Source organism: Lithobates pipiens, unplaced genomic scaffold (genome assembly GCF_037356315.1).
Source record: "Lithobates pipiens isolate NorthernLeopardFrog02 unplaced genomic scaffold, aLitPip1_a1.2 Scaffold_1, whole genome shotgun sequence".
Classification (NCBI taxonomy): domain Eukaryota; kingdom Metazoa; phylum Chordata; class Amphibia; order Anura; family Ranidae; genus Lithobates; species Lithobates pipiens.
Window position 1 is genome coordinate 169,304,566 of NW_027507685.1, and position 144,179 is coordinate 169,448,744.

The window sequence follows — 144,179 nt, forward strand, 5'->3', positions numbered from 1 at the left end:
GCTCAGGGAGTTTTTCAGCCAGGCTTCGAGAGTGATAAAGATGGTCTACACCTATAGCAAAGTCATTATTTACATGCACCCCTTACCTGCATAGGCAATTTCTTGGTAAAGATGTGTGGGGAGGCGCAGTGTGGCACGGCGGCAGCAAACACCCACTTTCCAGTTGTGGTAACAGAACTGTACTGAAGTTCAAAAAAGCACAACTACCTGGCAGGGAGGCAACCCCACTGGGTGCACTCACAAAATGATGCAATGAAGAGTTTAGCAGTAGATCTCCAACTAGGTGCCCAACAGTAGGTGCACTAACAGCATCTGTCTCGAAGGGTGAAATGCGACCTGGCTGCTCAGTACCCACACAGGGAGGCTTCCAGGAAAGATGGCGTGTCGCTGATCTTTCCCTACTTGTCTGAAACCTCTCCCTGCTAATTACTGCCCCTGACAGAAGGGTGACCTGTCCCTAAACTATCCACACAAGAAATGGATGCCAAGCTTGGGAGTCGGGGTTTTAAATAGACTCTGCCTGACCCAAGATGGCTGCCAGAGTCACATAGGGCATCAGCATCCAATCAGATAGCTCCTCCAGTGACCCAGGAAACCATAGAGCAGGCATGTCCAAAGTCTGGCTCGTGGGCCAATCGCGACCCGCGTTCCAGTTTCAGACGGGCCGTCTGGTAATGTTCACATATATATCTTTTGTGGCCCCCAACGAATCCTTGATCGCTGGAGGCCACAAAAGATAGACATGCTGGCTGCCATGGAGGGGGCGGGACGAGTGCCGTGGATACAGGACGGAGTATTTCCTGTTTACACAGCGTCCTGTGTAAAAGGAAGTCCCGTCCTGCGCTGCCATTGGACAACTGTTTTGTCCATCACAGGAGGCGGGACTTTCAATTAAAGAGGCCGTCGATAGAAACAGGAGTTTCTCCTGTATGTCTGTCGGCGCTCATCCCGCCCCCCTTACTGTCTCCTCCAAGGCTGCAGAGGACATGAATCAGGCTGCACTGATGGCAATGGTGAGTCTGCATTCATGGCATGTGTGGGCTGCATTCATGGCAATGTGGGGGCTGCATTCATGGCAATGTGTGGGCTGCATTCATGGCAATGTGGGGGCTGCATTCATGGCAATATGGGGGCTGCATTCATGGCAATGTGTTGTGGGCTGCATTCATGGCAATGTGTGGGCTGAATTTATGGCAATGTGGGGGCTGCATTCATGGCAATGTGGGGGCTGCATTCAGGGCAATATGGGGGCTGCATTCATGGCAATGTGTTGTGGGCTGCATTCATGGCAATGTGTGGGCTGAATTCATGGCAATGTGTTGTAGGCTGCATTCATGGCAATGTGTTGTGGGCTGCATTCATGGCAATGTGTGGGCTGAATTCATGGCAATGTGTTGTAGGCTGCATTCATGGCAATGTGTTGTGGGCTGCATTCATGGCAATGTGTTGTGGGCTGCATTCATGACAATACGGTGGAGGCTGCAGATGGGCACTGACCCTTATTTTGCTTCACGTGTCTTTATTTAAAATGTAAGATTTTTTTTTTTTCCCTGAGACTTCCTTTTTAAAGTTAAGGTTTGTGGTATAAGCTGATTAAATACGGTATATCCAAATAACGCACCCGAGCTCTATTCACCACACACAGCACAAAGGCAGGAGAATTCTTGTTGGGCCGTGTATTAGCGCTCGGATGAACACACTTAGACCGAATTTTAATGGTTTAAAGAATGTCAGACAAAATGGTCGGCCCTCAAGCATGTTCACTTAATCAAATCTGGCCCTCTTTGAAAAAAGTTTGGACACCCCTGCAATAGAGGAACCGTGTTCTCCTTGACTTCCTCTCCTTTTGCAATGTGGCTGTGTTTGAGCACCACGTGTGGTGGAGAAAGTAGACTGCACCTGCCTACAGGTGAACTAACCCTTTAGCAATTCCCTGCTCTATTCAAAACTAGAAAAACGTTTTGGCTTTACATGTACTGTATTACAACATTTTATCTAATACATTCTCCTCGGTGGGGTTACAGCTTTTCAGGTAAATCTCCTGTGTCTGGTCTAACATGTTGGTTCCCAATCTAGACACGGCTCAGGAGAGCTGCCTCAAGTACCTCCAACAGGTCATGTTTTCAGAACTTGCTTCACCTTACACAGATGCTTTAAATCAATGTTTATGGCTTGGTATTTATGGCAGCTATTTCATCTAAGGGCAATACCCATAACATGGCCCATTGAGGGTACTTAAAGGAACAAGGTTGGGCAGAAGGGCACTGATGGTTTACACTTTGTTGACAGATCGTATAAGTCAAAACGAAGGACACAAAATGTTATTTATTAGGCGAGGGTTACCTAAATAAATACATAGGAAGGGCCTTTTAAATCTTTAACATTGTTTACTTGGGGCTTACAGAATCTTTAAGTTGTCTTAAGTAATTGGAGCAGATGTCCAGGTGGGGATATAGGCGTCCATAAATCTTTGTGACTTATAAGCTTGACTGGTAAACTTGCAATGTGTTATATTTCGATAAACTTCCAAAACTCTGTCTACACTGCAACTCCACACAGGAAATAGCAGAAAAGGCTTGCTGTGTATTAGCCCAAGCCTAATTCCTCGTTCTCCCCCTTCTTCGGCGTGTTGCTTATGAGCAAACAGAGGCCCTATTCATGGAGACTAGGCCGCAAACCTTAGCTGAGAGATGCTGCTGTGAAACCTTATATCCAAAGCACTGACTGCCTCTGCTGTTATTCCAATCTCTCATAAACCTCGGCTTGATCAAAAAAAAAAAAAAAAAAGTGCTTGCTCAACCAATACTTGTAAGGTGTAGAAAAAAATACCAGGCTTTCTTCTAACCCAACGTTGAAGGGGAATGGCAACCGATGAAAGTGTTTGTTTGGACAGAAAATACATTCGTTGAACGGGAACGGAGCTGAACTCTCTTGGGAGGTTTCATCTTGGAAAAGTTTGGGTTGAGCTTTGAGAAGTTTGCACAGTTGCTTTGCAGGTCAGAGAAGCAACACAACAAGAGCCGAGCCTGGAATCGGGACAATTTCCTCAAAATGAAGCTGCTCTTCCTTGTGTTTATGGTGACACTTTTGGGGTACAATGGACAGGCCCAAAAGCCTCAAGGGAATCTTGGTAATGGAGGGCCGCAGCAAACTGGCCAAAAGGCAAGCAGTTCCAAACATGTGGAGGCCAGACGTTCTCCTCCAGCTCAGAAGGTCCTGAAGGAAACGTCTAACAGACATAGGAAAGCTATTGTACCGGGAAATGGGAGTCCTTTGGTTCCAGGTAAGGTGTTTTTTTTAATATATATATATGCAATTATAATAAACTGAAAATATGTGTTATAGGGATTTTAAAGTAAATCACTGGTTTGTTTGAGGGTAATAATACAGGGGTTCCTACTTTTATGGTTCATTGGGTTTTTCCGAAACTGGGAGCAGCAATTGAAACGTTCCCTACAGCATCACCTGCTGGTAGTTTGTTATTATGCCATGATTAAAGCTGAACTCCAGAAAAATAATTTCCCCCATATCAAGGGTTAAACCATGGTTGATCAAACTTTGGCCCTCAAGGTATTGCGGAACTACAAGTCTCATCATGCCTCTGGGAGTTGTGTTTATAGCTGTCAGTCTTGCAAGGCCTCCTGACACTTGTAGTTCCACAACAGCTGGAGGGCCAATGTTTGCCCACCCCTGAGTTAGATGCTTGTCTAGGTCCTGGGGGTGCGAAGAGCCATTTTACTTACCCAAACCTCTCCTGCAGGCGCCTCCAAACTGTTAGATTCGTCTTAGAAACGGAGCCTCATCTTCTCTGCCCTTGTCAGTTGGATGCCTTTGATGTCATTAAGACCGATGCATGTTCCATTGATGGAGCATAAGGCAGCGGCACCTGCTGGGGGGAGCATGTAACCCTTACAGCGCATGCACTACCTTACTGCAGGGCAGGGTTTTTACCTTTACTTGAGTTGGGCTAAAGCTGAACTCTAGGCAGACATAATAGATACATATTAATGCTGTAGTCATTGATACACATCATTTTTTTTTTTTATGTAAGCCGTGCAAATACCAGAATTTGACCCGGTATCAGCATTTTGCAGTCAAACAGCAGATCTTGGAGAGGGGAGGGTAAAGATGCCAATGAACTAATTGCATTTGCTGCAGTGCATGGAGCAGGCTGACAGGAGGACAGAGCAGAGTGAGAGAAATTATCTTGTCAGTCTGCTGATTCTTCTTTCACTCTCCACTTACAGGTTAAGGGGGGTTTAAGGAGACCTGTAAGTGAAGGTGAAACTGCAACAGAGAAAGATGAGGTATCCTTCCCTGCCAGACAGGACTGTGCTCTATGACAGTGCTGAATCTGACCTGCTATCAGCCTCTTGCAGTCCCTGTACAGCAGTGCTGGAGTGTAAAGGGAAAAAGCAGAATAAGGAGGCAATCCGTTCATTCGCTGAAAAGAAGCAAGCTGATAGGAGGAGAGAGTGGAATGACAGAGAAATTAGCTCATTAATGTGTTTTTTCTTTTTTTTACTGTCCAGTAAAAAACCTGGGCTCAGAGTAAGTGGGTTTATTGATGCTGGTTATTAGCCTGAGGACATCTAGTGACAGAAAAAAGTACAGCGGGGTAAATCACTGGTTTTTGGTCCTGACATTTTTTGTTTTGTTTTTGTTCTGCTGTAAATTTGTTTTATTGTATGCAGTGTGCCCCTATATATTATTGGATCCTGTGCATCAGGGCTCAAATAGGGGGGGGGGGGGGTAGCACAAGGGGAGGGAGCAGAATAGGGAATGTCCTGGCGGAAGCTGATTGGCTTAGGATTGGCAGCTGACTTCGGCCACACTGAAACCAGCCTCATATCTGGTTACCAGTTCCTTTAGTAGACTACAGAACCAGCTCCTTGGTGCACTACAGCAGTGGTTCTCCTCAAGTACCCCCAACAAGCCATGTTTGCAGGTTTTCCTTTATCTTGCACAGGTGCTTTAAATCAGAATCAATGGCTTGGTATTAGAGAAATTTCCAAAACATGGCCTGTTGGGGGTACTTGAGGACAGGGTTGAGAACCACTGTACTACAGAACCAGTTCCTCGGTGGACTACAAAAGACTGTTCATTGTGTATGGACATTCCCCAAAGGAGAATGCCTAGTTATGCTTGGTTCCTATATGTGCAGCGCGTTTGCGCACACATGTCACGTTTAGCCCACCTAAACTCATGGACCTGCGGCACCACACGATTTGGCTACCATGGAATACCGATGTGTGGAGATGCAATTCATTAAATAATGTTAACCCTACTCATCTGCTATAGTTCAGCACATGTGATTATACACAGGTTCCTGACCCGCACTAATGTGAACCCAGGCTCAATGTTCTGGAACAAGGGTATTTATCCTAATCGATTTGCCCACGGTAGATTTACCCCATTGGATTTATCCCACGGAAGATTTACCCCCATTCCTGACCAGGTAATTTTTTTGCTTTTTGGCACTGCGTTACTTTAACTGACAATTGCGCGGTCACACAATGCTGTACCCAAATAAAATTGATATTTTTTTTTTGTCCAGAAATAGAGCTTTCTTTTGGTGGTATTTGATCACCACTCGGTTTTTTTCATTTTTTTGTGCTATAAATAAAAAAAAGCTGACAGTTTTGAAAAACAAACACTATTTTTCACTTTCTGCTATAAAACATATCCAATAAAAAAATGTAAAAAACAAAACAAAAAAAAACGTCTTAATAAATTTAGGGCATCGACCAGATCAAGCTAACACTGAAAACATACTCCTTTTACTTCATGATAGAATGGTATACTGTAATACCATACAGTATAGAGTACATGACAACCGTTGACACTAACACAGTGATCAGTGCTAAAAAATATGCACTGTCACTGTACTAATGACACTGGCTGGGAAGGGGTTAAACATCTAGGGCGATCAAAGGGTTAAATATGTGCCTAGCCTGTGTTTTTGTTTGTACTATGTACTGCTTTTAATAAGGGATGTGCTTTGCAGGGAAACACAATCCAGAACATTCCTGCTGACAGGACCAGAGCTCTACATTGTTTACAGAGCTCTGTCCTGTGTCTCTTCTCTGTGATCAGTAGGTGCCAGTGGACATCCATTGGTTGGCACCCACCGATTGGCTTAGACTTTTATTGTGTCCAATCACAGCACAAGCCCCCTACCACAACGTGCCGGATCACGTACTAGGTATGCGGTCTACAGGAGAGGAGAGCCAGACAAGTTGCTCATAAATCGGTCACAGTAGTTAACTTTGACAGCATAACCAATCTGAAAGGATTGTCAAATTTGGAATGGCACATTATAGACAAACAACAAACGAGGTAAAGGATAACCTTTGACATGTTACCAGATGGTCAGGTCATAAAAAAGTCACGCATTCCAGTTGTGCTGACCGCAAGAGGTCTTGGAGAGGTCATGACAGGAGTGAATGCCTTTAGCTTCAGGTCAAGATTTCTTTATGTAATATGAAGTTCAATTCTGGACTGCATGCTGATCTATCCTTTAAGCCCCACGTCCAATCACTGTCCAAGTCTTAACGCCTTAACCTCTGCAACATTTTCAAACTACTCCCCTTTCTAACCAATGACACCACAAAGCTCTTACTGTGCCTTGAAAAAGTATTGATACCCCTTGGGATTTTATGTAATAGACCAACCCCAAAGTGGTACACAATTGTGAAGTGGAAGGAAAGTGATAAATGGTTTTCAACATTTTTTACAAATAAATATCTGAAAAGTGTGGCGTACATTTGTATTCAACCCCCTTTACTCTGATACCCCTAACTAAAATCTAGTGGAACCAATTGCCTTCAGAAGTCACCTAATTAGTAAATAGGATCCGCCTGTGTGTCCATGGTAACTCTGGAGGAGCTGCAGAGATCTACAGCTCTGATAAGAGAATCTGTCCACGGGACAACTATTAGTTGTGCGCTCCACAAATCTGGCCTTTATGGAAGAGTGGCGAGAAGAAAGCCATTGTTGAAAGAAAGCCATAAAAAGTACAGTTTTCAGTTTGCGAGAAGCCATGTGGGGGACACAGCAAACATGTGGAAGAAGGTGCTCTGTTCAGATGAGACAATAATTGAACTTTTTGGCCTAAAAGCAAAGCGCTATGTGTGGTGGAAAACAAACATTTCCCATCACCCTGAACACATCATCCCCACCATGAAACATTGTGGTGGCAGCATCATGTTGTGAGGATGCTTTTCAATTATGGTCTCATCTCACCAGAGCACCTTCTTCCACATTTGCTGTGTCCCCCAAACTTAAAACGGGACTTTTTATGACTTTCTTTCAACAATGGCTTTCTTCTTTCCACTCTTCCATAAAGGCCAAATTTGTGGAGTGCAGGACTAATAGTTGACGTTGTCCTGTGGGACAACCTGAGCTGTGGATCTCAGCAGATCGTTTAAAGTTACCATGGACCTTTTGGCTGCTTCTCTGATTAATGCTCTCCTTGCCCAGCCTGTCAGTTTAGGTGGTTAGAGTTTGTATTGTACATTGTTTATTGCTAACTTTCTAACTGATACCTTGATTCTGGCAAATGATATAGAACCATATGTCTTTCACTACTTGGGTATAGTTCTTTTACCCTGTTTAGCAGCCTGTTTTCTAACTTGTCTCCTGTGTGTAAAATTCTGTTTAAATAGTTACTTATGCTAATCCGAGTGTATTACCCCTAAACGGGTGTGTTTTTATTATTGGCAATACCCCACAACCAAGCAAAAGGTATTTTACACTTGTTGTTATTTGAGCTTGTAGCGATTTTATTCAACCAGGTGTTCCAGAGGGGCTGACGTTGTTCTTGGAGTTCAGGCACAGAACGGAGAACACAAAATTACCAAGCGGCTCCTTTGGGTGGTGGTGCTACACTACCAGCATGTCTTTGGAGTGTTGGAATAGACTGGAGTGCTCAGAGGAAACGCATGCAAGCCCCATGCAGATAGTGCCCTGGCTAGGATTCAACCCAAGGACCCCAGTGGTGCACGGAAGGCGTTTTAACCACTAGGCCACTGTGCTACACAAAGCTTGTGGACACCTGAATATCCCATTACAAAATCAAATTATTGAGTTGGGGGGTTCCCAGTGAAGGGTAATGTTAAGACTACAGTATACATGTTGGACAATTGTGTTCTTCCAGCCTTTTATGTTCCAGCATGACTGTGGCCCTGTGTACAAAGCAAGGTCTCCTTAAAGACATGGTTTGACTAGTTTGGTGTGAAAGAACTCAAGTGGCCTCGACCCTACTGAGCATCTTTGGGACAACTTGGAATGCCAAAGACCAAACAAATTGGTACAAATTGCCAAAGACACACTCCAAAACTTTGTGAAAAGACTTCATATGAGGGTGGAGGAAGTTAAGATCACAAAGTGGGCTCAACCCTAAAATAATACTCATGCATTTGAATTGGATATCTAGCTAGCTAAAGCCCCATATACCCTATCAGATTTTCTGCTGATTTTTGTCTTCAGATTTACCAAAAACATTTAGTGCAAGGGCCGGCCTGATTGCATACAAATTGAAATTCCTAAGGTTTGACCTCATATTATATGGTTTTGGTAAATCGGAAGGAAAAGCCTCTGTGCTGCGGAAAGTTTGTGGACACTTGAATATTCCATTCCAAAGCCACATTTTTGAATTCAGGTGTTCCCAGTTCCAAATGTTAAGACTGCAGTATACAAATACATTTTTGACAACTGTGCTCTTCCAACCCTGTATTTCCAGTTTGGGTAAGGTCCTTTTCATTTCCAACATGCACCCCTGTGCATAAAGCCAGCTCCATAAAGAGGAGGAACTTAAATGGCCTCAATCCAACTGAGCATCTGAATGAACTGCTGTGAGCTAATATCAGTACCTGAACACACAAAATTGTTCAAATTCCACAGACACATTCCAAAACCTTGTGAAAAGACTTCATAGGGTTTAGGCAGTTATAGTCACAAAGTGGGCTCAACGCTACATTGATATCCATGGTTTTTGAATGGGATGTCCAACTAATTCATATAAGTGCGATGATCAGGTTTTCCCCAAACGTATTACCAGGGCAAATATCAGACCTATTTGACCTGGAAACATTTAATATGAGGAAATAAAGGCTTCACCAATTTTTCAAATTGCAAAAAGCAACACAGTAAAGCCCCGTACACACGAGCGGACTTTTCGACATCCAAACTCCGACGGACTGAGTCCGGCGGACTATCCGCTCGTGTGTGGGCTGCAACGGACTTTAGCGAAGCTAAAGTCTGACGGACTTTAGAAATGAAGCATGCTTTAAATTTTCCCGACGGAACTCCGCCGGACCCGGTCCCCTTCGAAAAATCCGCTCGTGTGTGTGCTACTCCGACGGACTAAAACCGACGCTAGGGCAGCTATTGGCTACTGTCTAGGAACTTCCTACGTCGAATCCAGTCGTACGTCATCACGTTCGACTCCGTCGGAGTTTGGTGTGATGGTGTGTGGTCAAGTCCGTTCGGTCGAAAAGTCCGCCAGAACTCCGTCGGAACTCCGGCGGAACTCCTTTGGAGGTCTGTCAGACTTAATCCCTCTCGTGTGTACGGGGCATAAGGCTCGGTTCACACAGGGGCGACTCTGATCCGACTTCAGGTCGGACAACATTTAAAAATCAATGTAAGTGAATGAGAGCCGTCTTAATGCACGCTACTGACAGTCGCTCCGACTTCAAAAGAAGTTCCTGTACTACTTGAATCCGACTTGTAGGCAACTTGTACCCATTGATTTCAATGGAGGTCGCCTCCAAGTCGGATCTCTGTCTATACGGAGGCGACATTAACAGAATTATTAGCTCTGAAGGGGGAACTCCACGCCAAATTTTTTTCAGAAATTTGGCGTGGGTTCCCCCTCCGAGAGCATACCAGGCCCTTAGGTCTGGTATGGATTCCAAGGCTGAAAAAAACGGCATGGGGTCCCCCCAGATCCACACCAGACCCTTATCTGAGCACGCTACCCGGCCGGCCAGGAAAGGGGGTGGGGACGAGCGGGCGGCCCCCCCTCTCCTGAGCCGTACCAGGCCGCGTGCCCTCAACATGGCGGGATGCCTTGGGGGAGGGGAGGCGTGCGGCCCCCCCACCCCAAAGCACCTTGTCCCCATGTTGATGAGGACAAGGGCCTCTTCCCGACAACCCTGGCCGTTGGTTGTCGGTGTCTGCGGGCGGGGGGCTTATCGGAATCCGGGAGCCCCCTTTAATAAGGGGGCCCCCGGATACCGGCCCCCCACCCTATGTGAATGAGTATGGGGTACAATGTACCCCTACCCATTCACCTGTAAAATAAAGTACAAAAAAAAACACAACACACAAGATAAAATAGTTTATTGCACAGCTCCGGGGGTCTTCCGTCTTCGGGGGTCTTCTCGCCGGACTCCTCCGCTATCTTCTTGTAGCTCTTTTACTAGCGGAGGAGCCCGGCTTTCTTCCTCGCCGCCGCCCTCTTCTTCCGACTTCGGGGGTCCTGTCCCCCTCCCCCAAGGCACCCCACCATGTTGAGGGCACGCGGCCTGGTACAGCTCAGGAGAGGGGGAACGCCCGCTCGTCCCCACCCCCTTTCCTGGCCGGCCGGGTAGCGTGCTCGGATAAGGGTCTGGTGTGGATCTGGGGGGACCCCATGCCGTTTTTTTCAGCGTAGGGGGTTCCCCTTGGAATCCATACCAGGCCCTTCTGGTATGCTCTCGGAGGGGGAACCCACGCCAAATTTTTTTCAGAAATTTGGCGTGGAGTTCCCCCTTCAGAGCTCATTGGCCACAGCAAAAGTCGCCTGGCCTGGGGCGACTTGTAAGTCGCCCAGGTCGTGTCTAAAAGTTGTGTTCAAGTCGTCTCCAAGTTGCCTCACAAAGTCGTCCTGAAGTCGTGTCGCCCCTGTGTGAACCGAGCCTTATGGTCAGTCCACCCACAACCAATCTTTAGGTTTTTGGAAGATGCTAGAGCAGAGGTGTCCAACCATTTGACCTTCTTGGTCCACATTGGAAGAGGAGGACTTGTCATCTGCCTGACTTTTTCTGCTCATCAGCTATTCTTATTGTTAGTATATTTTATGTTAGTATAGTATTAGTATATTAGTTAGTATATTTTATTTTATATATTTTTAACGGTCACTGATGTAGATGATGCATCTGAGTAATAAAACTTAATTTTTTTTTGAAATATGTTTTATTATAAAAATAAAAGAGGCAACCATTGTTTTTGGTAAGCAAACACATCAATATCTGGTTGTAAGGATGTAGTAGCAATTCTCAATAAATTCTTAAGGTGCTCATCAGATATTTTGGTTAAAATGTTGCCCTTTGTGTGCTTCATCTTTAAAAATAGTCGCTCACAAATATAGGTGCTGCTGAAAACTGATGACACAAGTAAGGTGATTGTGAAGAGTAGGATATTTATTTTTTGAGAAGACAAAACTTATTAAAGTCCAATAAAGAGACACTGTTTTTACTTTGGCCGTCATGTGTTCTTTAAGTGTAAATGCATTTTTACAAAAAAAAGTTTATAATTTTGTGTTGCGTAGCATTCATAGCCATCTTGTGGGCCTCCAGTTGTTCACCCCTATGCTAAAGTTTAAAACCAACCATAAGAGCCCCTTTTGGTGGGATATTTGCTCTTGAGGTCTCAGTTCTAGGCATTTGCTGTGCCCATTATAAGCAGTTCCCCTGTTGTATTATCCATAACAAACTAAATTAAATATCCAACAGGAGGTGCTTGAATACACAAGGGTTTGGCTGAATTTGGGCTTTCAACTGAGATTTTCTAGTAAGTAAAATCTTTGACGTAGTCAGTAGTTTCTTCAGCACACATAATGTATAAGAGGACGGTGGTAAAAACCAGGCCCTGTCAAACAGCAAGTCCTTGCAAATCAGAAGCTAGTGATAATTGCCTAGTTCCTCTTTTCCTCATATTATTACTTTCAGATGTTATTGGAGTTGCATCAATTTTCTTTAACTGTTTCATTCAAAAGTGAAGCTGGAGATGTTGGTGCTGTATGATCCAGATTACCCCCATAAGCTGAACTCTAGGAAGCCTAAAAATAAATTCTCTCCTGTAGTGGGGCTATGCCGGCACTGCAAGGGTTAACTGCTCATTTGATCTAGGGCAGCCAATTTCAACAAGGGCTCCAAGGAACCCAAGGGTTCCTTCAGAGGTTACCATGGCTCCCTTGGATTGAGGCTGATTGACCTCCCATTTGATGCTGCCTGCAAAGTTCCAGGGCCAGTGTCATTTGGCAAAGCCAGCAGTATGACAATAATGATCTCTTTTGGCTGTTTGTAAGGATGGCATTATGACCATTACTGTAACAGTTGCAGTCTTCCTACTGACATCCAATGTAAAGAAATTTTTTCCCATTGGAATGTAATTAATTGTTTTTAGCAGGGGTTCCCACAGACCTCAAAATTTTTTTAGGGGTTCCACTGGGGTAAAAAGGTTGCGCAAGGCTAGTTTAGGGCATATAAAAGGCTTTTTTACTTACCCGATCCTTCGCTCCCCTGACAGATGGCACTTCCCCATGCTCCAGCAGTGGACTCTCTCTTGGCATTCTCATGTCCAAGGCAGAGCTATGGACCCTGCGTGGATCTTGATGACAATAGGAGAAGATGCTATAGGGAACAGTATAGCATGCAGAAGCATCGGATTGGGTAAGTAAATCTACTTTTCTATGTCCCCTAGTCCTACAAGTGCAGTTAAAGTAAAAGTATAGCCAAAGCTCATTTGGCTTTACTTCTCCTTTGGATCACAGACGTTCAGATTGATCTATACTCCTGTGACCCATTCTCAGCAGATAGCGGGCCGACAGCGCTCACAGAGCTGGTCCAGGCTCGGGAAAGATCACCACCATATGGTCAGGATCCACCCACACGCCTGGACCGCCACCCGGCTCAGCTTCTCAGCAAGCCGCTGAGAGCCTGAGCTGACTGCTCCCACCCCTTCCACAGCCCAGTGCTCCAATGAGTGCTGGAGGGGCAGAGCAGAGAGCAGTGATTGACAGTTCCCAGCACTCTGCTCAGGAAGCTCTGAGAACCTGAGCAATCAGCGGTGTTTGACAGCTCGGTTCTCAATCTTAGAGTCAGCAGGGGACAGATCCAGCATCAGAGCAATGCTGCATCCAGCTAGGTAAGTATGACTCTAAAAAAAAAAAAAAAAAAATTCCCATATTTCTCCTTTAACCCTTGCAGTGCAGGGGTAGCCCTACTGCAAAAGAAAATTTTCAAAGTTTCCTGCAGTTTAGCTTTAAGATGAATGTAAACTCAAAATCAATTTTTCATTACCATGGATGCCATCCCTCACGGTATACACTTTTCAAATTGGTCACAGGAAGTGACAAGGTCACTTGCAAGATGAACGGGTATTTTCAGTAATTGCTAAAATTGTGCTTAGCCTGAAAAACAAAAAACAATGCAGCCAGCACATCTACAACTGGTAAGCCAAAATATATAACATTTTTGGGTTATGGTTTAGATACACTTTAAGCCCCCCAAATCTCAGCTGATATGTTTTAATCTTCAGATCATGCAACATTTTTGTGATCTCTTGACTATCCATAATTCCCTTGCTACAATGTAAATGAAACTTTTAATAATCTTTAATGGAAACCCTTTATAATTGTTGTAAAATGTTGTTTATAAAATATAATTCTCTTCCAGGAAGAGGACAGTGCCTGGTGAATGGGATGATCATGTATGATGGTGCGGCTTGGACTCCTCGCCAATGTACCATATGCATTTGTTCACAAGGGAAGAAGGTGTGTGAACCACTTGACTGCGAGGATGTAACCTGCCCCTCTGGAAAGTTGCAGATACCCCCAGGGGGCTGCTGCCCTGTCTGCATTAAGCCAGGTATAGAATCTTTTTTATATTTTATACATACTAAAAAACAAGCAAGCCTATACAGTCTGTTTTTTTAAAATTTTTTAACAGAGATGTTTTATTGAAAAACAGAATAGTGTTAACGTTACATTTACATAGAAAAGCACTGGTATTCAGGTACATACGGTATGCATATAAGGATTGGTTACAATCTAGGACAATCGTACAGGGTCACAAGATCATACATCGAGATGCCCAGTTCTACCCCAACTTCAGCAAGGATAATATACCGCAGTATTATCAACCCATTCTTGGGCCTGAATTCTGGACAGAACGACTAGATAGTGGTCCAAGATGGGCCAGGGGAGGGGGGGGGGGGGCAGTTAGGGTAGAGTGATAAGAAGAAAGGGAGTAGGAGGTCACATGAGTATTAGTAGGTCTCAGTTAGCTCTCACAAGAAGTTCATCCATTCGCATCTATCCACCCCGACCAGACTTCGTCGAATTTTGCTGGGCATTGTCTGCTTTCATAAGTGAGTCTATAAAAAGGGGCAGGACTGCATTAATGGAGCAACACCAGGACTCTCGGGTCGGAGGATCGGTTGCCTTCCATTTGAGGAGAATTTCTCTTCTGGCATAGAAGAGGGAGAATGTCAGAAATAGCTTGGTGTATCTATCCCCTCGGATCTCCTCCAAATTGCTCAGGAGGAGAGTCAAGGGGTCTAGTGGGACTTGGGTGCCCGATATCTCCGTCAAGTCATCAGCTATCTGGTTCCAGTAAGGAATACGTTTGGGCCGCGACCAGACCATGTACAAAAAGGAACCCATTTCATGTCTGCATCTGGGGCACAGCAGGTCTCTCAGGGGGAATATCTTGGCTAATCTTTGCAGGGGGAAGCAGGCCCTGTGTAAAAATTTGAGTTGTATAATGCTATCATTGAGTTGCGATGCTATCATTGATGAAATGTATGTGGCAACGCATTCCTCCCACAGCTCATCATCCAGGGTGGGTATGTCAGATTTCCATTTGTCAAAAGATTTGGTCAGTTTAGCATCATGTGCTACAGTTAGATAAAGGTAAAGGGAGGATAAAGTACGACCCATGGTGCTGGAGGTTAGGAGCCCTTCAATTGAGTCCGATTCCATAGTTATTTTCTGTGGGAATTGGGTTCTAAAGGCATGCCTTAGCTGGCAGTAACGGAATGTCCAAGTCGCTGGTAGTGAGTACAGAGACATCATACCCTGAAGGGAGATTATTGTGCCTTCTTTGACTATGTGCTTTAAGGTTAGTATTCCCCTCCCGGCCCACTCTGAGGGGTTCGGTAGGGAGTGGAAATGAGGAAGAAGAGGGTTACCCCACAAAGGCGTATGTGGGGACACATGGAAGGGTCTTGCATCCTGCCATGCCTGTATGGTCATCTTCATGGGGGTGGTAACTGCAGGGGCGGCCTGTTTGTCTCTAAATGCCAGGTTGCTAAGGGCTGCGTATGATCCCAGAATGGCTGCCTCTAGTCTGATGGCCGGATTCCGTCTGGGCTGGGACAACCACCACCTGACCGTGACCAGGACGGTGGCCCAGTAATAGATTTGGAAGTTAGGGAGAGCCAATCCACCTCCAGAAAGGGGGAGATGAAGTAGCTGTTTGGCCACCCTAGGAGGTCTCCCAGCCCAGACAAAATTCCCCAACTGACTCTCCAGTTTCTTGAAGAAGTTCCTTGGGATGTGGATTGGGGTGTTTCTAAAAAAGTAGAGAAATTTAGGGAGGAGCACCATTTTCAGCAGATTGACCCTACCCACAGGAGTCAGAGGGAGCGAGCGCCATGCCGCGCACTTGGTAGTGGTCTGTTGTAGTAGAGGTTGGAGGTTGCGGGCCGTGTACTGCCCCAGGTCCACTGTCACCTTTATCCCCAAGTATTTAATCTTGTGCACCCATTTAAGTTGAGTCAGGGGGTCCGGTACAGTTGTCAGGGGGCACAGGGAGAATAGCTCGGACTTATCCCAATTGATCGTTATACCCAAAAAGTCACTAAAGTGGTTAAACTGGGTCAATATTTTCCTAAGGGAAGTGGAGGAGTCAGCCAGGAACAGTAGGGCGTCGCCCGCATAGAGAGAAATGTTTTCGTGTATGTCCCCTACCCTTATACCCTTCACCTCATCATCCGCTCTAATCAAGGCGGCCAGAGGTTCCATAGCCAGAGCAAACAGGCTGGGAGACAGTGGGCAGCCCTGTCTCATACCCCGGCCCAGCGGGAATGACTCCGAAAGGCAGGCGTTGGTGAAGACCCTTGCCTGGGGAGCTGTGTATAGCAGCTTCACCCACGAAATGAATCTCGAGGCTTCCTTAGGTGTGTTGAAAAACCTGGAGGTCTCACCGTCTTGGACGTGGAGGTGTGCATGGAACAGTACACTGTACTTGATGTTGCGGGCCCTGAGCGCCCCCTTGACCTGATCAAAGGAGTTTGTAGCTGCTGGGTCTCAACGGAGTAATCCAGGAAGATCATAAGTTTTGCGTTCTGAAACCGGAGTTCACTTTGTATTCTGGAGGCCCTTACGACCTCGTCTCTGTCACGGAAGTTGAGCTAGAATGAAGGTCCTCGGAGGGGCCCCCGGGGGGGGGGACGGCTTTGGTGAAACCCGGTGCGCTCTCTCTGCAGTGTAGTGGGGAGAGAAGCTCGCATTTGAGAGAAGAGATCGCAGCATGGACTCGACAAAGGCCGTTGGGTGACCCCCCTCCACACCCTCAGGCAAGCCAATGATCCAGAGGTTGTTCCTCCTGTTCCTATTCTTGGCATCTTCTGCCCTGAATTCCAGGGCTTTCACCTTAGTATGGAGGGTGCGGAGGGATGCTGCTTGCTCCATGGACTCGTCCTCCACTAGGCCTATTCATTGCTCCGCGTCCAGAGTTTGTCAATATCTTGCCGGATGAGGCTTACATCCAGCTGTACTTCCTCAATCTTAGCTGTGAGTGTCGATTGACACTTTGCGATCGCCGCCATCACTTTCACCGACAAAGCGGTCTGGAACCCGAAGGATCCGTGGGGAAAGTTTGGGATGCCATGCGCCAGCAGCGCCTGGCGCGTGTCTCCACATGAGGGACCAGGCCTGGCGGAGTATCCTCTGATATCGGGGGAAATTTCAACTGCTTCCCCTTACCAGACTGAGCCTGTGGGGTGTGCCGCCTCATCCAGCTGTCTCTCGGCAGATTTAGGGGGGATAGAAGCCCAAGGAAGCGGGTAAATTGAGCAGAGTCGGCGGAGCTCGTGGGGAATGCGACCGCTCACGTCGCCATCCTGGACACGCCCTCCTATACAGTCTGTTTAGTTTACACGTTCGATTCCTTTAAAAGCCCTTCATTTTAAAATTATTGTGATATAATAACCTGAAAGCTTTCTTTATATTATTAAAATGGAAAAGCTCCCCAAGGGGTTTTATAGCAGCAAAATAACCATGAAATGTTAACCACTTCAATACCGGGCCTATTCTGGCACTCCTCTCCTACACGTAAAAATCATCATTGCTAGAAAATTACACAGAACCCGCAAACATTATATATATTTTTTTTAGCAGACACCCTAGGGAATAAAATGGCGGTCATTGCAACTATTTATTTTGCACAGTATTTGCGCAACAATTTTTCAAACGCATTTAAAAAAAAAAAAAAAGTTTCAGGATTTAAAAAATAACAAAACAGCAAAGTTAGCCCAATTTTTTTGTATAATGTGAAAGATGATGTTACGCTGAGTAAATATATACCTGTCACGCTTTAAAATTGCGCACACTCGTGGAATGACACCAAACTTTTACAGTAGTTAAAAATCTCCATAGACGATGCGTACATTTTTTTTACAGGTTACATATTGAAAGTTACAGAGGAGGTCTAGAGCTAGAATTGTTGCTTGTGCTCTAACACACATGGCGATACCTCACATGTGTAGTTTGAATGGCGTTTACATATGTGGGACTAATGTGTGCGTTCGCTTCTGAGCACGAGCTACTGGGGACAGAGACGTTTTAAAAAACTAATTATTATTTTATTTTTTTATTTAACTTTTACTTTATTTTTACAACTTTTTTTTAATCACTTTTATTCCTATTACAAGGAATGTAAACATCCCTTGTAACGGGAAACATTCATGACAGGTCCTCTTTATGGAGAGATGTGGGGTCAATAAGACCCCACATCTCTCCTCCAGGCTGGAAAGCATGAGATCGTGAAAAAAAATTCACTGATCCCATGCTGACAGCAGCGATCACGGCTTTGTTTCCTTCCGGGAACCCGGGCGTGACGTCATAACGCCCGGGCCTCCAACGGTCATAGAGATGACTGGTGACCATTTGGTCACCGGAAATCTCTATCGTCATTATCCGGCGCCGGACGATTCTCGATGGCACGGGAGAGCCCGGAGAAGCACCAGATGGCGGCGGGGGGGATGTCCCCTCCCGTCACCTGTAAGACCTATCAAGCGGCGGAACTGCAGCTATGATCATTCTTATGATGCACAGAATCGCCGGCTGAAAACAAGGATATCTGAATGATGCCTGTGGCTGCTAGCATCATTCAGATATTCCCACTGAAAGTCCAGGACGTCATATGACGGCCGTGGGCGGGAAGTGGTTAAGTATTTTCAATGTTTTATTATCACAAAGTGCAAAATGCAAGTTTTTACAAGGATTTTAAAATACGAGATCTGGTTGGAATATAGAACGAGAACAGCCATCAATAATAGAAAAAATGCACATTGAAAAAATTGTTGTTACATTACATGTGTACATTACATAGGAGCACCCCAATGCATTTCAACCCCTACATTCATGGTCTTCATCAGGGGGTTTTTGTTGCTCTAAGAAACATGTAAAGAAGGAAAGTGTTTTACTTATTATTATTATACACGATTTATATAGCACCAACAGTTTACGCAGCACTTTACTATGTATGGGGGGGGGGGGGCGGACAACACAATTACAGTACAGTTGAATACAGCAACTACAGGAGGGCCCCACTCATAGAGCTTACATTCTAAAGGGAGGGGGTGGTGGTACAAAAGGTAATAGCTGCAGAGAATGATTTGATGGGGGTGGCTCAGGGGCAGTAGTTGTTAAGTGGGTGTGGGATAGGCTTCCCTGAATAAATGCATTTTCAGGGATCTCCTAAAGGTGATCAGGGTAGGGGCTGATCGGACAGACTGGGGCAGGGAGTTCCAGAGGATGGGAGAGGCTCTGAAGAAGTCCTGAAGGCGAGCATGGGAGGAAGTAAGAAGGGAGCTAGAGAGCAGGAGTTCCTGGGAGGAACGGAGGAGACGATTTGGGAGATATCTGCAGATGAGGTTGGTGATGTAGATGGGGGCGATGTTGTGGATGGCTTTGTATATTATGGTTAGTATTTAGAATTTTACACGTGGGGGTAGGGGAAGCCAGTAAAGGGATTGTCAGAGAAGGGCGGCAGTCACGGTTCGATTAGTGAGGTATATAATAGACTGAAGGGGGGATAGCCTGCTTAAGGGTAGGCCATTAAGGAGAGAGTTGCAGTAGTCAAGGCGGGAAATAATCAAGGAGTGAATGAGGTGTCATTAGTCAGGAAGGGTCGAATTCTGGAGATATTGCGGAGGTGAAGGCAGCAGGATTTAGCCAGAGATTGGATATGGGGGCTGAAGGAGAGGTCAGAGTCAAGGATGACACCCAGGACCCTGGCATGTGTGGAGGGACCAATGGTTGTGTTGTTGATATTAATAGTGAAGTCATGGGGGGGGGGGGGGGTCGTGAAGGAGGAAATATAACAAGCTCAGATTTAGAAAGATTGAGTTTGAGGAAGTGGTGTGACATCCATACTGATATGTCATTCAACAAGTTTGAGATGTGTGAGGAGATCGAGGGGGTGAGTTGAGGAGTTGTTGACCTATGTGGATATTTCCAATAATATATATATATATATATATATATAAACATTTAACTTTAAACAAAAAATTTCTTCATTAACATTGCAAGTATATTTACCATTCGATTGATGGAGATAAAAGTGTGCGACAGCAGCGACACCCAACCAGAATTTAAAAACAAATGGATTCAGTGATCCAAAGGACTCCGGGTGGTCCCTCAACACCCCTCAGGCAAGCTTCCAGTCCATGGGGCTTACAAGGAGTCACGTTCGAACCCCAAGGAGAGGGGGGAGAAAGGAGGCCCAGCACCTGCAATATGTAATTGAGTAAATAAATAGGAGCTGAGGAGTTTTTGTACCACCTATTTGAACCAGTTGAACCCGAGTAGTTAGTTTATTACTATCAAATTGACATTAATTTTAATATAGGTATATGCTTAATCTATTTAGATTTGGGACTATTTAAATAAAGATAAAAAAGTAATTCATTTTTTAGTTTTTTATATATATATATTTTTGGCACAGCGTTTTTTTCAATTTTTCACATTAAGTTGGCTTGTTATTTCTCACTGTTGTCGGTAGATAGCACTGGTCATAGTATGAGATTTCCCAAACAAAACTATGCTATGAATATTTATCTTTCCTTCAGCCAATCCAGTATGTGGTTTATACCACTGGTGCATGCTGGGGGAGGATTTAAATATTTGGGGCAGGCTATGTGCTCTCTCTTCCCCTGGGCTGATGCCTAGAGAAGTGCTGTTGGATAGAGCTCCGCTGTTGTCCTCAATAGTCTGTTTTGGGACCTAATGCGTGCTGATGTGGTCCTGAAGCTGTCCTGCCTGGTCTGGAGGAAGCTGTGCCAAGGAGGAGTCTCAGGGGAGGCCACTACCTGGAATGAGCCAGGAAAAAGGCTGGTCTCTCAAAAGGGAACTTGGAAGACACATTGAAATTTGGGAACATGCTTACAGTGTTGCCGGGTCGGCTTAAGGGTTCTTTGTGAAACTGGACATTGATCTAGATCTGGAGAATCTGTAAGTGATCTGCATTGCTTTCTGGGAGCCCTAACCCTCACCTCCTTAACCATTAACTATTCTGCAATAAAACTTTTAAAAAAGAGAAAAAAGTGACTGACACCTAATTATTTTAGCCACGTTGTCAGCCCTGAAGTGAAATGCTACCCCTATCATGCTTTTGGGGTGTCAGACCCGCTACAGGTTAGCCAAAAGTTTCATTCAAACTTGGAGCGGAAATTCCTATTTTGTATGTTGATGGATGTTCAAGGGTGGTATTGGAGGTGGGGGCTTTCAAGTGGAAAAAGCTGATGGTGGGCATCACCAGTATGCTCCTTAATAGGCTAATAAGGAGGAAAGGGACGGGGTAGTGGCACAGTTTGTAGAACGGTCTGCATGAGAAGTGTGATTGTGCAGAGTCTAAGCCCTTACCTGCTTCTTCACCAAAGCCCCCGATGGTGGGGATGGATTTGCAACAAGCTGCAACCAGGTTGTGGCCCCCAGCTACACCCAACTGATGATGTGGAGACCACTCGTGTGTGCAGCGTACAAGCAGCAGGTGAAAGAAAATCCAGAAGACAAGTCATGGCCAAGGCGGGGAGCCAACAAGCACAGTGGGTCACTTCGCTCCTGCTGTCCAGAGTGCTCCAGTACAACCCATCTCTCCAGCTGTGTCGGCTATGTGTGGCCTATGCAATTAGGTCCCACCACCCTTTATTTCTGAACTTTTTGACACACTACAAGATGCTCAAATCTTCTCTAAGTTAGACCTCCATGGAGCATACAATCTGATTACGATTCGAGAGGGAGATGAATGGAAAATCGCTTTTAACAGCAGAGAAGAGCACTATGAATATCTTGTAATGCCCTTTGGATTGTCTAAGGCCCCAGCTGTCTTCCAGAACCTTGTTAATTACATTTTTCTGATCTCCTATAAGTTTGTGCCATTGTGTATCTGGATGACATACTCATCTTTTCTCCAGATTTGAATATTCATCGACAACATGTTTGTACGGTTCTTCTATGTCTTTGGGACCACCACCTGTACGTAAAGTTGGAGAAGTGCCTATTCAAGCAAACACAGGTTCCTTTCCTAAGCTACATAGTCATGGAAAAATGGTCGCTTATGGATCCTGCCAAACTTCAGGCCATCTCCAACTGGCCTCAGCCTCCTAGTTTAAAAGCTATGCAGCGGTTCTTTCTGTTCACCAATTTCTATCACCGGTTCATTCCTGTGTCTGACTACCCATGTATCGACCCTGGCTTCGTTTACCATCTGTGCTTGTTTGCTGCCAGCCCCTTGACCTTGGCTTGCCTTCTGGATTTTCTTTCATCTGCTGAATGTACGCTGCATACGCAAGTGGTCTCTGCATCATCAGCAGGGTGTATCTGGAGGCAGTGACCTGGTTCCAGCTTGCTGCAAGTCCATCCCCACCATCAGGAGCTCTGGTGAAGAAGCAGGCTGGGGCTTAGACGCCACGCTCTGGGGAACTCTGAGTTGGCAATCTACAAGAGCTCACTACCACAGACTCCTGACAGGTACCTTATGATGTCTACTGTCCAGCATTTTGCTTAAGTTCACATTTTTTACCCCAGTGCAGACATACTTTAAAACCACAGCAAGAGAATAACCATAGTCTTTACTAATAACTTGACTATATATCCTGATGTAATTTGTGTACGTATATAGTACTTATACAGTATATTCAAATGTGGACCAGAGCATGCATACAATGTATCCCACCCATGAGCTTTTTAGGTTTCCTTGAGACCCTGGCAGCAAGATCTCTATATGAGTTCCCAGCTTTGCTCATTTGCCATGTTTATTACAAGAGGGCCTCCTGCTCGCCGATTTTGGTAATTTTTGAACCATTTTGGGCTTAAAGGGTGCGAGTTTGGTCATTTTGAACCCATTTCGGGCTAAAAGGGCCGGCAGTGCGATTTTGGTCATTTTTGACCCATTTGGGGTTAAAAGGGCTGGGGGTTCGATTTTTTTCTACTCTATTTCAGTGGGAGAACCTTGTGGCTGATTTAGTTCATTTACTCATTATGATTTTCAATAAGCCTATTTGTGTGCGCTTACACAATTTCTGTAAATCTAAGGCCGTAAAACATATGGCTTTGACCTCCTGTAGAATGTCTAGGCATCCCCAAAGCCCCAAAGTTTCACTAATATGTAATTACCACCCAGCTTTCACAGCTGCTGGCTCTGGTCTTCTTTTGCCCCTTCCACCTTCGTATTGGCTAGTGAGGCTACATTTCATAGCGATGTATGTTGAAATAGAAGGGAGTTGGCCAGAACCAACCGCCGTAGAAACGGGTCACTTGTTGAACCACCGAGTGATTTTAGCTTTGGGTAGAACATTCTTTTTGCATAACTGGGCACTGTTCATGGGAGCAAAACTTTTTTTGGTAAGTGGCAGGTTACATTTTAAGGAAGATGGGGACATAGGTTGCCTTTAAAGTCCAATAAAAATAGATATTCCGTCAGGTAGACATTGTACTAACAACCTCAATTTTTTTTTGTCTTACCTCCCCTTACCAGTTTCCTGTTAGCACAGTAGCGCAGAATACTTGTGCTTAGGGGTGTGGCTGTTAGTCAGCTATGGCAGCACAGAGCACTGGAGTATGAGAGCAGAAAGCAGCATTTCACAGATATAAAAAAACAATTTAAAAGCAGAACTTCACACCTGCTTTATTACACTCCCCCCTGTTTAAAAATCCAGCTCATGCACAGATCTTTGGTGGGTATGTGTGACCTGGCAGAGGCCAGCGGCATGTCTGTGCAAGTGTTGGGAATTCTCATGCATGCACACAAATGTTGCTAGTTTCTAGCATCTGGGAAGTGGCAGAGACCTGTGGCATTTGTATGCATATGAATGAATGCCACTGGTCTCTACAAGGTCCCAAATACCTGGCAGAGTGGAGTGTGTGATGTGGCAATCCCAGGAGGCACACAGGATGTGCACATAGTTCACATCTATTCGAGAGGGCAGAAAGTGTTGCCTTGCATCCCCAATAATAATAAATAATATTCTAGTTATGTAATAGGGAGGTGGGGGGAATCAAAAGAGAACAGGTTCACTTAATGGGGGGCTGGGAGTTTTAGGGCATTACCAAGCAAAAATCATATTAAAACAGCATGGGGAGGCAGGACTTCAGTTAGGCTTCCAAGTATAAAATATTAAGAATGTATATTAATATTGTATAACCTTTCCAGGAAATTGGAGACCATTGTTATCTATTTAAATATATGCTTTTCAGAAACCACGCAGGGGCCACGTGTGTTTACCCCGAAGGCTATCCCAGAAAAAACAACAGAACAAACAAAGAATACCAAGCCTGCAAAGGCCAAAGATACAGTCACAAAAGCTGGCAGACCAGTTGTAGGACCTGATACAACAAGACACAACAGATCTACCACTGTAAAGCTACAACAATCCAAGAAAACAGCTGTACCAAAGGATTTAGAAGAAGTCACTCAGTCCAAACCTGTCACAAAGAAGAAGGAACTGAATAATGAGAAACAAGAGACCAGCCTCCAAAAGACAGGGGAGACCATACCAAAACCAAAGAAAAAGCCTAATGGAGAGAAAGGGTTAGATACTGAGTTATTGAAGAACACAGAACAACCACCAAAAGAAGGTATGGCCAATATGGGGTAGTAAAAGGCAACCTTGCAATGGTGGTCCAAACAATTGCAATAGCTGTTTCTTAATGTACTATGATGTTACTGTCAAATGTATATATAGCCAAAACTTTTTTAGTTATGAATATAGTAGGGCTAGATCCCTTGTCAAGTAAATGTTACTGTTGTGCTCCTTCTACGTAAATTCGCCACTTCTATTTGTCCTGGTGACAACTGTCACTGATAGAAAATGATGGGATTTTAGAGTTCTCACCAGGGATGAGGGTAAATATTCCAGTAGGAACACATGTTTTGGTGATGTCTTTTAAAGAATGTAGAAATTTCCTCACTCTGGGATATGATGTAAAAGGATATGATGTAAAAGGAAATCTCCCTAATGGGACACAAACAGCATATATATTGAACTGCCATAAACTTTAAACCCTCACTGCTCTATCCAAAACAAAAAAGAAATAATAATCTAGTAGTCTAAGCCCCATCCTGCTTCTTCACCATAATTTGCCTTTTCTTTAACAAGTCTAATGTAAATCAATTTCAAGAAACAAAGAGAACCTCTATGAATAATTAATCAAGATGAAACCCATCAAAGGGCAAGGACTGTATTGGAAGCCGACTACATTTATTAAACTTTATGATGTGACATTTTTTGCTTTCTTAAAATTACAAGATGCAATTCAGCATACAAATCCTGACATATTCAATATACTGAGATTTTTTAGTATTGAATTTGAAATTTGTTCCTATGTAGTGATGAAATTGGTATGTCTTTATACATTTCTGCACTGGTGTTCTCATGGCCATTTTATGGGTCTCCTAACTTGCATTCCGCTGACAGTTACCTTGAATTTGTATGAAAATTCTCATATGCATGAAGCAGTTGGAAGGTAACGCAATAAAGTATTGGTTAATAGTTGAATTTATATGTGATTGTTATCCACTGGTGATCCCAGCTACACCAGGAAGTGAGAGAGGTGATTAGTCTTTTACATACACCGTGGACTGGACTTGACATGTAGCTTTTAGTGCTTGCAAGTTGCACAAGCCTGTCATGGTCAAAAATATGGTAGCACCATTTTACACACAATATGATTTAAGCTCAGAATTTTTTTTAACGGAAGCAAGAATTAAAACGGGATAATGTCGCTAACTAAAAACTAGGTCCACTAATATTTTAGTTAGTAGTTAAGGATAATGGGATAATTCACCCACTGACCACCTGAAGGGGTGCAGACAGGGAGATCTTCCTCACCACAATGGTAAAAATACAGGTTCTGGCACTGAAACACCATCCCCTTCCACCACCAAACAATATCCCCATACTCCTTCTAGGTAAACATAAATAATAATAAAAAAAAAAAAATAGGCTAAGTTCCCCAAACATGATGTTTTGAAACTCAAGTCTTCTTGCTTCTTTACTGTAGAGTGGGAGTGTCCCTTTTCAAGTGTCCATATCCTTGCTTGGTGACATGGACAACAGTGAGTCCATGGGTGGGATTCAGATAGTGTCCTAAAGTGTGCAGCAGGGTGGTAATGTCAGAAGAAGAAGGGTTGACGAAGCTTGCAGCAGTGAAAAAAAACAGTCTTCAATCCCAGAAGTGGCATTGTGGAGGGTCACAGAAGAGTGTAACGAGGTAAGTTAAAAGGAACTTAGTAAAGGTTTTTGTTAAATGTAAATAGGTAGGAGGAGGAGGAGAGGATTTCTATGTTTCCCAGGGATGGCACAGCTCTCTTGTAGCCAGAAATCCAGGTAAAAAAAGGTAATGGGTGACTAAACCAACTTACGTCTCACTTACCGTATATACTCGAGTATAGGCCGACCCGAATATAAGCCGAGGCCCCCAATTTACCCCCAAAAAAACTGGCAAACTTATTGACTCGTGTATAAGCCGAGGGTGAGACATGCCTGTCCATCCCTGTGTGTGTGTCCGTCCATCCCTGTGTGTCCGTCCATCCCTGTGTGTCCGTCCATCCCTGTGTGTCCGTCCATCCCTGTGTGTCCGTCCATCCATCCCTGTGTGTGTGTGTGTCCATCCATCCATCCATCCCTGTGTGTGTGTGTCTCCATCCATCCATCCATCCATCCCTGTGTGTGTGTGTGTCTCCATCCATCCATCCATCCATCCCTGTGTGTGTGTGTGTCTCCATCCATCCATCCATCCCTGTGTGTGTCTCCATCCGTGTGTGTGTGTGTGTGTGTGTGTGTGTGTGTGTGTGTGTGTGTGTGTGTGTCCAGCCTACCTTTGTCCCGAGCCTCCGTCCCGTGCCTTGCCTCCTTGCCTCCGTCCCGTGCCGTGACTTGCCTCCTTGCATCCGTCCCGTGTCGTGCCTTGCCTTGCCTTGCCGCCGCCGTCCCGTCCCGTCCCGTGCCGTGCCTTCCCTTGCCTCCGTCCCGTGCCCTCTTCGTCGGCGGCCATTGTAAAGTTCAAAAGCTGCGCCGCCGCCTTCGCCTGTGATAGGCGGAACACTGAATTTCCCAGCAGCCTGTGTTCCGCCTATCACAGACGTCGTATCATCCTCGTCCGTAGTACGAGGATGATACGATGTCCGTGATAGGCGGAACACAGGCTGCTGGGAAATTCAGTGTTCCGCCTATCACAGGCGAAGGCGGAGCCGGAGGCGCGGCTTTTGAATAGAATGGCCGCTGTCTGTCTGCTCGACACGCTGATCGAGCGGGCAGACAGCGATGACTCGAGTATAAGCCGAGGGGGGCACTTTCAGCCTCAAAAAAGAGGCTGAAAATCTCGGCTTATACTCGAGTATATACGGTAAGTCATGCATGAAGAAACTATAATGGCGTGTACACACGGTCGGAGAATCCGTCGGAATGCGTCTTATCGGACGGTGTCGTCAGATAATCTGACTGTGTGTGGTATGCATCGGACTGATTCCGTCCGAATCTCCGTCGGACCCAATTTTCCAATATGTTGGAAATATTTCCCGGCCAACTGGGCCGGTCGGACGTAATCCGATCATGTGTAGAGAATTTTGATCGGACCAAGTGCCACGCATGCTCAGATCAAATTCCTACATCAAAGCTATTGGCTACTAGCCTGAATGTAGTCCCATCGTAACGAAATTACGTCATCACGTTCTGAAAGATCGGATTTTTCGACAACTTAGTCCGACCGTGTGTATGCAACAGTTTCGGACACAATCCGTCAGACTAAATCTATCGGACAAAATCCGAAAATTGTGGAAATCTCCTACCGTGTGTACGTGGGCTAAGAAGAATAGTATAGATAAGTCTACCCTAACTCTTTTTCCTATGTCGGTGTTATATTTTTAAGATAACAAGGAATAACTAATGTTGTGTATCTCTTCAGAGAAAAAAAAGCACAAAGCAGTAGGGACTGGAACATCACAACAAGCAGGAACACAGAAGCCAAAGATTTTCCAAGAGGATAAAACTAAGCCTATAGATGCCAATTCCTTCCCATCTCTACCAACTGTTTTAAGTTTATTTCCACCAACTCCGCATCACATCCCTTCCCTGCCTAGTGGCTGCCTCCTATCTGAATCAACTATCGCTTGTGGTAACACAAGGATGACCTTTCTCCCACTCATGACTGACCTGGGACTGAAGACACTCTACTTAGCCGGTAAGAGCAGCACACTGGATTTATACATAGCTTAAGTAATGGGGGAATTTATGGTAGTAAGTCCTGAAAATGTATATTAGAATAATTTTTTTTGCGGTTATAACTTAAAGGTGACCTGTACCTACAGAAATATGTAAACGACTATTTTGGAGCTCCTTGTGAAAATGCTATTTGCCCATCTCTCTATAGCTTCTATGCTTTCTGAGATACTAATGTGAAATGTACAAGTATAATTCAGCAATGGCAGCTCCTTAAAGGTGGACTTCAAGGTGGACCTAGCATCATTTTTTTTCAGGCTAAGTAATGTGTGTGACACACTACCCACTCCCCCCCAGCAATGTCTTTATATTCTTTTCTCTCTAGGTGGATGACTTTATCTTAATTCAGACACTATTTAGGGCAGGCTCTCTCAACCTTTTACCCTGAAGAAACATTTGAAATCATTTTAAGGTGTTAGGCAACCCCTGCTAAGATTATTAAAGCATGAGCAGTTAATCTGTTGAAAGTTTTACATAAAAGTGTAAGGAATTTGGTATACCTAGAATATCTAACACCTAGGGAATGATTTTACAATACTCCAATGCTCTGTATACATGAATTATAAGCATTACAATAAATGAATAGTATCCAAAAAATAAATATATTGCAAAAAATGTAATTTTATCTCCTCTTCTCAGTGAATAAAGTGTCCCCTTCCATCAGTTGTCAGTGGAGAGATGTTTTCTTACATTGGTGGTCAGTGGAAAAATGTCCCTTCACGTTGGTGATCATTGGGAAAAAGCCCTGTTGCACTGGAGGTCAATGTAGAAGTTAAACCTTATATTACATAGCAGTGGCAATTTTCCTTGTTGCATTGGTAGTCATTGTAGTTTGGAAACCAATTTGGCACTGCTCAAATAACCCCTAGCAATTTTTGGAGACACCCTAGGGTTCCACAGAACACTGGTTGAGAAAGCCTGGTATAGGGTTACTACCTATTTCCTAGACAGATGCTGTAGTTGAGATTACACATCCCCTGCAGTTCTTGGCTTCTTGTATCAGTGCCTATGGCAGCACGGTTGAAGGACACTAACAAGCCTCAAATGTTGCAGCCTGAGCTAATTTTTTCCCCTATTTTGTTTCCCTCCTTTGGTTGGGTCTGGACATTTGAGGCTAACTTTAGCAAGAGAACTATAGGGGTAATTCTTAACTTAGGGCTTAAAGTTCAAACAGTGTTTAGCACACGTGAAGGCGAGACTTTCTTTTTACTACTGTCAAATTTCACAAGATGTAGGAAACACTTCTGACTAATCATGAATTATTCTCTTATGTTTCCAACGGAAAAAGGAACAATTCTGTCATGATCCACTTCCATTATTACTAAAGCTTATTTTTTTTTTTTTATATTGTCATATGTAATGTTTAAAGAGTCTGTCATCAGTCTGAAAGTATATCTAAATCCAAGAACAAAAATCTAATATATTGCAGCTTCCAATTCCTTAGATGTGGTGGCTGCATAATGTTTTTCTTTAGGCTAAATACATTTTCTGCAAGTACAGAAATACAAAATACCTGCTGACCTTAATATGAATCCACTGTCCTTGTAACTTCTTGTGCATTGAACTGGAATCTTAAACAATGCTATCAGGAAGTGTTCCTATTCCAGAAGAACCTAGGGTGACAACTAGGAATGAACATGAGTTTGATCCAAACTAAAAAGTTAGCTGTCATTGCTGGACAATGAGTGTTTATACACAAAGGAGCGGGAATGCTTATAACATTAACCTATTATGCCCACATGGTTAAACATGATCAATGCTATTTAGCTAATATGGTCATGTGCTTATATTTGATTAATAATATTGCGAACATGCTTGCCCCTTTGGGTACATCACCCGCAAGGTGGGGAATCTCCTGCCCACAGTGCATTAGCCCAGAAATGACAGCTAACTTTCAGGTTCTAACTGAACCCGAGCCCGAACCCAAGCTCATCATTCCACAGAATGATACAGTACCAAAGACAAAAGACAGAGGTTCTATGTTCACATATGCCCACATCCTATATATCATAGACAGAACACAGTTTTTGTAACTAGAGGACTTTAAAGGGAACATGATATATACCGTATTTTTCGGACGATAAGGCGCACCGGATTATAAGGCGCACTAGCAACGACCGGCTGATATAATGGATATTTCCATATATAAGGCGCATCGGACTATAAGGCGCACTGGATTATAAGGCGCATTTAATGAAACACAACTCGGATGCGGTACTGTAAGTCAAATTTTATTCAACTCTTTAGCAATAACCATAAAATGGTCTATAACAATAACTCTTAACACTGTTCAATTAAATACAAAACCAGACACTCACTTTTTCACTTTATTCTTCAATAACTCTTAACACTGTTCAGTTACCGGTGAATACCGTACAAAACCAGACACTCACTTTTTCACTTTATTCTTCTCCCGCAAATCCATCAAATTCTTCATCTTCAGTGTCTGAGTTTAACAATTGGGCAATTTCGGCATCAAGCACGCCCGTATCCCTCTCATCATTCTCATCAGTATCCGAGTCAGTCTCGTTGCTGTCATCGGTACCGGTACTTAGCTGTTCAGTGATAATTCCGGACTTCTTGAAAGCTCGGATTACACTGGCGACTGATACCTTCGCCCAGGCATCCACGATCCACTGGCAGATAGTGGCGTAACTCGCCCGGCGTTGCCTCCCTGTGTTGGTGAATGTGTGTTCGCCTTCTGTCATCCAATGCTCCCACGCAGCTCGCAATTTAACTTTAAATGACCTGTTGACACCTATATCTAGTGGCTGCAGTTCTTTGGTTAATCCACCCGGAATGATGGCAAGCACCGAATTAGTTTTCTTCACTTGGGCTTTGACAGTATCTGTCAGATGGGCGCGCATGGAGTCACAGACCAATAGGGATGGAGATTCGTGGAAAAAGCCACCCGGTCTCTTGACGTAAACCTCTCTCAGCCACTCACTCATCTTCTCCTCGTCCATCCAGCCCTTCGGGTTAGCCTTGATGATGATGCCAACCGGAAACTTTTCTTTTGGCAGAGTCTTCCTCTTGAAAATTACCATGGGTGGTAGTTTCTGGCCATTAGCCTGGCAACCGAGAACTACAGTGAAGGATGACTTCTCGTTTCCTGTAGTGCGTATAGATACCGTACTGGTCCCTGTTCTCTCGACAGTACGGTTTACAGGGATATCAAAGGTAAGGGGGACCTCGTCCATGTTGGTGATGTGCTCTGGTCGGATTTTCTGTTCATTGATCTTGTTCTTGCAGTAGGTATGGAAAATGGCCAGCTTTTCTTCGTAATCCTTTGGCAGTTGCTGTGACATAGTGGTTCTTGTGCGGATAGAGAGATTCCGCCTTTTCATGAAACGGAAGCACCAAGAGGGACCTCCTCGAAAGTCGTTGATCTCCATGTCGCGTGCGATCGCTGTTGCTTTGAGTCGAATAGAGACAGTAGAGACACTTCTACCTGCGGTTCTCTGTTCAATAACCCACTGTTCAATTTTGTCCTCCAACTGTGGCCATCTTGCTTTGTTTCCTCGGAAACTCAGTTTGGTCTTCTTTACCTGGCGCAGGGCATCTTCTTGCTTCCTCCACTTCCGTACCATTGATTCATTAATGTTGAATTCTCTCGCAGCTACTCTATTTCCATGCTCTACTGCATGACTGATAGCCTTCAGTTTGAAATCCGCTTCGTAAGCATGTCTCTTAACAGGAGCCATTTTTGGGGCAGCGGGTATACCGTAGAAAATGAACGAATGAATGCGCACACCTCCTGACTAAGATGGCCGTAATGCCCACGAAGCTGCACTGCTTGGATTGGGCATTACGGCCATCTTAGTCAGGAGGTGTGCGCATTCATTCGTTCATTTTCTACGGTATACCCGCTGCCCCAAAAATGGCTCCTGTTAAGAGACATGCTTACGAAGCGGATTTCAAACTCATCGCTATCAGTCACGCAGTAGAACAACCTGAGAGAGGTTTACGGTACGTCAGTTTACGGTAAGAGACCGGGTGGCTTTTTCCACGAATCTCCATCCCTATTGATCTGTGACTCCATGCGCGCCCATCTGACAGATACTGTTAAAGCCCAAGTGAAGAAAACGAATTCGGTGCTTGCCATCATTCCGGGTGCATTAACCAAAGAACTCCAGCGATGTCAACAGGTCATATATAAGGCGCACCGGATTATAAGGCGCACGGTCGATTTTGTGAGAAAATTTAGGCTTTTACGTGCGCCTTATAGTCCGAAAAATACGGTAGCTGGTTTTGCAAAACTAAATAAAAAATAATTTGATTATACAATAAAAAATTGTCAGGTCACCTTGAGGCGAGGTGACAGATGCACACCGTAGGGATCAGGAGTGCACCACAAGGTTGTGGACCCTACGGCTGACTGCTGCGGACGGGAGACAGAGATAGTCAAAGACACGCCAAAGTCGGTAACGGCACAACAGAAGAGCACACGGCAGGTAACAGGAAGCTAACACACAAAGGAATACACAATGGTTGATCAGCACTGTTGGCTTGCAGTGCACAGGTTAATATAAGGTTCCCTGATAGGGCCTGGGGTGGAGCCATGCTTAGAGGAGAGGTTATAAAAACCACTAGGTGGAAGTGGCTGGCCTCTTAGTCTGAACACATGAGGGGAGGTAAGCAAACAGGAAGATCACTGCATAACCATGACAGTACCCTCCCTCTTACGAGGCCTCCCCCTCTCCCGCCTGGGTCAAGGCTTAAATGGAAACTCCAGATGGAACCTCCTCAACAGACGAGGAGCAAAGACTTCAGATGCAGTGATCCAAGACCTCTCCTCAGGGCCCAACCCTTTCCAAAGTACGAGGTACTGAAGAATGCTTTTACCGAGCCAGGAATCCAAAACTTGACTAACCTTGTATTTTAGATTATCCTCAGAGATCGAAACCGAGGTAGAGAGAGGACGAGAGGACTTGAGGACTAAAGGCTTTTTAGGAATGGGTAAGGGCATGAGAAGATCAGGAGTCTGAGCAGGGTCCCCCACACCCTTAAAGATGAGCTGGGCATCCATAACAGGACCACCAGACTGGGCAGAGGTCAGTGGATCCCTGAGGTCAGGTTGGTTAGAAGGTGACATGTCACAAGAGTCAAGCTGGATAGCTGCAACACCAACAGAATGCAGAGAACCCTGAGAAAAAGATTGAAAACCCCTCCTGGCCGAATGAGGTATTCTATCTAAAGGATGGATTGAGCCTCTTAAATGGGTTTGAACGGACATAGTAGCAGTAGGGTGAGGCCAGGTCACCGAAGGTGCTGAACAAGAAGCAGGAAGCTCATTTGGCATGGGCTGGACTGGCATAACTGGTGCAGAGGTCGACTGAATAGTATTGTCAGGTGTAGCGACCATCTCAATCGCATCACAGGGCATAGCAACTGTGGAACTTGCAGACAAGTTAGCCTGGCTGTGCATCCAAGGGAGATTAGGGACAGGCAAAGGTAAATGATTATGCGAACTGGAGTGAATGATCGACTCAGGTTCATAGGTGGGCCCCTCATCCAGAGTACCACATGACCTAGAGAGTGCATCAGTCCGACTATTGCAGGACGCATCCCAGAGATCGCTATATACAACGGGAAGAGCAGAAGATACTGGGATGGTGGCAGCAGGAAGTTTCTCTGTTGGGGTACCCTTGAGTAGGCAGGAAGAGGAACAGGAGGAACCCCAAGCCAGGATCTGTCCAGCAGACCAGTCAACGTGTGGAGAATGGAGTCGTAACCAAGGAAGACCTAATATGATAGGAGATGAAGCCTTAGGTAAGACAATGAAGGATATCCACTCCTGGTGGAGTGTCCCTACTGACATCTCAACAGGAAAAGTCTGGAAGCGGATAGGGCCCCCTGGAAGAACCGTGCCATCAATCGCCAAGACCACCAATGGTGTTGTAAGGGGTAAAAGGATAAGTCTCATGGAGGATGCAGTTTCCCAATCCATGAAATTGGCAGCGGCTCCGGAATCCAGATGTGCTGAGACCGAACGAGAGGAAGCACCGACATGAAGCAACACAGAAAGGAGAAGACGAGAAGGTGAAGGTGATATTTCAGGGTCTAATACTCCACCTTCCAGATGTATTAGCCCTGAGCGTTTTTCCGGACGAAGAGAACAGGTGTCACGGAAATGACCTTTGGCCCCACAATAGAGACATAGGCCCAGAGTTCTGCGCCTAGCACGTTCTTCGGGAGATAACTTAGTCCAGCCCAACTGCATAGGTTCCTTGGTAGGCAGGGGGTGCTCCTCGGATCGAAGAGAAGGGACTGGGGGCTCAGGCTGCCTAAAGAACGGGGAGTGCTGGCGTCTTTTTTCCAGGGCCCTCTCCTGAAAGCGAATATCGATCTGGTTATACAAGGTGATGACACTGTCCAGATCAGAAGGGAAGTGATCTTCCTGCTAATTCATCCTTCACTCTATCAGAGAGGCCATGTAAAAAGGTTGCAACTAGGGCCTCATTATTCCAGCTCAATTCAGCTGTGAGGATACGGAACTGAAGAGCATACTGTCCCACAAACGCGGACTCTTGACGGAGACGTAAAAGAGCGCTAGCCGCTGAGGAGACACGACCCGGTTCCTCGAAGATATTGCGAAAAAGTTTCAAGAAATCAGACAGGCTAAAAACCACTGGATCATTCAGTTCCCACAGAGGGGCAGCCCAAGCTAACGCCTCGCCGGACAGGAGGGATATGATATATGCAACTTTTGCCCGATCGGACAGGAAGTTTTGGGGCTGAAGTTCAAAATGAATTGTGCACTGGCTAAGGAACCCCCTGCAAGCCTTGGAGTCCCCAGAGAAACGGGCCGGAGCTGGTAGTTGTAATGAATGTGTGCAGCGGCAGATAGCGGTTGAGGTTGTTGAACCGGGGGTCCTAATGAGGCCTGAACCTGTTCAACACGGGATGCCAAATCTTGAAGGAATCGCATCACCTGGGTCTGATGCGATTCTTGGGTCTCAAGTCTGCGAACTAAGCTCTGCAATGGATCATCTGCAGGAAGCGGCACGTCAGCAGGGTCCATGGCTGATCAAACTGTCAGGTCACCTTGAGGCGAGGTGACAGCTGCACACCGTAGGGATCAGGAGTGCACCACAAGGTTGTGGACCCTACGGCTGACTGCTGCGGATGGGAGACAGGTCCCACCGGGGTTAGAGCATAAGATTCCCTGGGGCGCGGAGTCTAAGGCCGCGTACACACGGGCGGACTGTTCGCCCAACCTTGTCCGCTGAACAGTGTTTGGGCGGACAGTCCGCTCGTGTAAAACTACTCAAAAACGTATATACAAAAAACTCATTATACAAGTAGTCTCCAGATGACAGCAATTATTCAAGATGGTAACAGACACCCAATGTTAGCAGAGGAGATTGCAGGAGTTACTGCCAGCTGACGAATTTGAGGGATGACCTTCTTCCTCAGAGCCTTGCAGTGTTGCATCCTTCAGCTTCTCCTATATATACACATGTGCACCAGCATACACCCAAAAAAGGCACCTCAAACCGGGATTCGATGACCCCGCCCATACTGGTGGGTGGCTCACAAACGAAGGGGAAAGACCACCGATGAATAGTGATAAAGACCTCTTATGTGTACAATTAGTTGATTGAAAAATAATGATAATAGCAAATTGAGAAAAAAACTATTAAAAATGAATTAATAAAACATTATTAATAAAAAATTTATAGATTGCACAGGCAAAGTGGCTATAAATTAGTCCTTGTTGATATTGACTGCACCATATGGTATGTGGAATACAATTAGATACATGAAGATAAAATCAGGGATAGTAGTAATGTTATTAAAAATAAAATTAAAATTTGCATTGAAAGGAGCCGAATGCTCTCCACAATTGCTTAACTCATGTCACATACAATCACTAAACCACTAATCCTTGTCACATACCGCCATCAGGGGGGACCCGAGTCACTGCCCCACCACACTGTTGGCAACTCCAAACCCCATCTGCAGGGTCTCTCCTCCATTGCACCCTACTGCAATTGTCCTTATGTCCTATTTTAATGCCTGAAATGCACGCCATGCTTGCGTTCCAGGCAAACGGACATGCAGACTGGAGCATCATTTCCTGTGCACCACCGTTGCGCACCACTGACGTCACCAGCAAAAATCACCAGGCACCATTTTGTTGAAAGAGAGGAGAGAAAAGGAGAAAAGCAAAAAATACTTAGGGTTCAAGGGAGAAGATAGGAAATCATTCCTTACTATTAAGTGATATGTATAATAGTAAAAGTGACAAACATAGTAGTAAAAATAGTACAAATAATTATAGTAGTAGTACTTTTATTGCCGAGGGATGGGCAGACTGAATGCCAACCCCACCGGGGCATATGTAGAATTATCTACATGTGTTTACCAGCCACCTCAACGTTTATTCCTACTCATATCATGCAATTTTGTGTATTTTGGGATCTTCATTAAGCCCTCCAGGAGTAAGAATCCCAGGGGTGAAGATTCAATAGGCTTCACGTTTATATACATTTCGGTTGTCTTTATCAAGGTCACTGCCGATTGACAATGCCAAAAACCCTCATACCTGATGGATCACCCTGGTGAGCTTCCTGGAGGTGCAGAGGAACAGGATATTTAACTCTTAAGTTAATAATATCACATTTATGTTCCCCAATCCTTACTCTCATGGGGCGGGATGTCCGGCCTACATATAGACGACCACATGGGCAGATAATACCATACACCACATATTCCATTCCACAGTTGATCAACTGCTTTACCCAGGGAATCCTTCCATCTTTGCCCTCTACGGACTTCTTCCTGTGCCACAGTTTTTAACGCTGCACTTGTAGCTCACCTTTTGGTCAAATATTTTTTTTTCCCTGACTGTTAGGATACTCCTATCCTTGAGGGCTGCAAGACCAGAGACATTATCCATTACGAGATCTAGTCCATCTGGTACTCACTTGTGCACAGGAGTGTTTTGTTTTCTGCAATTAAAAAAAACATCTGCAGTATAGTATGCACTCAATAATTGGTCAGGGCTTCTTTTGCATGAATTACTGCATCAATGTAGCATGGCATGGAGTCGATCAGCCTGTGGCACTGCTGATGTGTTATGGAAGCCCAGGTTGATTTGATAGCGGCCTTCAGATTGTCTGCATTGTTAGGTCCCACACATTCTCTATGGGGTTTAGGACAGGCGAGTTTGCTGGCCAATCAAGCGCAGTGATACCATGATCATTAAGCCAGGTCTTGGAACTTTTGGCAGTGTGAGCAGGTGCCAAATCCTGTTGGAAAATGAAATCAGCATCTCCATAAAGCTGGTCAGCAAAGGGAAGCATGGAGTGCTCTAAAATTTCCTGGTAGAGGGCTGCACTGACTTTGGACTTGAACAACACAGTGGACCAACACCAGCAGATGACATGGCTCCCCATATCATCACTGACTGTGGAAACTTCACACTGGACCTCATGCAACTTGAATTCTGTGCCTCTCCACCCTTCCTTCAGACTCCGGGACCTTGATTTCCAAATTAAATGCAAAAATTACTTTCATCCAAACAGAGGACTTTAGACCACTGAGCAACAGTCCAGTCAATTTTGTCCTTAGCCCAGGTAAGACGCTTCTGATGTTGTCTCTGGTCCAGGAGTGGCTCGATACAAGGAATGCGACAGTTGTAGCCCATGTCCTGGATATATCTGTGTGTGGTGGCTCTTGAAGTTCTGACACCATCCACTCTTTGTGAATCTCCCCCAAATTCTTGAATGGTCTTTGCTTCACAATCCTCTCAAGGCCGTGGCTATCCCTGTTGCATGTGCTTCTTTTTTCTACCACCCTTATTCCTTCCACTCAACTTTCCATTAATATACTTGGATACAGCACTCTGTGAACAGTCAACTTCTTTAGGATTGACCTTTTGTGACTTACCCTCCATGTGGATGTGGAGCCATGTCAATGGCTATTTTATGTTCAACTGTCAAGTCAGCAGTCTTCCCCATGATTGTGTAACCTAGTGAACCAGACTGAGAGATCTTTTAAAGGCTCAGGAAACCTTTACAGGTGTTTTGAGTTAATTATCTGATTAGAGTGTGACACCATGGGTCTACAATATTAAACTTTTTCACAATATTCTAATATTCTGAGATACTGAATTCTGGATTTTCATTAGTTGTAAGCCACAATCATCAAAATTAAAAGAAAGAAATGCTTGAAATATATCACTCTGTGCGTAATCAATCTATATAATATATGAGTTTCACTTTTTGAATTGAATTTCTGAAATGAATTAATTTTTTGATCAGTAAAATCTCATATGCCTTTTAAAGTCCTCTAGCTACAAAAATTGGGTTCTGTTATAGATACAGTACATTCAGTATGTAGATGGGGTCTAGGCCCAAGGTACCCAAATCAAGAGATAGAGCACACTCAGTTGCAATTAGCTGGTATGCAATTAGCTGGTATATTGAATATATAGGTTAGAATTAAAGGTTATAGACAGTTTTGTAGGCACTGTTATAAGGCAATATATCAGTTGGTGTTTACACATTGTTACCAGAGTTGGGCCTGTATTACCAGAGGAAGGGTGGTAGTTCGTGTTGTACCAGGATGGCACTGTATTGCTGATGGAGAGAGCCCTATGTTACTATTCTGCATGCCAGGATGTTTCCTGTAGGCAGGTGCTGTCCCTGATCTGATCCTACTCACCAGGAATTTCTCCCTTCGCTATACACTTTCCCTAATCAGCGGGGTCTTTGTCCCTGACCTACCGCATCAGGTGGATCCAAATGAAATGGGTACCCCTATGAGTCCCACATCAAGATGGTAGCCCAAGATCTTGGCAGATCACAGAGCCCAATTGGACAGCTGGCCTTTCTGAGAGACTGACAGAGTCCATCATGGGACAGTTTCCCTAACAGACTCAACACCATCTGTATAATTGCACAGTTCCACCTACAGGATGGAGGAAAACCTGCAACTGCCTACAAGCAAGCATTGTCACCCTAGGCCTGGAAAGGTATTACTGGCATGATCAGCCAGTAATAATAAAGGGAATAAAACTTATAAAAAGACAGCCAATGCAGCCACCCCATCCAAGGACTGCTAAGTTACATAAAATGTTTGTTTACATATCTTTGAAGATATCTGACTCTTCATGGCTATTTGAAATGCTGTTGTGCTTGGAGTTACAATATTAAAGATTTTTGGAAGCTGGAACAGGGCACAACTGGCAGCCTTAGCAGGAAGTGGCAAGTATCACTGGCTGTGTTGGCATCAGGACGGCTGCACCAAGGGGAGACGGTTTCATCCAGTTTGGTCGGAGATGAAATTGGGGCCAAGCTGTTACATTTATATATGTGCAACAAAGGAGCCACACTGTCTACATTTCTCATGTCAGTCTGTTCTTTTTAAAGCAGCACCAGTAATAGCTGTGTCTGTAAAGTAAAAAGGTAGCTTATGAAGCCTGTGCAGCACATCTGGCCTCATTTAGTAATCTGACCATGTGCATGAGAAATGGTTGGGGCTGGAATAGAAGCAGAAAATTCTCAACCTAGATAAATACAGCTTAATCCATGAAGCAATAAACGAAACGTTCATCACATGACGCAGCATTCCGCTGGATGCACATGTAGCAACAAATGGCATCAGATGGAGCAGCAGTTAAAAGGGATGTATGGAAAGCGAAGAGTTTATGTGAAGTCAACGTAAATCCATTCAAAAGATCTCATATAATCTTTAACATGTTAATGTAATTTCAAAGCACACCTCTAGCCAAAAAATACAACAAGATAAAAATGAATATCCCATTAAAAGATAAAATAACAATTCCAGCTTTTGTTGCAGTATTCATCTTCAATCCAGAGACTTCCCCGCTATTTTTTCTGCCAATAGAGGTCATCAGTCTGATGGCAAAAATCATTCAACCAAGTTTCTTTGAGCCCAGGTCCTCCTAAACACACCCCAGACTGTGACTGTACCAGTGGCAGCCGTTTGTGCAGGGCGCAGGGGCGCCGCCTTCCAACCCTAAAACCCCTGTAATTAAATGTTTTTTTGTTTTGTTTTTTTGAAGCACGATTAGAGGCTGGAGCTCTAATTGGCTGCAAAAAAGGGTGGGCTCAGGACACAGAGCACTGCGCCCGAAGCCCACTCAGTTGTGTGACAATAACAAATTAATAATAATCTTGCTGCTTCTCCTCCATGCCAATCAGGAATTGAGTCCTGGCCAGAGCAGAAGCAGGGAGGAAGCCACCGAAGTTGCCTGGGACCTGGATGAGGTAAATGCGGGGCTGGCGGATGGACGTGCGAGCAGGGGGATTGACCAATGACCCAGCAAAAGGGGGGTGTGGGGTATTGACTGGCCAACCGACCGGTGATGATGGGGGCCAGCCGGGTGGTTTGTTTGCCACGCCCAAAAATATGGAGCACCGGTCACCACTAGACTGTACATTTAAGAGAAAAGCAGAACAGTGATGAGTTTATATTCTTCTTGGCAGCACATGAACTGATTGGCTCCTTTTCCTGCTTCTTCCCTCTCACTCCAACTGCTAAACAGAGACTGCAATAGGTTGATACCAGACCAAATTTAGGTATTTACATTGCTTGTATTTATACAGTACATTCAATGATGAATAAATGATTACAGAACCACCTTGCAACAGCGGTACCTGGACAGGAAGTGGTAGGGGTAGGGCTGGGAGCCAGCAGGGTGAGCTGCATGCAAATGTGTTAACAAGGAACATGGTTTTAAAAGGAGACAGCAAAGTGAGCAGAGGAAAAACCTCACAGGTCTGCTGTTTCTTTTTCACTTTTTATTTATAAGAGTGGTATCGTCCACCTGGCTGTGCTGTGTGGCAGAGTTGTGTAATTTTCAGAAATGCCTGGACCGGCACCCGGCTCAGCCTCTCAAGCTGTTGAAAGCCTGAGCTGGCAACTTCGGCTCCCTCCATAGCTCAGCGCTCCAGTGTGTGGGGGAGGGGGCAGAGCAGACAGTGGAACAATGCTGCATCCACCTAGGTAAGTAGGTTTCTAAAATGTAAAAAAATCCCATACTTCTCTTTTAAGTTATGCTGGTTTTTCTAAATGGTGTATCCAACAACAGATGCAATAATCAGTACATCTAGTAATAGTAGTCATTCTCAACCAGGGTTCCTTCAAAAGTTGCTAGGGGTTCCTTGAGCTGTAAGCAATTGACCTCCACTCTGATGGTGCCTCTATGATGTGGGCAACACCACTTAACAGAGTCAGTGATCTTTTTAAGTTAGCTCTAAGGAGGACATTCTGACCACCATTGTAAGGCCGCGTACACACGGGCGGACTGTCTGACGGACTTGGTCCGCTGAAACGTGTTTCAGCGGACAATCCGCTCGTGTGTGGGCTTCAGCGGACTTTTTCAGCGGACAGTCTGGCGGACTAAGTCTTTCGGAATTTCCGTAATATTATCCGTCCAAACTTGGTTTCAGCGGACAGTCCGCTCGTGAGTAGGCTAGTTTGACGGACTAAGTATGGCGCATGCTCAGAAAGGATTTACACGGCGAAAAGGTTGCATTGCAGTGTATTGGACGTCGTATTTCTAGTCCCGTCGTACGTGCTGTACACGTCATCGCGCAAGCTTTCGGCGGACTGTCTGTTCATCGTGTGTGGTCAAGTCCGTTCATTCGAAAGTAGGACAGACTGTCTGTCGGATTGTCTGACGGACTTAGTTGGGCAGACAGTCCGCCCATGTGTACGCGGCCTAAGAGAGACATTCTTTCCACTGACCTCCAATGTAAAGGGTATTCATCCCACTAAACTCTGGTGAATTGGTTTTATCAGGGCTTGTATGAGATCTAAAAATGATGTCAAGGGTTCCTCTGAGGTAAAAAGGTTCAGAAAGGCTGAGTAAGTTACTTTCAACTGGACTTGTTCTGGTATTTTGAAGATGTCTCATAGCTTATGTGAGTTCTTCAGTTCTAATGAGCATCAGAAAAATATCCCAGCATTCATATCCACATAGGTAGCTAGACACTTTAATCCAATCACCATGGAATAGGCAGATGTTGATTGGGATGAGAGGTGTGAAAATTGTGGAACCACTCTGTTCTGGTTACATAATCCCATTCTTGGTGTCAGGAAGGCATGGTAGGTATTAAGCCTTCTACCGATCCTAGGAATTTTATATTTCTTGTACACTGCCTGTGGCAGATGCACATCCCAGTGTACAGTCTGGGCACTTTTTCGGGATCAATAGGATGCAGAGAATTTAGCTGGGTGCCCAAACGAAGTAGCTCCAGCACATACAGTAGTGGCAGGAGCTACATCATCAGAGGCTGCCGATTAGCAGACCCAGAAGATGACAGACCTAGAAGAATCCTGGGAGACAATGTCAGTGGCATAGTGTGGGAAGGGGGAACACGGATGTCCCATAGCTGGAGGAGGGCGCACTAGAAAGTAAGTGTGCCACAGCCCACCCTGTAAAGGTCCACTTTACATTATTTTGGGGGAGAGCAGTATAAACCATGGTGCTGCTATCTTTGTATGAGTAGGGAAATGATTTAAAACTGTTGCTGAACACTGAAGATTATTTTTCTTTCCTAAGGTCACCCATTTAGAATATTACAATATCATATGGAACCCATCTGCTCCTCAGAACATTTTTATGGTAGTTAGCTGTTTCAAAGAGGCAGTCTTAACTGTGGATTCCAAAATATAACATTTTTGCATACCACATTTTCACACTATAATCTCTTTGCCAACTTGGACCCATGCGGCAAAAAATTGTGTACTTTCTTGTACGAAACTTCCTTTACTTGTTTTCTGGAGGTTTATAAATACCAAAAAAATGTTTTTTTTGGGGGGGGGGGGGGGGGGGGAGTTTAAAAACACCTTCATGAATGGGATTTAGTTTTTGTATTTTCAAGACCTTAGGAGACCTGATCCAGCTCATGCAGCTCTACAGCAACATATCACCACTCATAGTAAATTATTGCTAGCTGTAAGGGGAGGCGGTACATAGCTGCTTTAGTGTTGCTTGAACTTTTGTACCAACAGGAAATTCCATGACTTCACTGGTGACATCACTTCATCTGAAGCAATGCACATACTGTACGTTGCCAGAGCATTTCTAAGCAGGGCAGGATCTAGGGGGCTGCTGGGGTGGGCTATGCCCCCCCAGAGATTTTGGTTTTGCCCCCCCCAGGGCCAGTGGCATCAGCAGAGTGGACCCTATAATGAGGAACTGAAGCACAGCACAGATGAAGCACAGCAGTTGCTGTCAGTGCAGAGTTCAGCCTGAAGCAACATGCAGAACTCATAGCGCACTGGTGTGAAAAGCGCTTGTGTTTTTCTTGTAGAGTTGGTGTAAAAGGGGTCTTAGCCCTTGTACACATGGTCGGACATTCCAACGGAAAATATCTGATCGGACCGTGTTGTCGGATAATCCAACTGTGTGTGGGCTCCATCGGACTGTTTTCGTCGGAATATCCGACGGACAAAGTTTTAGAGCTGGGCTATAAAACTTTCCGACAACATGATCCGATCGGACTTTGTCCGATTGTGTGTAGAGAATTCCGATCGGACAAAGTGCCACGCATGCTCAGATCAAATTCCTAGAGCAAAGCTATTGGCTACTAGCCTGAACGTAGTCCCGTCGTAACGAAATAACGTCATCACGTTACGTAAAATCGGATTTTCCGACAACTTTGTCCGGCCATGTGTACGCAACACAAGTTTCGGACAAAATTTCGGACAAATTTTGTTATCAGAATGTCCGACCATGTGTACAAGGGCTTAGAGTGTGTAAATACCTCAGGGAATAGGCACAGGCTTTGTTTAATGATCCCCTTTAAGTCACCCCACACCGTTATATTCAATCTTGCCATACCTACCATTCACTGCAATACACATTGCCACAAGCATAAAATAAAAGTGTTTTGATATTATGCACCCACAGATCAGAAAGCCTAGATCTTGTCCTGCTTTTAGGCTGGATTTACACCTATGCATTTTTTGTGCTTTTTGCATTTTGCAGATTTGCACTACAGAACGTGTTCCATAGGAAACCATGTTAAATGGACTGCAGTGCAAATATGCAAAATGCAAAAAGAACTAAAACTGCATAGGTGTGAATCCAGCCTTAAGGAGGTGTCTATAGCAGGATCTGAGACCCAGGGGCCGATTACATTATCTCTAGGACTTGACAGACGTTCCAGCTTCTATGTTAATCAGGATCAATAGGAAGACGATAACTCCTAGGGTCATTTTGATGTGGGGGCTGGCACAAACAGCCACTGTTCCAGTACGGTTTCAGAACAGCACTTTGTCTTCAAGTGGATAAAGAGATGCTCATAACGAGACAACATTGCCAGACTACTCATTGCCACAAAAAATGTTTCCAGAAGATGTATATGAATTTAACATATTTTATTATTTACCTGTAAAAGCCATCCTTTTGTTTACATCCAAAAGCCCCAAGACTGCTGCTGGGCACCCCCATCTTGCATGTGATGTCAGCCGCTAAAGCAGACTAATAATTTGAAGGCCTAGTGATGTACGCTCTTTGGTGAAGGCAAGCACGTAGAGTCAAGTATACCAAGGGGGTCCAAGAGTCTGGAGAATTGCAGCATGAGGTGCTTATGCAAAAGCACCTAGAAAAGAAGTCTTATTCTATCATTGCATGACTGGTACCTATAGAAGGCTTTGCCTTAACTATATGGCCATCTTCTATAAACCACAGGCGATATGTGCTTGACTCCTGTTACACATTTGCACTAGGCAGACACTAAGATATAGTACACATAGGAAACCTGTACTGATAAATATGGTGACTGCCACTGCTCAACTCTGGTTCTGAAAATACTAATTTCCTGGCTATTGCACAGATACAATAGCCTTGATATGCTGGGTAATGTTCTCAGCTAATGAGCACAGATGGCCTGGGAAACGTTATTGTCTTTTACTGAAGGGGTCTATACTATAGATATATGAATACCCAATTTCTCCTTTAAATTGGTGTTAAGAAGCAGTAGGTCCCCTTTACATTGGTTGTCATTTAAGAAGAACCCTTTTACATTGATGATCAGTAGGATTAGAGACCCCTTAAAATAGTGGTCAGTGAAGAAAATACCGCCTAAATTGGTGGTCAATAAAGAACCCCTTTACATTGGTGGTATGAAAGTGTAGCTCCCCCTTACGTTGGTGGTCAGTTTAGAACCCCTCTTCATTGAAAGCCAGTAGGAGAAGAGCCCCCTTACACTGATGGTCAGTGAAAAAAATCTTTGCATTAGTGTTCTGTAGGAGAGAGTCCCTGTTACATTGGAGGCCAGTGAAGAAGTACCCCTTTACTTTGGTGGTCATCAGGAGAAAACCCCCCTTACACTGGAGGTAACTGAAGAAAAAAACCCTTACACTGGTGGTCAGTTAGGTAGAGTGCTCCCTTACATTTGTGGTCAGTGGAAAGACTGTTCCTTACATTGGTGGTCAAGGCACTGTCCCCTTGCAATAATGATTACCGATTCCATACCACCAGCAAAGCCAAGTGATATTCTTGCCACTACTATGTAGGCACCGTCGGGCAGGATATTAACCTGTCACAGCTCAAGGAACCTCTAGCAATCTGCAAAAGAACCCACAGAACTGTGGTTGAGAAGGGCTGGTCTTGCTAATAAAAGCCACAGTGCTGAGAATAAAAGGCCCTCGAAAAAGATAATTTTTAATGGTCTTAATTCTTTTTTTAAATGGCTGTTTTAAATAGGAATAGCACTTAATTATTTTGCTAACTAAAAAAAAAAAAAAAAAAAAAACATATTTGTGTCACGAACTCTGACACAGATAAATTCTATCAAAGCGAGCAAGAAAGTATTGTTTGTCCAAAGATTACTCATGTTATTTCCTGAGCCTGCAGCTCAGCACATTATAAGCTAAAGATGGCCAAAGCTGCCTCTGATGTCAGTCCAAAAGGATGTACTGATTATCTTGCTCAGGGTCAAAGGAAATGATGCCCTTTTAATATGCAGCAGCCAATATCTAAATGGCCAGTCTAGGTACCATAGAGACATATGTTTGTCATATACTAAACTTAAGTTCTGACATAGTTAGCTTTGCTCCTGGAAAGTGATAGAGTGACTTTTTAAACTACTGATGCTAATCCTATACATTCTGCCAACACCAATAATAATTTGCTCCCACTTTTCATGCATAGATTTAGATCTTAAACATTTGCTCACAAACAGTTTTGCAGTGGCACTGGGAACCTGAGTGCAGCCTTTTTGCATATTTCCCAGCTTTAGAACTTGAGAAAGAGGGACAGAGGACATGCAGTGTACATGGGTGTGGCTACATTGCATTGAATATTGGGCATGGCTTAAAAGGGCATAGTTAAAATAGTCTGAGCCTACTTGGATTATTTACTGCACACGTACAATATGCCACAGTCCCACAAAATAATCTTTAGTTACTGTGTCACAAGTGACAGTTTCTCAGACTCACATAAACCTCAGAACAAAGCATCACTGGCAGTAATCCTCTCCAAATTGCTGGTCAGTGGCAGTAATCCTCCCCTTTTCAAATTTCCATTTTCAATCCACAAGAGATGTCTTTTGACTCCCTCTAAAACTACCTCTGCAACACCCAATGCCTATACATTGTACTGATAGCAACCTATATAGTGAACCATCTTAAACAGACAATGTAATGGCTACCTTGTGTACATTGTATAATTGCCTATTTATATGTACTACATACTTTAGTACCTGACTGCTAGTATAACCATATATTTCATTTATTCTGACCATTTACTACATAAACTTCAGAAACTGGTAACCTCCTGCATTTGAATTTACAAGAACAATGGTAGAACAACCTCTATGTTATACATATATCACTTAAGGCATGATGTAATAATAGAATATGTCTTTAACTTCATATTTGCTGAAATGTTTGTTTCGTCCCCAACAGAAAATGAGATTTCCAAGCTTCCTGCTAGAGCATTTGCAGGCCTACCTAACTTAGAGTGGCTGGATCTGAGCAAGAACAAACTTGATGACTCTGGCTTGGCTTTTGATGTTTTCAAAGTAAGAACATCTTCTTGATTGCTGACCTATCACTGACATGTTATATGAATGTAATACTTAAGGGGAGTAAACTATAATATATATAGAGCAACATTCAATCACCAATATGTGAAAAATAAGACAGAAAATAGAATTGAAAAATTATTAGCAAACCTAATTCATATGATTGTGTGATACCTACTTTGTGTTTATGTGTTTTGATGCAAGTGTCATTGGCAGGGGAGGACTGGGATCCTTTGGTCTGGGGGTAAACATAACCAACTAGCCCTTGACTAAGGCATAACAGAGGTCATGCCAATTGGGTTTCCATAGACCTCTACAGCCCAGAGAACCCCACTTACCAATTAACACTATAATGATACCACTGACACCCCTTTGGAGTAAAATGTCCTGTAGTGGCCATTTATTTACAATAAACAACATACTGTATCAACATTCCTTATAAAAAAAAAAAATTGGACGCCTCCAAGGACCCCTACCACCAAACCACTAAAACCACCCAACAAATTCAACATCCACAGGGCGGGAGGGTGGGAAGCTTCTTTGTCATCCGTTTGCCTCAAAGTGCCCTTCAGACTTCACGACCCCACCTCCACAACAATTACCCCTCCCTAGCATAATCTCCACCAATAAATGCCCCTTATGCCACGTACACACGATCAGACTGTCCGGCAGACTTAGCCCGGCGGACAAACCGCCGGACTTTGAAGCGGAGGTCCGCCGAACTTTCTGAGTGAGCGGACCTGCCCACACACACACCGCCGGACTATGGCGTGAGTCCGCCGTACTTTTGAAAATGAAAGTACTTACCCACACACGGAGGTAAGTCCATTCATTTTGAACGCGACTCCAGGTAGCCGGGACTAGCGAAGGAAGTCAATGTTGCCGCCTTCGCGGCAAGATTGACACGTCACTGTCCCCGTCACCTGGTATGGACTTAAAGGGGAAGCCCTATGCCGAAAAAACGGTGTGGGGGGTCCCCCCCGAGGTCCATATAAGACCCTTATCCGAGCAGGCAGCCCGGCCGGTCAGAAAAAGGGGGTGGGGACGAGCGAGTGCCCCCTCCCTCTTGAGCTGTACCAGGCTGCGTGCCCTCAACATGGGGGGGTGCTTTGGGGGAGGGGGGCCGTGCGCCCCTTCACCCCAAAGCACCTTGTCCCCATGTTGATGAGGACAAGGGCCTCTTCCCGACAACCCTGGCCATTGGTTGTCGGGGTCTGTGGGCGGGGGGCTTATCGGAATCCGGGAGCCCCCTTTAATAAGAGGGCCCCAGATACAGGCCCCCCACTCTATGTGAATGAGTATGGGGTACAATGCCCCCCTACCCATTCACATGTGAAAAAAATGTAAATAAAACACAACACAAGGTTTCAAAATCATTTATTGCAAAGCTGATAGTTTGATCGTGTGTACGCGGCATAAGAATAACTAATGACCATACTACCATCAACCCCCTGACTGCTGTACTACCCTGCTAGCCCAGTTATGCCTGTCCTTTGCCTATTTCAATTTTTTTTTGCTTCGCACCTCTCTTTCATGGTAGGGACAAATTGGTTCTGTATGATATACAATACACTATGATAAAAGGTGGGTGTTCCACTACTTAAAGACTAGGCTTTTTCTGGAACTTATTGTTTACAAGTTTTAAATCAGTATTTTTTGCTAGAAAATTACTTATAACCCCTAAACATTATACATTATATTTTATTAGGGAATAAAATGGTGATCGGTGCAATTTTTTTATCACACAGTATTTGTACAACAGTTTTGCAAAATGCAATTATTTTGGAAAAAATACACTTTAATAAAAAAAGAAAAGAAAAACAATACTGTATATACCCCAACGTTTTTGCAAAATGTGAAAGATGATGTTACACCGAGTAAATAAATACCTAACATGTCATGCTTTAAAATATAGCACGCTCGTGGAATTGTGACAAACTAATTCTCCTTGGCGACACAATTCTTACAGGTTACATGTTTAGAGTTACAGAGGAGGTCTATCGCTAGAATTATTGCTCTCGCTCTAACGTTTATGGAGATACCTCACATGTGTGGTGCAAATACCGAGCAAGCATGGAGGGATGGGGGTGCTTTAAAAAACATTGTCCCTTTTAATTTTTTTTGGATCACTTTTATTCCTTTTATGTAAACATCCCTTGTAATAGAAATAAGCATGATAAGTCCTCTTTTTGGAGAGATCTGGGGTCAAGAAGACCTCAAATCTCTTCTTTAACTTTAAAAGCAAAAGAAAATTTTAAAAAATTACTTCCAACCTCCCTCCAAGGCCATAGATCAAAAATGAGCAGGTGGGAGCAGCCAGATTACTTATCGTTTTGCCAGTTCGCCCGAGAGACACTGGCGAGTGTTGAATGTCTCCTTTCGCCGCTTCTAAAGGCGTTCCAGTGGCTCATTACCCACTCTGATGCTTTCATGAGAAAGTCGTCGGCTGTAAAAAAATTATACGGGGGTTTTGGCTGATATCTTCAGCCATAACTCTAGTAAACCATTTCAAAGCCTCAAACTATATATACATATTGTGGCCTTGAAGTGGTTAAGGATGTAGTTTATTATAACCACACTTTTTTACATCTTCCAGGATCAGCTTCCTTTGCAGCGCCCACCATTTTGACACATGACATCCAAGATCTGCAAAAGGAATTGGATTTGAGTGTATCTACACTCAGGGCCACCAACCCAACATATTTCATGAATAATAATTACCCAAGGGGAAAATGCCCACTTATCTCCAGCCCACTCCTCCCCGATTCAAAAGTCCATTTTCACTTTATTGGGTTAGCAGCAGATCATCAATACAGTTATAATAATATTTCTTATGCCCAGTTATGTTGTGAAATTTATTTATTATTTCCATCAGGGGTATATCTATGGTAGCTGTATGCAGCAGTCTCTGATTTTCACTTTCTGTTCTCATAGGCCAGCTGTCTTACTTTGCCCCCCTCCTGTACAGGCTAGATCAGGGTTCTCCAAACTTTCTAAAACAAGGGCCAGTTTACTGTCCTTTAGGCTTAAGTTGGGGGGCCAGACTGTAGTCAGTGGTAGAAATAGTCCTGGCATCAATGGGAATCAACATTGCCTCGTCTTTAGTATAACAGGGAGGAATAATGGAATACAGGAAATTGTGGCACAACACAGACATTCAAATTCTCAAATTCTTTGAAAATATTTATTGGAATCCAGCCAGACAATACACAGGGTACAGATATGTTGACGTGTTTCACTCGAATCGCTCGAGCTTACTCATAACAAGGGAGGAATAATGCCCGGATGTTGGTGTCAGTGGGAGGAATAGCGGCCCATTGTTTGCATCAGTGGGAGGAATAGTGGCCCATCACTGGTTTTAGTGGGAGGAATAGTGCCCCATCATTGGTGTCCATGGGAGGAATAGTTCCCCATTGCTGGTGTCAGTGGGAGGAATAGTGCCCCATTGTTGGCATCCATGGCAGGAATAGTGACCCATTGTTGGTGTCCATGGGAGGAATAGTGCCCTATTGTTGGTGTCGTGGTAAGGAAGTGCCTCACTGTTGACATTTGTGGCATGCATTATGCCTATTTATTGGTGTAAATGGGAGGGATAGTGTCCCAAGATAAATCAAAGCAAATGGTCCCAGTTTGGAGGCCATTGGGCTGGGCTAATTCTAGCCATAGACTTGTAGATTTCTCTCATTCAGCCCCACAGGCTGAATGAGGAAATTAATTGAATCATATATCAACACATTAGTATTATGGTAACAGGATCATACCTCATGCCAAGTCTGGGGGTGGAGTGGCTAAAATAAACAATTAGTCCTCTCAGTAGTAATGGGTGATTCTCCTTGGGTTTGATTCACTGCCATATTCAGAAAACGTGCCAAAAATCCATAAATTGTGAACTGGACTGTGTACTGTAAGAAGGTTGTATACCAATGCAAAAAAAAAAAAAGACATTCAACTGCAAGCAGCTCTTTTAATAAGACTTAAATTTAAGCATTTAAAATGCACAATTCCTTAAAATAACACACTTGCTCTAAGCATGCCTGTGAAGTGGTATGCCTGTAGAATGTACTAAAGCAAAAAATACTATTTGCTGCTAAATGACATTGTCCAGCCAGCTTTGTTCTGTTTGCAAACAAAGCCATTTCCATGGCTAATAAGCAAGTGATTATCATTGTCATACAAAGGGCATTGGAAGCTGGGCACTGCCCTGGAGGCCACATACCAATGCAAAAAAAAAATACTGTTTGACAGAATGTTTTTTTGATAAGGCTTAAAGGACAACAATACATGTTTTCACATGTGTGTCAAACTGCTGTGAAGGGTACATACAAGTCTCCTTTAGATAACCAACAAGCACGTTCGCAAAGATGGCACAGTGGAGCTGCCCATAGCGGTACCCTGGATTTGAAAATGTGATTTTCAAACATAAAAACCATTTTCTAAAATGAAATAAAAGGTCATTCAAAATAAATTCAGTAGGACATTTTCAATAGGAGAGTTGCTCAAAAAATGTCAAACTGTTGTCAACCCTTCAGAATTAGGGATACATGGTATAAGGATGAAAGTATAACTAAAGGCAAAAACTTTTTTTTTCCTTGTTTTGGATAGAGTGGAGATGGATTAGAACACCCGTCAGTTGTTATTGTTGTCTGTGCCACCGTCATCCTCTCTCTTTGTCTTGTTTACCGTTATCATCAACGGTAAATTGCTTAATTTGTAGGAATTTCCTCACTAACCGTTTTGGCTATACAGTAAGTGAAGGTAAATCACCCTACCTTCCCTTCCAAAATAAAATAAAATATATTAGAGCCAACTAATTTCTTCAGTGGATATTTAATATCTGTACCTTCTATGGCTCAGTGGCCCTAACCTACAATATCACCCCTTCTGGCGAATGTTACCCACATCACCTCCACCATGCTGCTACCCTTACACACAGCACTACGTCTAACTGGTCATATTTACCCAACAATCTACCCATAACCACAACACTACCTGTACCTGCCCCCCTCGCCTATAGCACCACTTCCTGGGAATCTCCGGTCACCCTTATCCACAGTGCCACTTGTATTTGACTGCCACCCCAATGACTGTTGCCACACTTATAACACCATTTGTACTTGACCCCCCTCTGGTTCTCCTTACCTACAGGACCACCATGATCTGGTTCACACCACCACCTTTAGTTGCCCATCCTCACCCACAACACTAGCCTCATCTGCAATGCATCTGCAGTCACCATTACCTACTATACCAACTGCAACCAGCCACCAAATCTAGTAATGGCCTCTGCTACATATATTGCATCACAGAGCATATCATACCACCATCTAAATCTAGACCTACATGCTGTAACTATTACACCACAGACACTTAAACTCATGGGAATAAGCCCAATTGGAAGCATCATGGATTCTAACCCATGACCTGGAGTTTGTAGAACAATCATCTTACATGCTGAGCAACTAGGAGAGTTTGTGTGACCCATCCAAAAAACAGAGTGTTAGCAGGCATATCAAGAAAGGACATCATCTGTATTTTATGTGGCCTTTTAGCTGTCAAGAGACCTTATTAGCTGTTTGAGCCACAAGACAATTGGTGTGTCATTTGAACAGCAAACCATAAATTGCAAACCTAAAGATATAACCAGAAAATTTAATGATTAACGTCGCAGTCGATGGTACCGCAGCCCGATGTGTCTCCATACTATTTTCCCCATGGTACTGGATGTTTGATGGCAATCTGATAAAGGAAGACTTATACAAATTTAGTGGTCCTGTCCTCGGATTTACCCTTGCTGGACGGATATACATTCAACGATCAAACAGATAACAGACCAGGAGCTACCTTTTGAACTAGCCAATTTACTTTTACATCATACAGACATGTCCCCTTCTAAATATAAACAATCCCTTACCATTCACTTATTGAATGCCGCCAAAACACCTTTTCCCAGATTCTAGAGATCAACTGGCACCCCAAAACTTTCTGACTGGTTTCACCATATCAATGAGGTGGGAGAGATGGAACAACTGCTAAAAACGACCAAAGAAGCCATGTCCTTGTATTTATCCACCTGGACAAGATGATTCCTGTTTAAAGACTCAAACCTATATAAACACAAACGCTCTCCTTGAATGTGCTTATTCCATAGGCTCCCACCTTTGATCCACTGGCGGCATGGCAGGCCACCCCCCCTTTTTTTCTTCTCTCTTTTCACATCCCACTCCTCCTCGACATGCCTCCCTGGTCCCAGCATCTTGTCCCAGAAGACTGTGGGGATGGAGAACTTCTGCTAGAATTTCCTAGTGATCTGAGTGGACGTGGGAGCGGGGAAAAAGAGGAACTTTCCTTAGTGGGTGGAGCTCCTTTTTAACTAGTGTGCAGTTCTTCTGGTGCCACCAGGGTTAATAGAGCCGAGGGACCTGTTCCAGGCACATATCAGGAGTGCCCGACTATGCCTGCCCTTTCTGCCTACCTCCTCCATTCATAGAAGCTGTGCTATAGCTTATATGAATTAAAAACTATTTCTGAATGGAGGAGGCTGAACTTTCATCTGTCCTCTATCCAAAGATTAATTGTTTTTCTTTCATAAAAGCTATAGTATGGCTTCTATGAATGGGGGAGGTGGGTGAAAAGCAGGTATAGTCAGGCACTCCTGTTATGTGCCTGGAACAGGTCCCTCAGCTCTATTAACCCTGGCGGCACCAGGAGATTGTGGCAGTGGGGGCAGGGAGGTTGGAGGATGAAGATTTCAACTAAACAAGGAGCCAGCAACACAAGGAACACAACATTGGTAATAAAATGTTTCAAAACACACACTGATTAATTTACTTTATACCTCCTCTTTCTGTATGTAGATGATGACTCTATTTAAAAAAAAAAAAAAAACATCTAAGTACCTTTTTTCAATAACAACTGTTACATGACCAAGCTCTCTCCCAGCCTGTCTGTAGGGAAACATGGGCAGGAGGCGCTTTTAGTACTCTGCTACTGGTCACATATTCCAAAAAAACAACAAAAAAAAAAACAGCCTTTGGATTACAGAGTAAACATAAATAATTAAAATCAATAAACTGTTTAAAAATGTCATACAACTATATATTTGAAATGAAATCTTTTAGATTTTTTTGGCAATAACATGGTGTGGGTGGGTTTCAAAACCTGTGTCACGCCCCTCCTGTGTCTTAGAATAACAGGGAGGTGAAGCCTCCATCAAGATATAACACCCTACCCTTTTTGTGTTTAGATGGTTAGTGGGCAGCATGGAGGAGGGAGGAAGCGGGCTGTCATTTACACATGTGGGTATTATATATGCCCACAGTCACACATGTGGGCATTGTATATGCTCACATGTGTGACTTTTTGTTCACATGGGCTGCTCAGATGTGATAGAGAGGAAATGCTCAGGGTAGAAAATACACTAAAACCTGAGCATGTGCACTAGCTGCCAACACTGCTCTGCAAAATTCCCAACTGCAGGGGGCTGATAGAAAAAACGGGTAGCTTGTAAAACACCATTTATATTTTTTTTTTACTAAACTTAGGCTTTAACTGACTACATTTAAAAAAAAAATTGTCTGGAATTCGACTGGTGTCTGTTTTTTTTATTGTTTTCAAGTTCAACTACTTGAACTATTGATATTCCATTATTTACATTTTTTTTTAACAGGGAGTGAATAGATTTGAAATAAGCCCTTACTGTACCTTGTAACTACAGATACTGTGGGGCAACGCATCCTTAAAGTTCACAGCAGAAGTAAATTTCTTCAGCAGCTCTGTTCACTCTGCTACCCCCCATCCTTGTCAGTTTTCTAGCCTTCTAATCTTAAATATAACATAGAATGGTCTCTGGGATTGGGGAAGGAAAACTAGGCTGCCTTAGACAAAGACTTTAGTGCTTCTGTATAATTTAGGGATGAGTTACTTCACCGTGTCTGCAGCAACAGTGGTCAGTGATGGCTTATAAAGCTATTTTCTGCTTAGAGCTTAGAGTGTGCTGTTTTCTTTCATGTTATTTTTACATTACATTTTCAGGAATTTTTATTGCATAGTGTTGAAATGCAGGTCTTCTCTGCTTTAATGACCTTCTTCAGCCAAATACTATAACATAAATTGTCAATTCTTGTCTTTCAGAATTTAACCAAGTTAAAGCGGCTTAATTTGGATGGTAACCACTTGACGGCTCTCCCCTTACTCCCTTCATCTCTCCAGGAACTAAAAGTTAACGATAATAATCTGCGAGAACTAAGCAGGCATAGCTTCCGGGGTGAGGAGTCAAATATGCAAAAAAAAAAAACATCTTCATGAGAAGGCAGATCTTAATAAAGCAGTACATCAGAAAGAGAATATATGTTCTGTACATTTCACTGGCCATGTATAGTGCTCATTGACTAAACAGGGTGGGGGGGGGGGGGGGTGGTACATGTCTAGGCAAGGCTACTAAACAATAAAAAGGGGCAGTGGATAGAGCAGCGGTGAGCTTTGTGTCCAGCTTGGGGGTTGGGCTTTAAGTGTCTTTTAGTAACATAGGAGTAGAAAATAGATATGCTAAGGGGTACCTCATCCATATAGTGATATAGCAAAAGTTGGACAGATTGAGCAGAATTAACTGGTACCAGAAAAGGACCAACTCTACATAATAATACTAAAACCAAAAAGAAACCAGAGCTCCCATTATTAAGGTACTTGTTTTATATCACAATAGATCTCTGTTAATAATAGGTCAAAGAGGACGACATTTCAATTTAAAGCTCCCTCAGGACCTTATTTCTTTGATTATGGGCAGAAATCCTATATAGAAAAGAAATGAGAAGGGAAAACATCACATTATAGTCAGATTTTTCCTATATATATATATATATATATATATATATACATATACACATGGAGATACAATGTGTATTCACTTACAGATGGAAGAAATCCCTTAAGAAATGGTGGCTTGCCTGATGTCATCCAAGAGGTGGCTCACAAACAATGTCTTCTATAAATGGACTGATCAGCAAGGAAGTTCACCATTTGGTTCTATTTGAAAAAAATCTATAATAAGTAAATAATACTAATAATTATGAAGCATCCCAACAGGGATGTAAAGAGCAATGACTATAGTCAATGATTATGATATAATACTTACTGGGCACAAACAGACTAATACCTACTACAGTGGTATTAAGGTGGTAGTGAATACTGGCATAGAGCTCAAAAAACTTCAGTGGTATTGAGGTGGCAGTGATATACTAAAGCAGGTATTAGTCTGTTTTGGCTAATGAAAGTGTTAGAATAATGGATTTTGCAGTTGCAATACTGACTTGGTTTTCACATTTAAGGCTCAGCCAAGAAACTAGGCAGAAAGAACTTTGTAGTATGAGATTTAGTGGTTGACTTCCTCTTCTCCACTTCTTTGCTTGGGGCTTTGTACCCAGTAAGTATTATAACATAATCATTGACTATAGTCATTACTCTTTACATCCCTGTTGGGAAGCTTCATAATTATTAGAACTATTTACTTATAGATTTTTTTCAGATATGACCAAATGGTCAACTTCCTTGCTGATCTGTCCATTTATAGAAGACATTGTTTGAGAGACACCTCGTGGGTGACATCAGGTACGCCACCTTTACTTAAGGGCTTTCTTCCAACTGTACGTGACTACATATTGTATCTCTGTGTGTGTGTGTGTATATATATATATATATATATATATATATATATATATATATATATATATATATATATATGGAACATATTGATAAAATGGTATGCTGCACTTACCATCTGAATATTATGTGATGTTTTCCATTCAGATTTCTTTCTATATAGGATCTCTGTCCATAGTGAAAGAAATACGGTTCTGAGGAAGCATTAAAGTGAAATGTCGTCCTCTTTGACCTATTATTAACAGTGTCTTATTATGATATCAAACAAGTAACTTAATAATGGGAGTTCTGGTTTCTTTTTGTATTTAATTGTACAAAATTTTTTTGTATAACCTTTTTTGTATAAAGAGATTTAGTATTATTATTATGTAGTGTTGGTCCTTTTCTGGTACCGGAAAGTCCGCTCAATCTGTCCAATTTTTGTCTTTTAGTAACATGAACTTGTTACTTTGCCTATCATGGACAAAGCATGTGTTCATTTTGTGGCTCAAGTTTAGGCTTACTTTTAGGAGAAAGTTAAAATGTATGTCAAGACAGAATTTTTTTTTCTAGTTTTGGATGGCATGGGGAAGGATTAGAACCCCTGTCAATAATTTTCTAGTAACACAGCCCCTCCATCAGGGCTTACAAAAATAGACTAGGACTTGAAAGGAAACCAAAATGTATAACTAAATGGATCTATATTGGATCGGATATAAACTGTCCTTTTTGACTTTATTGTATATGTGCACTGTGATCAGCAGCAATTAGGTCTAACTATTTGTAGCTGGTCACAGTGCACATATAAAGTAAAAAAAGGAGAGTTTATACTGTATCTGATCCAATATTGATCCATTTGGTTATAGTTTATTTTAAGTCCTTAGTCCTAGTTACATTTTTAAGCCCTGATAAAGGGGGAGTGCCTCCGAAATGTGCTGGATGTTTTTATGTGGTCAATGTATCAATAATTAAAAGCATATTGGACTCTTTCATATTTTGAACGGATGCATTTTCCTGTATATCCATACATGAGCTGTTTCTGGCTATCTATCAAGGGAAGCCTCTTTTGTTTGAAAGATGCCTTACCAGAGTCCACTTGGAACATTTTCTTATGTTTGATCACTTGAATAAGCATTGTAATCCCAGTGCCTTTTAGATGTCTTTTTGGAAATATAAATCTGACAGGGGTTCTAGCCCAATCCTACTCTACAAAAGAAAAAACATTTTTTTTCTATCTGCATTGCTTTTGGGGAACTCCTTTTATTTCCTAAATTATAGAAAAAAGAAACTGCACTACAGAAAAATTTCACCCAAGGTGCATAAATGACTGAAAAAATAGATCTTCTATAGAGATCTATGGGAAGCTGCAACTCTGCTGTATAACATGACTACAGTAAGGGTAAATGTATATGTAAAAGAATTGCACTAAACCAGTAACACAAAATAATTAAATCATGTGAAAAATACCCCAAATTGTGTCATCAATAAAGAAATACAATATTATATACCATAAATACAGAAATGATTAAAACACAAACTTATACATACATGTGCTATATATATGATATATAGTGAAAACCATACGTGAAAAAGTCATCACAAAAATAATAATAATAAAGCCAATAACGGAGAGTCCATGTGTTGATTCAAACACCAGCACCCATGCAAAATAAGTTAAAAATATCAAGGAAAAATGTAATTTTAAAAATTATATAAAGTCCATCTGTGAGTGAATCTTACCACTGCAGCCGGCTTTTCTTCTACAGTGGTGGATTTTTTTATTATTTTGTGTCACTGGTTTAGCACAATTCTTTTACATATCCTTTTATTTCCTGTCTGGTAAAATGTTGTCAGCAGGACAGCAAGTTAGGGGGAAATCTCTCTAACCGAGCATCAGATAGCAGTGGAAATCATGAAAGGGGTTTTAACCCTTCCTCATTTTATCCAAACCTAAGAAACAAGGTTTGGCTAGACATGCACTTTAAAGAGGAACTTCTCCCAGCTATAGGAAAATTGCGGACTTTTAGGAAACACATACTTACCAGCCCATGAAGTCTAGCACAGTCTTCTACACAGCCAGTTTTTAAGGGCTTCTTTTGCACCGCGATCTTGGTTTCGGGAACCAGCGATGACTTCTTACAACCATGAATCTGTTAGATCCAGGCTATGGGTTTACTTGTCCTGTAGCATCCTGGGATGTGTAATGTGTATTCCAGGAAGATGCAGGCATGGGAAGGTTGAGGGGGGGGGGGGGGGGTTGGTGACATTCTTGCCAAGGTGAGAGATGAGTAAGTGGCAGTGAGTTCAACCCAAAAAAGATACATGCTCCCAAGAAAAAAAAGGCTCTTTGTAAGAGGCTGGGTGGGGGGAGTAAGGGGATGATGGTGAGTATATTTTTTTCAGGTAAAGGTCTGCTTTTAATTGAAATGAATTGTTATTATGTGGGAGTTTATTTAAAGCAGAACTATAATCACCTTCTCTCCAGTACTGTGGTCCCCCGGAGCTTCCCGTTGGCCGCTGACATCTTCAACCCAGCAGCTTCTGGGTATCGATCCATGGCTGTCTCCATTGACTGGGCCAAGATGATGTCACTCCCGCACATTGGTGAAATTCTTACCTCAAGCTGTGCGTGCGCAGCTCAGTGTACAATGAGGACACGCAGGTAACTTTAATGTAGAAGAGACATAACACGTCTCTTCTGGATTAAAAATCCTGCCTGTTCACAATTTTTTTAGGTAAATTTCCACTTTAAGGATTAGAGTTAGTCTCTTAGGATCCTTTAGATATAGCGTAACAGAAAAATTTACTAATTTCAGGCATAGTAAAGCGTGATAATTTCTTTTGTTCTTTACTCAATCACGCTTCATCAAAGGGGCACTTTTATTGCAACTAAAACTAACAAAATGTTGTAGGAGGTTCCCAGGATGTGCAAGAGGAGGATTTTCTGTTTTATCTGTTTTATTTTCAGTTGAAAAAAATTATAACAATGGGGTTTACTTTAAATAAAAAAATACACTTTTTGGGGAGTGATCCTTCTTCATCAGATGGACATTGTTCTAAAAGATCTGTTTTTGTATACCGCTGATTGCTGAATCAGGGACTACACCCTTGTAGTCAATAATTGTTGTCTTTTTCTTGGTTTGTTGTCCAGCGATTAACTTTGTTCCATTTTGTTGGGTTGAGAATCTGCTGTTGTTTACGTTTTTACTTTTATTGCTTACAAAAATGGCACTTACCCAGAGATCCATTCTCCTTTTGGAAAGCCTTCTTTTACTTGGAGGCTATCTAGAGCTGCCAAGTCTTTTCTGTGATTGTGCAACACTATTATGAGCCTTGAAGACATTTGTCAGATATCAGAGTCATTTATCATGTGTGTGACATCATGCGTTTCACAACATCCAGACTGTACTGAAAATGTTCCAGACTACAGTTTATTGTTCCTTTTACAGAACTCTTTTGATGAAACTTGATTTCTAAACAGAATAAATGACAGCATTTAATATAGTTGTTGCTGAAACATATGCTTTTTGTCTACTGGCCCATCTTCTGAGGCAGGCTCCGTAATCAGCACATCTGGAGCTTCAAAGCATAAAGGTGAAAACTAAAAATGGTGCCTTAAATGTCTACTTCAAACTCATGCCACCCAAGACTAAGATACAGTACCAGTTTGGGTGGCTCCTGTGGTTTTAGTCAAAAGTTTCTGTTTCATATCTCCAAGACTTTCATTGTAAGATTTCCCTGGAGTAGTGTGAGCTTTCACCTCCTTCCCCAAGGCCATTAGGATGAACTAATGGAGCATGAAACAACCACAATCATCTCTTTTCGATTATGATTGTGTATTGGCACAACCATCTAAAGCAGGGGTTTCAAACTGGTGGCCCTCCAGCTGTTGCAAAACTAGTCCCATGAGGCATTGCAAGGCTAACAGTTACAAGCATGACGCCCTCAAGCAGAGGCATGATGGGACTTGTAGTTCTGCAAAAGTTTGGAAGGCCACCAGTTTGAGACCCCTGATCTAAAAGGGTCTAGAAATTCCTGGTTCCAAAGCTTGCACATTAGAGCCTCTAAGAGATATAAAAATCCAACAGAAGACATGCCACAACCTAGCATTCTAATCTTCAATGTGTGGGCATACCTATAGGGGGTTTGGACACTATAAAGATTAAAAAAAAGGGGCCAGGTTGAATACATGGAGCATGAAACAATCATGACAATCTTGGTCAGTGTTCACCACATGGGTGTAATGTTACCTATAGGAAGTTTAGTCACTATGCAAATAAAAAAAAAAAGGACCAGTTCCCTCTAGTAGCTATAACCCCACTTTGTGCTGTTCTGTTGGGTGCTCTTCTTTACTTGATGTTCCATCCCCAATGGTGAAGACTATAGTACTGTGTCATCCAATAAATGCTGAAATAAGTAGGATTTTTTTACTCACCATAAAGTCCTTTTCCAGAGTTCATTAGAGGACAGCTCCCTCCCATCTGATAGGTGTAGTTTTCAGTTGGTCTGTTGCCATTATCAATTTGTTTCTTTGGGAAAGCTGTTCTCTTTCTCCAGTTTTAACTGCTTGCCCAACTGAGCTCTTGAGAAGGTGTATGGGAGAGTTGGCTTCTTTTCTCTTTTGCATACCGTCAAATAATTTTTGTCGGCAGTAGTATACCCACATGCGGAAGAGTAGAGTGTATGTGTCCTCTAAGAAACTACTGGAGAACTACTTCATGGTAGGTACACAAATCCTACCCTTGAGGTGGTTGGCTTTAAGATGTCCAGTCCACATTTCTTTGGCATTGGTATTGACATCACAGTGTTGTAGGATTTTGGCATGAGATCAGCAAGATATCAGCACAGGACATGGTGAATAAATCGAAGAATGGTGGCAAAAGTTTGTGGGGGGAGTGAATTAAGATCTGGTGACTAGTCACTGGGAGTGCCTGTGGATGTAGTATATTTAGATTTTGCAAAAGCATTTGACACAGTCTTGGAAAAATAAGTTTGTAAATGAATAGACAACTGGCTAAAAGATTTTTACCCTGAATGGTCTTAGATTATCAGTGGTGTATGCCAAGGTTCAGTATTGGGACCCTTACATTTTAATATCTTTATAAATGATATATGGTCTGGGATTAAAAGTACAATTTTAGTCTTTGCAGATGACACCAAGCTATGCAGTTGAATAACGTCCTTACAGGATGTCTCCAATTTACCAGCCGACCTCAATACATTGTCTAATTGGGCAACTGTGTGGAAAATGAGGTTTAATGTTGATAAATGTACAGTTATGCACTTGGGGGCTAGAAACATGCATGCGTCTTACATACTAGGAGGAGTACTACTGGGGGAGTCAATGGTGGAGAAGAATCTGGGTGTTTTGGTAGATCAAAAGCTTAATAATAGCATGCAAAGCCAAGCTGCAGTTTACAAAGCAAGCAAAATGGACTCCAGAGAGAGAGAGAGATAATTTTGCCCCTGTACAAATCTTTACTATGTACCTACTGTGCTGTTCACTGTTCTCCTTGCGGGAGGTTCTGACATAAGGAAGCAAAACCTTGCATCTACCAAAATGTCAAACTTTGCAATGGATGCATGGTACCTCACTATTGGGGAAAGATCAGCTGCAGGCAGATCACAAGCAATGCTGGCGACTAGTCCTTTGCCCTCTGTCTTCCTTTGTTTTAACACAGCTTAAATATTTAGTTTCTTTTTAACTGCCAGCTGAGTATACCTTAATTTTGCTTCCCCAACTCTACATTCAACTAAGGGAAGTAAAAGAAAAATGAGGAATATATGATTCATGTCAATCTCCACTCCCATGTGACATTGCTGGGTGTCTGAGTGAATTGTGAAGCTACAGCTGTGTCACTTGGGAGTAAAGTGAGTAAGTCATATACTCCCCCATAGTAGTAAATATTAGGTATTTATTTTCTTACCACAAATAGAGTAGAAGAGTGATGAAAGGAAAATGAGTACGTGGAACTGGGGAGGACTGCGCTTAGGGGAACCTGTTGTTTTGCCCTGCATGAGAAATCAGAGGCATTGCTTTAAAGGGGTTGTAAACCTGCATGGTTTTTCACCTTAATGCATTCTATGTATTGGAGAAGAGGACAAATGTTAAAGATCAAGTCATGGGTTAAGTGTTATGGGGGTGTTAAGTGTTGATGGCTCACTTTAGGCAGATTTCTTTATTTTTCTTAGTTTTCTTTCTTTTTTTTTGTGGTGGTGGTGGGATTTAGCCAGGTTTCTAAAGTGTTCAGGTAATGAAGGGTTTAGTGTTAAGAAATGTTTAATGTATGATTTCCTTAGGTGAACTATAGAGTTTTCACTAGTTGTCAGCACCAAGAGCCCCATACCAAAAACAACGAATGCACATTAAATTTTTCTTCCCAATATTTTTATAATAAAACTAGTACTGTACTGTGTTAGTCATCAATTATTGCAGAACGTTTGAACGTTTGATGCAGTCAAGTTTTGGGCACCAGTTCACAAAAACTATATCAGAGAACTGGGGACAGTGCAGAGAAAGGCAACTATACTGATAAGATGCATGGAGGAGCTCAGCTATGATGAAAGGAGGATGTATTCAATCTTGATAAGAGGTCATTAAAGGGAGAAATGATCACCATGTATAAATACATAGATGGCCCATATAGTGAACTTGGTTATTCACTTTAAGGTCATCACAAAGGATAAGGGAGCACTCTTTACATCTGGAGGAAAAGAGATGTAACCTGCACATACAAAAAGTCTTCTTCACAATAGGAGGTGTGAAAATGTGGAAAAGACTCACTTAAGAAGTAGTTCTGGCCAGCTCAGTAGATACCATCTAAAGATACCAGCTTTTGGTATTTGTTAGGTCCATTTGTCAGGCTTAAAGTGGAAGTAAACTCCCCTATCGTTTTCAGCCAAGGAAGCTGCCATCTTTGCCTCTGTTTAATCTTCAACTGCTATGTGATTTGTTATGACACCAGCCATTGGATGGTTTGATAGTTTGGCTGAGAGCACAGACAACGTGCAGTTAGCATTCCCGGCATGCCTTTTTTTTAACTGTTTAAATCAATGGGTTTACTTCCACTTTAACATACAATTGTATTAATGGTGAAAAAGGGAACTAACTGATCTCAGGAGCGTGCAGCTTTAGCCAATAACATAATTTCAACATCAAACTTCATGCATATGGAAAGCAGAAAGTAGGCCTGTTTTGGGAAAGTGTTGGATGATTACTGCAGGTGGTACTCATTCTCAGTGTAGATCTTACTCATAAATGTATAATATTCTTCTTAAATCTGACACACCATTTATTATTAATTTATTAATATGTGCCTTATTTCTTATAGGCCTCAGCAATTTGCTCAATCTTGAGATGGAAGGTAATGGTTTTCATGATGGCAATGTCTCCCCTCTTTCTTTTAAGCCACTAAAGAAGCTAATTTACCTTCGTCTTAGCCGCAATCAGTTTCGGGCTGTACCTTCAGGACTTCCATCTACTCTGCAGGTACTTCTTTTTTAGACATACTACACCAGCTAAGAACAGTTTCAATTTATATCCTACATTCGAAATAACTCTGGCATAAAGACTGATGCTCAATGTGAGACCAATTACTGATAATTAAATTTGAGGGAGACCGTGTGGCTAGTGGGAGCGGCTACTCCCACTGTACTGACTAATTGGCAGAGTCAACTTCTAATTGGTGGTCAATCAGAGTCAAGTAGAACTATTCTATTATTGAGAACAGATTTCCTCAACTTATGATACATATACCCCTTGAGGTAAGTGTAAAAGACTTTACCGGTACTCTTGCCTGTTTAAATAAAATCAATACAATAGTGTTGGGTTTCTGCTAATAGTGAAATATAAACAAGAACAAAGGTATGTTTTAAAGCATATCTTTAGAAACACTTTAAAATGTATGTAAGCCCTAACCCTTTTTGGGATAGAGTATGGAAGTGTTAAAACCCCTTTCATGTCTTTATTAACCTGCAGGTCACAACCAGGTACCAGGATGCAGCAAAACCCATGGCTACCATCAGCAGCTCTGGTGAAAACTAGGTGGTGTTTAGACTCTGTGCCCTGGGGAACCCATCAGCCAGGTGTGCTTTAAAGCAGTGGTCATCAACCCTGTCCTCAGGGTCCACTAACAGGCCAGGTTTGCAAGATAACTGGAATACATCACAGGAGATATCATTTGCTGCTCAGTGATTTCAGTATTCTAGTCTGCATCTCCCCAAGGTAATACATAAAACCTGGCCTGTTAGTGGGCCCTGAGGACAGGTTTGATGACCGCTGCTTTCAAGCATATAGTTAAAAACCATTTAATATGTATGAACACCTTAACATTTTTGGGTTTATGTTTTTTTATAAAAACCCTTTTCCGATTTTTATTGTAGTTTAAGTGCCTTCTGGGGAGATTCATCCTTTCTATCTATTATGGTGACCATTGTCTCTGCTACAAAAAAAAAAAAAAAGAAGAATCCTACAGTTTACAATTGTCACAGGAACAGGAAGGGGGGACAATTTCCAGCCAAAAACCCTGAAGTGCCAGGGGACGTGCGGAAGCTTGACAGCGCAGGAACGAGGAAGGTATGTGACAATCGCCTTTTCTGGCAGTGAAGTGCTTAGGATTGCATAAAAAAATGTTTTGTCTGCAAACTATATTGACAGAAAAACACATAGGACTTTGCATCGTTTCGTGTGCAGGCAAACTTTTTGGAATATAGCACAAATGCATGCAGAAAGCTGAGTGATTTATTTTCCCCTATTTAAAAGTTTGCACTTGGGCTTTAAGGGACCAGGTGAAAAATCCAGTACATGGATAAAGGAAAAACATTATTATTACAAAGTAAATTTTCATTGTGACACTTTGGAAATGTATATAGGAATAGTAATCCCAGATTGGATCCTGGAGCTTGAAGGCTTCAAAGCGTCTTGGGTGGGATAAAGCCTTCAATCCTGTGTCCGAGTCTTGCTGAAGACCTGCAGGCAATGTGAGTGCACAGGTATCCTTATTTGTTATAAGCCAGGCTTGACCATAGCTTAAGGCTCCCATTTGCAGAACGAGGCCCTTGTGTAGAGATAGGTGTGCGTTCCATCCAGGATATGTGATCGACTTGGGAGACAGAACTCCATGTGGGAGAAACTCCTTAACCACAGGACTAAGAGAACTCAGACAACTAGCTAGTCCAGGGGACTTGAGGGAGTCTGTAGAACCATATCTAGAGGCCAGAAGTGGGCCCATGAAGTGAGGTGCCATAACTAAGGCAGAGTGATCTAAAGAGTCTGTGGTCTGGGAGACTACAGATGAGAGCAGCCATGCTGCTAAAGAGAGCCAGGTGACTTAGTATTTTTCACTACCTGTTTGTTTGCAATGCTCTGTGAAGCTGAAACCCCTGCGTGGGGAAAATACTGACACAAGAGACTTTGTTTTCTTTACGTTTAATAAGGCTCCATTCACACTTTGTGATTTGGAATCACGGGCAGATCGCTGCGTGACATGCATTTGGGTATCCTTTAATGGCACCCCAAACAGTTGTTGCGCCGCAGAATTTCATGGTAATTGCGGCAAACTGCACCTTTAAAAATGATGTGAAGGTTGTCACTCGAACAGGAGCAGGCGCTTGCTTTCAAGCGAAAAATGCTGGCCCTATGTGACACGCAAAATCTCATGAGAATCGATCTTTGAAAATCACATAGAGGGAATGCGACATGTAAATGGGGCCTAAAAGTGGGTTGGCAACCCTTTAAACTCCAAACTCTTAGCTTAATCATGTCATTTCACAATATAAACTGTATACACATTTAAATATATAGTTCATCGTAAATACAAATGACAGCAGTAATTATAAAAGGCAGTGATTCTTTTTTTTTTTTTTCAGATTTCCTTCTTTCCCTTATGATCCTATACCATTGCACAGGGCTCCTTTCATGGAGCTGTTGCTTGCACATGGAAAATTACACTTTACTCCTCATTATTTAGCCTAAGATCACAGTGATGGTTCCATCCACCTGGTTACTTTGTGTTTAAGGAGGGCAAAAGCCAAAGTTGGGTAGCAGTGAATATTTGCTCTATCGGTGTTGTGTTTTCTTTCCTCGTGATCCTATCAGGAGCCTGTGCTGGCTATAATTCCAAGTGGTTTGAGTTGGAAAGACAGCTGTTGAATCAATAGCTGCCAAGAACTCAAATAGCTGTGTGAAAATGTGTTTGAAATGTTCTTGGTTAGGCTATATGAGCCATGTGCATGGATGGAGTCATACATTTCCAGTAGCGATGCTCCCAAGTCTGCCCGATACATAAAATAAGAAATTGTTTAGGTCAGCATCTCCTAAAATGTGGTATGTGCACCACTGGTGATGGCCAACCTCTGTGTGGGTGAGACACTGTGGGGCCCAGGATGTCTGTACAGAACAGCCTGATGGGAAAAAATACTTAAACTGGCCATACATGGAACGAATTTAAGCCGATTCCCACTAAATCAACCAAAATTCACTCCAAGAGTTGCCATTTAAGATCAACGCGGCTAAACTTTTGTCGAAGAAGGCAGGCTGAAAATTCTGAGCCAGACAGTGCTGAGAAATGAGACACTGTGGTGCTCAGGATGTCTATGCAGAACTATCTTGTGGGCAAAAACACTTAAGCTGGCCATACATTTATTGAATTTCAGCCGATTTCTACTGAATCAACCAAAATGATTTCCATGGGTTGTCCTTTCACAAAAGTTGAGCCACTTGTGTCAAAAGGAGGCAGGCTGAGTATTCTTATAGCTGCAGGTGGCAGTTGTTAGAGTACAATAACTGGCTCTGCAAATTCACTAAAAAGTGTGGATGGGGCAACGTGCATGGCCAGCTTTAGTCTAGTGAACACCCATCTCTGACAATTTAAGTGCCCTCTGGTAGATATGTTCCGTCTTTCCCCCCCATGTCAATGTGACCAGCCATCATATAATACAACAGTATTAACCACTTGCTGACATAAAGAGAAAACAAATGCTCCTGCGCTCAAGAGATTTCTGTGTGGTTGATTGGAAACATGGGTCTTCACTAATCAAGCCACAACATCAGCTGTGCTGCCACTCTCAATGGGTCAAGGGAAACCCAGAAGAAACTCTAAAAAGAAAAAAGGAACAGAGGGCGCACCAGCGCAATTTGCTTGATTTTATCACTCGTTTGTGAGTATATATTTTAACCTTTTACCACATTAAAGTGTCACTAAAGTAATGCACTGGGCTGGTGTGTCCTCTGTTACTTCTTCTTTATAGATTAACCACTTGCTGACTGATGTAGATATATAAACTTCTTGTTAGTAAGTTGTCCTTAAAAGATCATGACTACAGCTGCAGCCATGACCATGGCATGTTTTTTTTTTCAGCTGTCTTTTTTCTAAAAGTGATCTGGTGGCTTTACACATTGATGACAGTACTGTGAAGAGCCACTCCTCCACTGCCACCAGGGGAGCCTGTGGTAAGCAGTCGGGTGGCTTCACACAGAGGAGATCCATTACTTGATCTCCTCTGTGATCAATGAACCCGGAAGCGACAATGATTTAATCACTTCCAGTTTTAGAGCGGTAATTCCCTGGCTGGTGAAAGAAGCTAACCAAGCGATGGACAACAACATGATGAATGCTGAGAGCAAAGCTTGGATTTATTCTCTGAATAAAGCAAGTAAAGCCTCCCTTCTTGAGTGGATGGAAAGGTGTAATATTAATCTTGTACAGGTTAATGGTCAGAGGGAATATGGTGGCCCTCCTGCAGACTGGGTTGTACAGGCTCCTCCACTTGGGACAGAAATATTTATTAATAATATCCCTCAAGAAATCTATGAAGATAAATTCATTTTTTTTCAGACTGCTGGAACATTATATGAGTTTTGTTTTAACCTTAAACTGTATAGAGCGTTTTTCACTGTGATGCCCTAAAAGCACAATAGGATTTTCTGACAACAAAACTGTGGATTTTATTTCCGAAGGATGCTGGCTCAAACTTGTCTTGCATACACACTGTCACACTAATGTTGTCGGAAATTCCGAACATCAAGAACGCGGTGACGTACAACACGACGTACGACGAGCCGAGAAACATGAAGTTCAATAGCCAGTGCGGCTCTTCTGCTTGATTCCAAGCATGATTGGGCTTTTGTGCGTTGGAATTATGCACACATGCTCGGAATTTCCAACAACAAGTTTTGTTGTCAGAAAATTTGAGAACCTGCTCTCAAACATTTGTTGGCGGAAATTCCGACAACAAATGTTCTATGGAGCATACACACTGTCGGACTTTCCGATAACAAGCTCACATCCAACATTTGTTGTCGGAAAATACTTTTGTGTGTATAGGGCATAAGAGCGGTAAGGATGTGGAATTCTCATCCACAAGCAGTGGTTTCAGCAGGGAGCATATCATTTCAAAAAACTATTAGATAAGCACCTAAGGCTCGGTTCACACAGGGGCGACTCAGATCCGACTTCAGGTCACCCCTAGTCGCCTCAGGTCGGACAACATTTAAAAATCAATGTAAGTGAATGAGAGCCGTTTAATGCACGCTACTGAAGTCACTCCGACTTCAAAAGAAGTTCCTGTACTACTTCAATCCGACTTGTAGGCGACTTGTACCCATTGAGTTCAATGGAGGTCGCCTCCAAGTCGGATCTCTGTCTATACGGAGGCGACTTTGACAGAATTATTAGCTCTGAAGGGGGAACTCCATGCCAAATTTCTGAAAAAAATTTGGCATGGGTTCCCCCTCCGAGAGCATACCAGGTCCTTAGGTCTGGTATGGATTCCAAGGGGAACCCCCTACGGCGTGGGGGTCCCCCCAGATTCACACCAGACCCTTATCCGAGCACGCTACCCGGCCGGCCAGGAAAGGGGGTGGGGATGAGTGGGCGGCCCCCCTCCTCCTGAGCCGTACCAGGCCGCGTGCCCTCAACATGGGGGGGTGCCTTGGGGGAGGGGGGGCGTGCGGCTCCCCCACCCCAAAGCACCTTGTCCCCATGTTGATGAGGACAAGGGCCTCTTTCCGACAACCCTGGCCGTTGGTTGTCGGGGTCTGCGGGCGGGGGCTTATCGGAATCCGGGAGCCCCCTTTAATAAGGGGGCCCCTGAATACCGGCCCCCCACCCTATGTGAATGAGTATGGGGTACAATGTACCCCTACCCTTTCACCTGTAAAATAAAGTACAAAAAAAACACAACACACAAGATAAAATAGTTTATTGCACAGCTCCGGGGGTCTTCCGTCTTCAGGGGTCTTCTCACCGGACTCCTCCGCTATCTTCTTGTAGCTCTTTTGCCAGCGGAGGAGCCCGGCTTTCTTCCTCGCCGCCCCCTCTTCTTCCGACTTCGGGGGTCTTGTCCCCCTCTTCGGTTCTTCTGCCGGGCCACCGCACCTTCTTATAGCTCTTTTACAGGCGGTGGCCCGTAAGGGGGCGGGGTCACCATGTGACATCAACCCATGTGACATCAACCGATGACCCCGCCCCTTGTCCTTATATAAGTCACCGCGCAGCACGTCCCTGGCATTGCGGCCGGAGAGAGCGTTGAGTCAACATTTCCAGGAGAAGAAGGAGAAGAACGGAAGGCGGCGGCGGCGGCAACGGCGACAGAAGAACCGAAGAGGGGGACAAGACCCCCGAAGTCGGAAGAAGAGGGGGCGGCGAGGAAGAAAGCCGGGCTCCTCCGCTAGCAAAAGAGCTACAAGAAGATAGCGGAGGAGTCCGGCGAGAAGACCCCCGAAGACGGAAGACTCCCGGAGCTGTGCAATAAACTATTTTATCTTATGTGTTGTGTTTTTTTTGTACTTTATTTTACAGGTGAATGGGTAGGGGTACATTGTACCCCATACTCATTCACATAAGGTGGGGGGCCCGGATTCCGATAAGCCCCCCGCCCGCAGACCCCGACAACCAACGGCCAGGGTTGTCGGGAAGAGGGCCTTGTCCTCATCAACATGGGGACAAGGTGCTTTGGGGTGGGGGGCCGCACGCCCCCCTCCCCCAAGGCACCCCCCCATGTTGAGGGCATGCGGCCTGGTACGGCTCGGTAGGGGGGGCGCGCTCGCTCGCCCCCCTTTCCTGGCCGGCTGGGTAGCGTGCTCGGACAAGGGTCTGGTGTGGATCTGGGGGGCACCCTCACGCCGTTTTTTCAGCGTAGGGGGTTCCCCTTGGAATCCATACCAGACCTAAGGGTCTGGTATGCTCTCGGAGGGGGAACCCACGCCAAATTTTTTTCAGAAATTTGGCGTGGAGTTCCCCCTTCAGAGCTCATTCTCTGATTGGCCACGGCAAAAGTCGCCTGGCATGGGGCGACTTGTAAGTCGCCCCAGGTCGTGTCTAAAAGTCGTGTTCAAGTCGTCTCCAAGTTGCCTCACAAAGTCGTCCTGAAGTCGTGTCGCCCCTGTGTGAACCGAGCCTGAAAGACCACAACATGCAGGGATATACAATGTAATACTGACATAAAAGCGCACACACACAGGATGAACTTGATGGACTTGTGTCTTTTTTCAACCTTACCAACTATGTATCTAACTATGGCTTTCACTTTTGTAATCGGCCCACTAGTAAAGTCAAATACCTGAAAGATAGTATGTGTAATGTACTTTGTGCATCTTGTTGCTGGGCTGTCTGGGGTAGACACACCCAGACTAATCAAAGTTTTTGTGCCTGGCTGTTGATTATCTTACTGTTAATTAGATCACTGTTTAATTGGATCACCGTTATCTGTTAATTGGATTGCTGCTTAAAGTTTACATTGTCATGGTAATATTGCTAAAGCCCCATACACACTATCAGATTTTCTGCTGATTTTTGTCTTCAGATTTACCAAAACCATATAATATGAGGTCCGACCTTAGGAGTTTCAATTTGTATGCAATCAGACAGGCCCTTGCACTACATGGTTTTGGTAAATCTGAAGACAAAAATCAGCGGAAAATCTGATAGTGTGTATGGGGTTTAAGAGGGGAATGTTCTCCTGTGGGGTATAAAGTATGTGTCTTTGTTTTAATAAAGAGTCATTATTTTGGTTGTTACCTCAACATCTTGTCTGTGTACGATGCTTGGGGTAAAAGGCTGGTATTAGCCATCGCTCTGCTGGAAGGGCTTGGAAGGCGGCAGGAGGCACCGTTTGGCACAGGCACCCAGGCGGGGGGGGGGGGGGCAGGTGATCCGTCACAGTTGCCTTAGTGCATGATTTAACATGCATGCAGCAACATGCATCCATGCTGTGTCCAAATCGGCATGAAAAGATACTGCCTGCAAGCAGATGCATAGAACACCTGTCCATCCTGTATTGGCAAATATGGCCCTTTGTACGGATTTATGCTTTAGTATGCTCGTGTGAATGAGGCCTAAATGGTGTTTTTGAAATTCAGCTTTAAAAAAGTATTGCCTGATATTATATGCCACCCACTACATCCTAAATACTATGACCTTTTTTAAATCATGCCTAGACTAAGTATATGTAGTTGGGATAATTGTGAGGGATGTCACTCTCAGCCTTGTAATATACATACCCACTATGGCTATTTTCGATCTTCTTAGCTGACTCACAATATGGCTTTCTAAATATTCTTTTCCATTTTTGATTTCCACTTTATAAATAACAAGACTAAGATGAGGCATCATGCCACATGTTCCTAGAAGGGTTTTCATGAATGAGAGTTCTTCACTGAACTGAAATCATAGGACTCAAGACAAATTGTCTTGTCTATGTGTTGGGAATACATTAGGCAAGGCTAACCAGCACAGACCAATCTATATGATCAAATCAACAAATAATCAAATAGCCATGAATTCCCCTCTGATCAATTTAGCCTTAGTTTAGTTCAGATTCGATCAAACTATGTTGAGTGGCCAGGGTCAATGATTGTTTTTCATTGAACGGTAGCACTGAGATGCTTTGGTAGTGAATCTGATTGTATTTGGATCAATCAGATTATGACACTGCATGGTGGAAACGGGATCAATTATTTATGATCGTATCTTCCAGCTATCCATTCATATCCCCTTTTACATGTGTGGAATACCAATCAATTAGTTTGTTTACTTCGGATTGATTATTTCTATCATGAGCATAAATGGCCATCATTACAGTGCTATACACAGAGTCAGCTGGAAGGCATTTTGATTACTTTAGTCCAGGGGTCTCCAAACTTCCTAAACAAAAGGGCCAATATACTGTCCTTCAGGCTTTAGGGGGCTGGACTGTGGCCAGTGGTAGCATAAAATGCCCCAGCATCAGTGCCCTATCATTGGTTTTGATGGGAAGAATAGTGCCCCATTGTTGATATCAATGGTATCAGTAGGGGGAATGTGACGCCATCATTGGTGTCAGTTGGTGGAATAGTACCCTAATGGTCAAATAAAGGCAAGAAAAGGGCCACAGTTTGGAGACCACTGTTTTAGTCCCTTCTCTTGTTAGCCTTAATGGTTATTCTTGATTGATGAGTCCCAAACTCTGCTCCAAAGGAGCCATAGTTTCCAGACACTGCTCTAATGATGCCAAAAAAGCCTGAAACAGCTGAATGCTGCTTGGAATAAATGGCTCTATAAAGTTAGGCTATATTTACACTATTCACTAATGGTTCCAGGTAAGCATTTCATCATTGGGATGTAAAGGAATAATTTGCATGGCTCTGCCCAATATCCTAAAATGAGGAATAATTATCTTATTATTGGGATATGTGATGGAATAAATAATTTCTGTTCTAAGAATACATTACCATTTTATCCATCATAAATATTAATCACAGTGGAAACGTGCTATATTAAGCAGTGTGGCGCAATTGCCTCCATTCTACTGTTGTCTTATGTCCATGGAAAGTCAGAGCCAACTATTATCCATCTAAGGCTTCTATCTCCAGCCAAAACATCATGGGACCACTTGTGTAATCCCAATTCTTAATCAGACTGTACTGACCTAGAACAATGTGTTCCATCCATAATTCTCATAATAATTCCCTGACCTGATCTGCTGTTTTACATAATGGTATAAAATCTTGCATTCTTTTCTTGCATATATTTAAGACACAACTAGGGATGAGCCGAACACCCCCCGGTTCGGTTCGCACCAGAACTTTCGAACGGACCCCAAATTCGTACGAACTTTAGAACCCCATTGAAGTCTATGGGACTCGAACGTTCGAAATTAAAAGTGCTAATTTTAACGGCTAATATGCAAGATACTGTCCTAAAAAGGGTTTGGGGACCTGGCTCCTGCCCCAGGGGACATGGGTCAATGCCTAAAATGTTTTTAAAAATGGCCGTTTAGGCGGGAGCACTGATTTTAATGACGATTAAAGTGAAAAAAAGTGAAATATTCCTTTAAATATGGTGCCTGGAGGGTATCTGTAGTATGCCTGTGAAGTGCCACGTGTTTCCCGTGTTTAGAACAGTCCCTGCACAAAATGACATTAAATGGAAATAACATCATTTAAAACTGCTTGCGGTTTTAATGTTATATCTGGTTCCTGCAATATGGTTGAAAATCATTGAGAAAAATGGCATGGGTAGCCCTCCCTGCCCATTACCAGCCCCTTTGGGTCTTGTACGCATATTAAGGGGAACCCCGTACCCATATTAAAAAAAGGAAATGCGTGTGGCCCCCAGGCCCTATATACTCAGAACAGCAGTATACAGGCGGTGCAAACAAGACAGGGACTGTGTAGGTTTGTTGTGTTAAGTTGAATCTGTTTGTAATTTTCAACTGGTACATTTTTAAAGTGTAGCTCCAGTCAAAAAAACTATTTTTAAGCTTTTTGGAAAACATAGGGAAGGGTTATCACCCCTGTATAATTTGTTTTGTCGTACATCTTTTTTCATCTCACTTGCTGTTGTCTCCTTCCGTTTGCAAGTAGGAGATGTTTGTTAGTTGGATGTTTGAAAGTAGGGGCGTGCCCTATATGCTCTGCAGAAATGGCGGAACAAGGTGTTGGTTTTGCCACAACATTGTAAGCCCTCAAAGTGACTCTTGGTGGGCGCTGGAGCGCCCTGCTGTGAACGATTATATCAAGAATTGTAATTACATGCCATTGTTGAACAGTGGTAGAAAAATTGACATTTGGTGGTTGTGGTGCTGGTGCCATAACACTATAAGTCCTCACAGTTACTCTGGGTGGGCACAGGAACGGGCCCTCCTGTGAAATATTATATCAAGAATTGTAATTACATGTCCCTGTTAAACAGGGGCAGAAAAATTGGGCCTTAGGCACTGGTGCTGGTGCCACCACACTGCAACCTCTCCCATATACTCTTGTTTTATTGCAGGAATTAGCCCTGCTGCAAAGCATTGCATCAAAAATTGTAATTAACGCCCCTGTTAAACAGGGGCAGAAAAATTGGGCCTTAGGCACTGGTGCTGGTGCCACAACACTGCAACCTCTCCCATATACTCTTGTTTTATTGCAGGAATTAGCCCTGCTGCAAAGCATTGCATCAAACATTGTAATTAAACGCCCCTGTTAAACAGGGGCAGAAAAAGTGGGCCTTAGGCACTGGTGCTGGTGCCACCACACTGCAACCTCCCCCATATACTCTATTTTTATTGCAGGAATTAGCCCTGCTGCAAAGCATTGCATCAAAAATTGTAATTAAATGCCCCTGTTAAACAGGGGCAGAAAAATTGGGCCTTAGGCACTGGTGCTGGTGCCACCACACTGCAACCTCTCCCATATACTCTATTTTTATTGCAGGAATTAGCCCTGCTGCAAAGCATTGCATCAAAAATTGTAATTAAATGCCCCTGTTAAACAGGGGCAGAAAAATTGGGCTGATGGCATCACCCAGAACCAGAAATGTTCTTCCAACATATCAGTGGAGGAGGAAGAGGATAGACAATCAACATAACAGGACAGTCACTCAGCATCAGCATAGGCAGTCTTGAAGGGATGTGATATTTCAAAAAAAAATTATTCGGTTACATCAGCTTCAGGTGCTTGGTAGCTGTAGGTGATCCAAGACTGATTCATCTTGATGAAGGTCAGTCGATCAACTGATTTGGTGGACAGGCGCACCCTGTGATCGGTAACAAAGCCACCAGCAGCACTGAAGGTGCGTTCCGAAAGAACGCTGGATGCAGGACAGGCCAGTAGCTCAATTGCATACTGTGCAAGCTCTGGCCAGTGATCCATCCTCAAGACCCAGTAAGCCAGAGGATTTTCGGTGGGAAAGGTGTCCAAGTCTGACCTTGCCCCTAGGTATTCCTGCACCATGTAAATCAGACGCTGGCGATGGGTGCTGGAACCGATCATACCTTGGGGCTGCGGACTAAAAAATTGTCTGAAAGCATCAGTCAGACGGCCACCTTCTCCACTGCTCCTTCTGACCGATGCCTCAGCAACACGTTGTCCAGGACCAGGAGTTTGTAACCTCCCAGTCTCTGGGAACGCATTGCACAGACCTTTCTGCAAGGCCTCCCGGAGATGTCTCATCCTCTGCTCCCTCTGCGATGGCAAGATAAGGTCAGCAACCTTACCCTTGTACCATGGATCAAGGAGAGTGGCCAGCCAGTAATGGTCCCTCTCCTTGATCCAAAGAATACGAGGATCCTTCCGCAGGCTTTGCAGGATCAGGGAGGCCATGCAGCGTAGGTTAGCTGAGGCATTCGGTCCGGAGTCCTTTGGGTCACTAAGGGCAACATGATCCGCAGCTACCTCCTCCCAGCCACGTACAAATCCACGTGTTTCTTGGGACTGTAAATCATCCCTACAAGACTGCTGGTGCTGATGCTGAGTGCCAGCCTCCACCTCCATGCTGACACAATCATTCTCCTCCTCCTCTTCCTCCTCCTCATCCTCTTCCTGTGTGATGGGTGGCACAGCAGGAACACTGTCTGGATAAAGGGGGCCTTGAGAGGCAAGGAAGTCCTCCTCTTCCTGCCTCTGTTCTGCCTCAAGTGCCCTGTCCATTATTCCACACAGCGTATGCTCCAAGATTGGACAAGAGGTACAGTGTCACTGATGCATGCACTGTCACTGCTCACCATCCTTGTGGCCTCCTCAAATGGTGACAGGACAGTGCATGCATCCCTGATCATGCCCCACTGGCGTGGTGAGAAAAAACCGAGCTCCCCTGACCCTGTACTGGTGCCGTAGTTGCACAGGTACTCATTGATGGCCCTCTGCTGCATGTGCAGCCGCTGCAGCATGGCCAACGTTGAGTTCCACCTGGTGGGCATGTCACATACAAGGCAGTTCTTGGGCAGGTTCAACTCCTTTTGGAGCTCAGCCATCCGAGCACAGGCATTAAATGATCGGCGGAAATGCACACAGACTTTCCTGGCCTGCTTCAGGACATCCTGTAAGCCGGGGTACCTGCCCAAGAACCACTGCACCACCAGGTTAAGGACGTGAGCTACACAGGGCACATGGGTCAGTTGTCCCTGTCGGAGGGCGGAGAGGAGGTTGGTGCCATTATCGCAAACCACCATTCCTGGCTTAAGCTGGCGTGGCGTCAACCACCTCTCGGCCTGCCCCTGCAGAGCTGACAAAACATCCACCCCAGTGTGGCTCCTGTCCCCCAAACAAACCAGCGCAAGCACGGCATGGCATCGTTTTGCCTGCATACTTGCGTAGCCCCTGGAACGCCTACGGAGCACCGCTGGTTCTGAGGACAGAGCACTGGAAGAGGCCATGGAGGAAGAAGAAGAGGAGGGGGTGGAGGAGAGAGGTGTGTCACAACCAATAGTAGCATTTTGGAGGCGTGGTGGCGGAACAACCTCCACACTACTGCACCTTGTCCTGCATCTTGTCCTGCATCCTTCCCAGCTGCCAGAAGAGTGACCCAATGGGCCGTGAAAGACAGGTAACGTCCCTGTCCATGCCTGCTGGACCATGAGTCAGCGGTAATATGCACCTTACTGCTGACCGCCCTGTCCAGCGAGGCAAGGATATTGCCTTCCACATGCCGGTAGAGAGCCGGAATCGCCTTCCGTGAGAAAAAGTGGCGTTTGGGGACCTGCCACTGAGGAACCGCACATTGTACAAACTCACGGAAGGGGGCCGAGTCTACCAACTGAAAAGGCAGCAGTTGAAGTGCTAGCAATTTAGCCAAGCTAGCATTCAACCGCTGGGCATGTGGATGGCTGGGGGTGAACTTCTTTTGCCGGTTCAGCAGCTTGGGCAGGGACATTTGCCTGCTATAATCGGACGTGGGTGTACTGCTAGCAGAGTGCCTGGAAGCACTTGGCTGTGACACACCTAATTCTACACCTTCATTCCTCTCAGAGCAGGTTTCAGAGAGGACTGAAGGTCTAGTGGGGTTGGAGATGCCAGCTGATGAGGAGCAAGGAGAGGTCCGCTTTGTTCTTTGGTGTGGGTCTTTGAGGTACGCTTGCCAACGAGCTGCATGGCAGGTCAACATATGTCTGGTCAAGCATGTGGTGCCCAAGTGGCTGATGTTTTGGCCACGCGAGATACGCTTGAGACATATGTTGCAAATAGCAGCGGTGCGATCTGATGCACTCGTCTCAAAAAAGGCCCACACCAAAGAACTTTTAGAATAACGCGCAGAGGCAGCGCCCTGCACAGATGGAGCTCTGCGGTGTGATTCAGTCGGTGTGCTGCCCCTAAGCTGGCCCCCGGAGGGCATCCTGCCTCGTTGGACATGTGCCTCCTCCTCCTCCTCTCTCCTACCAGGCACCCACGTGGAGTCAGTGCCCTCATCATCCCCTCCCTCTTCATCGCTGTAGCAAACCTGGCAATATGCTGCAGCTTGTGGAACATGACTGCCAGATTGCTGTCCTTCTTGAGCATCCCCTCTCTCTGCATTCACGCTACTGCTTTCCTCTAGCTGAGTGTCATCATCAGAGGCTACAAAACACTGGGCATCCTCCTGGAGCATGTACCCAACACTGTGCTCAAAGAGTTCAGGAGACTCCTCAGGAGGACGTGGTGGGTCTAGGGAAGGAGTCACTGATGATGACATTGAGACGAGGGAAGAAGATGCGTTGGCAGCTGCTTTGCTAGTACCCTGAGACTGGGTGAGAGAGGATGAGGAGGATGAAGAGGGCTTGGTCATCAACTCTACCAAGTCATTGGCATGTTGCGGTTCAACATGTCCAGCTGCCGAAAAGAAGGACAAGCGTGTCCCATGGCCACGTGCTGATGACAATGCACCGCGTCCACGACCAGCACTGTTGTCTCTAGACACAGAGCCCGCTTTCCCTCTTTTATCGGCTCGCGCCTGTCTGCCTCTCCTTGCTGGCCTTCCAGACATGGTAATGGCCTGAAGGGAGTTGGGTAAAACAGCAGTTGGGTAGTGTATATTGTGCTGGAGGCACACAACACCCACTAACTCCTGCAGATGCCTTTATTATAGAACACCAGAGATAAAGGGGTATACTGTAATGGAGTCACACAACACCCACTAAGCCCTGCAGATGGCTCTATTAGAGAACAGCAATAAAGGGTAGATACAGGTGTATATTGTGCTGGAGGCACAAAACACCCACTAACTCCTGCAGATGCCTTTTTTATAGAACACCAGAGATAAAGGGTTATATTCAGATGTATACTGTGCTGTGCTGGAGGCACACACAACTTCCAATAACTCCTGCAGATGGCAAGTGGGCTCAAATAGAGAAGAGCTATGTAGGTGGATATAGCGGTGTGTACTGGGTACAGAGCACGCAGACAGCACGCACAAGCTCCTAACACTACTGACTGCAAGCTCTATTATAAAAGATAGATCACTAGCTATATAGGTGAGGTGAATATAGCGGTGTATACTGCGGTCAGGGCAAGCAGACAACAACCACTACAGAAGAGCAAGATCGAAAATCGTACGATAACGAACGGTGTGTACTGTGTTGAAGGTACACAGAACACCCACTAACTGCTTCAGACGCCAACACACTACACAAGGCCGCTGCGCTGGCGGCCTTATATAGTGTGGGGCGTGTACTACACAGCCTGAGCTATGATTGGCCACAGGCATCCTGCCTGTGGCCAATCATGGCTCTCCTCACTGCTGGCGCTGTGATTGGCCAAGCATGCGGGGTCACTCATGAGCCAGCAATGCACTGCGATGACGCAGTGCATTGTGGGCTGTGAGCGCCACACGAATTTGGAGCGAACGGCCCATAATGTTCGGGAATTCGCCGAACGGGCGAACAGCCAATGTTCGAGTCGAACGTATGTTCGACTCGAACACGAAGCTCATCCCTAGCCACAGCCCCCAGCCAAAAGTTTCTTTCCCTAATTTTGGATAGTGGGGCAGGATTTCACTGTCTTCATATCTTCACTGTTGCTTACAGCCCCTATTTAACCAGTTGCCGACCGCCGCACGACGATGTACGTCGACAGAATGGCACGGGCAGGCATATGGGCGTACCTGTACGTCCCTGCCTTCCCGCGGGTGGGGGGCCCGATCGGGCCCCCCCCCGGTGCCAGCGGCGGTCAGAATACATTCAGGAGCGATCCGGGATGAGGGGGCGGCCATTCATTCATGGCCACCCCCTCGCGATCGCTCCTGACGAATGGAAGTGCAGCGTGACATCACTTCCTCTCCTGTAATGTAAACACAGGCAGAGGAAGTGATGTAATCTCTCCTCCGTGTCGGTATTTTTCGTTCCTGCACCGAGGAGAGAGGATCGGTGAGTTGCACCAACACTACACTACACAGTAGAACATGCCAGACACACTCTCACCCCCCCTTCACCCCCCGATCACCCCCCCAATCACCCCTGCACCCCCAGTCACAATGACACCAATTGCATTTTTTTTTATTGCATTGGTGTCATTTGTGACTGTAATAACTGTTAGGGAAGTTAGGGTTAGCCCCCTTTAGTTCTAGGGTACCCCCTAACCCCCCCAATAAAGGTTTAACCCCGTGATCACCCCCCGTCGCCAGTGTCACTAAGGCTGGGTTCACATTGCAGCGGTTTATGAGAACGGATGTGATTCGCACCGCACTGCAGTGCAAATCACATCCGATCTCTGTGCGATGCGAGTTCAGCCATACAGATAATATGGCTGAATTCGCATCGCACCCGCCGCACCCACCGCAAACTCGCACGGGACCCTTTTTTTGGTCCGCAGCAGAATCGGATCGCATGGGTGTTCACACCATGCGATCCGATTCCTGTCCGAGTTTGCAGATAGCACTGCGATATGCGAACTGATCTGGGGGTGTCATTAACATTTCACTGACACTCCCAGCAGTTCGCACAGGGCAGTGTGATGTGGGAACCCGCCGCGGATTCGTGGCGTTCCCGCATCGCTCCAGTGTGAACCCAGCCTAATAAGCGATCGTTTTTCTGATCGCTGTATTAGTGTCACAGGTGACGCTAGTTAGGCAGGTAGGTATTTAGGTTTGCCGCAGCTTTTTATAGCGCCAGGGACCCCCATATACTACCGCATAAAGCCCCCTGATTGCCCACTAGTTAACCCTTTCACCAGTGATCACCATATAACTGTTACAGGTGACGCTGGTTGGTTAGTTATTTTTTTATAGTTTCAGGGCACCCGCCATTTATTACCTAATAAAGGTTTAACCCCCTGATCACCCGGCGGGTGATATAAGTTTGAGGGTCAGATAGGGTCTGCGTCTCCCCAGGCAGCGTCAGGTTAGTGCCAGTACCGCTAACACCCACGTGCAAAGCATACACCTCCCTTAGTAATATAGTATCTGATCAAATCTATATTAGCGTCGCCAGCAGTTTAGGTTTCCCAAAACGCATTGTTAGCGGGATCAGCCCAGATACCTGCTAGCACCTGCGTTTAGCCCCTCCGCCAAGCCCAGCCCAGCCCACCCAAGTGCAGTATCGATCGATCAATGTCACTTACAAAACACAACACACATAACTGCAGCGTTCGCAGAGTCAGGCCTGATCCCTGCGATCGCTAACAGTTTTTTTTGTAGCGTTTTGATACAGTCGCTGACAGCCTAGGTGCTTTTTTACTTGTGAGTCTCACTAGTGTACCCCTAAATTTAGGGGTGTCTACTTTCCAAAATGGGGTCATTTGGGGGGGGGGGTTTGTGCCATCTTGGCATTTTATGGCCTTCAAAGCTGCAATAGGTAGTGAGGAGTGAAATCAAAAATTTACACCCTTAGAAATCCTGAAGGCAGTGCTTGGTTTTCGGGGCCCGTACGCGGCTAGGCTCCCAAAAAATCCCACACATGTGGTATCCCTGTACTCAGGAGAAGCAGCAGAATTTATTTTGGGGTGTCATTTCTCATATGCCCATGGCATGTGTGAGCAATATATCATTTAGTGACAACTTTGTGAAAAAAAAAAAAAAAAAAAAAAAAGTTTGTAATTTTCCTGCAACTTGTGGCAAAATATAAAATATTCCATGGACTCAACATGCCTCTCAGCAAATAGCTTGGGGTGTCTACTTTCTAAAATGGCGTCATTTGTGGGGGTTTTGTGCCATCTTGGCATTTTATGGCCTTCAAAACTGTAATAGGTAGTGAGGAGTGAAATCAAAAATTTACGCCCTTAGAAAGCCTGAAGGCGGTGCTTGGTTTTCGGGGGCCCCGTACGTGGCTAGGCTCCCAAAAAATCCCACACATGTGGTATCCCTGTACTCAGGAGAAGCAGCAGAATTTATTTTGGGGTGTCATTTCACATATGCCCATAGCATGTGTGAGCAATATATCATTTAGTGACAACTTTGTGAAAAAAAAAATAAATAAATAAAAGTTTGTAATTTTCCCGCAACTTGTGGCAAAATATAAAATATTCCATGGACTCAACATGCCTCTCAGCAAATAGCTTGGGGTGTCTACTTTCTAAAATGGGGTCATTTGTGGGTGTTTTGTGCCATCTTGGAATTTTATGACCTTCAAAACTGTGATAGGTAGTGAGGAGTGAAATTACAAATGTATGGCCTTAGAAATCCTGAAGGCGGTTCTTGGTTTTCGGGGCCCCGTACGCGGCTAGGCTTCCAAAAAGTCGACCACATGTGGTATCCCCGTACTCAGGAGAAGCAGCAGAATGTATTTTGGGGTACAATTCCACATATAACCATGGCATGTGTGAGCAATATATCATTTAGTGACAACTTTGTGTAAAAAAAAAAAAATTATTTTTTTTTGTCATTATTCAATCGCTTGAGGCAAAAAAAAAAAAATATTCAATGGGCTCAATATGCCTCTTATCAATTTCCTTAGGGTGTCTACTTTCCAAAATAGGGTCATTTGGGGGGGTTTTGTACTGCCCTGCCATTTTAGCACCTCAAGAGATGAGATAGGCAGTCATAAACTAAAAGCTGCGTAAATTCCAGAAAACGTACCTAAGTTTGTAGATGTGACAACTTTTGCGCAAACCAATAAATATACAGTTATTGACTTTTTTTTTTACCAAAGACATTGGCTGAATACATTTTGGCCTAAATGTATGACTAAAATTGAGTTTATTGGATTTTTCTAATAACAAAAAGTAGAAAATATAATTTTTTTTCAAAATTTGCGGTCTTTTTACGTTTATATCGCAAAAAATAAAAATCGCAGAGTCAGTCAAATACCTTTAAAAGAAAGCTCTATTTGTGGGGAAAAAAGGACGCAAATTTTGTTTGGGTACAACATTGCATGACCGCGCAATTACCAGTTAAAGCAGCGCAGTGCCAAAATTGTAAAAAGACCTCTGGTCATTGACCAGCAAAATGGTCCGGTCTGAAAGTGGTTAAAAGACTTCTTCCCACTTCCTATGCGGTCACAGGATAAGTAGTAAATTGGAATATTTCCAACTGGGAAGCAGTCAATAATGAGATAACTTTTTTTAAATTACCGTACATTTGTCAGTCTCTGCTGTTTGTACATTTGTTGGAGAGATTCCCCTCACTTATTGTGTGTTCACCAGACAAGAAGTATAGGGAAAATTCCCCAAAAGGGACATGGACATTAGCAAAAAACTGACCTCCCAAAAACATATTACCAGTAGTTGGACTTTCATTTCTAATATCAGAACTGGTGGAATATCCCAACTATAACACATTAAACCCTTCAGTCGTGCACAGTTGTACAGGCTCCCGTTCTTACGGTGTTCATTAGAAACTGTGGCAAGTCATATAGAGCCTGCCTCATTTCCTGGCTGCTGGTTGCACCATAAATTTTGTTTCAAGCCAACAATTGTTTCTACCACTATGTAGCAAGACTTTAGGGTTTGTGAACCATAGTCTAGATTGGCATCTCTACTTTGTCAGAAGTTTTTCATCATCATAAGCCTAGGCGATAGTCCTGTTCTGCGGTCAACACGTGGTCCTCCGAGATGGCCAAAACAATCAAAGCACAATCCCGATTGGCAATTAATTCCTCTGCCAAGCCAGCCTGTCTTATCCTAGAGCTATGCATAGACATTGAAATGTGTGTACAAATACAAATGCTCAGGCATTCCGGAGTCTATAAACCACAAGAATTGTATCCCAAGTCCAGAAAATCAGAGTACGACCTTATAATTTTACATGAGAAGCTCTCTCTAATGTTTTCTTTGGAAAGAAGCAGAAGGACTGCGCTGAGTGATAGATAATAACAGAGGCAACGTCTCCATAAAACTAGGACTACAGACTAGATATAGGCAGGACAGTAACTACATCCATTGTACTTACAGCTCCCAGCAGTAACTATATATTTCTCTTACACTGACTCTATGGCGCAGAATATGCTGGAAACTCCTTTGCAGTGTGAGGTGCAGTTGGTAGACTATGGCAGCCCATACATATCTGCCCCATCTTGCCATTTGGCACCCATTGTGAAACCTTTAGGCCCCTACAGCAAATAGTCAGCCAGTTTAGTTATTTCAAGGGTGCTGCAGGGAACACAAATATAGCAGCTTTGATTTGGAAAGGCATTTTAATGGCAGTGATCTCTAGCAGTCTGCTGTGGACTACTATTGGAGCATGTCTTCACTCCCTGACTATCATCTAAAGACAACCCAAATCCTCTGGCCATCCTCTGTAACATGACCATAGTCGCTGACAATTTTGCATGACGATGTTAAGGTTCCTTATAATCAATAGTCTGACCACCACTACTCCACACCAGACAATCTCTATAGAAAATGGATCAAAAATCTGTAGGGTACTGATCCAAAATGAGAATACTGTCTCTGGAACTGCAGCCTTACCGATCTTCTCTCTGTTTACTACTACTCGGCACGGAGGATGAAAAAACCCAGTGAGTTCCTCTGGTACCTAGAAAATACTGGAGAAAACTCTTCCTGTGGTCCTTGGTTTTGTTGTCCCCAAAGGAGGTGACTTCCTTCGCTAGTCCAGGCTACCTGGAGCCGCGTTCAAAATGAACGGACTTTCCTCCGTGTGCGGGAAAGTCCGCTCATTACAAAAGTACGGCGGACTAGCACACACACGGGCGGATTGTCCGCCGGACCAAGTCCACCGGATAGTCTGATCGTGTGTACGCGGCATAACAAGTTACTTTTGTCAGATTTGTAACCCTGTTGCCCATTATATAAAATGTAATTGGTCCCACTGTAGGAACCTCCGTGGAGAGCAGACTGAAGCTCCTCCACAGATTTACAATGTTATACACTAGAATGTTTATGGACACCTGACCATCACACCTACCTGTATGTACGCTTGTTGGCCATCTGGTTCCAAAACCATGAACCTTGAATGTGTCTCCACATTTTCTGGAACAGAAAAGGGCCTTCGAATATGGATACCATTAAGTTGGTAGCACACAGTTGACTAAAATGTCTTTGCTTGCTGTAGCATCACCAGTATTTCTTTACAGGAAACACCTGAACTCAAGAGTTTGGAGCGGGTTCCATGTTCCTTAAGCCATATAGTATATGTGATGATCGGGTGGCCATATAGTTGGTGTGATGGTCAGATGTCCACAAAGGTTTGGCCATTTAGTATCTGAGTATCTGTGATGGTCAGGTGTTCACAATCTCTCTTAAATAAGGGGCTTGAGAATAAATATGAGTATATCAAACAAAAGTAAAATATAATATTTGCCAAGTGAAGCATAGACAGTAAATCCACCACGCTGGGTTGTTCTATCCACACTAGACTGATCCTAAGGGGAATTGTGCTCCTCATTTGTACTCCATTCACTGTCTGACTTTAAAATGAAGACATATTACCATTAACACTTACAGCAGATCACTGAAAACACAGCACTGTTAATACTTGTCAGATGTCTTTCCACACGTCACATATTCAGACTTCCTATTTCTTTTGTGCAGGAGCTACATTTGGACAATAATCGGATTGAGGCAGTGCATGAAGGAATTCTCAATAAAACTCTTAATTTGAGTATTATTGCTCTAAGTAACAACAGGCTAATGGAAGATGGCATTGCTCCTCGTGCTTGGATCCACCTTATGTGAGTAAAGGCTGGATGATGAGGCTCCTCAAGGAGAAATAGTGAAAAAGTGAATAATGTTATTTCCAATATAGTTGAGGCAGAAAGAAACCAAACTTCATTCAAGGGGTCTGGGAGCCAAAGGAGGATGCACTTGGGCTATTCCCAGCAAAGATTTTGCCAGTGTTCAATCACCTGAAGGTAGCGGCATATAATCCATGGTCTATAAATACAAAGTCCTGTGCCCTGTACTACATGATTAAGATAAACTTACTATGCAATCTAGAGTCCCCAATAAGTTACAAAACTCTGTTCAGTTTATAAAACTATTACTTCATTAAAATACCGTATCTGTAGACCTTTTGTGGAACCCCCCACCCTTTATAGCTTGGAGTGCTGCTCTAAGTGCTAAATATTACTACTCCGGCGATTCCACTTACAACACACACCAACAGCTCAATGTATGGTAATAGTGAGAATTCAGTGATGCACCCTGACATGTTTCACCCACGGGGACCTCTCTCACTGTAGCATCAGCAGCTGTACTGTAAATTGTTCAAAGCTGGGCCAATGACCTGTAAACTATGTAAAAATGTATCAACAGCTATAGTGCATAAAAAAGGGGTTTGCAGAGACAAATGCATCTAGTTCCCATAGATCAAATCCTTGCATCCATAGTCACTCCAAAACACTGCAAATTACTTATTCAGTTGGGTGTTGACCATTTTTCTCTACAGCTATAGCAGTGTAATATGCTTTTTGTTCCCACAGGAATGTAGAGTCCCTTGATCTGTCTCACAACCGGATGGTACACGTTCCATCCTTTTTACCCCAGGGATTAAAGCAGCTCATCTTGCATCACAACCATATTGAACGCATTCCAGGCTATGTATTTGCTCACATGAAACCAGGGTTGGAGTTCCTTCATCTTTCACACAACCAGCTAAGGGATGATGGCATCCATGCAGTGTCTTATTTTGGCTTGTATAAGTCTCTCACTGAACTTTTGCTGGATAATAATTACCTGCAAAGTATACCACGAGGCATTCTAAACTTGAAATCTTTGCAGGTCCTTCGTCTTAGCTTCAACAAAATCAGGTAAGATACATAAAAAAACTACACTTGCTATCGTGTTACTGTACATGTACCCTAATGAATGCAGTGGGGATTTTGGTCCTTGAAGCAAACAGTCATCCTCTTTACCCTCCCAGGATTCTTGCCTAGGGGGAAAAGTGTACTCAGCTGCCCACAGTCTTGGGATACCACGTAAGTCATCCAAGGAGGCCTTGGGGTATTCTACAGCAAATGTGCTGTGGTACATCATCAGGGGGTTGGCTGTCTGTTCCTGGTTCTTGCAGCCGTCTCAATGATGACATGCTGAGGCACATGTGTATCATCGTGTGGGGAATGGAGGGAAACCTGCAAGAACCAAGAAGAGACAAGTCAGCCTCCCAATAACATCAGATTAGAAGATGGGTATTGTAATTTCTGCCCGAAATCTCCCCCGTTCCCACTGTTAATGCTACAACATATAATGGTAGTTTAGACAGTTATGTGCTTAAAACCTTGTGGTGAAGGCCCTTTTCTGTTCTAGCATGACTATGCCCCTGTGTACAAAGCCAGCTCCATAAAGACAAGGTTTGACCAGTTTGGCATAGAGGAACTTGCATGGCCTGCACAGAACTCTGACTTCAACCCTACTGAACACCTTTGGGAAGAACTAGAACACTGATTAGAACACATCATCATTTTTAATTCAAGAACCTGACCTTAGAAATGCTCTTTTGCCTGAATAGGCACTAACAGCAGAATGTCCATATTAATGGCCATGGTTTTTGAATAGAATATCCAACAAGCTTAGGCGTGATATCATTGTCCACAAATAAGGCAATATAGCATGTCAGGTGGCATAGTTTTGACAGAGCCTGTTGGCAGTATTAACTTTCCTTCTTTTATCTCCAAGGTATGTGCCACTGAACTCCATTTGCGATACCAGGATATCTGAAGATTCCAACCTCGTGTCTGTACATCTGGAGAACAATTACATAAATCGGCGCCACATACCACCCACCGCATTCTCTTGCATCAAGACTTATTACAGCATCATCCTAAGGCCTCAAATTGATGAATATGAGGAATATTAAAGAGTGGAACATCTCAAGAATACTAAAGAAAAGTCCTCACTAAGAAGTTTTACAAAGTATTAATATAAAGCTAGGGAAGGACAATAAAAAGCTACTGTATATTGAACACGAGTGCAGGCATCCACAGAGATAAATGTCCTTCAATCTGAAGACTTGTATGTATATGATGAGTGCTGGTACTCATCTTCAGAACCGACCTACAAATATATGGATAAATAAAGGGGTTTCAAGAAAGTTAATCGTGTACATTTTGTTATTTAGTATGTTCATAGAGGCTAGACTATGACCAGAAGTGGCAAATCATTCCAAATCTAGATCCAAAATAGATCTTTCTGACTGTGACCTAGCGTTATCCTTGGATAGACCATTCCCAATTGTGACCTACTGTTATATTTGGATAGCTCAGTAGATAATATTTGTTCACCAACTCAAAACTCCTAATGCCACGTACACACGTTCGGAGAATCCGTCGGAATGCGTCTTATCGGACCGTGTCGTCAGATAATCCGACTGTGTGTGGTATGCATCGGACTGATTCCATCCGAATCTCCGTCGGACCCAATTTTCCAACATGTTGGAAATATTTCCCGACCAACTGGGCCGGTCGGACCTAATCCGATCATGTGTAGCGAATTTTGATCGGACCAAATGCCACGCATGCTCAGATCAAATTCCTACATCAAAGCTATTGGCTACTAGCCTGAATGTAGTCCCATCGTAACGAAATTACGTCACTGCGTTCTTGGCAACCGCTAAATCAGACAACTTGGCCCGACCGTGTGTATGCAACAGTTTCGGACACAATCCGTCGGACTAAATCCGACGGACAAAATCTGACGGATTTGGTTGGCAAAATCTCCGACCGTGTGTACGTGGGCTTAGAATGAACACTGTACCACTGTTATATAAAAAAATATCAGTATCCCTTTAATGAATGCCAAATGCCATACACCATGGAATGCAAGGTCCGTTACAGCTGAACTTCTTGCAGATGAAAAAACACAATTTCATGCAGGTACTGTATGTGCTTATTAAAAAAAATCCTCATCACTTCCTGTCCTGGGGCGAGAACACTCAGCTCTGCTAGGCTTTGTCACTGATGGGTCTGTGTGTTGCAGCTGGACTCATGGAGGGTCATTGGTGTGTGTCTCATTTGGCATGTGAAGATTGTGTAGGTCGATCACGATGAGGAGCATTTTGCAATAGAAGGTTTTGAAATCTCCAGATTGAAAACCAATATAGTTTCCCTTTATCATACCCAGCAACAGTCCAGATACTTTGTAAGTGCCCCCCAATAAGGAAAAATGACCAGTTACACTTACTGGTAACAGTGTTTCTGGGAAGTCTTCCAGGATGGCACCCGAGAGATGACTGGTCCCACCTGAGAGGAAACACAATCAACAAAGAGGTTGAAGCCCCTTCCCCTCCCTGTGCTCCCTTGTGAAAAAGTATTGACCCACACTAGTGCATGAGAGTGAAACACCTCAAATCTCCATACAAAACTAACCTACCAAAATAGCGGGTGGGAAGTAGGCCTGCGGTCCGGGAAGACTTCCAAGAAACACCGCTACCGGTAAGTGTAACTGGTAATTTTCTCAAGACGTTTTCCAGGACGGCACCCTGAGAGAAGAGTAAGTAGCTTAGTCCTACCTCAGGACGAGACAACAGCTTGTAGGACAGGGGTGCCCAACTAGTAGACATGTGCATTCGTTTTTGTCTGAATTTCAGGTATTTTCGTTTTTGTTTTGACAAACGATAACGAAAGCACAGAATCCGAAAAACGAAAGATCCGACATAAATAAATGCTTTATTTTAATTTTCCTTGTTACAACAGTTCGATATAGAATAGGAGATTCGACGTGACTCGTGACAATAACAATCTGTGTCTATAGAACCTGTGGTCGAATGTGCCTAACCTTACCTCTATTAGTCCAAGATTATATAGAGAAAATATTCGACAGAGAAAAAAGATTTGACAGAGAGAAAAGATTCTGCAAGTTACTGTTCTAAAAAGTGTTTGGGGACCCGGGTCCTGCCCCAGGGGACATGTATCAATGCAAAAAAAAGTTTTAAAAACTGACGTTTTTTCGGAAGCAGTTTTAATAATGATTAAAGTGAAACAATAAAAGTGTAATATTCCTTTAAATTTCGTAGCTGGGGGGTGTCTATAGTATGCCTGTGAAGGGGCGCATGTTTCTGGTGCTTAGAACTGTCCCTGCACAAAGTGTTATTTATGCAGGAAAAAAAATCATTTAAAATCACTCGCGGCTATTATGAATTGTTGGCTCCATCATACAGAGAACACTCATTGAAAGTCATTGATAAAATAAATAAATAAATAAATAAAAAAGCGTGGGGGTCCCCCAAATTCAATTACCAGGTCCTTCAGGTCTGGTATGGATATTAAGGGGAACTCTTAATGCGTCAAATAAAAACAAATTATTGACGTGGGGGTCCCCCTAAAAATCCATACCAGACCCTTTATCCGAGCACGCAACCTGGCAGGCCACAGGAAAAGAGGGGGGGACGAGAGAGCGGCCCCCCTCCTGAACCATACCAGGCCACATGCCCCCAACATTGGGAGGATGCTTTGGGGGTCTGTGACCCCTCAAAGAACCTTGTCCCCATGTTGATGTGGAGAAGGGCCTCATCCCCACAACCCTGGCCGGTGGTTGTGGGGGTCTGCAGGCGGGGGGGCTTATCAGAATCTGGAAGCCCCCTTTAACAAGGGGACCCCAGATCCCGGCCCCTCTGTTTGAAATGGTAAGGGGGTACAAAAGTACCCCTACCATTTCACAAAGAAAGTGTAAAAAATTGTTAAATAAGACAAACACACTTTTGAAAAATTCCTTTATTAAAAATAACAAAAATAACAAAAAGATTCCAGCGGTGGTAATTCACTCTTGCTATCCAGCGACGGATGATATCTCTCCAGCGATGGTTGATCTGAATCAGCGCAGCAAATCCATCCATCTTCTGTCTCCACGGAGGAGACACTACGGGGATCCCGGTGGCCTTACGTTTGTTATATGCGGAGGGCGGGGCCACCCGTCACCTGACCCCACCCCCCTCTGACGCAAGGGGAAACCCGGGCTTCCCCGTGACGTATGGGTGACCCCGCCCCCCTCTGATGTAACGGAAACCTGCCTGTGTTACATCAGAGGGGGGCGGGGTCACCCATACGTCACGGGGAACCCCGGGTTTCCCCTTGCGTCAGAGGGGGGTGGGGTCAGGTGAAGGGTGGCCTCGCCCTCCCCATATAACAAACGTCAGGCCGCCGGGATCCCCGCAGTGTCTCCTCCGTGGAGACAGAAGATGGATGGATTCGCTGCACTGGATCAGATCAACCATCACTGGAGAGATATCATCCGTCGCTGGATACCAAGAGTGGATTACCACCGCTGGAATCTTTTTTTTATTTCTAATAAAGGAATTTTTCAAAAGTGTGTTTGTCTTATTTAACAATTTTTTTACACTTTCTTTGTGAAATAACCATTTCAAACGGGGGGGGGGGGGGGCCCGGGATCTGGGGGTCCCCTTGTTAAAGGGGGCTTCCAGATTCTGATAAGCTCCCCCGCCCGCAGACCCCCACAACCACCGGCCAGGGTTGTGGGGATGAGGCCCTTCTCAACATCAACATGGGGACAAGGTGCTTTGAGGGGTCACAGACCCCCAAAGCATCCTCCCAATGTTGAGGGCATGTGGCCTGGTACGGTTCAGGAGGGAGGGGGGGACGAGAGAGCTTTTCCTGCGGCCTGCCAGGTTGCGTGCTTGGAGGGTCTGGTATGGATTTTTAGGGGGAACCCCACGTCAATTTTTTCTTTATTTGATGCAGGGTTCCCCTTAATATCCATACCAGACTTGAAGGGCCTGGTAATTGAATTTGGGGGACCCCCACGCTTTATTTATTTATTTTATCAGTGACTTTAAATGAGTGTTCTCTGTATTACAGAGCCGACAATTCATAATAGCTGCGAGTGATTTTAAAGGACTTTTTTTCCTGCCTAAATGACACTTTGTGCAGGGACAGTTCTAAGCACCAGAAACATGCGCCCCTTCACAGGCATACTATACACATCCCCCAGCTATGAAATTTAAAGGAATATTACACTTTTATTGTTTCACTTTAATCATTATTAAAATCACTGCTCCCGAAAAAACAGACGTTTTTAAAACTTTTTTTTTGCATTGATACATGTCCCCTGGGGCAGGACCCGGGTCCCCAAACACTTTTTAGGACAGTAACTTGCATATTAGCCTTTAACCACTTGCCGCCCGCCCTATAGCAAATGGACGGCGGCAAAGTGGTTTCATAATCCTGACCGGACGTCATATGACGTGATCAGGATTATGAGCCGCTGCGCGCCCCCGGGGGCGCACATCGCGGCGATCGTTGTTGCGGGGTGTCAGTCTGACACCCGGCAACTACGATCTCGGTAAAGAGTCTCCGACGGAGACTCTTTACCACGTGATCAGCCGTGTCCAATCACGGCTGATCACAGTGTAAATAGGAAAAGCCGGTGATCGGCTTTTCCTCACTCGCGTCTGTCAGACGCGAGTAGAGGAGAGCCGATCGGCTGCTCCTCTGACAGGGGGGGTCTGTGCTGATCGATTATCAGCACAGCCCCCCCAAAGATGCCCACACTGGACCACCAGGGACGCCACCAGACCACCAGGGATGCCAAGGACAAGGTATGCCACCCTAGACCACCAGGGATTCTAGTCAGTGCCACAATGGATGCCAATCAGTGCCCATAATGGATGCCAATCAGTGCCCACAATGGGCATCACTGATTGGCATGCATTATTGATTGGCACTGATTGGCATCCATTAGTGCAATATATTATAATACAATGCCGCCTATCAGTTCCTATCTGTGCCGCCTATCAGTGCCTACCCATGCCCACCTGTGCCGCCTACCCATGCCCACCTGTGCCACCTACCCATGCCCACCTGTGCCGCCTACCCATGCCCACCTGTGCCGCCTAACCCATGACCACCTGTGCCACTTATCCATGCCCAACCATGCCAATCCGTGCCAATTTGTGCCACCTATCAGTGCCCATCCGTGTCGCCCATCAGTGCCACCCATCAGTGCCGCCTATCAGTGCCACATATCGGTGTCCATCAATGCCAACTCATCAGTGCCACTTCATTGGTGCCACCTCATCGGTGCCCATCAGTGCCGCCTTATCATTGCCCATCAGTGTAACCCCATCAGTGCCCATCAGTGAAGGAGAAAACTTACTTATTTGCAAAGTTTTGAAACTGAAACAAAAAAAAACATTTTTTTTTCAAAATTTTCGGTATTTTTTTATTTGTTTAGCAAAAAATAAAAACCGTAGAGGTGATCAAATACCACCAAAAGAAAGCTCTTTTTGTGGGAAAAAAATGATACAAATTTCATTTGGGTACAGTGTAGCATGACCGTGCAATTGTCATTCAAAGTGTGACAGCGCTGAAAGCTCAAAATTGGTCTGGGCAGGAAGGTGTTTAAGTGCCCGGTATTGAAGTGGTTAAATTATCACTTTAGATTTTGAACGTTGGAGTCCCATAGACTTTAATAGGGTTCCAAAGTTCACACGAAGTATGCTATATACTAGCTCCATCGAATCTTCTTTATACATTCGACAGACACCATAAGCCTTCAAAGACAGATTCAACCATAATTCATGTGGATTTTCGGACGAATGCAATTTTTGAACGAAAAACGAAATAAATAAAAACGAATTTCGGGAGTAACTAAATAAATTAATTTTTCGGCCGAAAACGAAATTCCGAAACGAAATATTTTACTCTGCACATGTCTACCAACCAGTGGCCCGGGGGCCACATGTGGCCCGCAGAGCCTTCTGATGTGGCCCTTGACCTCCTGCTCTAAGATGGCAGGTTGGCAAGCCCAGATCATGGGTTGCCGACCTACCATCCCAGAGCAGAAGCTTTGTGAATGAAGCCGTTGGTAGTGGAAGCAAGTGGCTCCGGAGCAGAGCCACATAAGCCAATGCTTCCTGTATAGCACCCGCTCTTGTCACAGGCAAAGTGATACCAGAATGGAAGACGTTATTAAAGGCAAGTTTACTATTAAATTCACAGTATATATGGATATATCTGTTTTGCAGTGTTTACTGGTCTCATTGCAAACTGATCCGCAGGTGCAGTGCAGCTGTGGGTTACCTGCATTGAGCCATAGACTTCTGTTATTACCTGCAGGTTTGTTGCACCTTCAGAAAGTGCGCCATACCTGTAGGATATAACAGAAGTTTATGGCAAATTGCAGCTAACCCACAGAAAATCCACAGCTTCACTGCGCTGCACCCGTGGTTTGGGAAAATTGCAGCACCTCAGTGTGAAAGCAGCCTTAGGCCCCTTTCACATGATTGATCTGACCCAATTGGACTTACTATTCACCTCTATGGAGCAGCAGATGTAAACGGACTTGTGTCTGTTTACACCCGCCTACCTAAAAAAAAATAGAAAGGGATCTGCCCCTTCCGTCTGGGCAAATTGGATTGGATCAGAGTGGCCCTCGATCTTCAAAAGGTTGGGCACCCCTGTTGTAGGACCTTCCTACCAAACGCCAGATCCTGAGGTGACAGCAACTCCACCCTGTAATGTCTCAGGAAGGTGCTCTGGCTTGTCCATGTAGCTGCTGTGCATATTTGCCGATGCTCCGGCCCTTCTGCCCAAGAGGTCACCAGAGACCGAGTGGAATGTGCTTTAAGGTAATTCGGGGCTGCCCTACCAGCCTGATCATAGGCTAAAGTAATAGTCTGCTCGATCCATCTTGCTATGGATGCTTTAGATGCTTGCTGCCCCTTCTTCTGGCCAGAAAAATTAACTAATAAACGGCTGGACCTTCTAAACCCTTTTACTTTATCTAAATAAGTCAACAGACAATGTCTGATATCTAAACAATGAAAAAAACTTTCTCTCTCATTCCGAGGATTATCGCAAAAAGAAGGAAGGACAATCTCTTGATTTCTGTGGAACTTTGATGCTACCAGGAGTTCCAGAGCCAGGTTAAGAAGAGTGCAAGACCTGGTGTCTCCTTGATGATTCAGGAATGCTACCGCGGTTGTGTTGTCGGGATGGATATGGACCTTTCAGCCCCTGATTCTTTCCTCAAAGGCCTTCAAGGCCTCCCTGACTGCTAAGAGCTCTCAGAAGATGGAGGAAGCACTCATCTGACTCCAGACTCCCTGGGCTCAAAGTTTCTCTAGTTGGGCCCAAAAACCTGTGACCATAGAGGCTCCTTTACCTCTGCTGGAATGGGAACCCTGTTGTCCAGAGTTCCTCTTTTCCAGTCCCAGGAGGATAGGAGGAATTGCTGGAGAGTCCTGAAATGAAGCTAAGCCCATGGGACCGCTGGGATACTGGATGTCATCAGCCTGAGAACTCTCATGGCCCCTCTGTAATAGACCTCTTGTAAATATAGAAGGGACGTTACTGCTGAAATAATGCCCTTTACCTTTCCCTGGGGCAAAACAAGCTACAGTGCTGTTGAATTCACCATGAATCTTCGATAGACCTTGGTCTGGGCAGGAACCAGCGCAGACTTCTCCTGGCTGATGATCCATTCCAGGGACTCCGAGTTACTCATTATCTTGGCCAGTCAGAGAGAAGGAGATCTTGATTCTGGCTGTAAACCAGTATGTCATTGAGATAGGGGATCAGCGTTACCCCCTGGAGGTGAAGGAATGCAACCACCTCTGCCAGGATCTTTGTAAACACTCTCGGACTGGCCACCAGGCCAAAGGGTATGGCAGAGAGCTGCCAGTGCTGCACTACCTGCTCCGAGGGGATTGCAAACCTTAGAAAAGCCTGGTGCTCTGGAAAGATAGGGACATGAAGATAGGCATCCTTCAAGTCGATCGTTACCATAAATATGTCCTTCAGAAGGTGCTTTCTGAGAGTATAGACGCTTTCCATGCGGAACCTATTTAGCCTCCTAAGATTCATAATGAGGCAGTATTTCCCAAGGGCTTTGGGGTTATGAAGATGTGGGAATAAAATCCCTGCCCGCACTATCCTGCTGGGACGCCCTGCTCGGCCAGTTGTCTGACACTGTGCAAGATACCGACTGCTTTCTGAGGGTCCTTGGGTAAGTAGGTTAAAAGGAAACTTGGGGGAGGAGAGGAGAGGAGAAAAACTCCAATCTGTATCACTCTCTTTCAATCTGGAGGATGTGGGGACTCTGAGTAATCCTTTCCCACTGAGAGAGAAAGTGGGAAAGTCTTCCCCTTACGTCACTTGCTATCCTTGTCGGCAGACTTCTGGATGGGGAAGAGAAGACCTCCCTTCTGCTGCCTTTGCCGACCCCCCCAACGCCTATTAACAGTACCCTTTTTATCTCCAAACCATTTTTTTGCCTGGGGGCCTCGAAAAAACTTTCCTCTGTCCTTCTTAGGTTTAATGGGAAATGTCTTGCCTTTTTCTGTAGACACAGAAAGGACCTGATCCAACAAAGTGCCAAAGAGCAGGTAACCCTCAAATGGAAGACCACACAGCCGAGTCTTAGAAGAGCTGTCCCCATCCCAGATCTTGACCCACAAGGCTCTCCTTGCGGAATTCAAAAGGGCACCAGTCTTGGCGGTTGTATGCACCGTCTTGTCTGCCGCATCTGCCAGGTAGGCTACTGCCCTACCAATCACCTCTAAAGAGTCCAAGATATGTTTGGACTTGGAGGTTTGTGACACATGATACATTAGTTTGGCGATCCACTTGTCTGTGTCCCTCTTCCTCCTTGAAGGGGCACCTAAATTTCCACTTTTTAAACTTCAAAAGTTTTTTTTCAGGCTCCTTCCACTCCCTCAGGATATCTTTAAGCGCCTGGTGAACTGGGAGAACCTTGGACTGGGGCTTAACCAAGCTTCTATACATTCTGTCCTGGGCAGACACTTGGGCTGGCGCACATAGTTCCCTAAGGAGGCCCTCTATATTGTTGGCCGAAAAAATATGTCTGCCGAGTCTGGAGTCCTCCTCCTCCGGATTGTCTACTAAGCCCTCGTCAGAAAAACGGATTAGGAGCTTCAGCCTCTTCTTCCTCCACAGAGTCCTGAGAGAGAAGTGATCTCAGGGGGTCAGGATGTTTTCTACTGCCCTCTGCCCTGTTAGTGGAGGAGCACTGCTGGGAGGAAGAACCCTCTCTGCTAGTGTGGGGTTCTGGCTCCCTGGACTTAAGGGATGCTTGGAAGGCCTTAAGAGTTGACAGCATCTCCGTCTGTACGGAGATAAAGTCCCTCATGACCTGAGATGTTTCTTTCCCTGCTAACTTGTGGATACATTTGTAGCAAAAGGGCTTAGAATGGTCCAGAGGTAACTTGTCGTTACAATACCTGCATCTCTTAGAGCGTGAAGGAGCTTTCATAGAATGGCTGGCAACCCCCTGGGCAGTGATGTCCTCGCCTATAAAAAGACACATAAGCTAGTTTTACAATAAGTGCAAAGCTGTCGGGGTCCCCTGCCCCATCATAACCCATGCCAGCTTGGCGGACTCAACCCCTGTAGCCTACTCCATAGCTGTAGCCACTGCGCGCCTCTCCTCACGCTCCATCAATCACACCACCTTAAGTTCCCTAAGTGAGCTGGTACCGACTGAACTGGCGAGAGCAGGATGTGGACACTAGCTCTTCCGCCAGTCAGATCTCCGCTCCTGGTTGCAAAACACCACCACCGCCATTTTCTTGAAGCCCGGAAGACCGGAAGTGACGCGGGAGGAGCAGCAACGTCATTTTCGGAGCTGGAGAGGAAGCCAGGTCATTCCTCTTCCAAATGCTGGATGGTGCCGAACTCTCACTACTCTGTAGACCTGCCAGCCATCCCGCGCGACCTAGCAGGAGTCGGGGAACACTGTGTCCGGCGCCCCATGGGAAACCTGACTGTTAGCTCCCCTGCTGAACGGACACACCACCAGGTAAAGGGGTGGGAGAAAGAAAGTGATCCCTGAAGTTCTGGGTACCCCACTGTATTCAGGGTCCTTCAGTACTCAGGGGGGCTCTTCCAAGTCTGCTGCCCCCGAGAAGATAGGGAGACCCCTCCAGGAAGGGAAAAATCCTACCTGACCCTTTAAAGCTTCACAAACTTGCGGTCCAGCTTCCAGGGGAAGGCCCTGTGTCTTCTTTAGGAAAAAAATAAACAGTTTTGCTGTGGGGAGACACAATCAAGAACTGAGGAGCACAGGGAGGGGTGGGGTTTTAACCTCTTTGTTTATTGTGTTTCCTGTTGGGTGGGATCAGTCATCTCTCAGGGTGCCGTCCTGGAAAACGACTTGAGAATGTCAACTTTTCTGTTGATATTTGCATATGACTAGGCCCCCCCTCACTTCCATTAGTCTGTGCTTTAGTATGGTTTTTGGGATGGGAGTGAAAACATGTACATTTCCCTATACCTGGATACCTTTAGATATTTCAGGGGGGCCGCTGTGGCACATGACAGGCAATCATCTGATCACCTAAACTACAGCCTCTACCTTGGACTGTAAATGAGCACCTATGTTCATTAAACAAATAACAAATCCTTTGGCAGGCAAACCAGTTCACACACACACATATTATATATATATATATATATATATATATATATATATATATATATATATATATATATCTCAGTTGTGTTAAATTTGGTGTCATCGCTCTCACTCTCTCATACTGGTCACTGGAAGTTCAACATGGCACCTCATGACAAAGAACTCTCTGAGGCTCTGAACAAAAATAATTGTTGCTCTACATAAAGATGTAAAAAAGGAAAAACCGTGCTTGTCCAATCACAAAAAACTAAAACGTGCAGCAGACCCAAATGTTATACTACATTCAACAAAAGACAAGAAAAAAGGAGTGGGTTGCGCTAAAGAAATAAAATAAACTGAAATAAAATAATATAAATGCTATTTCACCAAAATTAAATAAGTGTATGTTGACACCAATCCTATGCGGAAGTATGTGAAAAAATTACAATGAGAATATCAGTATACTTATATAAATAAAATAGAAAAATCACTCCTATGTATTAAAGAAAATATAAAGAATAATAATTAACCGGTCATGTGACGAAAAAACACAATTGTTAAACTGTGTATGTGTTAAGGGAAATACAAAAAATATTAATTGACTGGTCATGTGACAAAAAGAAGACACAACTTTAAAATGTCCATATAAAAAAGTCCCAAATTGAAAAATAATAATAGTAACTCCGCAGTGATAAAGTGATGACAGACCATCCAAATTAGTGTGAGTTGTGAACACCTCCACCACGGTTAACACTGCCGCTTACCAGAAGCATATGGTTCTTTGTTACAGAGAACCATAAAGCGCGAATGACTGACTCCCCCAGTCCAGGGTATTTCAGGATGGATAAAGAGATAAGGGGACTTCTCACAGCTCCAACCAATCCTTCACATCAGCGACCATAGAAAAGATATAAGGCTCGCAATAGTGTAAAACCAAAAACTTGAATAAAGCAAATAAAAAAAGCCAATTGCGCACTTACATAGCATCAGTGAACACATTGCATATAAAACTCGAGCCGGCCGGTCTCGATACACCACGCCCGATACTTCCGGGACAAACACGCGAAGCGGTGATGTCAGGGCATCGCTCCTCCTCCCTACGCGTTTCATCACTAGGGGACGTGGTCGCGGGGTATGGGCGGCGTCCTGACGCACCGCTTAAATAGTAAACAATAACCAAGCCTCGGTCTGACCTCCGAAAATGAAACGGAAAACGCCATCTTGGTCTGGGGAAAAACACTATCTAATGCTATGGAAAAACAGCCCGCATAGCTAACAATAGGATAAGAACAAAATATAGGTTATTAAACATCTAAGCCCGATCTGCACACATTAAGTGCCGATGGCAACACAAATCAGGTAAAGGGTAGAAAAAAACTTATCCGAAAAGAACTCCTATAAAGATTAATTTAAACGATCAAAATTGACAGATACTGTCACGATCGTTCCACCATCCCGATCGTACATAGGAGACTTACCCGCAGGTTTCCTGTACAAGAGGATCGTCGGTGCCCTCGGACGCGGGTTGGCGCACACGAACGCACGCGAGTGCATGTAGTCCCTAACAGGCGCACGCGGGTGCGCGCTGATACGAGCGAGCGCACGCGGGTGCGCGATAATCCGATCGGGCGTACGCGGGTACGCGGGGTCACGAACGGGAGCACGGTCACCCGCGGGGGTACGCAAACGTACCGTGCGACCGTTCCTGGCGTCCAACAGGCTATTTAAGGGATCAGCTTCTGCTCCGCGGTGCTGTCCTGTCTACAGCATTCCTGTGACTTCTGCTACCAGTTCCTGTGTGTTCCTGATACTGTACCCGGCCTGTTCCTTGACCTTGTCTGTTTGCTGCCTGCCTCCGACCCTTTGCCTGATTGACCACGCTTCTGCCTTCTGCTCTGTACCTCTGCTGTCCGATAGTTACCGACCCGGCTCACCTCTGACCACGCCTGCCTGTCCTCCCGAGTGCCAGCACCTACTACCCTTGTGGTTCCTGCTTGTCTACCTGTGCCAGCTGTTCCTGCAGTTCCTGTCCGGCTTCCAGCGCTAGTTGCACCTACCGTTCCTGTCAGCTACCTGTTCCAGCTGTGCCTGCCATCTGCTATCCGGCCTGGCACTTGTGTCCTCCGGACTCCTGAATCCCTGTCTCCACCTCCAGGGGCTCTCGAGCCGGAGGCTTACGAGGCGCCGCTCCCTGCACGTTTGGGCTCTCCAACCAGGTACGTGACAGTACAGGACAGCCATGACCGAGCCCTCGCAGGGAGCGTCCCCAATGGATGAGCTTTGCCGCCACCTAGCCGGCCTCACCCAGGCCGTGAAGAACTTGCAAGAAGGCTACGGCCGTCTGGAAGAACAGGTCCAGGCCCTATCTGCCGCAGCCCCAGCTGTCCCTGGACCTTCAGTTCCGCCTTCAGTGGTAATGATGCCGCCTGAACCAAGGGTCCCTACGCCAGACCGTTTTTCCGGAAACCGAAACAAGTTCAGGGCCTTTCGGAACTCCTGTGAGCTCTTCTTCGCTCTTCAACCCCGGACCTTTTCCCTCGAGGCAACAAAAGTGGGGTTCGTCATCTCTTTATTAACCGATGAGCCTCAAGCCTGGGCACACCGTCTCCTAGAACGTAAAGACCCTTCTCTGGACTCTTTAGACGCCTTCTTCCAAGCAATGTCTCGGCTGTATGAGGACCCCCAGCTTGCTGCTACAGCAGAAGCAGCCCTGCACGTGCTCCAACAAGGTCGCAGGCCAGTGGAGGATTATGTATCTGAGTTTAGGCGCTGGAGTGCCGACACGGAGTGGAATAACTCAGCCCTCCGCTACCAGTTCCGCATGGGACTTTCAGAATCATTAAAAGATGAACTGGCTCGCGTTGGAATCCCTGAAACCCTTGAAGCGCTCATCGATCTCTCAGTCCAGATCGATAGGCGCCTGAGAGAGCGTCGTCTAGAGCATTCCTCCTCTACTTCTCGCCCAGTCTGGATGTTGCCACGGGTTCCTAGTCCTAACCCCCCGGTTCCTTCTGTTCCTGCCCCGTCTTCTCCTGACTCGTCAGAACCTATGCAATTGGGTCTACTTCGCCCATCTCTGACGCCTGAAGAGCGCCAACGTCGAAGAGCCGGTAACCTTTGCCTCTACTGCGGAGAACCAGGACATTATGTTCGCACTTGCCCTGCCAAGTCGCGTAAGTGCCTTCTTATACCCCCTGCCTCTCCTTCTACCTTGCCAAGTACCAGTACCATCTCTCATCTGGCTGTGCCTCTTCTTTTACAGTGCTCAGGAAAGACTATCAGCGTCAACGCGATTATTGATTCTGGGGCCTGCAGCGGCTTTATGGACTTGTCCTTTGCCTTAAAGAACAACATCCCCCTTCGGCCTAGGGTAAAGGGACTTTCAATCTACTTGGCCGATGGTTCCACTCTAAAGTCCGGACCTGTGACCCAGGAGACGTTCCCTCTTCATGCCATCATCGCCGGAGCCCACCAGGAGCTCCTGTGTCTGGACATTATCAAGTCTCCACTTTTTCCCGTTATCCTTGGCATGCCCTGGTTGAAGGCTCACAACCCTCTGATAAACTGGTTCACTGGAGGAGTAGAGTTTCCGTCTGCCTATTGCCGTCAGCACTGCCTCCCAGTCATCAATACGGGCCCTTCTTCACTGCTCTGCTTGGAAACAGACACCGAAATCCGACAAGCTGTGCCCGAGGCTTATCACCAATTTGTGGATGTGTTCAGTAAAAAGGGCGCTGAGACTTTACCTCCCCACAGACCTTATGATTGCCCTATCGAATTGCTCCCGGGGGCAGAGATCCCCTTCGGAAGGATCTTCCCCTTATCCGAGACCGAGCTGGGAACCCTGAAAACCTACCTGGACGATAACTTAAAGAAGGGTTTTATCAGGCCATCCACTTCCCCGGCAGGTGCAGGGATTTTCTTCGTCCAGAAGAAGGACCACTTACGGCCATGTGTGGACTACCGAGCACTCAACAAAGTTACAATTAAAAACCGATACCCTCTACCGTTAGTGCCCGAACTGTTTCAGAGACTGGGGTCGGCTGAGGTATTCTCCAAACTAGACCTACGGGGTGCTTATAACCTCGTACGCATTCGTGAAGGCGATGAATGGAAGACCGCCTTTCGTACTCGCTTCGGGCACTACGAATATCTAGTCATGCCCTTTGGACTCTGTAATGCCCCTGCTACGTTCCAACATTTTGTAAATGATGTCTTCAGAGATTACCTAGACCTGTTTGTGATTGTATACCTCGATGATATTTTAATCTTTTCTTCCTCTTTAGCCGAACATCGGGAACATGTGAAGAAGGTCCTGGCTCGACTCCGCCTCCATGGTCTGTACGCCAAACCAGAAAAGTGTGTCTTTGAACAGCTAAGTATTCAATTCCTCGGACTAGTCATTTCAGTAAAGGGAATAGAGATGGATCCCCAGAAGATCTCAGCTATCTTAGACTGGCCCGCTCCCTCCGACAGAAAAGGGGTCCAACGGTTTGTAGGGTTCGCTAATTTTTACAGAAAATTCATCAGAGGATTTTCTTCCATCATCTCCCCCATCACTGAACTGACCAAACAGGGTCAAAGATTTCAATGGACTCCTAAGGCACAAGAAGCCTTCAAAACCCTAAAAGACCTGTTCGTCTCTGCCTCAATCCTAAGACACCCCGATGCTGCGCTGCCTTATATCCTGGAGGTGGATGCTTCGGAAGTGGCCGTTGGGGCAGTGCTCTCCCAGAGACAGGGACCTAAGTCACTTTTGCACCCGGTGGCCTTCTTCTCCCGCAAACTTTCGGAAGCAGAGCGGAACTATGACGTCGGCGACCGAGAACTGCTGGCAATCAAAGCAGCATTGGAGGAATGGCGCTACCTCCTCGAAGGCGCTTCCCACCCAATCCTGGTCTATACTGATCACAAAAACCTAGAGTATCTTAAATCGGCCAAGCGACTGAAACCAAGACAGGCTCGGTGGGCACTCTTCTTTTCTAGATTTGTGTTCCACATCACGTACAGGCCCGGATCAAAGAATGTGAAACCCGATGCTCTCTCTCGGATGTACAACGAATCAGTGGAGCTCCCTACTCCTGATACCATTCTCCCCCCAGGAAACTTTCTTCTGCTTCAGGAGAGTCTACTTTCCCGAATTAAGCAGGCCTCCAGCGATCCCGCTCTTCCACCTGACATCTCTTTAACCCCCAGAGATGGTCTTCTCTGGCATCAGGACAGAATCTACGTTCCCCAAGAAATACGTACCGCAGTTCTCAGTTCCTGCCACGACCACCCACTGGCCGGCCACTTTGGGGTGTTCAAAACCACGGACTTGCTCCAACGCACGTTTTGGTGGCCACAAATGAAAAAGCACTGCAGGGAATATGTGGAGGCATGCACCACATGCATCAGGAATAAGGGTAGCAAATCAAAGGTTTGGGGCTTGCTGAGACCGTTGCCCATCCCGGATAGACCTTGGAAGATGATATCCATGGACTTCATCGTGGAACTACCTCCCTCTGAAGACTTCTCCACAATCTTGGTGGTGGTAGATAGGTTTACCAAGATGGCCCACTTTTTACCTATGAAGGGGACCCCGTCGGCCACGGAGTTGGCTAGGATCTTTATTAAAGAAGTGGTAAGGCTCCACGGTATCCCTGCTGACATCACCTCCGACAGGGGGGTACAGTTTACGTCCAGGTTTTGGAAAGCCCTCTGTGGGGCCCTGCGAATTGAACTTCGCTTTTCTTTGGCCTATCACCCGCAAACCAACGGCCAGACCGAGAGAACCAACCAAACACTAGAGCAATATCTGCGGTGTTTCTCTTCCTTCTCCCAGGACGACTGGGTATCGCTCTTGCCATTAGCAGAGTTTGCGTACAACAATTCCATCCATTCGGCTACCAAACAGTCCCCGTTCTTTGCAAACTTTGGCTTCCATCCGCTTTCTTTACCCGGTAATCTCCCTGAATGTTCAGTGCCGGCAGTACAGGAAGACCTTAATTTCTTCAAGAGCAACAATAAGATTCTTCAGGAAACTCTGGCCAAGACTCAGGAACACTATAAAGAGGTCTTTGACAGGAAGAGAAGAGGGGAGCTCGACCTCCAGGTCGGCGACCAGGTCTGGTTGTCTACGCTGAATCTGAAGTTAGCTTGCCCATCCAGAAAACTGGGCCCGAAGTTCGTGGGTCCATTTCCTATTGTAAGGAAGCTAAATGACGTGGCCTTTGAGCTGAAACTCCCGGAGTCGTTTCGGATCCATCCGGTCTTTCACGCCTCGTTACTCAAACCTGCGGTTCCGGACCCCTTTGCCGATCGGAGTGCCAACCCCCCAGAACCTGTGATGATTGACGGGGAATTAGAATTTGAGGTCGAGTCCATCCTGGACTGCAGGAGAAGACGGAATCAAACTCAGTTCCTGGTTAAGTGGAAGGGCTATGGCCCTGAGGAGAATTCATGGGAACCAGAGTCCAATCTGCATGCTAAGAGACTGATCCTTGCTTTCAAAAGGTCTCATCCGGAAAAGATGACACGATTGGGCATCCGGAGGTTGCCCCTTGGGGGGGGGCAATGTCACGATCGTTCCACCATCCCGATCGTACATAGGAGACTTACCCGCAGGTTTCCTGTACAAGAGGATCGTCGGTGCCCTCGGATGCGGGTTGGCGCACACGAACGCACGCGAGTGCATGTAGTCCCTAACAGGCGCACGCGGGTGCGCGCTGACACGAGCGAGCGCACGCGGGTGCGCGATAATCCGATCGGGCGTACGCGGGTACGCGGGGTCACGAACGGGAGCACGGTCACCCGCGGGGGTACGCAAACGTACCGTGCGACCGTTCCTGGCGCCCAACAGGCTATTTAAGGGATCAGCTTCTGCTCCGCGGTGCTGTCCTGTCTACAGCGTTCCTGTGACTTCTGCTACCAGTTCCTGTGTGTTCCTGATACTGTACCCGGCCTGTTCCTTGACCTTGTCTGTTTGCTGCCTGCCTCCGACCCTTTGCCTGATTGACCACGCTTCTGCCTTCTGCTCTGTACCTCTGCTGTCCGATAGTTACCGACCCGGCTCGCCTCTGACCACGCCTGCCTGTCCTCCCGAGTGCCAGCACCTACTACCCTTGTGGTTCCTGCTTGTCTACCTGTGCCAGCTGTTCCTGCAGTTCCTGTCCGGCTTCCAGCGCTAGTTGCACCTACCGTTCCTGTCAGCTACCTGTTCCGGATGTGCCTGCCATCTGCTATCCGGCCTGGCACTTGTGTCCTCTGGACTCCTGAATCCCTGTCTTCACCTCCAGGGGCTCTCGAGCCGGAGGCTTACGAGGCGCCGCTCCCTGCACGTTTGGGCTCTCCAACCAGGTACGTGACAGATACAGTTAAATTGAGACTAAAATTAAAAGAATTAAAAATAAAAATCCATCATTAAAGGGAGGTCACATCTACCCAATTAATTTTTTTTTCAAATAACGTTTTATTAACTATCAGTGAAAGCATGGGTATATAAACAGTACAGAAGTACAATGAAAGGCAAACAATGGTAGAGCTGTGCCAAAGTAAATATAGATATGCGACTGGCAGCAACAGATCACAGGCATGTGTAATAGGACACCAGAAGTCCGCCGCCCACCCCACCACCCCCATGGCCCAGTGTGAGCTGCCATGTGGCCCATGCAAAACACAAAATGCATAGCAGATAAGATCCGCTATAAAAACAGAAGAGGTGAGAAGGGAAAAGAGAGAGGAGAGAAAGAAAAGAAAGTGCCAGAGATCCAGGTCGCCATACCTTAACCACTTCGCCCCTAGTCTTCCCGCAGCCGCCATCTCTCCCATACTCGGTCAAATTCCTCCAGCCTGTCCCTCACTCTGGCCGTCATCTTCTCCATTAATTCCACGTCTTTAATCCTGGAGTAGAGGGCCTCCATAGATGGGGCCAGTCGACTCTTCCAGTTAAGGGCTATTAGGCAGCGGGCTGCGGTAAGAATATGCCGCAGGAGCTGCCGGGACGGCTTAGCCATCCGCGGTTGGGAAAGGCCAAATAGAAAGAACTTGGGCGCAAACGGGACAGGCACCTCAAATACCCGGACAAGGAGCTGTTGGATTGATGTCCAGAATGGGGCAATCAAAGGGCAAGTCCAGTATATATGGAATAAGGTACCCCTGTCCTGTAGACAGCGCCAGCATCGATCAGAGGCGGAGGGATACATTTTTTGGAGCACAGCTGGGGTCTGGTACCAGTGGTAGAGAATTTTATAAAAGTTTTCTTTATACAGGGTGCACAGGGAGGATTTGGCCGCCTGCCTCCATATCCCCTGCCAAGCTTCCAGTGGAAGTTCCTCACCCAACTCTCTCTCCCATCGCAGCATATACTTGTGCTTGCCCTTTGCGTGAAAGTGGTGCGAGTTAAGGATGCGGTAGAGGTCTGATATCATTCCCCTGCGGTTCCGTCCCTCGAGTATAATCAGTTCGAAGGGGGTGGGCGGGGAGAATTGAAGTCTCGGTGCTATTGTTTGCGCAAAATGTCTGATCTGTAAATAGCTGTAGAGCATCCGCTGGGGGAGGTCGTGTTTAGTCTGCAGCTCCGAGAAAGACAACAGTTTTCTCGATCTGGGGTCCACTAGGTGTCCCAGATGAAATAAACCCCGGGACGCCCAGGGCCAAGACATCTGGTGGGTAAGGCCGTCCGGGAGTTTTGGGTTACAAAGAAACGAGGTTAGCAAGGATGCCTCCGAGTGGAGCCTGTGTTCCCGGGAGAGTTTCCTCCAGAGCTGATTAAGCTGAGCCATCGGCCCCAGTAAGCGGTTCGTATCAATCTGTGTTTCTGTGCCCCAGAGCAGGCTATTCGGGTGCACCGGTGCCAACCATAGCTTTTCTATCTCTGACCACTTGTTGTACGACCGCTGCGTGAACCATGAGACTATAGCCCGTAATTGCGTCGCTTGGTAGTACCTAACCAGGTCGGGAAACGCCAGGCCCCCGTCCGAGCGCAAGGCAGTCATAACGGAGGCAGGAACTTCAGCAAGTCCCTCTGGAGCATACGGAGGTGCGCGTAAGGGATCGGGAACGGGAGCGTCTGGAACAAGTAAAGGAGTTTGGGGAGAATTACCATTTTGATAGACGCGAGCCGCCCTAAGAGCGATATTTGGTGAGCCTTCCATTTATGGAGAAGTGCCCTGATCTCCCTATAGAGGGGGGGAAAGTTGGCCTGGTAGAGGGTATGGTAGGACGGGGTAATGAAAACCCCCAAGTATTTAAGAGAGGAGTTCACCCATCTGTAGGGAAACACCGAACGTAGGTGAGTTGCCTCCGCCACCGGTATATTAATCGGGAGGGCCACTGATTTGGAGGCATTCATTTTGTAGCCCGAGATCTCCCCGTATCGCCGCAGCTCCGCACTCAGGTTGGGCAAGGACGTCCTAGGCTGAGTCAGGGTGAGGATAACATCGTCCGCGAATAAAGATATTTTAAATTCCCTATCCCGAACCAAAATTCCCTTGACATCCTGATTGCTTCTAATGGCCTCTGCCAGGGGCTCCACACAGAGAGCAAACAGCAAGGGAGATAGGGGGCAGCCCTGGCGGGTGCCATTGGCAATAGAGAAGATCGGAGATGCAGCATAAGGGGTTTTAACTTGCGAGGTGGGGGTGGTATAAAGGTGTTGTATTGCTTGCATGAAGGGACCCTGAAATCCCATGTGGCGTAGAGTCGCCGTCATGAATGGCCAGCTCAGGCGGTCAAATGCCTTTTCTGCGTCTAGACTCAGGACCAGGGAGGGGAGAGCAGTCTTGTTAGCTACGTCAATAAGGTCAATGACTTTTCTGGTGTTATCGCCCGCCTGTCTGTAAGGTACAAAGCCCACCTGGTCCTTATGGATCAGGGCCGGAAGAATCGCGTTGAGGCGGTTCGCTAAGATTTTTGTAAAAAATTTTAAATCTGAGTTCAATAGAGCAATAGGCCTATAGCTGGCACAGAGAGTCGGGTCTTTATCCGGTTTCGGGATGACAGAAATAAAGGAGGCCAGCATCTCAGTCGGGGCCGGGGATAGTGTAAGGAAGGAGTTGAACAGCTTGGTCATATAGGGACTCAGAATAGGTAGAAATGTCTTATAATACTCGTACGGGAATCCGTCAGGTCCCGGGGATTTGTGAGCCGGGAGTGCTTTCACAGTCACTAGCAGTTCCTCATCTGTAATTTGGGCGTTAAGGTCTAGGAGGTCCGAGTCCTTCAGTCGGGGCAGTGTCACGCTGTCCAGATACCTATTAATGTGGGCAGTCAATGCGGGGGATGGTGGATTGTGGGGTATATCCTGCTTATTATAGAGATCAGTGTAAAAGGCTGCAAACATGTCCGCGATGGCCTGCGGGTGAGACAAAAGGTCTCCTTTATTGGTTTTGATTTGGGAAGGCGTAGAAGCTTGTGTTTGATCAGCCAGTTTCCGAGCCAACAGGGTCTGCGCTTTATTCCCCTTATCATAATATAGCTGTCGCAGACGGATAAGCGCCTTCTCCACTGATCCCAGAGCAAGATCCCTTAGAGTCATTCTCGTCTGTACAATTTCCTTAATCAGTGTCAGGGAAGGGGCTCCCTGAAGCCTAGCCTCAAGGGTTTTCAATCGACCCTCGGCCAGCCGCTTGGCGGCCTGTGCGTCTCTCTTCAGTGCTACCCAATTAATTTTAATGGGACATATGTACAATAAGCACTAAACTGACCCACACAGGATAATATACCACATGGGTGGTCCGCAACAAACCGGAAGTCAGACCATTAGGCAATATCATTCACTTATTTAATTTTGGTGATATAGCATTTATATTATTTTATTTCAGTTTATTTTATTTCTTTAGCGCAACCCACTCTTTTTTTCTTGTCTTTTGTTGAATGTAGTATAACATTTGGGTCTGCTGCACGTTTTTGTTTTTTTTGTGATTGGACAAGCGTGGTTTTTCCTTTTTTACATTTGTGTTCTTATACCTATTACTGCTGCTGTCTCTTGCTCTCCTTCAGCGGGATTTATGGATATTTTTGAATTTAGAGCCACTAGAGTGGTTGATATAGATGGGGTTTTCGAACCCTTTAAAAATAGTGATAATGATTTGGGCGGTCTCTTCATGAGGCTGAAAAATCTAACTGTCTCAGAAATCCATACCAAATGGGACATAGCCTTTTTAGAAACTTACATAAAGAGTCATATGGTGCCACGCAGTTTAGGGTGGGAAATTAGCCCCCAAAAAGGGGAGGTGGACCTTTAACGAAGCCAGGGTCAATCTGCTTAGGTTTTTGATTGATAGGAAAAACTGTAAGTTAACCAGATTGGATGATGAGATCAAGCTGATTAAAGATAAATTGGCTCCATTCAATCTTGGTGACTAATATACGGAGAGGTCTAAGAGTTTGCTTAAACTCTTGGAGAAAGAAGAACAAAAAACTAAAAAGAAAAAGAAATACAACAGGGACCTGGCAGATTATGAGTCTCTACTGGTATTTGAATGGCAAAAGAAAATACTTGCCGAGAAAGGGGATGATAATAATCTAGTTATGGATATGACATCACAGGGTCTTAACCCTGGTGCCAATAATCTCCCAGGCCCCCCTCGTTATCCAATAGTTCCGATTGTTGGACAGAATCGGTCTACAATTGGTGCTACGCGACCGCATAATCAGGTGGGGAGAGGAACACGCCCTCCCTTTCCCAGTCACAATAGGGGAGGAGGGGATCCTCATATTGGAACTCCCACTGGGAGATCTTATGAACAGGGTCAACCATATCAAAATTCTCAAGGCCCCCCGCGCAATCATGGTAGGGGGCGGAGTCAGGGACCTCTTAGGGGACGTGGCTCTAACTTTAAATCTAGGTACACTGATAATAATATCCCTGTGCCTATGTATCCATCTGATCAGGGTTATGGCCCATCACAGTCTTCCAACCATAGTTATGGCCCACCTAATTGTTATGGTGACCAACAGGTAATACATTATGATGGCGATGTACAACCGGAGTATAATGTTTCAACCTACAATCATTATTTTCCATTGAGAGATGGTTTTTGTGAACCCTCTTTGAGACCACAAACTAATGTTCGAACAGGTGGTGGACATTATGGCTTCAATCATGTGGAATATCAAGGTGCACCGAACACTAATACATATGCACAACAGAGTTGGGGTTTTCCCAAAACCGGTCAAGGAGTAAAAAGAGTAGTCGAGCTCCGAGAGGAACTAGAGGGGGGAGGCGTACTAAGCCCAAAAAGAGCAAGGACCTAGCTGGGACAGGGATTTTTAACCTAAGCTCTCATGTTTTAACTGACTCTGAATTGGAAGTTTTGGACAGGGGCTTAAAGTTTGCTCCGTCTTGCAACATTAACAAGTTCCAGACGTACATGGACATACACAAGTATGTGCGTAAACTCAATGTCCAGCGGTATATGGCTTCTAATCCATACAATCCGCCTAGGGCCCTGACTTTTTCTCATTCCGGTTTAGCTAACGCATCCTTATTTAACCCCCCGGGACATTTAGCTCCTTCTTGAGGCTATGTGGGTTCGACATGTGAAGAATAAGGAGGTGAACGATTTAGGTATCGAATCCTTATGTATGAATCACAACTTAGTTATTCGTCCAGCCGATAAGGGAGGGGGAATAGTCGTCCTTAATAAGGACGACTATATGAATGAGATGTGTCGTATTTTGGGTGATACCAATACGTATACTCCTTTACTTTATAATCCTAATGAGAAATACAAGAAAGAATTAGAAGTTATTGTTACTAGAGGTTTTAAGAGTTCCATTTTGAACAAGAAAGAGAAAGCATTCTTGGTGCCTAGGGCACCGAGTATTCCTGTAATTTATTATTTGCCAAAAATACACAAAAGTCTTACTTGCCCCCTGGGTCGCCCTATTGTCAGTGGAATTGATTCGGTCACGTCCCGGGTGGGCAAGTATATTGATTTCTTTTTACAACCCTTAGTTCATACTATGCCCTCCTACGTGAAGGATACCCGAGATAAACCTAAGACATGGATGTGGCTGGTAACAGCTGATGCCACCTCACTCTACACTGTGATCCCCCATAGCTTGGGCCTAGAAGCTGTCCTTTTTTTTTGAGAGAGGGTCAAATTTACCACAGGAACAGATTGATTTTATCATGGTCCTGCTGGATTATGCAGCAACCCATAACTTTTTTGGTTTAATGGGCACTATTACCGCCAGGATAGGGGGGTCGCCATGGGGGGTCGCCATGGGGGCTAAATACGCCCCTAGTCTGGCGAACTTTTTTATGGCTAAGTGGGAGGAGGACGTCATCTATGCAGAGCCAAGATCTGAGGTTATCCTCTGGGTCCGGTACATAGATGACGTCCTCCTCCTTTGGGATGGTAGTCAATCTGCCCTATCTGAGTACATGAACTTTTTGAATACCAACAATAGAGGTATACATTTAAATTATGAAGCTAGTTTGGAACAGATCCATTTTTTGGACCTTGTTATCTCTGTTAATGAGGATAGGTTTATCACTTCCACTTATTTTAAGCCTACCGATCATAGATCATGGCTTAATTCAGTTCCAAAGAGCCAGTTTCTCAGGATTAAGTGTAACTGCTCAGATAATGACACTTTTCTAGCCCAAGCAGAAGTTCTTACTGAACGTTTTTTAGTTAAAGGTTATAGTCCTGAATTTCCTCAATAATACCTTGGATCAAGTTATTAATACAAATCGTGTTGATTTACTGAGGGTTAAAGCTGATAATAAGAGTGCTGATGGTTCCTATCAATGCCCTTTTGTTACTAATTTTTCATGCCAACATTTTAGCGTAAAGCACATTATGAAAAAATATTGGCATATTCTGAAGAATGATAGGGTCCTGAATGTTATTTTACCAGACAAACCACATGTGGTGTTTAGGGGGGTGCCCACTCTTAAGGATAAGTTGGCTCCTAATGTTTTGAACCCCCCGAGAGAGAGATTAAATTTATTCTCGGAACTCACAGGTTATTACCAGTGTAGGAGGTGTCAGGTATACCAACTAAATCGATGCACCTCAAGAAGGACCACTAGTTTCTCTTCTTCCTGCACTTTAAAAACTTTTTCAATCGATCCCTTTATCACTTGTTCCACTACTGGTGTTGTCTATATGCTTCAGTGTCCATGTGGCCTGCAGTATGTGGGCCGGACTAAGAGACCCTTACAGGTCCGTCTCAATGAACATATAAACAACATCAGAAAAGGGTTCACTAAGCACTCTGTTTCTAAACATTATCTAACTGTCCACAATAGGGATCCCTCTAACACGGTTTTTCTTGGAATTGATAAATATAGGCCAAATTGGAGGGGTGGCTGCTTGGTTCGTAGCATTTCTAGACTGGAGATGGCCTGGGTGCACAAGCTAAGGAGCTACACCCCTTTTGGTCTGAATATTGATGTTGACATCAATTGTTTTATTGACAATTCCTAGAGATTTATGGTTTATATCCTTATTTTTATTTTTTATTTTTATTTTTTAACTTCCAATGTTTATATATAATATAATTTCAGGAGGTTTTTCTGTATTTTGTGTATTTTTATTTTATTTTATTATATTTTGGGTGTTTGTGCATATAAAATCAATGTTTTTATGTATGATATTGCCTAATGGTCTGACTTCCGGTTTGTTGCGGACCACCCAGATCGGGCTTAGATGTTTAATAACCTATATTTTGTTGTTATCCTATTGTTAGCTATGCGGGCTGTTTTTCCATAGCATTAGATAGTGTTTTTCCCCAGACCAAGATGGCGTTTTCCGTTTCATTTCCGGAGGTCAGACCGAAGCTTGGTTATTGTTTACTATTTAAGCGGTGCGTCAGGACGCCACCCGTACCCCGTGACCACGTCCCCTAGTGACCAATTGCGTAGGGAGGAGGAGCGATGCCCTGACGTCACCGCTTCGCGTGTTTGTCCCGGAAGTATCGGGCGTTGTGTATCGAGACCGGACAGCTCGAGTTTTATATGTAATTTGTTCACTGATGCTATGTAAGTGCGCAATTGGCTTTTTTTATTTGCTTTATTAAAGTTTTTGGTTTTACACTATTGCAAGCCTTATATCTTTTCTATGGTCGCTGATGTGAGGGATTGGTTGGAGCTGTGAGAAGTCCCCTTATCTCTTTATCCATCCTGAAATACCCTGGACTGGGGGAGTCAGTCATTCGCGCTTTATGGTTCTCTGTAACAAAGAACCATATGCTTCTGGTAAGCGGCAGTGTTAACCGTGGTGGAGGTGTTCACAACTCACACTAATTTGGATGGTCTGTCATCACTTTATCACTGCGGAGCTACTATTATTATTTTTCAATTTGGGACTTTTTTATATGGACTTTTTAAAGTTACTATTATCAAAGTGTTCCTTTCATATTGTTTAATAATTGTGTCTTCTTTTTGTCACATGACCAGTCAATTAATATTTTTTGTATTTCCCTTAACACATACACAGTTTAAAAATTGTGTTTTTTCGTCACATGACCGGTTAATTATTATTCTTTATATTTTCTTTAATACATAGGAGTGATTTTTCTACATAAAGATGGCCTAGGCTATAAGAAGTTTGCCAAGACCCTGAAACTAAGCTGCAGCACGGTGGCCAAGACCATATAGCAGTTTAACAGGTCAGGTTCCACCCAGAACAGGCCTTGCCATGGTTGACCAAAGAAGTTTAGCACACGTGCTAAACGTCATATCCAGAGGTTGTCTTTGGGAAATTGATGTATGAGTGCTACCAGCATTGCTGCAGAGGTTGAATGGGGTAGGGGGTCAGCCTGTCAGTGCCCAGACCATACGCCACACACTGCATCAAATTGGTCTGCATGGCTGTTGTCCCAGAAGGAAGCCTCTTCTAAAGATGATGCACAAGAAAGCCAGCAAACAGTTTGTTGAAGACAAGCAGACTAAGGACATGGATTACTGGAATTACTGTGGAGACCAAGATAAGCTTATTTGGTTCCGATGGTGTCAAGCGTGTGTGGCGACAACCAGATGAGGAGTGTCACGGTCTGGGGCTGCATGAGTGCTGCCGGCACTGGGAAGCTACAGTTCATTGAGGGAACCATGAATGCCAACATGTACTCTGACATACTGAAGCAGAGCATGACTCCTCCCTTCGGAGACTGGGCCACAGGGTAGTATTCCAACATGATAATGACCCAATCTTCCAAGATGAACACTGCCTTGCTAAAGAAGCTGAGAGTAAAAGGTCATGGATTGGCCAAGCATGTCTCCAGACCTAAGCCCTATTGAGCATCTGTGGGGCATCCTCAAACGGAAGGAGGAGGGGCGCAAGGTCTCTAACATCCACCAGCACCGTGATGTCGTCATGGAGGAGTGGAAGAGGACTCCAGTTGTAACCTGTGAAGCTCTGGTGAACTCCATGCCCAAGAGGGTTAAGGCAGTGCTGGAAAATAATGGTGACCACACAAAATATTGACCCTTTGGGCCCAATTTGGACATTTTTACTTATGGGTGTACTCACTTTTGTTGACAGCGGTTTAGACATTAATGGCTGTGTGTTGAGTTATTTTGAAGAGACAGCAAATTTACACTGTTATACAAGCTGTACACTCACTACTTTACATTGTAGCAAAGTGTCATTTCTTCAGTGTTGTCATATGAAAAGATATAATAAAATATTTAGAAAAATGTGAGGGGTGTACTCACTTTTGTAAGATAGTGTCTATTTTTATGGGTGTAGCAAAGTTTCAGGCCCCTTTAGGCCTAATGGTGACCTCCAGAGTTAGGGACAACTGACATCCTTCTGTGTAGAGGGGGCTACAAGGTATGGTGGGTGTACTGTAAGATGAAATGGTGGGCGCCAGACACTTTTTGAATGCAAAGAGATTTATTGTCTCTTGAACAGAACTTGGGGAGAGAGAGCTAGGGCCAGGACACCCTTAAGTAGATGCAATGGTAATTGGCAGACTCCGAGACTTCTATAGGTAGACAACTATACAGGTGAAGGCCTCCAGCCGGACATAACTTCTGTATAGGTAGGATGCTGTCTCCTATGACAACAATCTTGTAGAAGTTACTAACTGTAACTGTATCCAATTATTTGCAACACTAAAAGTTCTCAGCTTACCCCACAATCAGTCACTGTGGGTCTTCACTCAATGAGATCCCAGTCTCTCTCACTAGACTTCAGATTCAATAGCCATTAAATCGCCTGAGCTCTTCAGCTGTTAACATTCAGCATCTTCCTCAAGCATCACCCCGGCTTCCCTGCTGGGTCCCTGGCTTGGCACTCAGACACTCTTCAAGTGGCATCCCCGCTGACACTCTAAGTCCCTGGCTTGGCACTCGCTGATGCTCCACAAGCGTCACCCCTTCTGTCCCGCTGGGTCCCTGGCTTGGCACTTGCTGAAGTTTTCCCAGTTCTTCACCGTCCCTGGCTGGTTAGAAGTCTGCTTTGGTACTGGCCTCAGCTTATTCACAGTTGTCTCTGGGTAACAAGGTGGATGGTCCCTTAGTGGCAACAGCTTCCCCTCTACCTCTGACCACAACTAGTTTCCTGGCTAGGGGAACCATTACTTCTGGTTGGGCTACAAGCCCGCAGTCCCAACTCTACTCTCCTACTTCTGGATAGGCCCTACAGTGCCACCTAGTGACAGAGGAGAAAAGTGCAGCAAGTCCAGAATTAGGGGGAAATCAATTGATCTCCCAACAATTGACTAAGGCAACTATCGCCTGGCAACTAAATTTAATAGCAGCCCTGCCTAACCCCTTTATGACAGCAACATGCATTCATGCAGTAGCAGAACAGATGGGCCTCAACACCCAGCATCAGCGGCGGAACTATCAGGGTCGCAAAAGTTGCAATTGTGACTGAGCCCTGGTGTTCCATCTGAAAGGGTCTCACTGCAGGACTGTAATAAAGGGCCTGGACAATGGGAATAAAGGGTCCCGGGATCAGTGGCAAGGGCCCCAGCCTCCGAGGGAAAGGCCCCATGTAAGCTCACCCTGTAGAACATCTGGTCAAAGATGGGCACATTCTCATTGGCATCCAGCATGCTGAAAAAGACCATGGCAGTGCCAGAATGCTCAGAGACCCCCCCCCCCATCCATGGCAGTCAACGCCCTATGGGTCTTCTGCTGCTCCCTGTCCAAGGGTCGCTTCAGAACCAGCTGGACAAATTTGATGCTATTGCTTCAGCTCTGCACCTCCAGAAAGAAGAAGCCGTTGGGGCTAAGCTTGTCAGTACACAGAGAGTTGGTACCCACATCAGGGTCCTGGGCACTTTCCAGAGGGAGGGGGCACTAGGAGCTGCCAACTCGGTCAATTCCAGCACATAGTCGTACCTGGTAAAACTGGGCACGTTGGCATTGATGGCCAAAATCAAATCACCTCAACCCCATAGAGTTCCAAAGGGTTCTCCATCACCACCTGCAAGTGTAAGAAACATACAGGTTGGAACTCACAAACTTCTTCCCTGTCTATCTTCTCATTGACAAACAAAATCCTGTTTTCCAGGTTGCCCTCCAAGGGGGGTTTTGTTGCACTGGGGCCCTAAAGGTTCTAGGTGCTCCTCTGCCCGGCATATATGCATCACTGTCTTTTCCTGGGGCACACTTCATCAGCGGCCCCAGAGCTGTGACACATACTATCAGGAGCCAGTAAAATGGGCTCCTGATGGTGTCAGGGCTGTAGAGCTAGTCACAGTGCCGCATGATTCAAATATTCTACTATCAGCCTCAGGCATCACATTATCAGGCATCATCATTCAAAGTGCTGGTTCCTACCAGGGGTAACTGATTTTATATTATATATATGTAGCACTGACCCTCAAAGGAGCTGCTGAAGTTTGATTGGGTCTGCACTCTGCTATGCAATGACTTGGCTCGATCCCCTTGACACAGCTATGATGCAATGTGGGTGTGAAGTTAATAGTAAAGGATAACCCCACAATGTACAATATAACAATAGTATACCTTTGTTATTACCTGGGTATCCGATGATCCATCTGCTGGAAAAGGAACAACACTCCACACCAATTGTACTTAACCAGGAATGCATTTTTACTAGAACTGGTATCAAATAGTAATTACATTATTTGCACTGTCACACAAATGTCATGCAACAGCACAATATGTATTCACAACAGTTAGTAACACAAAGTTGTTGTAGATGACCCCTGAGAGAGTGTATCTCCAAATAGGACTAATGCTCACAGTACTAATGCCTTAACACTGGGCACCTTCCCACTTTCAGCACACGTTGGTAACCACAGGAATGCAAAGTTAATCAATAAAGTACAACACATTCACTTGGGAGCTCCCCCTACTTTATAATGCAGTCCCTCTTAGCATTAATAGGATGCAAGGCCTTGCAATGAGAGATGCATCATGTAGTCTTCTGCTAGCTATATGTGTTATAGTAGTTGTAAACCAACAGTTGAACAAACAAGAATTAAAGTAAGGTGAATGTTAGAACTATTCTTGTAGTGCAGTGGACCTGTAACTGCCTCCGATGCAATTGGCTTTCACAGTGTCAGTAGTACAGTGAAGGTTAGGCTTGAGGCCTGTTTAAACTCAGTCCTTTTTAATAAGATCTCCTCTGTGGGACGACAGGTCCCAGCAACACTGTGTTATTAAGTCTAGGTGTATAAAAGTGCATTAAGACACTATGGGCGACAGCCCTCTCACCCAATCCGGCTTAAAGAGTAAACAGCTCCACTCCGGTTGTCTCAGTCTTGCTTCCCGCCAGCCGGCGCCAGGATACCGCTCCGCAAAAAAATTAACTGGGACCCTCTGATGGCTCCGACCGGTGTCTCTGGATCCTTCCCAATCCGATCACAGAGTCTTTCTAGGAGTAAAGCACAGTTGCTGGCTATTCCGTTCCGCAGTTGGTGTAGGGCGCGCTCTCTGGAAACCTCCTCACAGGTCCTTGTAGACAGGCCACGAGTCCAGAAGAGACTGAAAATGGCCGCGTGTGTCCTGTTATATGCTACCCAGCATGCAATTCAGTACTTAGTGTTCCTGGGTAGGTCACTCGGCATTTTGGGTAGGTAGGTCATTGTAAAGTGTAAACAGTCACTTCCTGTAATATTTCTCCATGTTCATGAAAAGAAAATAATTGAAGTTCATTTCCAGTATAGGCCACTAGATGGTGCCAAATACCAATATATAACAGTTATAACAGTTTAACACTTCATAACACTAGCAGGCAAAAATACCAGCACTATATATATATATATATATATATATATATATATATATATACATACACACACACACACACACACTGTATATATATATATAAACAGTATATATATATTATATATATATATATATATACAGTAGAAGTGAAGAAAGCTATAAAAGATTAGGTATAAACCTAAAGTGTATAAACTTGAAGAGTATAAAATAAAATTGACCAGGAGCCATTATAGTTTGTCTTTAATATTAGAACGCAACCTAAAAAATATCCTGGTTTATTGTCTTAGGCCCACATGCTCCAAGAAGCAATTATAGCAAAATTGGATTGGACTGATTTGCCAATGAATTGAGCCACTCGTTAAAACAGACAAAAAAAACGAACAATGACATACACAGACAAAAACATGCAATGCTTAGATGTTTTTCCCGATTCTTGCAGAGTTTGAACTATCTCCCCGTCTGTTCAATATTTTCTCATGCAATCTGACCGCACCACAAACACCAGGGAGCTGTAATTTCCCCTCCCAGAACACCAGAACATTACATTCCCCAGTCCTGTCTGTCCAATATTTCGACTCCATAGCTTTCCTACTAAGTCATTTATTTTTCATTAGGAAAGGTGCACAAAAGAAGAAAATCCAAATTGAGGAAACATCAAATTTTGTGTTTAAAACTCAATGACATGACCAAAAATAAACATTCTTTACTTATGAAAAATGCATTTCCAGGAATGAAGAGATCGGTGGAGGAAAGGGCGCAGCAGGGGGATCTTTTTGCACGGTGTTGGAAAATGAATTTAAACACCATTAAAGCTTTTTAACAGTTTAACTAGGAAATTCCTTGGCTGTTTCTCCATGTATTTCCATGATAATGGCTCCTTAAACCTTGACTGCTGGGATCATTGCACTTTTTGTCAATCCGTGTTTTTGAAAAACCCCCTACAGTACATCTTCTGCAAAAGAAGAGGCATTATACTAATCTGTCTGTAGCAGGGTGTGGGCAGGTGCAGTCTACTTTCTCTGCAGCAGCACTGCAGTTGGTGAGGAAGTTAATAGGAACATAGTTCCTCTATGGATTCTTGGGTCACTAGGGAAGGATTGGATGCTGCCACCCCATTTGATTCTGGCAGCCATCTTGAGCCAGGCAGAGTCTATTTAAGGCCCTGGCTCTCAGGTTCATATTTGCCCCACCTAGTAGGGACAGAACTAGGGGCAGAGAAGGGTTCCTGATGAAAAGGGAAAGAGTAAGGCTTGTAACTTCTTTGGACACCGGCCTGTTTGGGCGCAAGACAGCCAAGCCACAGTTCAGATGGTGACAGTTCGACTGCATTTTGCTCTCTACACACTGTTGGAACTGTGAGGTTCATTTACTAAAGGCAAATAGATCACAAGAGTACTTGCTCCAGAGCTTGGTAAAAGAGCCAATACTGACTTCCATCATCAAATCAAATCGGCTGTGCGGCCACTTATATAGTGACAATGGGGCGGTGTCACATGGTATATGTCACATGGGTTGGTCACATGGTGACCCCGCCCCCTTACGATGTCATAGTCCCCATGTGACAACAACCCATGTGACCAACCCATGTGACATATACCATGTGACACCGCCCCATTGTCACTATATAAGTGGCCGCACAGCGCGGCTCTGGCATTCCGGCCGGAGAGAGCGACGTGTCAACATCTCCTGGAGAAGAAGAAGAAGAAGAACAAGAAGAAGAACGGAAGGCGACCGGAAGGCGACAGCGGCGACAGAAGACCGGGCCACCGCCTCTAAAAGAGCTATAAGAAGGCGCGGTGGCCCGGCAGAAGAACGGAAGGCGGCGGCGACAGAAGACCGGGCCACCGCCTGCAAAAGAGCTATAAGAAGGCGCGGTGGCCCGGCAGAAGAACCGAAGAGGGGGACAAGACCCCCGAAGTCGGGAGAAGAGGCCGGTGGCGGGGAGGAAGAAAGCCGGACTCCTCCGCTAGCAAAAGAGCTACAAGAAGATAGCGGAGGAGTCCGGCGAGAAGACCCCCAAAGACGGAAGACCCCCGGAGCTGTGCAATAAAATATTTTATCTCGTGTGTTGTGTTTTTTTTTTTGGGTACTTTTATTTTACAGGTGAATGGGTAGGGGTACATTGTACCCCATACTCATTCACATAGGGTGGGGGGCCGGTATCCGGGGGCCCCCTTATTAAAGGGGGCTCCCGGATTCCGATAAGCCCCCCGCCCGCAGACCCCGACAACCAACGGCCAGGGTTGTCGGGAAGAGGCCCTTGTCCTCATCAACATGGGGACAAGGTGCTTTGGGGTGGGGGGGCCGCGCGGCCCCCCCTTCCCCAAGGCACCCCCCATGTTGAGGGCACGCGGCCTGGTACGGCTCGGGAGGGGGGCGCGCTCGCTCGCCCCCCTTTCCTGGCCGGCCGAGTAGCGTGCTCGGACAAGGGTCTGTTGTGGACTTTGGGGGGACCCCCACACCGATTTTTTTCGGCGTTGGGGTTCCCCTTTAAGTCCATACCAGGCGGCGGGGCCCGCGACGTCTCCTTCGCGGGCCCCGCCTACCTGGAGACGCGCTCGAAATGAGCAGACTTTCCTCCGAGCGGGAACAGTTTGCTCATTTCGAAAGTGGCCTACACACGGGCGGACTGTCCGCTCAAACCAAGTTTCAGCGGACAGTTTTTCGGAATTTCCGAAAAACTTTGTTCGTCAAACTGTCCGCTGAAACTGTCCGCTGAAGCCCCACACACGAGCGGACTGTCCGCTGAAACACTGTTCAGCGGACAAAGTTGAGCGAACAGCCCGCCCGTGTGTACGCGGCCTGAGTGGGCATTTTTTGCAAAGTGAAGTTTTACTAAGTTCTGGAGCAACTGCACTTGCAAAGTATATTTGCATTTTGAAAAGTGCAAAGTCTATTTGCCTTTAGAAAATCAACCTCTGTGAGATTTTTCCCTGTTGGGCTGCCTTCCCACTGGGCTATTTGTGAACTGTTTCTGTATTATTTCAATACAAGTTCTTTCATTGCCCTGGGACTGAGCGTTAGACCCCTATACAACTTTTGTTGTCCAATTTCCTTTAGATTTACCAAAGCCATGTAGTGCAAGGGTCTACAAATTGAAACTCTTAAGGTTTGACCTCATATTATATGGTTTCGGTAAATCTGAAGGAAAAAAATCTACAGAAAATTGTATAGTGTATATTCAGCTTTAATCCGCGACACTGAGTTGAACATCACCTGCAAGGATGGAAACCCCGTTAGCTAGAACTTCCTATTTTAATAGTTTGTTCCTTATCCATACCATGTGATATTTATTTCACAAAGGTTTTTTTTGGATTTTTTGTGTTTTGTTACAAAAGATACAAAACCTTATACATAGCAAAGGGCAATAGTAATGTAAAGAAAAAGGGAAATTGAATCATGGAGGCTGGCACATAGTAACACGTCCATTTGAACATAAAGGCAGTTTACTAAGAATCTTCGCAAGTTATGAATAAGACTGGTAGGTATATAGATCCAATGGCAATATGAGTCAAGAGACAGGCCAGTGGGGGAGTGTATGAAATGGAAAAAACACATGGATTAGAGTCACCCGCACACCCCAAAAACTTTCGAAAAACAAAAAAAATGGAAGGATTCCCCAGGGTTTTTTTTAGCGGCATAATAATTTGATAGTCAGAAAGAAATTTTGTAATCAGATCATTTATTCATACAAAGTTACAGATCATTGATTTTTTTTATAAAAATATACAAACTCTGGTTACAAGCATATCTCGAAAAATATTTGATTAAAAATGGCTATACAATGCATTTACAATAAGGATTTAATTAATTAACATCTACATGAATACTCCGACGCGTTTCGACCAATGCTGTTGCGGTCTTCTTCAGGGAATTTGTATTCTAAGAAATATATCTCGGTAGAACAGTGGGAAAAGGTTCTGGCATTGGGGGCGAAAGTTTCCTTATCTCCATCACATAGTATATCTCAAATGTATTTAATCCATAGGGTATATTACACTCCTCTTAAATTGTTTAGATTTGGGAGTAGACAGGACGCAGAATGCCAAAGGTGTGGGGACCGAAGAGGAGATTTAATACATATGATTTGGCGATGCCCAAGATTATATAGATATTGGGTAGGAATAATAGGGAAAATTAATAAAGTGTTTGGGTTATCATTGGAAGTAGAAGCTAAAATCTGTATAATGGGATTGATAGAAGAAGAGGAGGTACGAGGGGATATCCACACAGCGGTTATTAGATGCCTTTTTCAGGGGAGGAAATTAATTGCGTTTAAATGGCAGAGGAGGGAAGCGCCTACAGTAAAGGAATGGATGGAAAGGGTGAAAGATAACATAAAAAAGGAGGAATACATATATAGGAAAAGAGGTAATTATGGGAAGTTTGTTAAAATATGGGGAAAGTGGGGTGAGCAATGAGAAAGGGTGAGTAAGTTGTAAGAGTGATGGATGAAGGAGGGAATGAATGAGAGGTGGGGAGGGGGATGGGAGAAGGGAATGAGTAATTTGTTTAAGTTTGATGTTATTTAAAATGTTTCTTTTGTATAAATTGTGAATTGAATATTATCGGCGGAGGGAATGGGAGGGGGAGAGGGTTGATAGGGGGAGGGAGGATGGGAGGGGGGGATAAGGGAAATGTGTTTGTAAGGGGAATTATTGTATGTGATTATTTTGTGGCAATATTTGTAAATTTGAATATAAAGCAAATAAAATAAAAAAATTTAAAGATTAATAAAAAAAAAAAAAAAGAAATATATCAAAAAAGAGGTTTCCATTGTTGCAACACTTTAAAGTGTACTAACAACTATAAGTATTTAAAATTATTAACCACTTCAATACAGGGCATTTAAACACCTTCCTGCCCAGACCAATTTTGAGCTTTCAGCGCTGTCGCACTTTGAATGACAATTGCGCGGTCATGCTACACTGTACCCAAATGAAATTTTTATAATTTTTTTCCCACAAATAGAGCTTTCTTTTGGTGGTATTTGATCACCTCTACGGTTTTTATTTTTTGCGCTACAAATAAAAAAATACCGAAAATTTTGAAAAAAAAATATGTTTTTTTGTTTCAGTTTCAAAACCTTGTAAATAAGTACGTTTTCTCCGTCACTGATGGGCACTGATGGGGCTACACTGATGGGCACTGATAAGGCAGCACTGATGGGCACCAATGTGGCACCAATGAAGTGGCACTGATAGGCGGCACTGATGGGCGACACGGATGGGCGACACGGACGGACACTGATAGGTGGCACAAATTGGCACTGATAGCTGGCACTGATGGGCGGCACGGATGGGCGGCACGGATGGGCATGGATAGGCGGCACAGGTGGGCATGGATAGGCGGCACAGGTGGGCATGGATAGGCGGCACAGGTGGGCACGGATAGGCGGCACAGGTGGGCACGGATAGGCGGCACAGGTGGGCACTCATAGGCGGCACAGGTGGGCACTCATAGGCGGCATCGGTGTTATACTATAGTAATGGATGCCAATCAGTGCCAAACAATAATGCACAATGGGCATCACTGATTGGCATCCATTATGGGCACTGATTGGTACCCATTGTGCTGACTGGCATCCCTGGTGGTCTAGGGAGGATTATGACCTTTATTACCTTTTCCCTGGTGGTCTGGTGGCGTCCCTGGTGGTCCAGTGTGGGCATCCTCGGGGGGGCTGTGCTGATAATCGATCAGCACAGACCCCCCCTGTCAGAGGAGCAGCCGATCGGCTCTCCTCTACTCGCGTCTTCACCGGCTCTTCCCATTTACACTGTGATCAGCCGTGATTGGACACGGCTGATCACATGGTAAAGAGTCTCCGTCGGAGACTCTTTACCGAGATCGTAAAGAGATCGTAGTTGCCGGGTGTCAGACTGACACCCCGCAACAACGATCGCCGCGATGCGCGCCCCCGGGGGCGCGCAGCGGCTCATAATCCTGATCACGTCATATGACGTCCGGTCAGGATTATGAAACCACTTTGCCGCCGTCAATTGCCTATAGGGCGGGCGGCAAGTGGTTAATATATTTACCACTTGATAGATGAATTCTGAACAAAATGCCACATATCCAGAGAATCCTAAAAGGAGGCACTAATCCAGGGATCCTCATGTGTCAATCCCCGCCCCTCCAGGCGGGCGCCAACACCAAGGGGCTTGCAAGGAGTCACACGTGGTTAGGACGACAGAGGGGGAGGAGATGGACGACACCTGGGATATATTTCAGTAAATGGTTCAGTAAAAATATTATATGATAAACATCATGAATCTAACACCCTATGAGCTCATCCCTACCTGAATGTACAAATCTTTGGTTCATAAATATATGTATCAGAATATAGTATATTTAAATATTTATTTTTATTAGTCTTAGTAATCATATTTTACTGTCATGTCATGAATGTTTTTATATATCATTTTGGGAAAAGTTAAATAATGAATGAAATTACTGGTGTAGTAGGATATGATGAATAAAAAAGTAAGTGTGACTGAATGAGTGCCTGTGACAAGGAGGTCGAGTAAGAGTGTTACATATATGAATATTGGAAACCAGTGCGTTGGAAAATAGTGAGGGTGCATATGTGAACTAAGTAACACGATAAACTAAAAATCAAAACTGAAAACAAACAAACAAAAACAGCTGGGAAGTGATAAGACTGCGTGAGAAATGGTGTAAAAATCAATACATGTGTTAATAATGATGAGGGAATAAAATGCTCAATACATCAAATGGTAGCCCATATGATGTAAATTCTAATTAAATATATAAAATTTAAATATAATATGGTAGAAAATAATAATAAAGGGAGCATTGAAGCATATAGTGTTCGCTTATCGAGAGGTTAATCTATTATATTGGAAAAATATACTTACATTTAACCTTAATCCTTCCTATGTGTGTGGGGAGCTCTCCTAGGATCACATCAAGATCCTCGGGATCTTTCTACCATATTATATTTAAATTTTATATATTTAATTAGAATGTACATCATATGGGTTACCATTTGATGTATTGAGCATTTTATTCCTTTACTACCCCCATTACCTATACAATCACAATCAGAGACCATAGGATCTGGCCATGTACTATAGGTATCATGGCACTGATTAGGGATGAGCTTCGAGTTCGAGTCGAACTCATGTTCTACTCGAACATTGCCTGTTCGCCTGTTCAGCGTTTTTAAAACTTTTTTTGCATTGATCCATGTCCCCTGGGGCAGGACCCAGGTCCCCAAACACTTTTTAGGACAGTAACTTGCATATTACCCTTTAAAATGAGCACTTTAGATTGTGAACGTTCGAGTCCCATAGACTTTAATAGGGTTCTAAAGTTGACACGAAGTTTAGGTCTGTTCGCAGGTTCTGGTGCGAACCGAACAGGGGGGTGTTCGGCTCATCCCTAGCACTGATATAACATCACTCATCATTATTAACACATGTATTGATTTTTGGTTTATCTTGTTACTTAGTTCACATATGCACCCTCACTATTCTCCAACACACTGGTTTCCAATATTCACATATGTAACACTCTTACTCGACCTCCTTGTCACAGGCACTCACCTCATTCAGTCGCACTTACTTTTTTATTCATCATATCCTACTATACCAGTAATTTCATTCATTATTTAACTTTTCCCAAGATGATATATAAAAACATTCATGACATGACAGTAAAATATGATTACTAAAACTAATAAAAATAAATATTTCAATATACTATATTCTGATACATATATTTATGAACCAAAGATTTGTACATTCAGGTAGGGATGAGCTCATAGGGTGTTAGGGTATCAGATTCATGATGTTTATCATATAATATTTTTACTGAACCATTTACTGAAATATATCCCAGGTGTTGTCCATCTCCTCCCCCTCTGTCGTCCTAACCACGTGTGACTCCTTGCAAGCCCCTTGGTGTTGGCGCCCGCCTGGAGGGGCGGGGATTGACACATGAGGATCCCTGGATTAGTGCCTCCTTTTAGGAATCTCTGGATATGTGGCATTTTGTTCAGAATTCATCTTTCAAGTGGTAACTATATTAATAATTTTAAATACTTATAGTTGTTAGTACGCTTTAAAGTGTTGCAACAATGGAAACCTCTTTTTTTATATATTTCTTAGAATACAAATTCCCTGAAGAAGACCGCAACAGCATTGGTCGAAATGCGTCGGAGTATTCATGTAGATGTTAATTAATTAAATCCTTATTGTAAATGCATTGTATAGCCATTTTTAATCAAATATTTTTCGAGATATGCTTGTAACCAGAGTTTGTATATTTTTATAAAAAAAATCAACGATCTGTAACTTTGTTTGTATGAATAAAGGATTTGATTACAAAATTTCTTTCTGACTATCATATTATAGTGGGGGAGTGTATTGCCAACAAGGACTTACACCTCAATAAAGGTAGAGAAAGGAAGAAGGGTGATAACACCTGGAGGACGCAATGAGTGCCAGAGGCAGAAGGGAAAGGGTAGCCCCCCCAATATCTTTAGCAGTCTGCAGAATAAAAAGAGTGAAGGGGACATAGGGGAAATTAAATTTGTCGGGGGGGGCGAAGAAAATGGGGGGGGGGATTTCCTGAGCGGTCCAGTCCACTGTACTGCCCCACAGTGGACCTGTCAAGTAATTCTATAGATAACAAACAGCGGTCCAGACCTAGTCGATTTTTGATCCACGGGTCCCATGCCTTTCAGGAAATTGGCATTGGTATTTGTGAGGATAGATGTAACCATAGTTACCAAAAGATCCTGTGATATTTAAAGTAGAACTAAAGGCAAAGCTTTTTTTTTTTCATTTTGGATAGAGTAAGGGGGGGGGGGGGGTTATAACCCTTTTTTTGCCATCCGTGTCCCATTGTGAGATTCCCTTCACCTCCTGTCCCATAGACAAAACAGGAATTGAGAGGAAATCCCTATAAAATTAGGGAAAGTCCTGGTAGTCACTAGAACTAGTGTCTCTATTGGAAGATTTCCCCGCTCTTCCTGTTGTGGTGGCCACTCAAAATTTGGAATTTCTTTCACTTTCAGTGATAATGGTCACAGGACAATTAGAAAGGATGAATCTCCCTAACGGGGACACAGACAGCAATAAAAACCCAATCAATGTTTTTCCTTCAGTTATACTTTAAGGGGGGAGTGGTTGGGGTGCTGAGGTCCATGAGGACAAGAAGAATGTAGGACACAGAGTGTTCACTTGCGCTTCGCTCTTCGGGGAAAGCTGGAGCTTAGATGGGCACTTTGAACATTTGTATGGAAATTCTGAAAAATTGTCTTTCAGAGCATTCCATCTTGTCATCATTGAATCAACTACTTTTGTTCAAAAGCTCTTAAAATTGTATCCAGATCTGCTACTTAAGTGGAATTGCAGATGTTTTTAACAGGTTTCTTTTTGCCTAGAACATTCACAGTTAGAATTTTGTTCATACAAGAAAACATTTGCATTGTTCAAATTTTGCCATAACTAAGGTGGAAAGTGATTGTTGATTTGACCCCACTAACATTTAGAAAATTTGAAATTTTCCAGACAAAAATAAATATGTATGGTAAACTTTAGATGGTATTAGAAAAGGAGAATCATGACAATATACTGTATGATCAGAATAGTCTTATGAGTACTGAGAACCCCCCTTCAGTATCATCCAACTATTATGAGTTATGTGAAAATTGGAAATGTACATTCAACACTGCCATATCTTTGGAAAAGCTGTAGAAAAAAATGGCTTATGTCAAACATGTAAATCTATTTAAGGAAGTTCAGTAATAGTTTTAACTCAATGGTGCTTCTGATGTGTTCGGGGAAGACTATCAGTACTTGAAATCCAAACGTAGTAATCATCAGGCCATAGATCTCCGTAAAGCCAATCCACTCCCAGGGACTAATGAAAACGGACCGATAGGGAGGGAGCCGTAAGACCAGACCCCTTCACTACCAGAGGACCTGTCACCTAAGCAGGTACCACACCAATGACTGGTTGCAGTTCTTCTTACTCTTTACTCCCTTCTCTCCTTTCGTGTTGCAGTTTAACCTATGGTTGTAATGTTCCGCTGACAGATAAATGTTAAAAAAAACATTGCCGGCAATAAAAAAAATTGGAAAAAATGACATGGGTGATCCCCCTCCAATCCATACTAGGCCCTTTCGGGTCTGGTATGGATTTTAAGGGGAACCCCATGCCCAAATGTTTGAAAAATGGTACCCCAAAATCAATACCAGACCCTAATCTGAGCATGCAACCGGATAAGTCAGGAAAGGGAAGGGGGGCGACCAAGCCCCCTGATCACCCCCCCCATGTGAATGAGTATGGGGTACTACCTTCCCAATTCTATTTAAAAAAGTGTAAAAAGTGAGTAAAGACACAACACATGTTTTTGACAAGGCCTTTTTTTTTTAAAAATGTAAAAAAAATTCACCTGGTGTAGATCCACTGTAGATCCACTGTCAGACCAGAAAAAAAGAAAAGCTCCGCCTGTGCCGAAGGCTTCCACCATCTGCCTGCTCGGCCGTCTGACAGTTCTTATATAGCTAATTTCACTGACTCAGCAGGCACCATTTCCAATAAGCCCCCTGCCTGCAGACCCCCACAAACACTGGCCAGAGTTGTTGGGAAGAGGCCCTTGTCCCCTTTAACATGGAGACAAGGTGCTTTGGGGTGGGGGCCTTTAAGCACCCCCCCCCCCCATGTTGATTTTGCATATATGTGACTGGAGCCTCAGGCTTTTGAACCAAGCACTGTTCTTATGTTTGCATACATTTAATAAATCATTTTTTGGGTTATGCAGTAAAAATTTTTTTTTATTGTTGCGACTTTGCTTTACAAGGAGAAAGGACATTTTATGGAAAAAGTACTTTCCATAGCAATATGCTACTGGAAGGAAGAGCAAAAACGACAAAATAACAAAAATATCCTCTGGACTGCCGGATCTATCTGTGATCACTCCTCTGGACTCAGAACTTGCTTGCTAACGCCTGGAAGACATTTGTTACATTTTTGTGTGATCTACGTCTCTGTTTACGGAATATCCCAGTCATACTTACAGCAGGTGAAGTATCCCTGAAGGAAATCTTTAAAGCTGTCTACTTCTCTGGCAATTAGGCCGGCATTCAAATGAGGCGGATCAGGAAAAGTGAGACGGATCCCAAACATAAAAAAGAGATGGTCAGACTCTGAGGCCTGTCCACCCTTTCCTGTATGATTGATGTTCATTCCGCCATCACCACCGCTTTCCATGACTAAAGTCCTACTGACAAGTGTCTTCATCAAACAGCAATCTACCCAGGACCAGAGGCAGATTTTTTTCCATTCAGTCACCAGTTCTTTTCAGGTTTTGTAAACTAGAGTTCTTCGGAACAAGAAAAATAAAATATCATAGATTTGGGTTTGTTTTATTGTAAGTTTTTTTTTCAGCCTTAAAAGCCAAACTGTAACTTGTCCTTCAGTCTTGCACAACCGTACAGATTCCCCTCCTGTACTGAACTTGCTTACTCTGACCTCACTGTTTCTCACTGCATTGGAAGTTGCAACAAATCAGATAAAGCCCCTTTAATTTCCTGGCTGGAAGACGTCCAGCATCATACAGCCCTTTCCCCCCAGTCTGACTGTCCCTGGCCTGCCCTTATCATTCATTGGATTCCAGTTCTTTCAACCATGGAGACTTATCACATATGAAACTATTATATATCACATATGAAAGTATTATATGTCCCTTTTGTGGGAAATTTACAGTATTAGAATTTGCGAAGGCGATGCACTTAACCCACTGCGCATCTCACCCTCTAGGACCTAAATGTCACTTTTATTCTATTTGAGGAAAATCTTTGGGGTTCTAACTAATGGGTATATTTTGGAATGGATATAGTAATCTTGGGAGAATATTCATCTTCATCATGCTTTTCCTCCCAAATCATGAAGAGGTTGAGAGTTCCACCTCTGTGGGTCTCTTCTAATTTGGGTCTAATTCTAAGTTGGTTCCTAGATATTTTAAACGATGCTGAGTCCACTTAAAAGCAAAATGGGGTATGATGGCATTGAGTTTTTTTTTTAAATTGGACAAGGCACTGTTCTCTTTAAACTCCGACAAGAGCTTTAGGAGAGAAGGGAATGACTGTGTAATAAAGAACAATTAATTACCCTCATTAACATCTTCAATCCCTCCCTCTCTAGTGGCACCTTCCCCTCTAAAATATGCGCAGATCGCTCCTATACTTAAAAAGCCCTCACTGGACCCCACCAACCCGAACCAACGTAAGACCCATCTCACTGCTCCCATTCACCTCTAAACTTGTAAAGTGCTTGTTCTACAACTGTCTTAGATCCTACCACAGTCAAAATAACTCTCTTGACCCCTTACATTCTGTCATTCGCTCGCAGCACTCCACGGAAACTCACTAACGATTTACTAACTGCTAAAACCAACGGCCACTACTCCATACTCCTACTACTTGACCTCTCTGCGGCCTTTGATGCTGTTGATCTCCCGCTCCTTCTCAATAAACTCCATTCCCTTGGCCTCCAAGATTCTGCTCTATCCTGGTTCTCTATCTACTTATCACAGAGCTCCTTCAGTGTTATCTACAACTCTGTCTTCTTCTCTCCATTGCCCCTTTCTGTGGGGCTCTCCTAAGGCTCTGCTCTTGGATTTCCTTCTTTTCTCTATCTACACCTCTTCCCTTGGTCACTTCATAACCACCTAAGGCTTACAATACCATTTATATGCAGATGACACCCAAATCTATCTGTCTACTCCTCACCTCACTCCTTCAGTCTCCTCTCACATTACTAACTGACATATCAGCATGAATGTCACACCACTTCCTTAAACAAAATCTCTCTAAAACCAAGCTAATATTTCCCCCCACCCGTGCCCCCCTCCATGACTTTTCCATCAAAATCAACATTGCAACCATCAGTCCCTCCCCTCGCGCCAGGGTGCTAGGTGTAATCCTAGACTCTGACTTGTCTTTTCAGCCCCAAATCCAATCGTTATCAAAAGTTTGTAGAATTCACCTCCGTAACATCTCTAAAATCTGCCCCTTTTTAACAAATGAAACCACCAAGCTCCTCATTCACTCCCTTGTTATCTCTCGCCTTGACTATTGCAACTCTCTTCTCATTGGCTTGCCTCTCCATAGGCTATCCCCTCTTCAGTCTATCATGAATGCTGCTCCCATGCTTATCCACCTTACCCACCATTCAGCGTCTGCCACCCCTCTCCTCCAATCCCTACACTGGCTCCCAATTGCCCAGCAAATTAAATTTAAAATACTAACCACAACATACAAAGCTATTCACAACTCTGCCCCGACATCACCAATCTTGTCTCCAAATATCACACAAACCGTCCTCTCTGCTCCTCCCAAGAAATTCTAATCTCAAGCTTCCTCGTCTCCTCCTCTCATGCTCGTCTCAAGGATTTCTCCAGAGCTTCTCCCATCCTCTGGAATGCGCTACCTCAACGCATCTGGCTATCTGCTACTATTGCTACCTTCATGAATAGTTCTGAGTCTACATGTAGAAGAGAGATTGGATGACAGCTGGAACGTCGAGTCGGATTTGATACTTCCTTCAGACTGACCGTAATGATGGCCCCTGAGTGCATCTGCAGGGAAATACACTCAGGGCCAATAATTTAATTAAAATCTCAAGCAAAGGAGTGAGAAAAAAAGAAGGTGATGGAACTACTACTACTTGTAGTAGAACAGAGTGAAGTCATCAAATCCAGTGCTTTATGTGGTTTAGAATCTTAAGACATGAGTCAATTTCCCTTCTATTGTCAGACGGTCCAATGCTTGGCTTTCTTCTGGTATAAGGGATGGCATGTCAGATTCAGCTAGATATTGGTTGATTTTTTTCAGTTTATTTTTTGTTTTTCAGTCAACTTTATGGCAAGGAGGAGATGCATAGGTCTGGGTATAATTTCAGTAAGTGCTCTGCTATCTCTGGATTTATGTAGTAGCCTACTTTGCCAGAATCTTTACTTAGGATAAAAGACAGTAGAGTCTAGTCTTCCTTAAGGCCCTAGTCAATATTTTACAAAATTTGTCCCTCAATTCGTATAAATTATTTTTTAGTTTCAATTTGGCGAGAATTCATCTTGTGTGTTAGGAGTCCTTTAGGTCTTTCCTTAAGGATTTGTAAGTCGATCAAGACAGAATGAGTCAACAATTTTATATGTAACTTTTCTGAGTCATGAATCTGAGTGTGAAGCTCTATGATCAGTTCATATCTGAGGTTTTAGCTCTGGCACCCTATGAAATCAGTATGCTTCTGATGAAGCATTTATGGACCTCCCAGATCTTTAACATAGGGTGGATGGTGGATTGGTGGGGTTGGAAAAAATGTGTAAATTCCGACTCTATATATCATTTAATGTGTTAGTCTTGAAGCAAGGATTCATTTAATTTCCGTCAAGTTTTGTGAGTTCCAGCACTAAAGAGAATCTCAATCCAGAATGGGGAGTGGCCTGAAAGGGCATGCAAGTTTAATTTGTGGCTAAATGAATGTGATGTAGATCTAATTGTCTAATAAATAAATAAGCAATACTATAGTAGGATCAACATGTGACTGATTAGATCATGTAGTCTTTGTTGTTGGTGCAAAATGTGCAAAGCATCTACCAAGTACTCTGCATGCAAAAGCTCTTAATATGGCAAAAGAACAAAGAGAGGAATGAGGCATTATGAGAGACATCAAGGAGAGTGTCTGTGATGCTTACGTTTCCCCTTACTATGAAGGCTCCTCAGAAAAGTTTGAGAGGTTATCTAGGCACATTCCTGAAAAAAAACGTATTTGGTTACTATTACGAACAAAGAGATTTCCAGGGTTTCTTTTAAGGGTGCCTTTCAGAAAGAGAACCATCTTGTTCATCAGCAAACCCACATCCCCATGGTCTGGAATCTGGGGAGGTCTCATGATACATATTGGGAAATTCTGCAATTAGGGGCTTTCCCTGCTTAAAAGTGAATAACTTATAAATATGCCATCTGCACTCTCCCTGTCTACAAGTCTCCCAATATTATGAATATTATTTCTGGGACATGCAGGCACTTTGCATTCCATGTGAGCTATTTGGTTGGTGGCTTTGAAATGGTTTGTGCATCTGTGCTGGTCGACATCTTAATCTTAAGAGAAGTTCTCTAATGGGTGAAAGAGGACAGGGGTGAATGAGAATCTAAGAGCCTGGTAGGAAAGCAAGGATGGGGAGCGGAAGGAGAGAACCAAGGGAGGGTAAATGTTAAAGTGTTGACAAGAAGCATGATGATAGAAGGATTGAACAGGATGAGTAGAGTCATAATCCTGATTTGTCTACTGCTGCTCTTCCATAAGGATGGGCTAAACTGACCCCTGTTCGGTTCACACAAGAAATTTTGAACACCATGAAAGTCCAGACCCAAATAACGGACCCTATTAAAGTCAATGGGACCTGAATGTCAAAAATCAAAAGTGCCCATTTTGAAGGCTTATATGCAAGTAATTTGGCATACAATGCTTATAGGGGTCTGGGTCTTGCCCTGGGGGACATTTATCAATAGAAAAAAAGTTTGTGAAAAACTTCATTTTTAAACGAGCAGTGATTTTTTGATTTTTAAAGTGAAAGTGTAAAAATGAAAAATTCCTTCCAATATAGTGCCTGGGGGTCCCCTTAGTCTACCTGTAAAGTGGCATATCTGTACCATGTCTATAATCTGCTGCAGCAATAATTGCATAAAGCCAAAAAAGAAATGACATTTTCCCTGCAAGCTGCCTTTATTTTGCTCAGCAACAGCTGGGGAGCGAGTGTGTATGATGAGGCCACTTTTAAGTGCACTGAGAATAAGATCAGAGATTTTTTGGATACATTCTAGCGTCACTTTGACTTTGGATAGAAGTAACGTGTGTGTAAAAAATTGGTCTTTGGGTGTCAGTGGCGCCTTCCCACCGTAACCCTATAGAGGTAATCTTGATGAAAGCAAGAATTGGCCTTGCTGTAAAAAAAAAAATTGTAATGATATGCACCTGTCAAACAGGTGCTGAAAAATAGTTTTTTGGGTGTTAATTGTGGCCATGAAACATTCTTGCAGATGAAATGATTGAACACGCTCAAAGCTAGGCAGCCTTGAAGTCCTGCAAAGATTCCACATTCCAAAAAGACTAAGGCTCCATACACACTATCAGATTTTCATCTAATTTTTTCCTTCAGATTCACCAAAACCATATAATATGAGGTCAAACCTTAGGAGTTTCTATTTGTATGCACCAGGCCACCAAGGGTCCTGGGGTTGGAAAGCCATCGCTTACAGATTGATGCAGGCTTCCTTAAAAGCCTAAGAAAGTGGCAGAATCTTCCTCTTCATCCTCCTCCAGTCTCTCCTCCTGTGTGTTCTGTGACATAGGAATGATGGTGTCTGGATAAAGTGGGCTTTGAGAGGAAAGGAAGTCCTCCTCTTCCTCCTGCTGCTCTGCCTCCAGTACCCTGTCCATAATGCCACACAGAGTCTGCTCCAGCAGGAACACAACAGGGATTGTGTCACTGATGCATGCACTGTCACTGCTCATCAGCCTTAATGATCAGCTATTGGCGTGGGGAAAAAAGCTGAGGTGGCCTGAGTGTCAGAAACCATGAATCAGACTGAGACACAAGTACAATTAAATCACACTTGTTTATTAATAAAAATTGATTACAGAGGCACAACCCCTCTTTTGATTGGCTCCATGCTGAGGTTCTCTCCTGGTCACCACAATGCAGTGAGACATGTTTCCTGAAGGTATACAAGGTCCTATGCACCTCTTCACTCCCCTCCTTGCCGGAGGAGTACCGCGATTTAAGCAATGTCTTTGATAAAGGTCAAGCTTGTAGTTTGTCACCACATCGGTCTTAAGATTGCGCAATTGACCTTCAACCTGGTTCCATACCTCCTCGTGGCTGGGTTTACCCTTTGTCGGTCTTGGAGGATAAGGCCATGGAGGAGTATGTTGCTGACGCACTTTCTCGAGGTTTCACCTGCAAACCCTCCTCTCCTGCTGGTGCTGGTTTCTTCTTTGTGAAGAAGAGGAGCGGTGAACTGAGACCTTGTATAGATTATAGGGGTCTCAATCGTGTCACAATTAAGAATGCCTACCCAATTCCATTGATTACAGAGTTATTTGACCGCCTCAAGGGAGAAACGGTTTTCACGAAGCTTGACTTGAGAGGGGCATACAATCTCGTGCTCATTAAGGAGGGTAACGAGTGGAAAACTGCGTTTAATACCAGAACAGGCCATTATGAATACCTGGTAATGCCTTTTGGCCTTTGTAATGCCCCAGCAGTTTTCCAGGAATTTATTAACGATGTCCTCTGAGATTTGTTGCAGTTATTTGTGGTGGTTTATCTCAATGATATCCTCATATTTTCCAAGTCCCTGGAGAGCCACCACACAGATGTCTGTCGTGTGCTTCAGAAACTAAGAGAGAACAATTTCTATTGTAAACTGGAGAAGTGTGCGAGTTCCATCGTGAACATGTTACATTCCTGGGCTATGTCATTTCCACTGCTTTCGATGGACCCAGAGAAACTTTCGGCAGTCCTACAGTGGCCTCGATCCATGGGCTTACGTCCTCTGCAGCGTTTTCTGGGTTTTGCGAACTACTATCGGAAGTTTATTCATAACTTCTCGTCTCAGGTCAAGCCCCTGACTGATATGACCAGAAAGGACGGTAACCCACAGAGTTGGTCTCCAGAGTCCATTAAGGCCTTTGAGACTCTCAAGGCTGCCTTTGTTTCTGCTCCTGTGTTGGCACATCCTGATCCTACCTTGCCTTTTATCCTAGAAGTTGGTGCTTTTGAGACTGGAGTTGGCGCCCTTCTGTCTCAATGTCCTAACTCTGAGAGCGCTATGCATCCGTGTGGCTACTTTTCCAAGAAATTCCAAGAAAGTCTCTGTACTGCTGTTCTCCAGACTTACCATTCTCCCAAGGCAGCTGGCCATCCTGGGAAGAATCAACTCATTTGGGCCATTTCCCAACAATTCTGGTGGCCTAGTCTATGGCTGATGTTACTGCCTTTGTAGCTGCCTGTCCCCTGTGTGCTCAGAGTAAGACTCCACGACACCTTCCAGTGGGCCTCCTACAACCCATACCCAATGGAGAGAGGCCCTGGACTCACCTGTCAATGGATTTCATTGTGGAGTTGCCAAACTCCCAAGGCAACACTGTTATCCTTATGGTGGTTGACCGGTTCTCAAAGATGTGTCATTGTATTCCACTTAAGAAGCTGCCTACCTCTAAGGAACTGGCTTCCATTTTTGCTCGGGAGATCTTTCGCTTACATGGGCTACCCAAGGTGATTGTCTCGGACAGGGGCAGTCAGTTTGTCTCCCGGTTCTGGCGAACCTTTTGTGCACAGTTGGGAATACAGCTTGCGTTCTCTTCTGTGTATCACCTGCAGTCTAATGGGGCCACAGAGCGAGCCAATCAGTCCTTGGAGCAATTCCTATGTTGCTATATTTCTGACAACCATAACAACTGGTCAGACCTATTACCATGGGCAGAATTTGCTCACAACAGTGCCTTGAATTCTGCCTCCCGATTGTCTCCATTTATGGCGAATTATGGTTTCCAACCTTCCATGTTGCCTGACTCGTTTGTTCCGCAGAGTATTCCTGCGTTAGAGGAGCATCTCCGTGGTCTTCATTCCACTTGGGTACAAGTTCAGGAGGCTTTGAGTCATGTTAATGTGTACAGACTCCATGCTGACGCCTGCCTGCACCTTCCTACCAGGTTGGGGACAGGGTCTGGCTGCCATCTCGCAACCTCCGGCTTCGTGTTCCCTCACTGAAGTTTGCACCTCGGTTTATTGGGCCTTTCCGTATCCTGCGCAGGATTAGCCCAGTGGCTTACGCGTTGGACCTTCCTCCTAGTATGCGCATCTCAAATGTGTTTCATGTCTCCTTATTGAAACCGTTGGTCTGTAACCAATTTACCACCTCGGTGCCACGCCCTCACCCTTTTCAAGTTGAGAACCATGAGGAGTATGAGGTACAATCCATTGTTGACTCCTGTAGGTTCCGTGGGCGCATACATTACCTGGTGCATTGGAAGGGGTACGGTCCGGAGGAACGCTCCTGGGTTTCATCCTCGGACGTACATGCCCCTGTCCTCCTCCGCGAGTTCCATAGATGGTTTCCCCTCAAGCCCGGTGGCCCTCCAAGGGAGAGGGGTCATTGAGGAGGGGGTACCGTCAGGGCTGGCTTAGCCCTTCCTTCTCTGGGCTGGCTGCTCAGCTGTCGGCTAATTGCCAGCTCTCATCTCTCTCCACAGTTACCAGCTGTTCCTGATCATGCTTGTCGGACCTGCCTACTTAAAGCTGTCCAGCTCACTTCACCTCTGCCTTCGCCTTGGTCACATCACAAGAAACCATCTCCTGCGGTTCTGTTTAAAGACTGGCTTGCTGACATCCCTTCTGGCTCCTTATCCTACTTGCTGTTGCTCTACTTCGATCCCTGACTTCTGGCTTGGCTGACTACTCGATCCGGTTACTCGACTCTGGCTATGCTTTGACTACGCTTTTTCTATTTACCTTTTTATTTTTATTTAATAAACAAGCATGATTTAATTGTACTCCTGTCTCGGTCTGATTCATGGTTTCTGACAGTGGTTCCTGCCTTCTTCTGAACCCATGCCCTTCAGCATCAGAGCAGACTTCATCAAATTTCTCGGGGTCTGGTTTGGAGCTGAGGGCGCAGACCTGAAGTCATGGGAAGAAAGACTGACTAAGATGCAACAAAAGTTTGGACTTTGGAGCCTCAGAGAACTCACCATCGAAGGTAAAACACTGGTACTCCACAGCGAGATCCTCCCTGTGTTGCAGTACCTCGCCCAGGCCTGGCCCCCCTGTGTTAACACCTGCAAGGCCATCACCAGGGCAGTGTTTCACTTCATCTGGAGCTCCAAAATGGACAGAGTAAAACGGATGGTTATGTTCAAGGAACCCCTCAAGGGCGGTAAGGGCGTGCCTGACATCGCCACTCTACTGAGGGTGTTCTTTGCCTGTAACTGCATCCACAGAACTTTGGTTGACAGAACTGTAGACTCTGGTGGTAACTCCATGTCCCGTTTTTTTCCTCCTGCCTTTTTGGAGGTCCCTTAGATGGGACAAATGGGACAGCTCCATCCCCTACAACTGGGACACTCCTTGGTACTACTTGGACACTTTCAAGTTTATTAAGGAGCTGGGGCTACATGGAGTGAAGTCCGACTTGTGGAAGCCAAAAATTATCCACAAGTTGATTAGAGCATCGGACATTGTTGAGACTGTTCCAGGCCTCCCTTCAGCCACTTGTTGGCTTAGCAAAGTGGTCTGGAGAAATGTTTCTTTAAAGAGAGTCACCAACAGGCATAAAGATCTGGCATGGATGGCAATCCAAGGGGGGTTACCACTCAGGACATTCATGCATGCGAGAAACCTGTGCAGATACAGACACTGCCCCTTTTGCATAATCCAGGAGGAAACTGCTTTGCATGTTTTCTGTGAGTGTCCCTTTGCACAGGGCCCGTTGAGGGCTCTGGAACCTGATCTCAAAGACTTTGTACCACAGACTGCTATCACACACTTTTGTGTGTTGAACGGACTCTTCTGACGAACTCATTCACAAGAGGACATTGATAGTGCCTGGTGGGTGCTGTGCTGCTTTAAGGACGCTGTCTGGTGTGCCAGAAAGCGCCTCATCCACCAGAGGGAGAGGACAGTCTGCTCAGAGACTATCACTTGATGGACTTTAAGGAGGAAGAGGAGGTCTGAAGATTTCCCCTCCCCCACCTGCTATGTATGCTTTGGCAGTTCAATAAAGCTTCGGGCCAAAAAAAAAAAAAAGACAGTGTTCAATCATGACTCTGACAGTGCTCTGTGCCCTGATTGGCTGAAGCTTTCACTACTTCAGCCATTCAGGGCTTTCAATGCACTGTTCAGTGCCGCAATGCATTGTGGTCGGTTCGGGGGGAGTCGAAGGTCCCGTTTGTTTGGCTATTCACCAAATGGCCGAAACAACTAAAGTTTGGCCCAAACTTATGCTCGGGCCGAACCGGTCACCCATCCTTAATCTTCCACAGCCCAGTCAGCAGCTAGGAGTGGAGAAAGAACACCATTGTATTTCATAATTGTAAATGATGCTATACACCTGATTGTGTTGTGTGATCGGGCTGTGTGTAACTGTTAGGGCTGGATTCCCTTATAATGTTGTTAATATACTTAAGAGGGTGGACCTCCTTTTTAATACTGTAGTAAACCTAAATAGTGTATACATTTTATACATAAACTGATTTTAATGGCCTTATGCTAAGGAGCAATAATGTTTTTTTGCACCAATGAATGACACAAACATATGCACACAAGACATGCAGAAAAAGAATTAGGCAATACTCTGTTAAAGATAGAGGTTTGTTCTAAACGAGTTAATTTGTTTTTCCTTTGACAAATCTAGGGCACTGTGTTCTTGGAAGTTCAAATACAAAACACATGTGAAGATTTTTTTTTCTGGCTGTATCTCACTTTCAATGTGTGACTTGATGAATTCTCCGAGCTAATTAAGGAACTGTAGCTTTCCTCCAAAGACAGCAGAGGGCACCTAATAACTCTGTCTGCTAGGGGTCCCATACTGACCAGCATAAACATGAAGGGTAGGCAATTAAACACCAAAGAGACAACGATGATGTTAGATCCCCATACATGCTGTAGTCCAAAGGACCATGTCTTATTGGGATTCTTTGCACTGTGCTCAGTCAGTAAAACTGATAAGTGCAGCCCTATGCAAATATAGCACGGGCATCTTCTTACGGAGCAAGCCACATATGGGTGTGCATTAATTATGCAACGTTCATTGGTGTCTAAAGCCAACCCTAGCACATACAAATGCCTCAATGTTTATGGGCTATCAAAGATCAATGTTCTCTAAATACAGCTTTGGTATATGCACAAGTCTCAATGTTTGGCTAAGCAAAGTTCAATGGTGCTATATGCACAGGCCTCAGCAAATATCAATCGGCTCTAAAGCAATCTCATTTCATACACAGGTCTGTGTGTATATGGGCCATGCAAAGAGCAATGGTCCCTAAGACTAGCCATGCCACATGTACAGGCCTTATCGTATATGGGTATTGCAAAAATCAATGATCTCCAAGGCCAACCTTAGCACACGCACAGACCTGATCAAATATGGCCTATTTAAAGATCAATGGTCTCTAAGGCCAGCTTTGGCACATGTATAGGTTTGAGTGTTTATGTACAAGGCAAAGATCAATGGTCTCTAAGGCCAGCCTCAGCACATGCTCAGGCCTTATCATATATTAGCTATGAAAAGATAAATGGTCTGCTAAGGACAGCCTCAGCCCAATTAGGCTATGCAGGCATCAATGGTCTCCAAAGCCAGCCTTGGCACATGCCTGAGTTTATATAGACTATGCAAAGCCCAATTGTCGCCAAGGACAGTCTTGGCACATACAGAGGCCTGAGTATATATAGACCATAAAAGATCAATGGTCTACAAGGCCAGTCTTAGCATATGCATAGACCTGAATTAAACTATGCAAAAATCAATGACCTTTAAGGTCCTTCCTGGTAGATGTCTACCACTTCAGCCTAAGTTCATACACAGGTCTGTGTGTATATGGACAAAACAAAGACCAATGGTCTCCAAGATCAGCCTTAGCACATGTGCACGTCTGAGTGTATATGGTTTATGCAAAAATCAACGGTTTTCAAGGCCACCCTTGGTAGATGTTTAAGGGATGTGGGCAGGAGAGCCCAAAGCTGGTGCCTCAAGTACCTAGTCTTTGTTCGGCCACTAATTTCAAAGTACTCTCAAATTCCACAAGGGGTTTGCACAAAGAATATTTACAGGGATATTTCTGTCAATCCCATGCTTGAACAAGGAGTACCTATAAACACATTTTTTCAACGACAATGTACAGCACTGCACTTTTTTTTTTCTTTACTGTGCAGGACCCCCTGCCCCTCTTCACAATTATGTCTGTACTACAAAATGGCAGCTGGAAGCCCAGTGGATGTATATCAGCCTACGACTTCTCCTTCTCCTAGTCTCCAGCTGCCCATATTTTCCAACTACCCTGTCACTGCGTCTGCAGATGTGCTTGGAGCAGGGCCAGATCCTCTGGATGGAAAATGGTTAACTCAGCATAACTTGGTGAAGTTTAACTCCCCCCTTACTTCAAGATAACAGAAGTGGATGTAAGCATGAACCTTTCTTGGCCTCAGCACTGGTCTCATTAGACAAATTGCACAGTAAAACAGCATATGGACTTTATTTCAACCTCCTCATCCCCACCCCCAAAGGACTTTTTTTTTTCTTTGTGTGTGTTTGTTTTACAGAGAGACACATTGTCCAGCTCTTCATGCACACAAAAGTGATTACACAGAGGCGTTTTTTTTTTCCTCTACATCTATTACATGTGTTACCATTGCCTGCTATTTCTAGGCAAAAACGGGAAGCCACACAAAGGAGCCGCATTCACTGAACCTTAGACCAAGCCCATTTTAGCATGATTGACTGGTACTGAGCCATGTGGACAGGAGGTTGCAAGATGCACTATATGTGTGATGTTCAACAAAAGAGAGAATACTTTACTCTATGCAAACAGTGCAAGAAGAATGCCAAAAAATACAGATGGCCCTGCAAGGTCCAAGCAAGGGAAATGTTAAAAAAAGGCATTTGGAATAAAGAACACCGTTACATCCCATAGCTATCCAGATGTTGTGGAACAATAAGTATATTATCACTATAAGCCTTAATGTGGGGAAGGAGTATTTGGATGTCCTGGCACAGGACTCATCCTTGGTAGCAAGAAGGTTGTATTTTGGTTGGTGGTCCCAGAGATTAGTAAGGAACCATAAAAATCTATGCATCTTCAATTACTAATGAACGTTCCTTATTAAAATTGATAAGCTATACAATGAATATGTCATAGTTAGCGAACTCTCTGTGTGAATTAGAGTTGGACTGAAGAAGTGTCAAAGAAATAAAAACACAGCGTTTTTGACAATTCCTTTATTAAAAATAAAAAATAAAATAATGTCCCCTGAAGTAGATCCATCGTCAATCACGATGCCCGCCTCCACCGCAGGAAAAAAAAGAAAAGAAAAGCTCTGCCTACGGATAAACTGCCGACTGCAGGCGCTGACATTTGATAGTTCTTATATAGGTAAGCGGTGGGGCCACCTGGCCATGTCACATGTTGGAACTGCATTGTTTATTTCTAATAAAGGAATTGTCAAAAACTGTGTCCGTGTTTATATTTTATTTTTACACTTTGTGGTGAATAGGTAGGGGTACAATGTACCCCATACTCATTCACATGGGGGGGGGGTGGGGCAGGATACTCATTCACATGGAGGGGGGCAGGATCTGTGGGCCCACTTTTTAAAGTTGTAGGCTCAGGTAATAGTCTAGTATGGATTTTGGGGGATCCCCTATAATTGTAAAAAATGTTGGCGTGGGGTTAAAATCCATATCAGACACGAAGAGCCTGGTAAGGATTGGGGGGGACCCCACACTTTTTTTTCAATTTTTCTATTGCTGACAATGTTTTTTTTTTGTAAACAGTTTTTGAGGTTTGGAGTAACATAACATGGAATAACAGAACATGAAATGATGAATAAACAATTGTGGACGCAGCCGCTAAGAGTCTTATACATTGCAATAACAATAATTGTATAGTAATTTATATAAAATCCAATAGTCTTCAGTATGTTCGTCCTGTGTTGACTTAGAGGCGTAGCGCGTATGGGATACTTAAATATATATGGTAGTATCGTTGTCTTAGGAGTTCAGAAAAGTATGTGCAGTGTATGTTGGGTTCATTTAGAATGTTGGTTGTATGTATGTATGAAATTGCTGGGAGTATAGTATACAGTATATACCGTAATATTGGTCTTGATGAAAGGAAAGGCGGGTAGTTAGGAAAGGTAGAGTTTACATTATGTGATTGGTCGTGTAAATTTTGTTGAGTCACCACAGCTCTTGTTGATGTATTACCCACTAAGTCTGTGATAGTCATTCGTTGTACAAAAGTGCGACCAACATGACCATGTTTGGGTGAATTTAAAAGGGGTATCTCTTGCTTGGTAGATTAAATCCTCCATTTCTGTGGTTTTGTTAACACAGTGGAACCAGTCTATTAGGGATGGTGGTTCTGTGGATCTCCATTTGGCAGGGATACACATGTTTTCCGCCATGATTAGGTGCATGGTTAACCAGCACAGGTATGTGCGTTTCGGTTGAGTCGAGTGGTGTAGTAAGAGTTGCGCCGGAGAATATTCAAGTGTGTAGGTGGTGATTTGTTGAATAAGTTTGTGTACCTCTTTCCAGAAAGGTTGACGTTTGGGACAGGACCACCATATATGTAATAATGATCCATTCTCTTTTCCACATCTCCAACATAGTGGAGAGCTTGTCGGACAGATATGATGTAATTTGAGGGGTGTTCTATACCACCTTGAGAGTAG

General features: G+C 44.5%; 1 protein-coding gene across 1 annotated transcript; it reads left to right on the forward strand.

Moving 5' to 3' along the window:
- Window positions 1-2,670: 2,670 nt before the first annotated feature.
- On the forward strand, window positions 2,671-88,278 carry ECM2 (extracellular matrix protein 2). The gene is made up of 10 exons (XM_077478860.1): window positions 2,671-3,283; window positions 13,665-13,856; window positions 23,972-24,352; window positions 27,680-27,955; window positions 46,891-47,006; window positions 55,140-55,272; window positions 63,974-64,131; window positions 85,777-85,916; window positions 86,667-86,993; window positions 87,859-88,278. Exons 1-10 carry the CDS (start codon window positions 3,052-3,054, stop codon window positions 88,037-88,039), a joined length of 2,136 nt encoding a protein of 711 aa, XP_077334986.1. The 5' UTR covers window positions 2,671-3,051; the 3' UTR covers window positions 88,040-88,278.
- Window positions 88,279-144,179: the final 55,901 nt, after the last annotated feature.

What these genes read in the sequence shown, in the direction of transcription:
- ECM2 (XM_077478860.1), top strand. Translation starts at nt 3,052, where the DNA reads ATGAAGCTGCTCTTCCTTGTGTTTATGGTGACACTTTTGGGGTACAAT. An exon ending in CCCTGTCTGCATTAAGCCAG is followed by an intron (nt 13,857 to 23,971) that starts GTATAGAATCTT and finishes TATGCTTTTCAG; the next exon opens with AAACCACGCAGGGGCCACGT. An exon ending in TGGCTTTTGATGTTTTCAAA is followed by an intron (nt 47,007 to 55,139) that starts GTAAGAACATCT and finishes CTTGTCTTTCAG; the next exon opens with AATTTAACCAAGTTAAAGCG.